The sequence below is a fragment of the Hyperoodon ampullatus genome (genome assembly GCF_949752795.1).
Source record: "Hyperoodon ampullatus genome assembly, chromosome: 1".
Lineage (NCBI taxonomy): Eukaryota > Metazoa > Chordata > Mammalia > Artiodactyla > Ziphiidae > Hyperoodon > Hyperoodon ampullatus.
In genome coordinates, this window is record NC_136914.1 from 27,285,817 (window position 1) to 27,429,995 (window position 144,179).

A 144,179-nucleotide genomic window follows, 5' to 3' on the forward strand; every position below is an offset into this window, starting at 1 on the left:
GTGTGTGTGCTGGGCAGTGGTAGCCGGAGCAAGTGGATGCTGACAAGAGAAGTCTGAGCGTGCAAAGACCCTGTGGCAGGAGGGACCGTAGACTGTTTGAGGAACAGAGAGAAGGCCAGATCCTCTGAGAGGAAGGGTCAGAGCAGTGGGAGACGTGAAGCCCTAAAAGTATTTGTCCTCTGCTTGATTCATGTTTAATGTTGAACTCTGGTTAGTTCCGATGGGCATGAACCGTATCTATCCCTAGCCTAGACTCACACAGTGGTAGGTTCACTTAGGCAGGATGACAGGCAGTTGCAGGTCAGAGCCCCAGAAAAGTCTGCATCTTTGAGTCTGAGTGTATCATATACACTGACAGGACTGGGACATTTTGATATCAAATGGTGACTCAGCAGAGAACTCAAAATAGAAAGCCATCTTTCTTAAATCTTCAGATGAATTTGACGCCAAGCTATAGAGCTCTCCCAAGAGACTCAGTCATACTTTAAAAGCCCTAAAGCGTCAGTGTTAACTCTGGATCAGGTAACAACATGTATACGTTAGCCAAAATATGACTAAGGTGTTTGCTGTCTGATAATGAAGCCTTTGGCCACCATGTAAAGTCAGGGTGAAGGAGAATGTTCTGTCTGAGTCTGATTATGAAGCAAAATGATAATAATCATTTTGTTTACTACATTTCCCTGAAGGGAAATTTTTCCATAGTTATCATAATTACTAAAAATAGTAGCCTACAGTCTTCCCTTGATATAAACAAACTCAACAAAAGATACCTGGCCTTATTTGGAAGTGTAGATGTACATACTCCAGGAAATAAGACGCCAGTCGTAAGAAGAAAAGTAAAGTAACAGGGAAAACAGTCAGGGCAAACCTCTTCTTTCTCTGCACATATGTATGCCATTCTCAGTTCTTTTGACCTTAGACAAGGTAAGAAAAACAGATCAAGTAGTCATTGTCTGCCTTGAAAACCAAAAATGCTGAAGGAAGTTTCCTTGGTCTCCAAGAGAAGGAGGAGGACGTATACGTTTGGCTGAGGCTGCCAACGAAGGAGCCAACCACCGGGGGTGGGAGAGCAAGGGGGAGGGGTTAGGGAAAATACTGGCTGCCTGAGGAGCTCCAGGCAACATGAGGGAGATTCAGTTAAAAAACTTGAAACGATAATTTCCAGAACTAAAATTTCCAAGGAGTCATTGACATAGTCAATACAAGAGATGGAAAAGAGTAGACTCCAAGCCTGTTCCTGCCTTTAAAAGTATGGATGGGGCTTCCCTGGTGGCGCAGTGGTTGAGAGTCCGCCTGCCGATGCAGGGGACACGGGTTCGTGCCCCGGTCCAGGAAGATCCCACATGCCGTGGAGCGGCTGGGCCCGTGAGCCATGGCCGCTGAGCCTGCGCGTCCAGAGCCTGTGCTCCGCAACGGGAGAGGCCACAACAGTGAGAGGCCCACGTACTGGAAAAAAAAAAAAAAGTATGGATGGCCACGTTTCCACTCTGGCTCAGTGGTCAGACAGCTTGTTAATGCTGAGGAGAAAAAGAAAGAGCAAGGAGATAAGAAGAGAAAAGAGATATAGCGAGACAAGGAGTGCCCAGTGGAGATAGATGGTTAGGTTAAGTAGATATACGTGGCAAGGCAACGAGCAGAACTTCAGAAATAAAATTTGCCATTTTAAATGTGAATTTAAATTAACGTTCTTTTTAAAAACTGTAACAACTGAAAAGAAATCAAATACAGACACCTACTCTGACATAATCTCATTCCAATTTAAACTTCTAGAAAATATCATGAAAACTGGAATGGAACCAATACAACTAAGGACTCAAAATGAACCACAGTACCCAAAATATATTCTGGTTGTTTGTGTAAGTTCATTCTTAAATCTAGATGGAGAATGATGTTTTAGAATGTTCCGAAGTTTAGGTGCCCTCCGCTTCTCTAGGAGATAGAAGTTTCAGGGCGCCAAGAGACAGAGAGACCAAGAGTCAGAGGGTTTCATTCGGAGGGATGTCCTATGTTTCCTACCAAATGCCAAGAAATCTTTAGCTATCACTTGCATTGCTTTCCACCCTCGACCTGAAGGACCACGCACTCAGCCTTGGAGGCCAGAGTTGACATTGTTCCATCAGAGGTCGGGGAAGGATGACACACCCATGGCCCATTCTGCCCGAGGCTTTCAGACCAACCTCTGCAGGCTTGGCTGGCTACCTTTCCAGCTAGAGGAAAGAATATTCAGGCCCTTTTCTCTGTTTTTTCCGGGGACAGAACTGGTAGACCTGCTGAGAAATCTAATTACAACCTCCTTTCATGGTGAAATCCAGTTACAGCCTCTCCCATGGGGAAAGCCAATCCTTTTGATACAAAAGGAAACTAAACAAAGGGGTTTCAGACACGGGGGATGTGTCTGTGTTCTGTCTTCTCTCTTAGGCAACTATGCAGAAAGGTTGCAGTGACCTTGACCGGCCTTACTTAGGAACCATGGTCATACTATTACTACCCCCATTCCCATAAGAAGGAAAAATATGTTCATATCTGATGCCAGGAGTTTCTGGAGATTTCCTCCAGGATCCATGAGCTGAGCAAAGCAAAATCCTCCACATACACATTTTTGATTCAGCAAGATGACTTCTCTTTTTGAATTTGGAATGTCATGTCAAACAAGAAAAAAAAGTAGTGAGTTATTTAAGCCAGTATCCTCCTATAATCTTTTTCTGACGTCTTTCACGCCCTGTGCCACCCATTCCCTTAAGGATAAGGAGAAACTGCAATGCTGCTTAAAGAAGGGTCACCTCAAATTCCTAAAACTTAATTGAGATAAATGGAGATAGTTCTCAAAGTAGTCATTTATGGAAATACATATTTTACAAATACCTGGCAAAACTCTATAATTGTTGAAACAATAAAACTACCAACCACATTCTAATCGAATCTCTATCACTACAACATAATCACTGTAGTCCACTGAATATGTATAAGACCTGGATTTGCAGCTTATCCCCCCAAATGAGCAAAATTTTTAGAAGGAGCATCCAATCAACTCATAAGTTTTTAACTGAATATGAATGGAATATGAACAGGTAAATGCTTTTGTTTTGTTTTAGTAGGATAAAGTTTACCATAGTTTCAATAATACTGATATGCCCATAGAGTTAATAAAAAGTAAATAAACAAGGATAAGAATCCACCATTCATAGTTACCCTCAAAGTGCACCAAAAGCAATGCATTTTTACCATACTTGATTCAACTTGAGTTACCTAATCATCTATATAATATGATAGAGACCCAGTGGGAAGGTGGCCTGAAATCTACAAAAGTCAGAAGAATTGATCTTGATTATGGGTCAAAGAAAACTTGTAGCTGGTTTCAAGACACCATGATTGGTCAGATCTTCATGCTGTCTTAGCACAATGGAATCATTTTTAACTCTCAAGCCATTTGTTCAGTGGATTTCTCAACCTTTTATTGGGGACCAAGCAACTCTGAGCTAACTCTAAATCTACACAGCATTCTGTTGGAATTCAGAAGAAACAAAATACAAATGCTGAACCCCAAGGGTCTTCCTTCCTTCTCCTTTTCTTCCCTGCTCCCCAATTCCAGCACACGTAACAGCTGGCTTTGAGGACCTCACACGGGGTATAGATGAAGCTCTTTCTAGGAAAACTTCTCAGTAATTTCCTAAAATATAGGTAGAGGAAACTACTGGAAGCTTTTGTTTTAAACTGGGAGCTTAAAGATTTTGGCATAGACCTTGGCATTCCCAGTGACCTTGCATTCAGTAGCTTCTTAGATAGGCAAGGGGGAGGGAGGGGTGGGAAGTACCAGCATCAGCTCACCGATAAAAACAACTGATTGATGTCTTCTGGCGATAGGAAAGCAATTTAAAGTGATTGATTTCAAAAGCAAATAAATGTTTTCTTATAATTTGAAAAATACTCCGGGTAGGAATGTTGGAGGTTACTATAGCCTGAGATCTGGATATGACTAACTTCTTTTCTTTTCCAAAAGATGGCACACAAAAATACAGCCCATGCTTACTCTACATTTGGTTCTTTGTTGTTTTATTTTTCTTAAATCCTGTGTTTAGATGGTGGCCACAGTAAGGTCTGAGGTTGTGGTCATGGCTGGAGGTGGCTGACTCACCTTATGCTTCCCAGCATCTTGTTAACAGGGTTAATATCTGTAGAGATCCATAGCCCAGCCAGTTACTGAATGTGCTATGTACATTTTAGTGCCATGAAACCCAAAATAGTCATTATCCAAAAAGAATTAACAATAGACTCCCTTGTGCAGCATTATTCATGCAAAATACAGTTTTGTTTTAATGTGGCTAATTAGACTACTCTCTCCCTCTCTCTCTCTCTCTCTTTTTTTTTGGGCTGCACCATGCAGCATGCGGGGATCTTAGCTCCCTGACCAGGGAAGGAACCTGTGCCCCTGGCAGTGGAAGCGTGGAGTCCTAACCACTGGACCGCCAGGGAAGTCCTAATTAGACTACCCTTGATTAGGCAAATTTCTACACATTCTGGGACTAACAAGCCAAAACCAGTATATTTAGGACAATGTTTAAAATGTTCAGTCAGACTAAGCTAATGAATTGGGTTTCCTTTGGTGTGGGAAAGGACTATAATGGAAGGGAAAAGAACAGAGAGACTGATTTACTTTCCAAGTCTCCAGAGTAATCCTGGTGTCATAACATTCGAGCAATTACATGAAAAGAGAAATAGGAGGGTAAAGTGAAAATGCCAAGTTCCAACACAAAGCACTCCCAGAGCTAGATGCCCATATTTCTTTTTTTTTTTTTAACATCTTTATTGGAGTATAATTGCTTTACAATGGTGTGTTAGTTTCTAAAACTCTTCGATTCTAGAACGCCTTCAAATCCTGGGTGAAATCAAGTTTATTGAGTGCGAATCACGTGTTAATACCTTGTAACTTTTGATTCTCTCCAAAGGTGAGGACTGCTATGCTCCATTTAAAAAGAAATATGTGCACCTGCTAAGGCAATGTAAGGGAGGAAAACCTTTTTCCTCTACCCTCTTATATTCAGTAACTGGGGCCTGCAAATTAAACTGACAAAATACAGATTAATAGGAGAAAAACGTTTATTTACGTGCATAGAGAGGCCAACAAAAGTAGCTGGCTCCTTAAACTGTTAAAGGCTTACTGACCTAATTTGGTAGGAGAAAGGGAAGGGAGAGAAACAGCTTCTGTGGCAAGAACAAAAAGATTTTTGAGGAAAGACAAATGGGTTTTTAGAACAAACTGGAGATACGAGAGTTTATGATATTTGTCATAAAGGTATAAGTGGTTTTTCTGTCTTTTTCAAGGTGATAAAACTGCCCTGGAGAGGAAATTATGGTAGATTTACCCTTGTTCTCTCTACTGGGAATAGAGCCACCCTGAAGAGGGAATTTATGGTAGTTCTCATTTCTCAGAAGTTTCTGCTTTTAGTCAGACAAGGGATGCTCTGAGAAGGCTTCGCTGTTGAATCTCAAACGTCTTCATCTTAAAATAATCTTTATACAAACCCATAGCAACTATAGAAAGACTTGAAACAGGACAGCACTGGGAAGCAGGACACAGCTTTGCTGGCAGGGGGTCTGAATTATATTCAAACCCATGAATCCTAAATTTGGATCAAGTGCTGTGGGTCAAGGTCTAGCAAGGAAATGACAGATCCGGGCAGGAAAACGGAATTTGGGGATTTGAGGAGAGTGGAATTAAGGGATGATTGACCAAAGAATGGGCAGGGCATAGAGAAGTCACAAGGTGTTGTAGGAATAGACTAGTAAAAGCTAAGCTTGTGCGAGCCAGGGAAAGGAGAACTTTCTGAGCCCAGACAGAAAATGCTGTGTGGACAGGGACACTGAGAGGGGCTGCGACCTTCCGGAGAGGGACACAGTCACAGAGAGGACGCTGAGAAAATACACACCCTGGTTTTACTCTCCTCCTTCCCTCAAATCTCTCCTGCCAGGGCACCCCATTGACTGAACCCAACAGAAACCATCGTGCAAGAGAACCTGATGCTACAGTTCACACAGGCCCTGCGACAGCTCAGGGCAGAGAAGGCAGGAGAGTGGGTGTGGAGTGGATTTGGGGGGGCAAGTGGAAGATATCTGGATATTCAGAGAAAAATAATCTCTTCCCAATGTGGGAAAGGCAGAATGCACAGCTGTAGACAAGCCGTGTCTTCTCCTTGCTTGAATAAATCTTCCAGGGCTTCCCCTCTGAGGGCATAAATAAGCCTAGGTTTTCACCCTATTTTCAAAGAACTCCTCAAACCTCAGCCACAAAATCCGCTGGGGTTTATTGTATCTGCTTCTTTCACAGAAGGCAGGTAATGAGTAACATTGTACCACTGGGCGAGCAGTCTTTCCCCTATTCAGTGTGTTGGCTCTCAATAAGGCACACGAGAAGCGTGATGAATCCTGAAGGCACTTCTGCTTGAAGTGAATGCTTTCATTAGCGGTTCGCACAAAAACTACTCATCAAAGCCCACCGCTGTTCCCCAGCGGGTCCCAACGCCATGAGAATGAGGCTACTTGGAACTGTTCTTAGGTATGATTTGCTGTTTTTCTTAATCCCGGAAGACAATTACCCCAGTAAGTAATTCTGGGTACTTTCACAGAGCTGAAACACTTGAAATTCTTCTCCCAACCAGCTGAAATTAATGACCGACTTACTATATTAACTAAAGAAGAGAGACAATTTCCATTGAATCCAAAGACGTTTTATATGCTGGTAGAGTTTAACTAATAAGGGAAATTCAAATAAGAGTAGTCAGAGGAGAAAGCTAAGAACGTGGCATTCAGAGAAAAGAAATTTTAAGAAGGTTGAGAATAAAATAACTTAGGGGGTAGAGAGAAGAGCTAAAGGCAGAAAAAGAATAGGACTCATGTAACTGATCATTTTAGGGGCTAGGGAGGTTTCAAAAGGTGAATTGTCATGCTATTAGCACTATGAAGCAAATCATTCAGATATTACTAAGTCCTGCAACATGACAAATGCCACAGGCATTCAGGTGAGCCATACTAAGGAGTAGATTCATCACTTGTGAAGTAGAGGTTTACACAATGTGTGGGAACTTCTTTTTCATTTTTATTTTTTAAATATTTATTGATTGCTTGATATTTCGGCTGCATCGGGTCTTAGTTGCGGCATGAGGGATCTTCGTTGCAGCATGTAGGATCTTTAGTTGCGGCATGCAGACTCCTAGTTGTGGCATGCATACGAAATCTAGTTCCCTGACCAGGGATCGAACCCAGGCCCCCTGTATTGGGAGTGTGGAGTCTTAGCCACTGAACCACCAGGGAAGTCCTGGGACTTCTTTTTTTTTTTTTTTTTAAATAAAAACATAAAAATAAAAGAAGAACCTCACTTTAAAACATGCATGCATGGGCTTCCCTGGTGGCACAGTGGTTAAGAATCCACCTGCTAATGCAGGGGACACGGGTTCAAGCCCTGGTCCGGGAGGATCCCACATGCTGCAGAGCAAATAAGCCCGTGTGCCACAACTACTGAGCCTGTGCTCAAGAGCCCATGAGCCACAGCTACTGAGCCCGTGAGCCACAACTACTGAAGCCCGTGTGCCTAGAGCCTGTGCTCCACAGCAAGAGAAGCCATCGCAATAAGAAGCCTGTGCACCACAATGAAGAGTAGCCCCCGCTCTCTGCAACTAGAGAAAGCCCGTGCACAGCAACGAAGACCCAACGCAGCCAAAAATAAATAAATAAATATTTTTAAAATGCGTGCATAATTACAATAACAGATTCCAATATAAATCTTTCAAAATCTGACAGATCTAGAAGATAAAAATTTAGCTGGGACATAGAGGATCTGAGTATTAAAATCAACCAGCTCAATTTAATAGAACTTTGAAACCTACAAATACAGAACATGCTTTTTTTTACCTTATGTCAATAAAACATTTGTGTATTTATATATATTTCAATATCATGTATATTTCTATATCATATATATATATATATATATATATATATATATATATATATAATGTACTTGGCCACAAATAAAACTTGACAAATTCAAAACAGTGAAAAAAATAAAATAAAAATATCAAAATGAGGTGTAGGGATTTGTAAGGAGCCTGTAAAAGAGAGGAGCCCTGAACCTTAAGCTTCTTAGCTTTGTGGCACATCCACCTCTGACCATACTCAAAAGTCTATACCCCAAAGAATATGCAAAAAAGCAGGGAGGATTAAATAGATGTAAATATGAGAAAGCCCCGCATTCACAGAGAAAGAGGAACTTAAAGGACAGATATCAGAGTATGATTTGAGCAAAGACAATTAAATTTGGCCAGAGTCATTCCTCCGCTACAGCCCAGGGCAGGGAGAGGTGGCGACTTTCTGAAGGACTGGCAAATGCCTCCGGAGAGGAACAGAATGCTGCCTCCAGGCGGCCATCCCGAATGAAGCTGTGAAATGAGACCCAGTGAGATTAGTGAGTGGTGGGTGACACAGCAAGATGAGGAACTCCGAAAAGGATGATGAAGAGGTGTGGGAACAAGGCTATCACACAGTCTTGCCTAAGATAAGCCTGTGGGGATCCTCTAAATATAGTTAAAGGAATCCCTCAATTACACATTATAGAATAGGCAGAATATACTAATTTCTCCTGAGCTAGAAAGAGAGAGATCTTTGAGAATGTCAAGGTCACCCCTTTGGAAATTCCTTTGGCTTCCATGCTTCTCACTCAAGACTGGGCACAGTGGCACAGGGGGATGTGCAGCAAGCTCTCATTGGATGGATGGATACTCTATGAAGTGGAGGTGAGGTGACAGGTGGGAATACATGGGTGATGCATGGGTGATGTACTTACCATAGTATCTGGCACATAGTAAAATCTCAAAAAATATAAGCCATTGCATTAGCTACTATATTAAACAGTCAATGATAAGAACCTACTTTTCAATAAAATAATACTTTGATGAACATAAGTTATTCTACTTCTAATATTTCACGCAAGATATTTAATGTTCAGTCCAATTCTTCATTGCTGCATACAAATTGTGACTTTAAACAACAATTATCACATAATTTCTCAAGATTTTGTGCGTTAGGAGTTTGGGCAGGTCACTCAGAGGTACTGAGCTGGCAGGTGAGCCACTCTGGAGGGTCCGAGGTGGCTCCACTCACATACACTGTGCCTTTGCAAGGACACGTGGATAGCTGAGATCAGCAGGGACCATGAACAGTGTCTTCTGTGGTGTGACAGTCTCTTACAAACTGGCTTGGAACTCCCAAAACAAGTATTCTGAGAGATTAAGGTCAAAAGTCCAAGGCCTCTTATGAGCTAACTTCCAAAGTCCCAGAACATCAATTCCCCCTCAATTGTTCGGTCAGGTAAGTCACTAAGCCCAGTCCGGATTCAAGGGGAGGAGAATTCAACTTCACCTCTCAATGGGAGGAACAGCAAAGAATTGATAGGCATCTTTACTTTACCATACTGTTGATACATATTAAATGAAAAATGTTAGAAACTGTGTCAAGGCAACTATTCGCATGAGTTAGAATAGAATTGACATTTGTGGGTGTTTAGTTCTTAATGGAAGACCTATTTCTGCCATGTCAAACGTTTCATCTGGATATTCGTTTTGATGGTATATGGGCCAGCCAGTAGAAGAACTGCAGGCATTTGAAATTCTAAATCCTGGGCTTCCCTAGAAAGGCCATACTTAAAAAATGGAGTCTAGCAGTCATCTTTTAAAAGATTATGCAAATTAAATATTAGAGCCCAGGAAGTCCCATTTCAGAGCCTATGTCTTTAATCACTGTGCAATATTGCCTCCCCAATGACTCAGGCAACTTCTCTGTTTTCCCCCATTTCAGTTATCTATTACTGCATAACAATCCAGCCCCAAATTAAATGGCTTAAAACCAGTCCCCCTATTTGCACATGATTCTGCAATCTGTACTGAGTTCAACTGGGTCATTCTTCTGCTGACTTTGTCTGGAGTCACTCATGAGGCTCCAACCAGCTGGGAGTTTAACTGGGGCTGAACCATCACTTGTGGTTTCTCATCCTCCAGGGTTCTCTTCCCATGGCTGCTTATCATTCAGTGGTCTGGACTAGCCTCTAGTCCAAGCATTTTTATAGCATGGCAGATGGCTTCCACAGGAGGACAAATCCCACTTTGCAAGGGCTTCCCAGGCCTCTGCTGGCATCCTACTTGCTAATGTCCCTTTGGCCAGAACTAGTCACAAGGTCAAGGGCAAAGTCACAGGGTATGAAACCCAGGAGGTGCAGTTCCCTGGAGGCCATCATGTTTACCACATCTCCTCTCTTCCTGTCTATCTTCTCATTCATTACTTATGTTTCCCCCTCAGCATAGAAAAGACTTAGACGACCACATCTGAATACAAGTAAAAGTTTCCTGTGACTGCATTTCCCCTTTAGCTACCATCTCCATCTTACTCTCTTTCCTTTCATGGCCAGCCATCTTAAGAGTGGTCTACACTCACTGTCTTCACTCCACTACTGTCTATCTACACCCCAGTCACTGGGGACTGGCCTCTACCAACATTGTTGCATGAAAACTACACTCCCTCAACTCTCTAGTAACCTCTGCATTTCCAAATGCAGTGGAGAATCCCAGACTTGTTTACTTTGACCTCTCTGTAACATTTAATGTTTTCTTTTCTTACGTGACTCTCCTTTCTCTCATCCTTTGTATGTTTAGTTCTTCCCATCCTCTAATGGCACCTAATGGTCTTCACTCACCAGGGTTCTGGCTCCTGCCCTCTGCTCTACTCACTGTATAGCTTTTCATGCAAAAAACACCCAAACTATACCTTTAGCCCCAAACTCTATGCTTACCTCCAGACCCATTCATTTAAGTATATCTCTACTCAAATACAACAAGTCCAAAATGAATCATCATCTTTCTTCTAAAACTCTTATAATCTCTTATATTTGTATTACCACCACCCTTTACCCAGTTGCCCAAATTAGAAATGTGATAGCCCAAGACTCTTCCTTCGCTTCTTCCCACAGTATACAATTTGACATTGAGTCTTATCTGTTCCGGCTTTAAATATTTCTCATAACTATCCAGTGGTATACTGGCAAATGTTTATCTACCAGCTTTTGCAGGGGATGGGGGAATTAGTAGCATTTGATGATTTCCATGGTGTAATCCTCCCATCATGGTGGATTTCCAGCTACTAATGTGACATCACTGAATAGAATTGGGAAGAGAAGTGCATTACCACACATTATATAGTATTTCCACCTACAGATACAACAGGCATAAATAACTTCAAGAGAGTAGTAGCACTAAAAGTAGTAAAATAAGTATAAAATGATGAGTTTTGAGTATTTATTTCTTTTGTTTTTAATATAACTAAATTTTAAGTGTATATACTTTAATTTTCAATGATGGCTTTGTTTTATAGCCAGCTCACAAAATTCCTGGAAATTTAACAACTGGCTCTCATGAACCAGTACAAGCTGGATCTATCCCTCTCTTTCCCATTCTCACGACCAGAGGCAAAATTTAAGGCTCTGACCACCTGTCATCTTGATATTGCAATTTCCTCCTAGTAAGTCTTTCTACTCATCTGTCCCCCACATCGCTGTCCCAAGGACCCTTTCTAACACTCAGATCTGATTATATCATTCCCCCACTTACAGTCATTGAAGCCCCATAGCTTTTCAACTGGAACTTAAAATTCCTAGTTTAATTCACAAAGACTTGCCTTGTTTTGAGCCTTATCTCCCTCTGCTTCACCCACTAACACCCTAGCAACTCAAACATATGCTGTCTTAGGACTCTGGACCTTCCCCCATGCTGCTTCTACGCTCTAGATTGCCCATCTTTCACACAGCTAACTAGTACTGAGTGGTTTTTCAAATCTCAGGTCAAGAACTCCCTCCTCTGGAAGTCTTTTCTATACAGTGGCAGTATAGAGTACTGGTTAAGAACATGGACATAAAACCAAACAGCTAGGTCTCTAATGTCCGTTCTGCCACTTAACTGAGTAACCTTGAACACGTTACTTAACCTTAGTTTCTTTACTAATAAAATGATGAAAATAAAGTGCTTACCTTGTAGAACTGTTGGGAAGATTCAAAGAGTTACTATGTGCAAAACCCTCAGAACAGTGCCTGTAACTTAAGCCCTTAGGACTCAGTAAATGTTAGCAATATTAACTACCTAACTGTAAATGCTTCTTATCTGTATTTCCACAGCATTATGTACACACTCATCACATGATACTAAATCACTGATTTACTTGACTTCCTCATTTGTAACTCTTCAGACAGGAAACATGTGGCCCTGTGCTTAGGCAGTGTCCAGTAAGTGCTCAATAAATGAATAAAAGAGTAGATGAGTGATGCAAGCTCTGGCCAACTGGGCACATGTTTCTTTTTGACTCCTTCAGCTGCATTAGATTTAAGAAAGTGAAGGGCATTTGTGAGATCCTATGATCAAATCAAAGGGAAATATTTTCTCAAGTTTAATTAGCTATACATGGTTCTATAAAAACTAAAATCTGAAGGAAATGAGTTTTAAAATCCGCAATGCTTTTGCTGATTTTTGCTTCCTCTTTATGTTGCTACCATTTATAAGAAATGTGGTAACGGTGCCTTAGCCTAATTCCATTGTTATTTTTGATGAATGTAGGAAAGACTCCTCGAGTTAAAGGGAGCTTTGGTAAATGTGTGGGCAAAAGAGACTCTAAATGTCCACTGGAAAATTATTCTGACCTCACAGCAAAAATTAAAGTCTATTATTTTCTGAGGCTTTAAGTTGTTTATCTAAGAATCGCAATTTGACTTTTATAGAAAATGAAAAAAGAAAGAAGAAAGATGTATTGAGCATCTCCTAGGTATCAGGCATTTTTACAAATACTATTTCTTCTAATCTTCACAAAACGGAATTAGATGTTGTATTAGGGTTCTCCAGGGTGGCAGGGAATAGATATGTGTTTATGTTTATGCTTATATATATAGAGAGATTGATTATAAGAAATTGGCTCATTCAACTATATACACTGATACAGTTCCATGATTTGGCTTCTGCAAGCTGGAGACCCAGTAAACATGGTGATCTCATGTAACTCTGCAGTTCTAGTCTGAAGGCCTGAGCACCAGGAACACTGATGGTATATGTTCCAGACCAAGGGCAGGAGAAGACCAATGTTCCTGCTCAAACAGTGAGGCTGGGAGAGCAAATTCTCCCTTATTCCAACTTTTTGTTGGCCCTCAACAGATCTGATGAAGCTCACCCACACTGGAAGGGCAATTAGCTTTATGCAGTCTACTGATTCAAATGCTAACCTCTTCTGGAAACACCTTCACAGACACATTTAGAAATAATGTTTAACCAGATACCTGGGCATCCCACAGGCCAGTCAAGTTGTCGCATAAAATTAACCATCACAGATGTTATCCCCATTTTCAGATGGGGAATCTGAGGTTCAGAGGGTTAAGTAATTTTCCAAAGTTTACATGGATGGCAAGTGTGGGTTCAAGTTCAAATACATGTGTTTCTAATCCCAAAGCACCATGTTCCTTCTACTAAGACAGTAATTCTAAATCAGGTGAATTTGCCCTCCAGGGTCACTTGGCAATGTCTAAAGACATTTTTGGTTGTCATAACTGGTGGGGATTGAGGGACTTGCTACTGACATACAATGGGTAGAAGTTAGGGATGCTGCTAAACATCCTACGATGCACAGGATGGCCCTCACAACTGAAAATTATGCAGCCCAAGATGTTAATAGTGCCAAGATAAAGAGACACTGCCTGCAACTATACTATTTTAACAGTTTTCCAAAACAGTAGACTAGTAATAATATGCTGATCTAAAATATAAATGACTAGAGTTCCATAAACCTAATAAATACTGGTGAAAAGAGTGAATGAATGTTACATTCTAGATTATAATTTATTTTAATAGCCTCACCTACCTTGGAAAATTTGGGAAGAATAAGTGATGGGTACATGGGAAAGTACTTTGAAAAGGGAGACAATTTCTAGGTCCAGACAAAAACAAAATATTGTTCAAGAAAAGAAATGTAAGTATTATTCAACACAAGAAACTGCTACTTGGCTCAGCTGTGAAGAATATTTACCTTGTCATAATGTTAAATAGTGATTTAAATAAGAATTGTGATACAATTATTTTAGGAAGAGGGGGAGGGGAAGGAGGAGAAGAAGAGTACTGCGTGCATGTGTGCCTGCATGTGTTGTGTGTGTGTGTGAAGTGATAGCTGTTACAGTATTAAATTAGTTGAATAATATTAAATATTAAGATATTTTTAAATACCCACTTAAACATTTATTTAAAAATATTGTATAACTAGCAGAAGAAATTCCTCACTTTCTTTATAAACATCAAAGTAATATTTAAAGCTCTATGGATGTATTTATATATAAAGCTATGACTCTAAAAAATTATTTAAAAAGTCATATTCTAGTTCTGGGAGATCCAGAGAATCTCTATTAAAAAATAAAAAGTGTACCCCTAATCCCAGTCAGAGTTCAGACTACCAGGCTTAGGGATACTCTGCAAGAAAATGTAGACAGCCCACTATTTTAAGAGTTCATGTGGAGGCCAATTGACTTAGCTTCTCTGAGCCTCACTTGTTTCATCTCTAAACTAAATAAGTTCATTTGGAGCTAATTAAACTCAAACGCGTGGCAAATAACAAAAATGAGACAGACCAGGTACAACTGCCAGCATCATTTATAGATGATAGTCTCAACTCAGATCCAGCCAGCGGTTGCCATAAAGACATATTGGTGCTAAGAGCCCCAATGGTTCAAGAGAAACTACAAATCTGAATTTTCACATGAAAGCTCCAGATTTTAGAATGCTAGTTTAAAACAGACAGTGCCTGCCAAACCCAACCCATCTGCCAGCCACCACCAGCTCACAGATTCCCAATGTGCGACCTCTAAATTAGTGAACGTGGATGGCCCCTGTAGGGCAGCGCAATGTCTCATTTCTAAAAATCTCTATTGAATGTATGAGTTTCTCCAACACCAAAGAAGCAGTTTGTTTAATCCAAACCTGACCCACTATATTACTTCACTCTGTGACTTTTGCATGCGCTGTGAACACTCACAAATCTTCAGAACCAAGATCTGCATAAAGCCTTTATCCAAGAAAGCACAGTCATCAACAAAGCTAGGTGGGCTTCCCTGATGGCGCAGTGGTTAAAAATCTGCCTGCCAACGCAGGGGACATGGGTTCGATCCCTGGTCCGGGAAGATCCCATGTGCCGCGGAGAAGCTAAGCCCATGTGCCACAACTACTGAGCCCACGTGCCACAACTACTGAGCCCGCGTGCCACAACTACTGAAGCCTGCGATCTAGAGCCCGTGCTCCAGAGCCCGTGCTCCGCAACAAGAGAAGCCACTGCAATGAGAAGCCCGTGCACCGCAACAAAGAGTAGCCCCCGCTTGCTGCATCTAGAGAAAGCTCACACACAGCAATGAAGACCCAACGCAGCCAAAAATAAAAGAAAATAAATAAATTAATCAAAACAAAACAAAACAAAACAAAGACAGGTTCTGCCAAACACAGCTGGGCCCAAAAATCAAGGAGTCATTCTCAGAGGGACATGATTGGGTAAAAACTGTCATCAATCGGTCTTTTCAGACATGTTAGTCCACAAGGACAGCAATTGCCTTTAAATTCAAAGGACAGTATCAAGCTCAATATTAGCTAAGCAGAGTATCTTTTAATCTTTTACAAGGAAACTTTTACCCACTACTGCTAATTATCTTCTTGGTTTACAGGTCTAGAAAAATGAAGTCTGTGATCTTTTTCCTATTCATTTTGGGAACTGCAGTTGCAATCCCGGTAAATATCCTTTCTTCTATTGTTACATCTCTCCTTCCTGACATTCAATTTAGAAATCCTCCATTTAAAAGAAAATGTTCTTCAGCTTGTGCTATTTACTTAGTAGCATGTTAGTCATATAACTTGTGAGGTGTTTTTGATTTTATATAGCCCTAAATTTTTAAGAAATAAACAAATCAGGGACCACCCTCCCTAAATTAATTAATTAATTAATTAATTAATTAATTAAATGTTCTTATAGAATGGTTTGAAGTTCTCTTTTTTAATTTTTTTATGTTTATTGGAGTATAGTTGACTTACAATGTTGTGCTAGTTTCAGGTGTACAGCAAAGTGAATCAGTTATACATATACACATGTCCACTCTTTTTTAGATTCTTTTCCCATATAGGCCATTACAGAGTACCGAGTAGAGTTCCCTGTGCTGTACAGTAGGTCCTTATTCGTTATCTATTTTATATATAGTAGTGTGTATATGTCAGTCCCAATCTCCCAATTTATCCCTTCCCCACCTTACCCCCCTGGTAACCATAAGTTTGTTTTCTACATCTGTAACTCTATTTCTGTTTTATAGATAAGTTCATTTTTATTTTAATCAAATTATTTTTTTTCCCAAGCAAGGAATGAATGACTAGTAAAAAGGAAATAAGGTACTTTAAAAAAATATATTTCTTGGGAATTCCCTGGTGGTCCAGTGGTTAGGAATCCATGCTTCCACCGCAAGGGGCCTGGGTTTGATTTCTGGTTGGGGAACTAAAATGCCGCAAGCCACGAGACACAACAAAAAAAAAGGTCGACAAAAAAAATATTTCTTTAAGAGCTAACAGCTTCTACAAGATACAAGTACGCAGCTGAAAGTGTTGACTAACAGTCTATTAGCCAGGGAATATGACCAAATACCAAAGAGAACAGGAAGAAATAACTTCTCCTATGGAAGTTCACCAGGCCAATATGAGAAATCTAAGAAATTAGTATGAGAAATCTTGGAGCAAATACCCACACTCACCAGCAGCATTTTCTTCAAGATCAATACATACTGGCTGAGAAATTCTGAGTCTATAATGAAAGCAGGACCCAATAGGTTAGGGACAGGAAATGATATGGTAACCATAAATCAGCTCCTAACTCACACTTGGGGGTACGTCCAAGCAAACATGCTGAAAGCAGACAGGACTAGAACTTTCTTTTCTTCACAGCCAGATATACTAGCCCCACCATTCACACTGCAATAAATCAGCCACGCACAAATCAGATCATCTGAGACCACGTCAGCAGCCTCAAAATACCTGAAAGTTGTCTTTGTTTATTTAATGGGACCGTAGCTTGGATGATCATTTGGATATCTCCCAAAGGATCCATATCATCCTTAATCAGACTAAAGGATTTGTGCCATTTTTTCCTTTTCACCAAATGGATGAATCAACCTCCTTGAAATAGACAAAGCAATTTATCTCTTGTCCCTTCTCTCCCTCCCTCTCTACTACATCTAAGATTCTGTCCTTGCTTTTGTTGTTGCTCTTGTTTAAAGATTTATTTATTATTTATTTATATATTTTAAAATTTTTGACTGCATCGGGTCTCAGCTGCAGCACGCGGGATCTTTCTTTGTGGTGCACAGGCTTCTCGCTAGTTGTGGCGTGCAGGTTTTCTCTTCTCTAGTTGTGGTGCGCAAGCTCCAGGACACGTGGGCTCTGTAGTTAGCGGCACATGGGCTCTAAGTGAGGCGTGCGAGACAAAATTGTTCATTGGTTAGTGAAAAGTTCTGCTTTTCCCCACTGGCATACTCCATTTTTTAAAAAAAGATTTATTTATTTATTTATTTATTTATTTTCTTTTTGGCTGCATCAGGTCTTAGTTGCGGCACGTGGGCTCTTCGTTGTGGTACACAGTCCTCTCTCTAGTTGTGGTGTGGGCTCTGCCGTTGTGGCATGCCGGTTCCAGAGCGCATGGGCTCTGTAGTTTGCGGCACACGGGTTCTAGTTGAGGCGTGTGAGCTCAGTAGTTGATACACGCGGGCTTAGTTGCCCCGCGGCATGTGGGATCTTAGTTCACTGAGCAGGGATCGAACACACGTCGTCTGCATTGTAAGGCAAATTCTTTACCACTGGACCACCAGGGAAGTCCCTGTCCTTGCTTTTTGGATAGCTTCTGGTTGACAGATGTGTCAGCAAGGATAGACACCATGCCACCCAGACCAAGTAGTTCTTAGAAAAAAGAATTTATGAGCACTGCTAAGAATCATGCTTAAGTAGTGAGGAGCTACTCCCGCTGTAATTATAAATTCTCCTCTGAAATTACAGAAGTGGAATACTTAGTATGTTCAGCACAGAGAGAAGTTCCCACAGAACCATTGTTTTCTCCTGAAAATGCGGTTTGCCCTTGCAGCTGTTGCCACTATGTAAACAAGCATCAAAAGGGTCTTTGAACTAAATGTTTGAATGACACGCCTGCATATAGACATGTTCCAGATGTTTCCCTCTTAGGAAGTTTTTTTTCATACAGACTCAGTCCCGTGTTAAAAAACTAAGTATCTTCTCAAAGGATGTACCTGTTAAAAATCTTGTATCATTTTCCCTGTCTGCCTGAATTCTCCAGAAATAAGTGGGTTCTGTATGGTTTGGAGAAACCACACAGATTTCCAGAGGGTATGTTGTTACAAACATACATGTGGAGAGAACGATGAAACAGAATTTCACTTTCTGAAAATTTCTGAAAGATAAGCTGCTGTGTTTCTGAAAGATAAGCTGTTGCATTTCTTCCAGCTTGCTGAAGGGGAGTGGAGGAGGAAGGGTGCAGAGATGGGGAGCAGTTCTCCATTAATAAGCCTAAAGTCTCCTCCACTATTGTCCTCCATCCAGTCCCTGCCGGCAACTTGCCAACCTGGCCACCGTTCTTTCTCCATGCTCCTCTTAAAAATGGCTTCTCTGGAAATTTTTTCAAATATGATTATTCCTTTTAGTTGAAAAGGTAATAAGAAGCAAGAGAAGAAACCACATCTAAAAAAAATCCTGGTTGTGGAGGGATGAATTGGGAGATTGGGACTGACATATATACACTACTATGTATTAAATAGGTAACTAATGAGAACCCACTGTATAGCACAGGGAACTCTACTCAGTGCTCTGTGATGACCTAAATGGGAAGGAAATCTTAAAAAGAGTGGATATATGTATACGTATAACTGATTCAATTTGCTGCACAGCAGAAACTAACACAACGTTGTAAAGCAACTATACTCCAATAAAAATTAATAAAACAATACAGGACTTCCCCAGCAGTCCAGTGGTTAAGACTCTGCCTTCCAATGCAGAAGGCGTGGGTTTGATCCCTGGTCAGGGAAATAAGATCCCACATGCTGTGGGGTGTGGCCAAAAACTAACTAAATAAATAATAGAATAGAATAGAATAAAATAGATAACCAACAAGGACCTACTGTATAGCACAGGAAACTGCTCAATATTATGTAGCAACCTAAATGGGAAAAGAATTTGAAAAAGAATAGATACATGTATATGTATAACTGAATCACTTTGCTGTACACCTGAAACTAACACAGCATTGTTAATCAACTATACTCCAATATGAAATAAAAACTTTAAAAAAGTAATTTATATTCCACTTTAAAATTAAATCAATCAATAAATCAATCAATAAAATCCTGTACTCCATGACTTTCTTTACATTATATAATCAGCACTACAGGACCTGGTAATGGAATAAAGACAAGTCAATTCAAATAAAATCTTAGTTTTATACTTATACCTGGACCTGACACGAGTGTTCACAGTATCTCTCTAATAAAGATCTGTGATGAATACCTGCCTAAGATATCAGACAGTTCATATTATTACCACTGTGTGATATTACTACTAGCTATAGTAATTTTTCACTTGGGTTACCCCTTAAAATTCACAAAATGTCTTGTATACGTAGACTTATCTTGATATTTCTGCTCACTTCACCTTGAGAGATGAGAGAGTACAGATGAACAATTTGTCAAACCACCACACATAGTAAATAGCAGAGTCAAGACTTGAAGAAAGGTCTCTTATCTCTACGTCCAGTTGTTCAACTTCTCCATCATGTATCACCACCCAGCTCTTCATCTATGCCTCCAGTCTTGCTAGAAATAAAGCTATTCTTATAAAGGAAATAATACTCCATAGCTGTTCAGCCCTACTAAACTTGGTGTCCTGTTTCATACAGTTTTTCAATTAGTTCAAGATTAAATTTTTTTTATTACATGATTTCCTGATGAATATGACTGATAGAGTTACAAAAGTACACAAATATTGAATAAAGGGTTTATAACTTTTTCTGCTAATTATCAGTGAGTACTTAAAAGTTAATTTAAGAAAATGCACAGTGCTATAGCTTATGGTTAATTTGATTTCAACTTTATGCTAAACAACATTTTTCAAAATTATAAAGTACAAATGCTTTGTAAAAGTTTGAAAAACACAGAAAATAATTCCAAAAATCAAAGGTTGCTATTATTGAAATCATTTTGGCCCTATCCTCCCCCATTCTCTGCATATATAACTTTTTCTTAATCATGATTGGGATTTTGTTTTCACTTAAGATTATATTCTAACTATTTGCTTGTATCTTTAAAAATTCTAGAGAATATCTTTTAACTGATGTTTTAAATGAAATATATTACTACTAACAATGATGTCAAGAAAAAAGTAGCTAGAAATTTTAAACATTAACATTTAGGCATGAATAACAAACCAGTTTTTAATTTTTTCAGACACAAGCAAGGTTCCTATCTGATCATTCCAACCCAACTGCTGATTCCTTGAGTTCCTTCCAACAGGCTGAAATATTGGTAACATCTGAGCACACTGCAATCCCCATTGTAAGGGCTGAAGATGCAGAAAATGAAAAGGAAACTGAAGTATCCATAGAAGACCATCCCACTCATAAGGTAAAAGTAACATGGTTATACTAGTACAGACTTTTGTCTCCCAAGGTCTCAATTCTAAAGCGTGGTCAAAGAGACTACCTTATTCACTCTAAGTTTAATTTTTTTAAGATGATGATCACATCAACTGCCTCCAATCTCTAACAGAATTGTGAGGATTCATGAGTTTTACTTCTTGGGCTGAAGTGCTACATAATTGTTTTATTTCACAAAATTCAAGTTCAGGTTAAACTTGTAGCTATCGAATGTGAAGAACATAAAAAATAAGTTTATAAGACATTATGTGAAGAAAAAGAATTAAGAAATATTCAATGTTGGCTTATGAATTGTAAATATGATGTAGATATGACATTATTATTTGTTTCAAGGATAAACTTTTTTCTTTTTAGCCTGAAAAATCTTCAGTACTAACATCAGAGGAGGAAAACCATGACCAGTCAGTAGATCAGGACCAGAGTTACAGCCCAAACCTGGGATTACAGGATCAAGAGAAAAGTGAAAGTGACTTAATTGAGAATTTGGAGTCTACACCAACTGAAGGTACATTGGACCTAAAAGAAGATATGAGTGAGCCTCCAAAGGAAAAACTCCCCGAGAGATTCCTTGGTCATGATGTTAGTTCCATTGTAGATTCGAATCAACAAGAAAGCATCACAGAGACAGAGGAAATCCAAGAACAACCTATAAATGACTCACATCCTCAGTTGAACAGCAGCAGCAAACATAGCCAAGACCTAGGTGTTCCAGGAAACCAAGAGCAGGATCCAAATATCCCAAATGGAGAAGAGGAAGGGGAGAAAGAGCCAGGTAAAATTGGTACCCACAGTGATAACCAAGAAGGGGAGAGAGAAGTTCCCGAGGAGCATTCTACCAGCAATCAGGAAGAAGACAGTACACAGTCCGATGATATTTTGGAAGAGTCCTATCAACCAACTCAAGTAAGCAAGATGCAGAAAGATGAATTGGAACAGGGTGGCCAAGAACAAGAAGAGGAAAACTCCAATGCAGAAATGGAAGAGAAAACTGCATCAAAAATCAGTAAGCCCAACCAAGATAAAGAATGGCAGAGCCAAGAAGGACAGCCTGGCCTTGAAGTTATCAGCAACCATGAGGAGATGGACAAAAAGACTCTTTCTGAGCCTTTGCTGGTGGAGCCTACGGATGACAGTAACATCATGCCCAGAAATCATGGGGCTGATGATGACGGTGATGATGGCCCCAGGCACAGTGCAAGTGAGGAGGACTTCAACCCAAGCGAGTCTTTCCTGAAAAATGAAAGAGCTCAGTCCAATTACCATCACATTAAATACGAGGAGCAAAGAGAAAAAGCACGTGAGAATGAGAATGTAGATACCAACGAACCTGTAGAAAACCGAGGGGTGAGATTATTTACAATGGTGCTTTTCCGATAAAGTGGTTAGCTTTTCCAAAAATGGGCATGACCTTTCTCTGTGCTCTTGCAATCCCTTGTGCGCATCTCTTAGTACATTACTAAAATATATTATAATTATTTATTTTTCTCTACATCTCCATCATTAGTCTGAAAATGCCTGTTTCATTTGGGTTCCCCTAGAAACATATCCTGGATGTTAGTGCAGTTTGTTTGAGAAGTTCAGGGAACAAAGGAAGCTAATCAACGGTACATAATTAAAGCCATGTAAAGCACATGCCTCTGAATTAGCCCCTTTGGAGAGTGAGGGAGCTATAGCTTTTATATAAGCTGAGGATTACTAGGAGAGGTGTGAATTCCCCAGCACTTCCAGTCTGTCCTTGAGCAGGCCATAGAGAGTGCCGTGGTTTTCCAGGCACAGAGAGGCAGATACTGGCAGTTGAACGTCCCTGGCATGGACTAGAGTGGTAAATTCTGATAGATAAGAGGGATGGGAGGTATGACAACTGCTGTTCTCATGCCCTGATAGCAGGTGCCAGGTCACAGTCAAGTTGATCACCAATGTCTAGCAAAATGCCTCTAATGTAATAACGTAAGAGATCCAGCTATGTTTATTGATTTAGCTATAAAGGCAAAGAACAAAGACTTCAGCTACAGCTTTATGAAGCAAACACACACCAAAATGATAATCAGGAAATGACAACAGGGTGAGGGAAGGGAAGAAACATCTTGTTCTTTGGTTGTTTAATCATTTGGAGCTTTCATGCCAAACTCTGGCAGCCACCCACCAGGAGCCCCTAGCACAGGTTTTGGGGGGCAAGGTGAGTACTAACTTCAATTCCTGAGAACTCTGCTGCCATTCTAAGGCAGGCGTTTTCTTACATTTTAGAAACCTGGTAAGAAACATTTCCCAATAGCGTCACAGAGATTCCTAATGTAATCATGTCTTAACTATAGAATCACATGGTAATACTGCATTTCTACTGTTTTCCCAAACCAAAGGGGAGGTTCCAACTTCGCTTCTGATGTTAGCTCCAATGTTTATTGGGTAATCCCCAGAGATATAGCACTGAACCCAGTTCATAAAGATAGAAACGGCTCCTGTTCTCAGAGGGTTACTGTCTATTTCCACGGTTGCGGCTGGTGTCTTCTCCTTCTGAGATCTGAAACGATTGGAGTGTGAAAAGATCTGTGAAGGTACACACAGTGGAAATATAAATTATGTAAACGCTTTCCCTAAAATAGACTTCAACTTCTGCTCTTGTTATTATAAAGGCCAAGAAAGCAGAAAGCTCACCGAATGAAGATGACAGTTCAACTGAAGGCAACACAAGGGTGCACAATGTCGGTGAGTACGGGCTAAGCAAGCGGTCTGTGACTATGTGAGGAGAGAGACAGAATGGGCTATGTTGGGCTATCCCCACGCCTTCATTTGTGACTACTGCACAGAATTTTTCCTCTCCCCACTCCTCCCCAAGGAAATGCTCCCATAAATTGTTGAATTCTCATGTGCACATTTGATCTATAACTATGGTAACTGTTTACAAACTGGAAATCCGGTTGCAATGTTACTGCAAAAGCTAGAATTCTTTTTCTCTAAGTCCTTTCGCTTCGAAGAAGAAAAATTGATTCTACCTTATTTACACTCAAATCCATACATTAGAATTGAGATCCCATATTTAGTAAAGACCTAATTCTTAATCACATACCCCAATCACAAAATTTTGAATTTCAACCATAAAATTCTCGTGGCTTATTTAACTTTTGACCAACTTGCACAGCACTGCTCTGTAGATGTCAGGCTATGACCATTGCCGGCAGGTCAAGAAAAGTTGTTTGTTCTTTTTAAATCCCCAATCCAAACTGCAAAGAAATCTAGACTATTATGTAAAATAGTCTGGAGACAGAGGGTCCCACCTGAGAATTAACACATCCATTAAAAAGGCTTCTAATGTTTTCCCAAATTTTCTCTTATTCATGCAAATGGAACTGTCTGGATGAATTTGAGTTTACGTACTCAGTTTAGCTTTGTCCATGTTTCCTGTCCAAACTTTTCTGTTAGATTCTTGCATGAGCTTCCAGTGTAAAAGAGGACACGTCTGCAAGGCTGATGAACAGGGAAAACCCCACTGTGTTTGCCAAGATCCAGTGACTTGTCCTCCTACAAAACTCCTTGACCAAGTAAGGATTCTACAAAATGGTCTTTAAGGGGCATCAAACAGTTAGTGATTTGAATGAAAGTAATTTGCAGTTGAAATCTTTTGTTAAAGAAAAAAGTAAATGCCCAGGTTATCATCTAATATTTAAACAACAGTCAATAGAAACAGCAGTTCATTAGACAGACTTTAAGGAACAGAGTGTTTTCCCAATGGACATTCCTAAGCTTGAGGTTTCTCTCATACTTGTCTTTCTTAGGCTTGTGGCACTGACAATCAGACCTATGCCAGCTCCTGCCATCTCTTTGCTACTAAGTGCAGATTGGAGGGGACCAAAAAGGGGCACCAACTACAGCTGGATTACTTTGGAGCCTGCAAATGTAAGAGTCTAACCACCACTGCTGAAAGTGTTTTGGGTGAATCTGAATTATATACATATATATATGTACTCATATATATGCAGATGACAACAACAAAAAGTTAATGTAGTTCTGAATCCAGGCTGCACATTAAAATAACTGGGAAGACTTTTTTAAAAATTAGAAGAATAATGTGTAGGCTTTAACCATAAGAGATTCTGATTTAATTGGACTGGCTTGGAACCTTGGCATTGTTTTTTCACTTGTTTTTAAAGTAACCGAGACAATTCTAATGTGCAGCCAGGGTTCAGAACCACTATGCTAATGTTATCCGCTTAATAACTGAGACGAATCATTGGAATTTTGTTAAATTAGTTGTCCTCTTCCAAAAGCTAAGCCTTTGTCAAGAAGTTTTAGTGACAGCATAGTCTTCCAGAATTTTTTGAAATTGTCTTCCTTCCCCAGGATACTCTCAATTGTGTTTGGACCTCCTGGTTGCTAAGTGATTCTCCACATTAGCAGTGCTTACTAACCTCTCCTGTCTTTCCAGACACAGGAGAGGATTCAGTTTCTCAGCCCCCTTGATGTTAGATGCAGCCATATGAGTTGCTTTGTCCAGTGAAAGTTGAGCAAAAATCATCCATGGGAGTTCTGGACAGAGCATTTAAGAGCTGGTGTATGGCTCTCCATACCCTCTTCACCTCGTGTTGAGATGATGCTGAATGGCGGTGTCTCCCCCATTCTGAGCCCCAGAGAGACAGACGAGCAGAGCTCTCCTTCCAACTTATAGGGGACATGTAGCAGGATGGAGAAATAAACGTTTGATGTGATGTACAACATAGTAGCTAACACTGCTGTATATGGTATATTTGAAAGTTGCTAAGAGAGTAGATCCTGAAAGTTCTCACCACAAGGAAATAAAAAACTCAAGTCACTATATGAGGTTATGAATGTTTAACTAAACTAATGATCACTGTGGTAATCATTACACAATATATGTATGTCAAGTCATTATGCAGCACACCTTAAACTTACGGTGTGGTATGTCAGTTATATTTCAATAAACCTGAAAAAAATATTTGTTCCCTTAAGCCACTGAGATATAACATTATTTCCACAGTATAAGCTAACTTCTGCCTTTTTCTCCTTTCTCCTAACAAAGAGCTCTTGTGACCTCCACTTCTGAATTCCAACTCTCTGATTCTAGAGTAGTGGTTCTCAGCCCTGGCTGCACATCACAATTACTTCTGGAGCTTTTAAAAACATCCTGATGCCCAGGCTCCTCCCCCAGATCAATTAAATCAGGATTTCTTTGAATGGAAGCTGGCATCTGGTATGTTTTTTAAACACTCCTGGCAATTCTGTTAGGGCGCCAGGGTTAAGGACCACCATTGTGATGGAGGGGCAGTGAGGATGCTGTCAGTCACCAGAAGTTGTCAAGCGTCCTGTATGAGGACTTTCCTTGGGACCGGAGTAAGACCCCAAAATTAAAATTAATTTACTTTCTGCCTGGAGCAGCTATTCCTGTTTGTACGGACTTTGAAGTGACCCAGTTCCCTCTAAGGATGAGAGACTGGCTCAAGAATATCCTCATGCAGCTTTATGAACCTAACCCTGAGCACACTGGATATCTAAATGAGAAGCAGAGAAATAAAGTAAGTTCTCCACGGCCAGCTACCTAAGTGTCTGTCTACAGGGGATGGGGTGGGGTGGGGGGGAGGGGATGGGGGAGGGGTATATCAGCCCTTCCTCTGCATATCAGCAACCACACCTGGTTAACACCCATGGATTAACAGAATAGTAGTGGTCATCCTTCACACCTCAAAGTTTGGGACACAGCCAAACCACCCGATTCCTGCTCGCAGGGCAGGGGCCTGAGCAAGAGCTTTTGAACACATCCCTAGAGCAAACTCTGTTGACCAAAGTGAACCTCAATTCAGCGTTTATATGTTCAGGCCCAGGCATATTACTTAAATCAAAACGTGTTTTTTGCCTTTATAGGCCAGACATAAATTTATGCTATAAGGGAAATCCATTATTAACAATGTCAGTAATATACTAAGATTAAAAAGTGCAGAATATTAATCCTAGAAGTTCCCAGGGAAAATTCATTCATCAGATAGTTATTGAGTGTATACCAGGTACCTGGAATTGATTTACATGCTGGAAATACAGCAAGGGACCAAAGAAAAATCTCTGCCTTCATGAGCCTACATTCTAGGCAAAGAGACGATATATACTTATATACACATGTATGCAAATATGAACATACAAGCAAATGTACAAATATATGCAGATAAACATTTATGCAAATATGTTATGTCAGGTGGGATGAAACATGCTATAAAGAGAAAAATAAAACATGTAGGAGGGTGTGCATTAACTGTGTCAAATGCTGTTTACAGGCTGTTAAGATGAGGACTGAGAGTTGGCCCCAGATTTGGCACATGACAGTCATAGTTGACCTTGACAGGAGCTGTTTTTGCAAGAGAAAAGCCTGAATGCATAGGGTTCAAAAGAGAATAGGAGGAATGATGTAAAAGCAGCAAGTATAGAAGACATTTTGCTGTAAAGGGGAAAAGTGAAATGGGTGACAGGTGGAGAGGAATGTGAGTTCAAGGGTCCTATCTACCAGCGGGAGGTGATAGAGGATGTTTGTATGCTCACCTCTGGAAATAATCCAGTAAAGAAGGAAGGGTGCCCAACTGCCACAGGGTATTCTTGAGTAGATGAGAAGGGGTGAGCTTCTGAGCACCAGTGAGCGGCTGGGCTTCGTAGATGAGGAACGAAGGAATTTCATGCATGGTGACAAGGAGGGAAATTGGTAGATGTGTTCATGAGAACAAGTAGAAGTTCTGATGGCTTCCAGTTACTCAGTGCACTAATAGGTAACGTCGCAAGCTGATAGTTTTATATGCATTGCCCCTAAATGATTTCTATCCTCTCTCTTTAACTACACATTGCCACAGACAGCCTTGAGATCATTAAATACAAAACAGGGAAATCTCAGTGGGGGTGCCAAGCAGCCTCACGCCAGGCCTAACCTGAGCCGCAGCAGGCACTGGATGGAAATACATAAAGGATTAAAAATGGAGTATGCCAGGACTTCCCCAGTGGTCCAGGGGTAAAGAATCCGTCTTCCAATGCAGGGGACGCAGGTTTGATCCCTGCTCAGGGAACTAAGATCCCACATGTCGCGGGGCAACTAAGCCCACGCGCCACAACTACTGAGCTCACACACCTCAGCTAGAGCCTGAGTGCCGCAAACTACAGAGCCCACGTGCCCTGGAACTGGCACGCCACAGCTGCAGAGCCCACGCCACAGCTAGAGAGAAGCCTGCGTACCACAACGAAGAGCCCACGTGCCTCAACTAAGACCCGATGCAGCCAAAAATAAGTTTAATTAATTAATTAATTAATAATAAATCTTAAAAAAAAAAAAAGAATGGAATATGCCAGTGGGGAAGAACAGAACTTTTCACCAACAAATGAACAATTTTGTCTAGGTCAGTTCAGCCCTTTTCATTAAAACCTTTTCATAGTTTTAAGAAATGTGAGGAACATCACTTGGTTAAAAGATCAAAAAAAGTCTTAAATTTCTTCTGAAAACCCCAGGTTTTTTTAAATGTTAGCTGCGGGGCTTCCCTGGTGGCGCAGTGGTTGAGAGTCCGCCTACCGATACAGGGGACACGGGTTCGTGCCCTGGTCTGGGAAGATCCCACATGTCGCGGAGCAGCTAGGCCCGTGAGCCATGGCAACTGAGCCTGCGCGTCTGGAGCCTGTGCTCCACAACGGGAGAGGCCACAACAGTGAGAGGCCTGCGTACCGCAAGGAAAAAAAAAAAAACTGGTAAAAATTAAATGTTAGCTGCTATTCTATGCAGAAAGCTGTAGTGTTGATTAGAAGGCATGTAATTTGTTCTCAAATAACATTCTGGATTTGTTTTCCTCCATCATGTTAGGAATACTCTTCAAGTAAAGTTTAGCAAGTGATAATTCCATCACACTTGTCTGATTCTCTAATGATCATCTCCCTTCCTAATCTCAGGTCAAGAAAATTTACCTGGATGAAAAGAGACTCCTGGCTGGGGACCACTCAATTGACCTTCTCTTAAGAGACTTTAAGAAAAACTACCACATGTATGTGTATCCTGTACACTGGCAGTTTAGTGAACTGGATCAACATCCTAGGGACAGGTAAAATCTTTCCACCTTCCCATTAACTAGGTCATCTCCCTGATATAACGTCTAGTTATCTATACCCAAGAATTCTAAACAGATTTAGGAAACTTCCCAGTTCCATTTTAGAACACAGAAATGTCAAGCAAATACGGTTATGAGTCTAAACACAAAGCTGCTTTGAGGGACTTCCCTGGCTGTCCAGTGGTTAAGATTTCGCCTTCCAATGCAGGGGGTGTGGGTTTGATCCCTGGTCAGGGAGCTAAGATCCCACATGCCTCGCGGCCAAAAAACCAAAACATACAACAGAAGCAATATTGTAACAAATTCAATAAAGACTTTAAAAATGATCCACATCCAAAAAAATTTAAGAAAAAAAGAAAAGTGCTGCTTTGAACATAACAGAATATGGCCACAATTCCACAAGCTCCCACGTTTACATGTTAGGGTCCAGCCTCCCGAGAGGCTCTACCCACCCTTTCTCATTCGTGATCCTAAATTCTGAAGCTAATCTGATTGGCCCGAGTTGGATTAAGCACCTACGTCTGGAATGATCCGGTACGGCCGGTGGTAAGAGCCAGGTTGTATAAACATGATTGTTGGGATGCAGCCCTATAAATTTAGGGTGGAGGGAGGAGAGTTCCCAGGGAAGAAGGAAACCTTATGAATTGACATCCCCAAAGCTGTCTGTCTTACCCACAAATCGTTTATTTCGTTTGTAGTTCTTCATGAACGCACTACTTAGTTGCCGTCCTCAGCAGCCTTGGGGAAGAAAAATGCCCTTGGTGATCATAAGAGTTAGCTCTTCAGACACAAGTTAGTAACCCAGTTAACTGGCTGCCATTTATCTCATTGCAGAGTCTTGACCCACTCTGAGCTCGCTCCTCTGCGGGCATCTCTGGTGCCCTTGGAACACTGCATAACGCGCTTCTTTGAAGAGTGTGACCCCAACAAGGATAAACACATCACCCTGGAGGAGTGGGGTCACTGCTTCGAAATTAAAGAAGGTAAATTCATCATCAGCCCAGGGAGAGGGGTGTCCTCTTCTCCAGATAAGCCCTAAGCCCTGCAGCCCTCATAGACAGGTCCTGCCGTGTGTTCAAATTGAAACCTAGAGACCACAAGGTGGCAGACTGCAAGGTTATTTCTTACTCCCTTTATGATCTCTGTTTCAAAGTGTAGCAAGGGCGAATATTTAAGGGGTAACTGCACTGAGGTCTCAGAAATTGGCTAAGTCTAAGAAAGTGATGTGAGTCCAGAGAGCTGAGCCTAATCTCCGAAGGCTACCTTTCTACAGAAGGAAGGAAGGACTTTACTTCCTTCCTTAACCTGAGTATTGGGCCAAACTTTAAAAAAACATATGTGAAGAGTAAAACAGCAAGCTTGATTCTGAAAATGGGAGATGCCAGAAGAATCTTAGAATTTACTACCAACACACTAAAGATTTCCACCAGTTGTGCCCAGGTGTTATTCCTTTAATCCAAAAGGAATTCCCCCTGCAGCGGAGGAATTTAAATTTAGACATTATTTGTTTTGCTAGGTTATGTCTTAATGTACTTCCTTTTCTTTTCCTAAGTTACAGTTGATTTTTATGAGCAAGCCTGTTTTTAATAATCAAGATATGACAGGTGTTCAAAAAATGAGCAATCAAAACTGCTCACAGAATGTAAATCAACAATGAACATCAAATCTCTAAAGCAGAGGTTTTACCCATGTGTTCACGACATACGTATATGTAGGATGACTATGCAGCCAATAAATAAAGAAAAGTAAGTTCATCAAAGGTCAGAGTTTCCCCAAAAGAGGTAACTTGTGTGAACTTCACTCTAAAAATATTCTTTATGTATATGTATGATGGCTTGAAATTGGAAAGAAAGAGTTGGAATATGAGGATTTAGTTATTTATTGATAAACTGATAAGCAGAAAAGGTCCTTTTCCTCTACAATGTTATTCTGTGAAATAAGTACAACTGCAATGAGCAAAGAATGAATATTTTTGTAAGCCCCTAGTTCTGTGTATTAGTTGCCTATTTCTGCACAACAAATTACCCTAAAGATTAGAAGCTTAAAATCTCTCTCACAGTTTCTGAGGATCAGGAATCCGGGAGGACCTTACCTGTATGGATCTGCTTTAGGATCTGCTCTAGGCTCACTTACATGGCTATTGGTAGGAGGCTTCAGTTCCTCACCATGTGGTCCTTTGCACAGTGCTGCTCATAACATGGTATCTGGTTTCCTCCAGAGCAAGTGATCAGAGACAGAGATAGAGAGAGAGAGAGAGAGTCCAAGACAGAAGCCGCAGTTCCCTGTAGGACTAATCTCAGAAGTGACATATTTCTGCCATATTTTGTTTGTCACACAGTCTAACCCTGCTACAATGTGGGGGGAGACCACAGGAGATGGGGATCATTGGGGGCCAGAGTGGAGACTGTGGACCACATACTGTTTATACCCTATTAACATCAATAGGAAATTAACAGGCAATTAAGACCCAGTCTCATGCAAATAATGCCAATTTCCTTTCTAACACCTATTCTATAAGCACAGTACTTACAAATTCATATACATCCCTAATAATGGCTAACAATGTTTTTTCCAATTCCCATGTTGAAAAAATAAAATGTACCCAAGGACAGCTGCCCCAACCCCTCCCCTCCACCATTATCAAGAAAAAACTTAGCTGGGACAGGACATATTTATGTATACCCTTTTATATGGCACGTGATTTTAAAGGAGTGATCCAAAGGCAAATTTAAAGAGAGACCATTTAAGGAAACCAGTTGCACTTCACTCTTCCTTTGAAATTTCTGGCAGCTCTTCAGCATATGGGCCTACTCAGGCCCTGTGCTGGGTGGTTGTCTGGGAGAATCAGGAAGGGCTTAAAGTTCTGTGACTCGCAAAGCTCCTAATGTTCTTGTTTGTTCACTGTGGTTTGGCCATGATTACATTTTGAAGAAGGGAAAGAATTATCACACAATAAGCCAATAAAGCAGATATTAAATATTCAGTCAGGACATGTAAACAAGTTGCTGCTTTGAGATTCAGCTAGGCAAAGAAAAAAAATGTCTATTTATAAGCATACAAATGTATTCCCGCAGGACGGAGAAATCCACAGGACAAGATAAATTGTAGCCAGTGCTGTCCTGAATTTTAACCTCCTTTGCTCTGAACTAGATGTGCTCAAATATTCCAGCTCTGTTATTAACTAGCTATGCGAATTAGGGCATGCCACTTATCCTCAGCAAGTCTCATTTTCCTTGTGTGTAAAAATGGGATTCAATTACGAGGTGAAGGAGTCTTATTTATTTAATGCCTATGACATACTGTGGATTAACATATATCCACATTAATCTTTAGGAAAACCTTCCAAGCTAGATGAACAGGGGAAACGAGTCACATCATGCAGGTCCTACTAAGCCAGTTAAAGACATTATCCTCACAGTACTGGAGGATCCCCAAAGGGTTTTTAACAAGGGAGTGATTTCACTGGATTTGTACTTAAGAAAGATTCTTCTGGTTATATTGTGGATACGCCAGAGAACTATTGTGGTGAATCCAGGCAAAAGTTGTTGAGAACCTGAATTAGGGCAGTTATAGTAGGGAAAAAGGAAAGTAAACATATTCAAATATATTTTAAAATATCAACATATTCAAGATATAGTTGAGAATATAAACATATTCAAGACATACAACATGCAGAAATAATAAGACAGTGTTTCATAGGAAACACGTGGAGGCAGGAAGCAGGCAGTTAGGTTGAGAGGAAGACAAGTACAATGCCTAGGTTCCTGGCACACGCCAGGCAGGGTAAGGAGAGGTACCTTCCACTGAGACAGAAAACACAAGAACAGAAGCAGAATAAATGTATCATTTATTCATACATTCTTTCCTTCAACAAGTCTTTACTGGTGGTCTACATAGTACCAGGTACTGTTCTCAAGGCTGGATATGCAGCATATTTAAACATTAATGGGAAGGGCCCAGTAAAAAAAAAAAAAAAAGAAAGATTGAGGATATAAGAAAAAAAGAGGAAAATAGGGGAGAATTCTGAGATCAGAAGAGATCCTGAGCACAGGCAGAGGATTAGCCTCCAAGTCAATAGGAGGGACATCTCTCATCTGAACAGAAAGAAGACAGCAAGATGGCAGAGTAGAAGGATATGCACTCTCTCCCTCATGCAAGAGCACTGGAATCACAACTAACTGCTGAACAATCATCAACAGGAAGGCACTGGAACTCACCAAAAAAGATACCCTACATCCATAGACAAAGGAGAAGCTGCAATGAGACAGTAGCAGGGGCACAATCATGATAAAATCAAATCCCATAACTGCTAGGTGGGTGACTCAAACTGGAGAACAATTATACCACAGAAGTCCACCCACTTGAGTGAAGGTGCTGAGCCTCACGTCAGGCTTCCCAACCTGGGGGTCCAGCAACAGGAGGAGGAATTCCCAGAGAATCAGACTTTGAAGGCTAGTGGGATTTGATTGCAGGACTTTGACAGGTGTGGGGGAAACAGAGACTCCACTCTTGGAGGGCACGCACAAAGTAGTGTGCGTATCAGGACCCAGGGGAAGGAGCAGTGACCCCATAGGAGACTGAACCAGACCTACTTGCTAGTGTTGGATGGTCTTCTGCAGAGGTGGGGGTGGTGGTGGCTCACCACAGGGACGAGGACACTGGCAGCAGAAGTTCTTGGAAGTACTCCTTGGCATGAGCCCTCCCAGAGTCTGCTATTAGCCCCACCAAATGGCCTGTAGCCTCCAGTGCAGGGTCACCTCAGGACAAACAACCAACAGGGAGGGAACTCAGCCCCACCCATCAGCGGACAATCGGATTAAAGTTTTTCTGAGCTCTGCCTACCAGAGCAACACCCAGCTCTACCTACCACCAGTCCCTCCCATTAGGAAGCTTGCACAAGCCTCTTAGGTAGCCTCATCAACCAGAGGGCAGACAGTAGAAGCAAGAAGAACTACAATCCTGCAGCCTGTGGAATGAATACCACATTCACAGAAAGATAGACAAAATGAAAAGTCAGAGGACTATGTACCAGATGAATAAACAAGATAAAACCCCCAAAAAACAACTAAATGAAGTGGAGATAGGCAACCTTCCAGAAAAAGAATTCAGAATAATGATAGTAAAGATGATCCAGGACCTCGGAAAAAGAATGGAGGCAAAGATCGAGAAGATGAAAGAAATGTTTAACAAAGACCTAGAAGAATTAAAGAACAAACACCTAGAAAAGTTAAAGAACAAACAAACGGAGATGAACAATAAAATAACAGAAATGAAAAATACACTAGAAGGAACCAATAGCAGAATAACTGAGGCAGAAGTGACCTGGAAGACCGAATGGTGGAATTCAGAATGGTGGAATGCCATGGAACAGAATAAAGAAAAAAGAACAGAAAGAAATGAAGACAGCCTAAGAGACCTCTGGGACAACATTAAACACACCAACATTTGCATTATAGGGGTCTCAGAAGGAGACAAGAGAGAGAGAGAGGACCCAAGAAAGTATTTGAAGAGATTATAGTTGAAAACTTCCCTAACATGGGGAAGGAAATAGCCACCCAAGTCCAGGAAGTACAGAGAGTCCCAGGCAGGATAAATCCAAGGAGAAACATGCCAAGACACATAGCAATCGAACTGACAAAAATTAAAGACAAAGAAAAATTATTAAAAGCAACAAGGGAAAAATGACAAATAAGATACAAGAGAATGCACATAAGGTTAATAACTGATTTCTCAGCAGAAACTCTATAAGCCAGAAGGGAGTGGCACGATATATTTAAAGTGATGAAAGGGAAAAACCTACAATCAAGATTACTCTAGCCGGCAAGGATCTCATTCAGATTCGATGGAGAAATCAAAACTTTACAGACAAGCAAAAGCTAAGAGAATTCAGCACCACCAGAGCAGCTCTACAACAAATGCTAAAGGAACTTCTCTAGGCAGGAAACACAAGAGAAGGAAAAGACCTACAATAACAAAGCCAAAACAATTAAGAAAATGGTAATAGGAACATACATATTGATAATTAGCTTAAACATAAATGGATTAAATGCTCCAAACAAAAGACATAGACTGGCTGATGGATACAAAAGCAAGACCCATATATATGCTGTCTACAAGAGACCCACTTCATACATAGGGACATGTACAGATGGAAAGTGAGGGGATGGAAAAAGATATTCCATGCAAATGGAAATCAAAAGAAAGCTGGAGTAGCAATTCTCATATCAGAAAAATTAAACTTTAAAATAAAGACTATTACAAGAGACAAAGAAGGACACTACATAATGATCAAGGGGTCAATCCAAGAAGAAGATAAAACAATTGTAAATATTTATGCACGCAAGATAGGAGCACCTCAATACATAAGGCAAATGCTAACAGCCATAAAAGGGGAAATCAACAGTAACAAAATAGCAGTAGGGGACTTTAACACCCCATGTTCACCAATGGACAGATCATCCAAAACGAAAATAAATAAGGAAACAGAAGCTTAAAATGACACAATAGACGAGATAGATTTAATTGATATTTATAGGAGATTCCACCCAAAAACAACAGATTACATTTTCTTCTCAAGTGCACGTGGAACGTTCTCCAGGATAAGTCACATCTTGGGTTACAAATCAAGCCTCAGTAAATTTAAGAAAATTGAAATCATATCAAGCATCTTTTCTGATGACAACACTATGAGATTAGAAATCAATTACAGGGAAAAAAACATAACAAACCCAAACACATGGAGGTTAAACAATACATTACTAAATAACCAAGAGATAACTGAAGAAATCAAAGAGGAAGTCAAAAAATACCTAGAGACAAATGACAACAAAAACACAATAATCCAAAACTTTTGGGATGCAGCAAAAGCAGTTCTAAGAGGGAAGTTTATAGCAATACAAACCTACCTCAGGAAACAAGAAAAATCTCAAATAAACAATCTAACCTTACACCTAAAGCAATTAGAGAAAGAAGAACAAACAAAACCCAAAGTTAGTAGAAGGAAAGAAATCATAAGGATTAGAGCAGAAATAAATGAAATAGAAACAAAGAAAACAATAGCAAAGATCAATAAAACTAAAAGCTGATTCTTTGAGAAGATAAACAAAATTGATAAACCTTTCGCCAGACTTATCAAGAAAAGGAGGGAGAGGACTCAAATCAATGAAATTAGAAATGAAAAAGGAGGAGTTACAACGGACACTGCAGAAATACAAAGCATCATAACAGACTACTACAGGCAACTCTATGCTAATAAAATGGATAATCTGGAAGAGATGGACAAATTCTTAGAAAGGTATAACCTTCCAATACTGAACCAGGAAGAAATAGAACACATGAACAGACCAATCACAAGTAATGAAGTTGAAACTGTGATTAAAAATCTTCCAACAAACAAAAGTCCAAGACCAGATGACTTCACAGGTGAATTCTATCAAACATTTAGAGAAGAGCTAACACCCATCCTTCTCAAACTGTTCCAAACAATTGCAGAGGAAGGAACTCTCCCAAACTCATTCTACAAGGCCACCATCACCCTGATATTAAAACCAGATAAAGATACTATAAAAAAAGAAAATTACAGACCAATATCACTGATGAATATAGATGCAAAAATCCTCAACAAAATACTAGCAAACGGAATCCAACAGCACATTAAAAGATTCATACACCATGATCAAGGAGGTTTTATCCCAGGGATGCAAATCAATATGCAAATCAATCAATGTGATAAACCATATTAACCAATTGAAGAATAAAAACCATATGATCATCTCAATAGATGCAGAAAAAACTGCTGACAAAGTTCAACACCCATTTATGATAAGAACTCTCCAGAAAGTGGGCACAGAGGGAACCTACCTCAACATAATAAAGGCCATATTTGACAAACCCACAGCAAACATCATTCTCAATGGTGAAAAACCGAAAACATTTCCTCTAAGATCAGGAACAAGACAAGGATGTTCACTCTCGCCACTGTTATTCAACATAGTTTTGGATGTCCTAGCCATGGCAATCAGAGAAGAAAAAGAAATAAAAGGAATCCAAATTGGAAAAGAAGATGTAAAACTGTCACTGTTTGCAGATGACATGATACTATACATAGAAAATCCTAAAGATGCCACCAGAAAACTACTAGAGCTGATTGATGAATTTGGTAAGGTTCTTCATTGCATTCCTATACACTACCAACAAAAGATCAGAAAGAGAAACTAAGGAAACAATCCCAGTTACCATTGCAAAAAAAGAACAAAATACCTAGGCATAAACCTACCTAAGGAGGTAAAATACCTGTACTCCGAAAACTATAAGACACTGATGAAAGAAGTCAAAGATGACACAAACAGATAGAGAGATATAGCATGTTCTTGGACTGGAAGAAGAATCAGTATTGTGAAAATGACTATTCTACCCAAAGCATTCTACAGATTCAATACAATCCCTATCAAATTACCAACGGCATTTTTTACAGAACTAGAGCAAAAAAATTTGTATGGAGACACAAAAGCAATCTTGAGGGGAAAAAAACGGAGCTGGAGGAATCAGACTCGCTGACTTCAGGCTATACTACAAAGCTACAGTAATCAAGACAATATGTTACTGGCCCAAAAACAGAGATATAGATCAATGGAACAGGATAGAAAGCCCAGAGATAAACCCATGCACCTATGGTCAACTAATCTATGACAAAGGAGGCAAGGATATACAATGGAGAAAAGACAGTCTCTTCAATAAGTGGTGCTGGGAAAACTGGACAGCCACATGTAAAAGAATGAAAGTAGAATACTCCCTAACACCATACACAAAAATAAACTGAAAATTGATTAAAGACCTAAATATAAGACTGGACACTATGAAACTCTTAGAGGAAAACACAGGAAGAACACTCTATGACATGTATCACAGCAAGATCTTCTTTGACCCACCTCGTAGAGTAATAGAAAGAAGTGGATATTGAGCTCATGCAGCTCAATATCAAAAAAACAAACAACCCAATCAAAAAATAGGCAGAATAAAGCAGAAACTAATAAAAAAAAAGTTAAAAAAAAATTGGGCAGACGACCTAAATAGACATTTCTCCAAAGAAGACATACAGATGGCCAAGAGGCACATGAAAAGCTGCTTAACATCACTAATTATTAGAGAAATGCAAATCAAAACTACAATGAGGTATCACCTCACACTGGTTAGCATGGGCGTCATCAGAAAATCTACAAACAACAAATGCTGGAGAGGTTGTGGAGAAAAGGGAATCCTCTTGCACTGTTGGTGGGAACGTAAATTGATACAGCCACTATGGAGAACAGTATGGAGTTCCCTTAAAAAACTAAAAATAGAATTACCATGTGACCCAGCAATCCCACTACTGGGCATATACCCAGAGAAAACCATAATTCAAAAAGACACATGCACCCCAATGTTCATTGCAGCACTATTTACAATAGCCAGGACATGGAAGCAACCTGAATACCCATCGACAGATGAATGGATAAAGATGTGGTACATGTATACAATGGAATATTACCATAATTATTAGCCATAAAAAGGAATGAAATTGGGTCATTTGTAGAGATGTGGATGGACCCAGAGACTGTCATACAGAGTGAAGTAAGTCAGAAAGAGAAACACAAATATCGTATATTAACGCATATATGTGGAATCTAGAAAAATGGTACAGATGAACTGGTTTGCAGGGCAGAAATAGAGACACAGATGTAGAGAAGAAATGTATGGACACCAAGGGGGGAAAGCGGTGGCGGGGCTGGGGGGAGGAGGAGGTGGTGGTGGTGGGATGAATTGGGAGATTGGGATTGACAAATATACACTAATATGTATAAAGTAGATTAACTAATAAGAACCTGCCATATAAAAATAAATTAATTAAATTAAATTTTAAAAAAAGAAGACAAAACGTATGAGTGCAAATATGAGTAAATTTATAAGTAAGAAGACTATTATCCCTACCTTACAAGTGAAGCCAGTGCTCACAAGAAATACAGCAAAAGTCTGTAATCTTTCCCTCTCTTGGGGCAAGAGGAAAACTTACATTGGGAAGGAAAACTACTTGGTGTCCCAGACAGGGTAGTATGCTTCAGATTAATCTGCTTTAGGTATCTGTTCAAGAATTATTGAGTAAGGGTGGGCCACAACGCTAAGGAGTGGTCTTATATCCCCCAGAGGGTGCTGTCTTCTTCCATTAGTGTGGCCACAAGTTCTTTTACAATTACTTGATTGGAAATTTGATATAACTGGCACTATACTTCTATTTATTTTGGTTATATTTTAGCAACCCTTACAGATTAGTATACTTGGCACTTCTTGCCTGGTTTCCCCTCAACCTCCTCTATCAGTGGTTCTCAACCCTATATCAGAACAACCTGCAGAGCTTTCTAAATGTATACATGCCATTGGCCCACCCATGGGGATGCTGATTCGGGGGGGCAGGAGTGAGACCCAAGGATATATAGTTCTTAAAGCTTCACAGGTGATGTTGACGCCCTACCTGCATTGAGAACCACCATCGTACCACCTTATTGATGGGTTCTCTGATCCCCTAGTTCTAACATTGTTTATATTACTGCTCTGGCTACTTTCTAAAAGTATGTTTTGTTTTTGTTTTTTACAGAAGACATAGATGAAAATCTCCTGTTTTGAATTAAGATTTGAAAGAACTCAAACTACCCAGCCTCCTCCTTTGTTTTGACCACTTCTGAAGTATATGCAGTGTGATACTTGTAGATTTATATTTAGCAAAATGCTTGCATGTCTGAGACGACAATGAGAGTAACTGCTTGATAACAGTATATGCACCAGGCATTTAACATTAACTTTGGAAATAAAACTTTAAAATTAAGTAAAGTCAATATACGCAAAATATTGTATACTGTTTGTGAACAGGAGTTTAACTCATCACTCTCTGCATCCATTTATGAGACACTTAAAGATTATAAAACTCGAAAAAATAATGCATTCATTTTGTCCATAATACCATGTGCACTTCAAAAAAGTGAAATAAGGCTCTTTGTTGTTGATGTGTGTTATTTTCAGTATCTTAATATCCTAATAAAAATCCAAATGTTTACTCAAGTTTATTTCCAGTCATTTACTTGAACAATTATATGTGAAAGACCAACCCAGGGCTCATACTTCATATCAAACTATAATCATGCTTTCTAGACCCTACTGCTTAAAAAAAAAAAGTATGAGTGTTTGGGGAGCTCTTTCTTATGGGAAACAAATATCCAGTTGTTAAATGGTAGTTGCTCATGAATGTTTTTTTTCATAATTTAAGTTTAAACAGAAAAAAAAAAGAATTCAAGTGCTCTTCACCAAATTCAATTTAAAACATGGGTGATTGTGCACTGCTTGATGTAACTAATTTTAGCTTTTGTGCAGACGTGCATGTGTGTCTGGGGAAAGGGAGGCCCAGTAAAATCTCTACACATTTCGTGCCCTCAAAATAAAGGGAATGTAAACATAACAGACAGTGGAGAGCCCTGAAGTGTCTTGATGTCCAAGGTAGTCAGAGGTGAATAGTACTAGAATAACTTGATAGCAAGACAATGTGTCATAAGAGAAAATTTGTGTCTTTCTTTGGTCACTTTTATTTTTTTGGCCACACCACCACAATGCATGTGGGAAATTAGTTCCCCAACCAGGGATCGAACCCTTGCCCCCTGCAGCAGAAGTGCAGAGTCCTAAACCATTTGACTGCCAGGGAAGTCCCCACATATTTTCCTATCTGAAATGGAATATATCAGTGCAATTGTCTTTCTTTCAACTAATTAAAAATTTGTTGTTCCTGAGAGGCTTATCTGTGATAGTCACTTAAAGAATATGCCTCTAGGAATTTTATCTGAAGGACACTTATGGAAGAGTTTGTTTTTTTTGTTTTTTTTGTTTTTTTTATAATTTATTTAATTGATCCCCTTTTATAAATTTATTTATTTATTTTTGGCTGTGTTGGGTCTTCATTTCTGTGCGAGGGCTTTCTCTAGTTGTGGCGAGTGGGGGCCACTCTTCATCACGGTACGCGGGCCTCTCACTGTTGCAGCCTCTCTTGTTGTGGAGTGCAGGCTCCAGATGCGCACGCTCAGTAGCTGTGGCTCACGGGCCCAGTTGCTCCACAGCATGTGGGATCTTCCCAGACCAGGGCTCGAACCTGTGTCCCCTGCATTGGCAGGCAGATTCTCAACCACTGCGCCACCAGGGAAGCCCAAGAGTTTGTTTTTTATCAGAATAATCTCTGATTAATTTCAAAATTATATTTTATCTTTCATACTGTATTGTCTTTTCTTAGCTCAGTGAGTCAATTGTTCTTTTTTTTTTTTTTTTTTTTTGCGGTACGCGGGCCTCTCACTGTTGTGGCCTCTCCCCTTGCGGAGCACAGGCTCCGGACGCTCAGGCTCAGTGGCCATGGCTCACGGGCCCAGCCACTCCGCGGCATGTGGGATCTTCCCAGACCGGGGCAAGAACCCGCGTCCCCTGCATCGGCAGGCGGACTCTCAACCACTGCGCCACAAGGAAGCCCAAGTCACTTGTTCTTAACCAGACCACATCACACCAGATCATGTCTAAATAATTAAAAGTTCAATTTGATTATTTAAAATCTAATTAAGCATTATTTATAATTTCTTACAACTACAGAAATAATTTTAGGAATTATTCCAAAATTCAGAATGTTTTTACGTGTACCTGCAAAGAAATGTCATGGGAGGTCCTAACTAATTCGAAACCACGTTTCTAATTGCACATTTGTTCAGAATAGTGAAATTAAATTTGGAGGCATTAATTAAACCTAAATTACTATGTTTAATGTTTTAAATACTTTAAGTGTTTTGGAATAGTGAAAAGTGATTTTAATGCTGAGGACACTACCTATTCACTAAAAATGTTTTATTTGAAAATAAATTTCATTTTGAAATAAAAATATTATTTAATAATAGAAAGTTTTAGAACCTTAAATTTTTCTATTAGTTAAGGCTTCCACATGTATAGCTGTGCTGGATGATATATTGTAAAAGCACTTTAATATTCTTAGTGGTCATAACTTTTAATTGTGAGTTGTTTGCGGTAAAGACATTACTCTAATCCCAACCAAGGAGATGAAGTTATTTCTCAGTAATCGGTCTTTAAGCCTATCTCTGTGTAACTGAAATACTTTAGAAGTTGGTGTTCCTAGTCTAAAACCAATTATTCAATTTTGCTTCAAATTCTGTGACTCATATTACCCATGAGGACAAAGGCATTAGTAATATCGCTTAAATACGAGATGGGCATAGAGATTCTAGATCACATTGCTCTTTGTTTGAATTTGTTGCCCAAGGACCATTTGAAGCAAAGGTAATTGAAAAGACAGTATAATTTGGGCTGATTCTATCGCACTAGGTAAAAATATTGTTTTGGATAATTTAATGAATAGGTCCACTTATCAAAGGAAGAAATAAAGAAAAGGGTTTGAATCCAGAAGGAAGAAAAATACAAATAAGAAACATGAAAAAGGGAAAGGGAGATAAGCTGCCTAATTTCAGGCAAAATGAAATAGCATGAAGATAAATCAGAGTTGAATTTCAAATACAGATGTATAAAATAGTTGAAGAGTGACATAAAGGGATATGACTTTCTTCAGATGATGGAGACAAGTCTTAATAGGAATATGATGAAATTGATTTTTCTCCCAATATTCAATTCCAGAGTGCAGTGATTTAGTTTGAAACTCCTAAGGTAAGTTAATTTGAATTAAATGTAATTTAAGGCCATATAAAGCTTTGCTTTCAGAATCAGCTGGCCAGTAAAGATCACATTGATTTGCTTCATTGAATTTATTCATATTGTGTTTATTCTCTACCATTTTTATGTCTTTCAAGATTTTTCCTATATCATTTCCTTCTTGAGAAATTGCAATTGTCAGTAACAGCATCCAGACCATGCGAAGACCTGGTAGATCTCATGGGGGGTAGAAGCTCAAGGTGGATTTATTTGTCTATTACATAAGAAATCTCACTTGAGCCAGTGGTGTTATATCTCCGATCCTAAGTATGATACGACATTGGTGTTTGAAGATTTGTGGGTAGAGATCACAAGTTCAAATAACTTCAGGGACCAAACAGTACAAGTTGAACCGTGAGATTACAAGGAAGAGTAGTAAGTATATGCAATGTTATGAGTCACAGAATGCATGTCTTGTCTAAAGACAGGTGGTTTTTTAAAAAAATATTTATTTATTTATTCATTTTTTAATTTATTTGGCTGCACTGGGTCTTAGTCGTGGCACACGAGATCTTCGTTGCTGCATGCGGGATCTTCACGGCGGCATGTGGGATCTTTTTTATTTTTCTGTAGTTGTGGCACATGGGATCTTCGTTGCAGCATGCAGGATCTTTAGTTGCAGCATGGGAACTCTTAGTTGCGGCATGCATGTGGGATCTAGTTCCCTGACCAGGGATCAAACCCCGGGCCCCATGCATTGGGAGCGCAGAGTCTTAATTACTGGACCACCAGGGAAGTCCCTAAACACTGTTTTTAAAGCACTGATGTAGGTTTACAAAACCTGGATCTAGAGACAGAATTTAGTCTGACCACTATTCAACACCTCTAACTAAACAGTCTATTAATAGTGGGAATAAGACTTAGAAAAAACTAAAAATGATCTCCTAACCCTTCAATTCCAGACTCTTCCTTCAGAATGAAATTTCTTATCCTTGCTGGCCTTTTGATAACTGCCACTGCTCTGCCCATCGCTGTGAGTACTGTTCCTCAGTTTTCCACTCCATTTCCATTCTAGAGACATCGTATTTCTGGGGTAGAAAGCATTACCTTTATCTTTTCATTTCACAGAAGAGGAAAGTGGACTCCAGGAAAGATGTAGAACCAGCAATTTACCACTCTTCTTCAGCCCAAGGGTCTGGCCTTTATTAAAAAGATATTATAAGAATTCAGATATTAGGAGAGACTGGAGAGGGTACGAGAAGAGCAAAATAATTATATTGTTTGACCTGTGGAAAAAAGCTGGAGAGCTGGGGAAAAAACATTAGAGAAAAGAAAACAGCAAGGCTATTTACAAAAAGGAAAAGAACAGGTAATATAGAAAAAGGTTAGCATTCCCTTCATGAAGAGTAACTAAGCTCATCATGGCCTTTACAAATCCCAGCTCTACATGCTCTTAGCACAAATTCCAGCTCTACATGCTCTTTGCAAGCTGCATGACCTTCAGTGAGGAACTAACCCATGGCTTCCCAGACTGTAAAATGAGTTGTAAGAACTACCTCAGAATTGTGCAAGGATGATAAAAATGCATCTAACTCACTTAAGAGTCCTAACTGGAAGGTAGGAAGCTCTCAAATAAACTTAGCAATATAGAGCAACTATTCCACAGTGACCTAAGTCTTAATTCAGCAGTTTGAATTGAGTTTCGTTTACAATACCCTTACCCCAAACCATCTCATCTTGATTATAGACATGCGTCCCCATCTGTACGAATGAGATCTATGAGTTTAAGCTCTGCTTACTATAGTCTGACTAGGTAGGGTACCTAGTAGGCAGGAACACCTGTCCCCTAAACATTTTGTAACAAAGGAGCCTTCAAAGAAGTGAGGGAGCTTTCAAAATCTGTATTTGGGGATACAAACTTTAAATTTACACTTCCATACTCTCTCCACTTTGAACTGATAAATGCTGAGAATTAAACTGAGAACACTGTTGATTTGAAGATGAAGAGACATGCAATATGTAATTAATCTTACAAAATGTAAAAAAAAAAGAGAAAACATTCTTTGGAAATAAGTTTAAAGGTAAGAAGTACAAGTTCTAAATCACTGGACAAAATTGATTCAACTTTTCCCTTTTAGACTCAACTGCTTTTTATTCCAGAAGGACAGCTACATCACTGAGGAGTATAAAGCTCAGTAGTGGCTTGTTACCTATTCTCATTTGGAATAAAATCTCTTTGTAATGAATAACGTATTGCCATATGTTGCTTTACCTTGTTGCTGTTATTGTTTTACAAGCTTGAACAGTCTGGAGGAAGTTCCAGTGGTCAGGTCAACTTCCGGTTGTATTTTCAAATGACATGTTCATCATTTTAAAAGTTTTCAAATGTTTGGAATGACTGACATCATGTTTCTTATTATAGAGATTTAACTTTTACCCTCCACAAGGGTACCCACCATTTTTTCCTCAGATCCCATTTCTCCCACCTCCACAATTGCCCCTGGTAAGCATGGGTTTGGGGAATCTCAAATTGCAAAAAGTATTTATTAGTTGGATGATGGTTGTAACATTTTCCAAATTTTGACACAGAAATACAAGAGGCCACCAGGCATCAGCTATTCACACTACCCTCCCTGCATAGCTTGTGGTGAAGTGCGACAAAGGAGTGTAGCAAATTTCCCTCTAAAACTTCAGTGACTTCTTCCAATGTCTCTCTACACTTGCTATCAAAAAGATGTTTACACTGAATTACCCCGACCATGATGAGCTTAGTTACTCTTCACGAAGGGAATGCTAACCTTTTTCTATATTACCTGTTCTTTTCCTTTTTGTAAATAGCCATGCTGTTTTCTTTTCTCTAATGTTTTTTCCCCAGCTCTCCAGCTTTTTTCCACAGGTCAAACAATATAATTATTTTGCTCTTCTCGTACCCTCTCCAGTCTCTCCTAATATCTGAATTCATATAATATCTTTTAAATAAAGGCCAGAACAATGCTAAATACATAATAGAGTTACCTTTTTGGTACAGACAGCATTCATTTGGTTAATATTTACTGAGCGTCTACCAAATAACGGGGTATACAGTGAGTGCTGGAAAAACAAGAAGTATAAGTAAGTTCACAATCTGATGAGGAAGAGAGATTTAGAAATGAAAAAACCATGTAATTTGGTAAGTGCTTCTAGATGCAAATACAAAACCAGCTGACTTAGGCTATGTGTCAAAGAGTTCATAACAGAGGAGGGGTAGTCGAGCCAGGTCATGAGAAGTGGGAGGGGCATTCCAGGCAGAGGGAACAGCAAGTGCTGAGAAGGACATGGCAACTTGGGGAAAGAATGACCAGGGCAATGAGGCTGCCACACAGGTTGGGACATGTGAAATAAACAGTATTTAGGCAATGATGTTTTGAAAAGTTCATACACATTTTAAAAGAGCATCTTGTTTAACTTCTTGTCTATCATCTAAAAGTTTTAAAATATGAACACAATTTTGCATAGTTTTTGTTTTTATCTCTAAATGTAACAGAACACCTTCCCTTTGCTTAGATTTAATTTCTAACTGTTTACTTCTCAACTTTAAGTAGTCTGTTAGAAATTGTCACTAAAGTTACAGTCCTCAATGGAACATTCTTTCCCTTTAATGTTTTCACATGGCCTAACTGACTGTTAGACACTACATTTCTAAGTTCTTGCATTGATAATTAATGGCTAATTATTTTGGTTCTAGTCAGGGTTAGGTGCGTTGGTTCTTTTCTTTCTCTGAAATCATAAGATTAGGATTTTGCATTAATTTGTAAATTAACGCAAAATTCTGGAGTCTTGGTTTATAATTAGAATTTAGGGATTGCTACTAACGTCTTGTGCTTAAAATTATGTAAATTTTTGTGGCAATAAAAAGAATCACTAGTATATGAAACAGAAGCTCTTCCTTCCACCAGATGGCAGAATAGTATTAAAAATCAGGCAAAGATGGCTTACTGTAGAAAAACTGAAGGATTTGCAAGAACTATCAACACATAAGACAGATTCCTAGGCTTTAGGTTTGACTAATTAAGCAAAATAAACATACTTCGTGAAAGAAAAACATGATTTGAAATTCACTAGAATCTAATCTCCAACAACTAGAAGGTGAACTCCCTGAGAGCACGTAATTGCTCAATAAATACTGATGGATGGAGGGATGGATGGATGGAGGGATGGATAAATGAATATACGAGAAAGCTAAAACAAAATGTACCACCTTATTTTATTCACAATTCACTTTTTTCCTCCTTTTTGTAGATTCCAATTCCTTTTCCATTTCCTAATAATCCAAATCAGGTAATTATACTTAAAGTTTCCCTTAAGAAAGTATTTAAATGAATACAAAACAAACACTTGAAAATTCTTTAGATTTATTTGGAAAGGAAGTTGATACCAAAAATAATGGTTATTATTCTCCTTTGGGGACAATTAGTGATTGATATTTTGTCTGATTTGAGTCATTTAATGTAAAAATCTCATATATCCTTAAAACCTGAGACCTGAAACTTTCCTTGATCATGTGGAGGGAACCCAGGAGACCAGTAGAAAAGCATTTGAAGTCAAATAATCTGGGGATGCAAACTCTGTCATTTAATACTTTGGAGTAATCTTAAACTCCTTTGTGTCTTACTTTCCTTTAGAATATAAAATAGTGAAAATGAATGATTTATGAAGTCCATTTCACCTCTAAAATTTTGTACTTATATTTGCTATTAATGGGGGGAAAATTCATTCTTACTGAAATGGAATCTGTCCTAGAAGTCTTTGAACTAGATTTAAGGTTATGATCAAGGTATAAAAGGATTATTTGAATTTTACTTTTGACAGGATTTTAGTAAATGAGGGGAAATTACATAGAACAAGACTGACTCAGTCACAAGCAAAAAAATAAATTGTGTGTAACATAGCATATTAATTCTAAATTTTTAAATGATACTTCGGTTACAATCATAGGAGATGATATTATTAAAGTTTTTTTTCATAAAGAAGTGATCCCTGGGAATTCCCTGGCGGTCCAGTGGCTTTCACTGCCGGGCCCGGGTTTGATCCTTGGTCAGGGAACTAAGATCCCGCAAGCCATGTGGTGCAGCCAGAAAAAAAAAGGGGGGGGGGATTCCCAGGTACAGTCTTTTTTTCCAACCTCGTAAGCATAAGTTTAATTATCTTTCCAAGAAGTCCCTGCTACGTTTGGAGTCCACACACACACACACACACACAGAAATGTGGACTCGTGTTTCCTGAGATAGTAGGTTTGAAGGGGGTGGGTGGGTACTAAAGGGTGGAGGGGTACTTAAAATATTAGCGAATGTGAATCTTACTGATGTAATGTTATAAATGCTAAGAATTCTAAAAAGCATGTTTTCATTAATCAAGCTAACAGAAAATATATAACATAGAAAAGATAGATAAAATACTGCGTTACAACTCCTTGATTATTTGATTGTCTTTCCTTTTTTCTAGGTCCTGACACTTAATGATCTTAAAGAGGTAAATACTGCTCTGTTGATCTATAAAGTTTATAAAAATATTACATTCGATACTCCATTTAAGATGAGCCAGTTCATCAGAAAAATTACTGTATTTATTAGTGCAATTCATTTGGAAACAAAATTAAGAATAGCTGTTAAATTCAAAGCCAAAAAAACTAACTCGATACATGCAAACAGTTCTACATTCATTTATTCAACTCATCCAAACTATAAATTGACAAAACAACATCTTCTATCATTGATAAGGATGAAGGTGAAGAGTCTTAAAAGACTTAAGAGTTACAGAATAAATTACTTTAGCAGAGATGAAATAGACTAGTTTATTTCTTCACTAATGAAGCACTAGCAAAAATGCATAAACCATTAAAGATTATCAAATCTAAATCCCAACAGATAATTTTTTTTACTGAACTGCACAAATCCAACTATTTAACAAGGCCCTTTATTGATATATGTTATTCAGAATATTAGTTTATAAAAACACAGGAGGAATACTTGAAGGGAGTTACAAAAGAGAACACTAAAAATTTCATTTCCCATATACTTTTCACACTTAAACATTTTCTGAAATCAAGATACATCTCACAACAGGTGCATTTAACCTAGAATCTCCTTTTTCTTTAAGATTCATCATTAACTAAATGGTACACTTTACAGTTGATGGTATCTCAGAGACCTGCAGTATTCGTAAAAATGTCAAAAAGTTAGGCCTAAACCATTGCGTGACTGAGGTAAAAATTTTCAGGATTCTTCACTACAGATTATTTAAAGTCAATCACCTTGAAGAATATTTAAGTGTGCCAGAAACTTTAAGGTCAAACTAAATAAGAACCAGAGTCAAAAAAAAAAAACCTAAGTCAAGTTCAAATAGCTAGTGTTCTTCCCACAATCCACTGTTTAAGAGATTCTATAGTCCATTTCCAAATGACAAATTGTAAAAATTCTAGCATCTTTTAATTAGAATGTATTATATATATGAATATGAATATATATTCTAAAAATGTTTTAGGAAATTCCCATCAATAATTAATTATTGATGATTACAAAATTAGCAAATTCATCTTTACATCAAAACAGGGCTAAAAGAGCCCTGGCCTGTGGTGGGAAAGCCTAAATTGTAAGCTCACCTTTAAAATTAAATTAGCTCTGTGACCTTGGGTATATGTATTAATTTACCTCCAAAGTCTCTTCCAGTGAAAATATTGACTCCTCAGACATATGACTCATTCAAATTACCAAATCTGAATACTTAATACCTATTTATACTTTATTTTTCTGAACTTTATTGAAAGTGCTATTGGCCACAAGCCATCCAGAAAGGATCCTGACAGAATAACCTATAGAACTGCCATATCTTCATAGTGATAAGAATTTTTTTCTCCCAGTGATTGTGGTTAAACCAAGAAGCAGGAAAACACACCCTAAGGGAACAAATGCTACCTCCGGGCAATTGTTCTTGCCTAAGAACAAGCAGGACAGTGTTTAGCTTACATATTCTTGCATACACGCTGGGATGGACAGCTCTACAAAGAGAGGGATTCACCTTTTTGACATAGTGGTCAATTCCTTGAGCAAGCCGCCAGTTTCTTAAAACAGGACCACATGAAAGCTATAATACAATACTTAACCAGTGAAATTGCTTGTGTAAGCAAACCCTCGAAGCAAAGTCATAGCTGTCCTAAAATTTTGGTTCAAGTATCATTCACAGAGGGAATTCACATAATTTAAGAAAGATAGCACTTGTATGGAAGTGTTTACAGTGAGTTTCTCAACCATTCACATCAATTTTCTATATTTCAGATATAGTGAATACCGTTACAAGGCAGTTACAAGAAAATATTTCTGTGAATTAAGGTAATTTAAATCTAAATATTGCATATTCATTTAAAAATCTTACCTCATGTAAATAAAACACAAAGCAGTAAAAATGAAATTAATTTTTCAATAAAAACAAAGGGGGCTTCCCTGGTGGCACAGTGGTTGAGAATCTGCCTGCCAATAAAGGGGACACGGGTTCGAGCCTTGGTCTGGGAAGATCCCACATGCCACAGAGCAACTGGACCCATGAGCCACAACCACTGAGCCTGTGTGTCTGGAGCCTGTGCTCCGCAACGAGAGGCCGCAACAGTGAGAGGCCCGCGTACCGCGATGAAGAGTGGACCCCACTCGCCGCAACTAGAGAAAGCCCTCGCACAGAAACGAAGACCCAACACAGCCAAAGATAATAAATAAATAAATAAATAAAATGTGACACCTTTATTAAAAAAAAAACAAGACAAAAAAAAGATTTTCATATAGAAAGTATTTTAGCTTATGTATGTACTAAGGTAAAAATAAGCTAAAGGTAAACCCATTAATACCACTGATCCTTGGTTTTTCTTCTTTCACAGTTAATCATTTCTGTTTTGAACCAACTTGGGGTAAGTCCACAATTTTTAAGCTATTATAAACTACAAATCTACCTAATGGACTGAAGATAGCATCTTATTAATTTTTTTTAATATTTAGGGCTTCTTTGGGGTAAAACTTTTTTGCTATGGTTATATTGATAAAAGCAAGTGATATTTAATCTCAGAAAAGGTAAGAATAATTCTTCTGAACCATAAAACCATATGGCAGAATGGAACCTAAGTGATTTACCCAAATTAAAGCTCATGAGTTATAAATTCGATTTCCTCCAAGATCTTTTTTTTTTCTGGCTGCACCATGCAGCATGTGGGATCTTAGTTCCCTGACCAGGGATCAAACCTGCGCCCCCTGCATTAGAAGCGTGGTCTTAACCACTGGACCACCAGGGAAGTCCCTCCTCCAAAATCTTTAGATCAGAATTTCTGCAGGTCTAAAAATGTATTCTTTTCATAATGCCCATAGCATTTGACAAAATTTCAGTTTACAGAAATTAGGTTAAGAAATTTCAAACAGTAAATTTTACCTCAAGCTTATTTTTGTCTTACGGACAATTCATAGCAAACAGTGAGAAAAGCCTGCTGTGAAACTACCAAATCTAGAAATGCTCTAATCTCAAGGCAAGGCAACAAGTCTCCTTAACACAAAAGCATCAGCTCTCTTGATGGAAAGGCTACAAACCTTGAGACTTCTGCTTTGATTCTCACCCAAGTTTGCTTTCATCTAAAATATATACAGATAGATCAATGGAACAGGATAGAAAGCCCAGAGATAAACCCACGCACATATGGTCAACTTATCTTTGATAAAGGAGGCAGGAATGTACAGTGGAGAAAGGACAGCCTCTTCAATAAGTGGTGCTGGGAAAACTGGACAGGGACATGTAAAAGTATGAGATTAGATCATTCCCTAACACCATACACAAAAATAAGCTCAAAATGGATTAAAGACCTAAATGGAAGGCCAGAAACTATCAAACTCTTAGAGGAAAACATAGGCAGAACACTCTATGACATAAATCACAGCAAGATCCTTTTGGACCCACCTCCTAGAGAAATGGAAATAAAAACAAAGATAAACAAATGGGGCCTAATGAAACTTCAAAGCTTTTGCACAGCAAAGGAAACCATAAACAAGACCAAAAGACAACCCTCAGAATGGGAGAAAATATTTGCAAATGAAGCAACTGACAAAGGATTAATCTCCAAAATTTATAAACAGCTCATGCAGCTCAATAGCAAAATAACAAACAACCCAATCCAAAAATGGGCAGAAGACTTAAACAGGCATTTCTCCAAAGAAGATATACAGACTGCCAACAAACACATGAAAGAATGCTCAACATCATTAATCATTAGAGAAATGCAAATCAAAACTACAATGAGATATCATCTCACACCAGTCAGAATGGCCATCATCAAGAAATCTAGAAACAATAAATGCTGGAGAGGGTGTGGAGAAAAGGGAACACTCTTGCACTGCTGGTGGGAATGTGAATTGGTACAGCCACTATGGAGAACACTATGGAGGTTCCTTAAAAAACTAAAAATAGAACTACCATATGATCCAGCAATCCCACTACTAGGCATATACCCTGAGAAAACCATAATTCAAAAAGAGACATGTACCAAAATGTTCATTGCAGCTCTATTCACAATAGCCCGGAGATAGAAACAACCTAAGTGTCCATCATCGGATGAATGGATAAAGATGTGGCACATATATACAATGGAATATTACTCAGCCATAAAAAGAAACGAAACTGAGCTATTTGTAATGAGGTGGATAGACCTAGAGTCTGTCATACAGAGTGAAGTAAGTCAGAAAGAGAAAGACAAATACCGTATGCTAACACATATATATGGAATTAAAAAAAAAATGTCATGAAGAACCTAGGGGTAAAACAGGCATAAAGACACAGACCTACTTGAGAATGGACTTGAGGATATGGGGAGGGGGAAGGGTAAGCTGTGACAAAGCGAAAGAGAGGCATGGACATATATACACTACCAAACGTAAGGTAGATAGATAGTGGGAAGCAGCCGCATAGCACAGGGAGATCAGCTCGGTGCTTTGTGACCGCCTGGAGGGGTGGGATGGGGAGGGTGGGAGGGAGGGAGATGCATGAGGGAAGGGATGTGGGAACAGATGTATATGTATGACTGATTCACTTTGTTATAAAGCAGAAACTAATTTTAAAAAATTTTTTTAAAAATTAATAAATAAAATAAAATAAAATATATACAAAAGAGAGAGACCAAAAAGGTATATCCCTTTAAAAAATATCTGAATTAATGTCAATTAAAATTATATACAGTATGTATGTATGTATGTATGTATATTTGTTATGTATTTATTTATTTTTGCTGTACACGGGCCTCTCACTGTTGTGGCCTCTCCCGTTGCGGAGCACAGGCTCCGGACGTGCAGGCTCAGCGGTCATGGCTAACGGGCCCAGCCGCTCCGCGGCACGTGGGATCTTCCCAGACCAGGGCACGAATCCGCGTCCCCTGCATCGGCAGGCGGACTCTCAACCACTGCGCCACCAGGGAAGCCCAGCAGATCATTCTCGTCAAGTACAAGTCCCTTGTTATGTACCCAAGGACCAGGATTTTATGGATTTTAGAAAATTAATACTGCACATAAACCTTGTAACTCTTCCAGAGAGGTTTGAGGCATTATCCTGTAGTCAAACATTCGAATGTTTCTCAGCAACACATTCTAATGTTTCTCAGCAAAACTTATAGTCACACTAAGGGGAAAAAAGCCTCCTGTCAGTTCAGTTCAAATTTACCCCAAAGGAGTTTTGACACTAACTCAAGGTTGGTGGGAGAGAAAACAAAAAACAAACAACACCTTTTCGATGGATTTACCTTTAGCCCTAGTTCTCTCCTCTAGCTACAGAGTAAGCCTAATACTCTTTGCAAATATCTGAAGGAAACAACCATGTCTCTATCCCCTAACCCTCCTTGTCTTCAGGTGCCCCACCTGTAGCCCAACTGGAATGAAGATGGAATTATGACAGTCCCTGCCTCAGGCGGACAGGAATTAGTATCATGAGACTTTCCCCATGGGTATCTTGGCCAGAATGTGACACACATGCGACAAGGCAGTGTTATTTTCTTTCCTCTTCCCTGCTTCCAAGAACACGTGGAACACCAACTCCTTCCTTTCCTCTGGGAATTACAATGTTAATAGTGAGTCTCTCAAAACCCTATGTCAGTCTTTAACAATCTCTTCCTAACAAAAAACACCAAAACTCCCAAAGACCTCCTCTGTCGCTGATTTCAGTTCCTTTCTGAACATCTATTTTTAATTCATTTATGGCACATACAGTTACAGTAGAGTGAAATGCATATAGCAATTTAAATTACTAATTTCCTGCACACATTTTTTTAATTCAGAATTCTTGGAAATGAGAACATGAGCTCTTGTTCGCTGATCTTGACCTTTCCCAACTAAGAGTGACTGAAATTTCCTTATAAAACTTACAACTCTAAAGGCAGGAATACATTAGGCTTCCACTTTTGAAAGCAGCTTCAACAAGATCATGTGAAGCAAAATGCAAAGCAAATAATTTAAAGATAAATCAGATTAAACAATGGTGATTGGTGCTATTCTGAAAGAAGCTTGATGTGACAGGAACATCCTTCAGACCTCAGAAGATCAATGGGATAAAAAAAATGACAAACAAGAACTACATGGAAAGCAGAAGTTATGGCTGAACAGAAATTTACCTTTATTTAGATTCTGATTCTTCAAAGAGCATCAGTTGTTAAATTTGGTTTAAGCCATGCTTAAATAAAATGCATACAAAATATGATTATTTATACCTCTTTTGACTGGAAAGCAGAAAATTCTGTGTTGTTTCACCATATTTGCTAATTTTATTCTGATGCAAAACCTTCTAAATGCAAATCATTTTGAAAGTGAATAAAATAATTTCCAAGTGATTTACCCTGCCCTTTTTATATATGAGTTCTGTGATGCTGCCTTCTTTTCAGTACATGTTCCTTTGTTGCCATTTGGTTTACATGGAGATTGTGAGCTATAACCCATGGCAGTCAGTTTCAGAGTCCTCACTCCAGTGGGCATCTCGTTTCTCTGCCACAAGTTTGATGAATTGAGAGTGACTAGCATAAAGCTTGAGTTTATCACTGATGTCCACCCATTTCACTTTTCCAGCATCATCTCCAGCTTCTAAGGTAAGGTTATCCATTATCTCACCTGGTTACCAAAGAAAAACATCATCAAGAAAAAGTAATTTATTCATTTCTTTTTCAGCATAATTCTGTATCTTTAAGTATTGTTACTATAATAATCTTAAATCATCATTATATTAAGTGGCCAAGTGAATTAAAAACTAGAATATTCCAAATTTCCCAAATGCCCAAATTTTAACTAAGTTCCTAAATTTTAAGTGACGGTACCAGTAAGAAAGCTTTTCTCTTTAAAAAGTAAAAATATTACCCTTAAAAAAAGAAAAAGAGAGTTCACATTAAATAAACATGAAAACTCACATCAAAATTCCAGGATTACAGATTTAAATGTTAAAAAAAATGAAAGAAAACAATTATTGATGACTCACTTTAGAGTCTTAAGGTAAGTGGACTTTTCCAAGCATGACACCAAACCAGAAACCATAAAATAAAATATTTAGTGAGGGGATGAGGTGGTGGTGGGATGAACTGGGAAATTGGGATTGACATATATACACTAATATGTGTAAAATAGAGAACTAATAAGAACCTGCTGTATAAAAAATAAATAAAATAAAATTCAAAAAATATTTAGAGTTATATTTATAAATACATATAAATATATTTATTAAAATATTTATAATTATCAAAAATTAAAAATAAATGCTTTCGATCACTGTTGACAATCTAAATGGCATATTTCTGTAGGACAATTCGGCAATGTTTATCAAGAGCTTTTAAAAAGCAAACGCTCTTTGATGAGCATTCATTCAAAAAATATCAGAGTGCCTCTTATGCACCAGACTCTGTACTAGGCACTGGGGATACAATAAACAACCCAGCAGTTCCGCTTCAAAGGACTTATCCTAAGGAAATAAAAAGACAAGGCTACTGAAGTATTCAAGGCAACATTATTTATAACCAAAAAGAGAAAAAGGGACATAACCGAACTTTCCATCTAGAGGGCACAGATTATTAAATAAATGATAAGACAGCTACACAATGCACTCCCATTAAAAGTGAAGCCATTCTATAAATATTGATATGGAAATATGTCCATAATATATTTTTAAGTGAAAATTCAAGTAACAAAACAGAATGTACAGTGTGAGCCCATTTTTATTTTAAAAACAGCTATATAAAATCTGGAAAAAGATAAATCAAAATGCTAACAGTGGTATCTTTGGGAAATGGAATAACTGGTGCTTTAAAATTTTTTCCGCTGTATGTCACCTATTTTCTAAATAACTCATTATAAACACTATATCCTTTATCTTTACAATGATTACCTTTAAAATAATAAAATAATAAAGCTGCTTCTTAAAAGAAAAGAATCAATTGAATATTCCAGTATAACAGGTTTCTAAATCCCAGTGCTAAAATGACAGCTCTTGGGGCTTCCCTGGTGGCGCAGTGGATGAGAATCTGCCTGCCGATGCAGGGGACATGGGTTCAAGCCCTGGTCTGGGAGGATCCCATATGCCACGGAGCAACTAGGCCCGTGAGCCACAACTACTGAGCCTGTGCGTCTGGAGCCTGTGCTCCGCAACAAGAGAGGCCGCGATAGTGAGAGGCCCGCGCACCGTGATGATGAGTGGTCCCCGCTTGCCACAACTAGAGAAAAGCCCTCGCACAGAAATGAAGACCCAACACAGCAAAAATAAGTAAATAAATTAATAAACTCCTACCCCCAACATCTAAAAAAAACCCCCAAAAAACCGTATTTATTTCTAAAAAAAAAAAAATGACAGCACTTTGTGTATCTCACAGCAACTACAACATCCAATTTTCAAGGAAGAACCAGAATTAAGAAGTAAACCTGAATCTAATAGTTAAATTAAAATATCTGATTATCTAAATAACAGTGTCCTCTAACATGCTCTTTATCAGATCTAATAATGTCTGAAAAGCATCCTCCCCTTCTGGTCACCTAATAAATTACACAAAACAGAATTCTAAAGAGTTTAAAGTTTATAGTCTGACATGTGAAGAGCTTGGAAGTCATCACTCCTATCTTCACACACACAAAAAATCTGAGCAAACTGAAAATCAACAACTCTTTTTGGATCCATCAGAGAGCTGAGGTCACAGGGCACAATGCCACCCTGAAAACTGGAGAGACAGGCAAATACAGAGAATCACAACTTACCAGGAACAGAATCCCACCTCTGGAGCTAGCAAGTGGTAGAAACATTTAAAAGGTAACTGACTAATTTTTGGAAACTGATCTGTGAACTAGCTTGAGAGAGAAAATCTCTTGGAGGCACAGTCTTGGGGTGGGAGAGTCACATTTTCAGGAGTTTTACCTCCAGGAATGCCACCAGGTTCTCAGGGTAAAGACAAGAGAAGTCCCCACTTGCTTGCAGCAGGGAGAGGGGAAAAGTAACCATTCTGAAATAAGACAGAGCATTCTGCCCTTAAGAAAAACTATTTCACCAGTCCTAACCAACCTGGGGGAAGGGAAATACCCAACTCTAGCCTTCCTATCTCGCCTAAGGAGTGTGAAGGTGGAAGGAAGAAGCTGAGAGCTGCAGTGAAGGTCACAGCCCAGGGGCCCAGGCTCACTGAAAAACTAAGACCTAATCATTGGGTTCTCCTATGATTCTCCTCCAAAACCCCACAAACCCCCTCCAAATCCCACAGCAATAGGGATTCCATAAAATAACGGGGAGTGTAACTGAAAGAATTGCGTGGCTCAGACCTTATTTAAGTAGTAGTCTCTAGAGAAACCCAAAGACAACAGAAGAGACAAAAACAAAAACACCCGAGGAAATTTTAGCCTCTGACACCTACAATTACAGCAAATAATAAGTACAGCTTAACTCCTAGTCAACTAAACGTAAGACCTCACACTAAAGATCTATTGACCTCAGTCTCTTTTACTGGATACATCATGTTCACCTTTCAAAAAAACTAGAAGGCAGGCTACAAGGCAAAAAGCACAGTTTGAAGAGACAAAACATCAGAATCAGACTCAGATATAGCAGAGATTTGGAATTATCAGACCACAAAAATTTTTTTAAGTTCAGAGAGAAAATAAAACAGTGAAAACAGTGATTTGAACAACTCAAACACTATAAAATCAACCTCTAGAGGATCAGTCATTGTTTTTTAACTCCAAAAATAAATAGCTAACAAATTTATCGGTACTTAAGTTGTACAGACCTGCTTGTAAATTATATTTGCATACTTCTCCTTCTGAAATATTTCTTTTAAGTTCTCAATACAAGGATGAATTATCCTAATACTTTGTTTTGGTTAGAGTTGTTTGGAAGTAATGAAATTGGTGCTGGGAGTTTTCCGAAGTTCAACAAGAATGTAAAAGTGACAGATCTCCTAGTTCCAGCCCACTTTGTAAGGAAAAAACTGAGTCCAAGAGAACATGTGATTTGCACAAGGTTATACTGAGACAGGAAGGGGACAGGGCAAAACCTTTAAAAGAATGACAAAACCATTGCAGACAGTACATAAACTGGTTAGAACCAACTAGGTCCAAGATGGAGGATGATTCCACTTCCACTAGATCTGGAGCCTCAGTATACGCTCATTGTAATACATCAGCATGCTAAATGACACACCCACAGGTGCCATAACAGTTCTGAGGCCGACCATAAAAGGAAAAAAGTGGGTGGTGACCCAATTCCTGGAAATCCCCACCCTTTCCCCAAAATAGCTGGAATAATCCCCCCACTCATTAGCCTATGAAATTACCCAGACCATAAAAACTAAATGTCCCATATTTTGAGGCCTCTTGCCTTCTGAGATGGCCCACACTCTGTCTATGGAGTGTGTATCTCCCTGAATAAATCTGCTTTCACTCGTCTTGCTCTTGTATTCCTTCTCGCATGAAGCCAAGGACCTTCACTTAGCAGCCCGTCCCAGGGACTCGCCTGAGACCTGGGATATGACCATCCACTCGGGCCCTATTTTTCCTGCAAGAATACAACTTAGAAAGGAGCCATGAATGGAACATTCAGTTCTCTGACATGGTACCCTCATTTCATTTGCTACAGATGAAAACAAAATATTTAAAATGTCATCCAATTCAGCAATAAAATGTTTCAAAAGAAGCCAGCCATTCAATGTATGTTAAAATCATAATTAATTTTTAAGATAGCGGATTCCCACCCACCCTCTAAAATTTTTAAATCCATTGACCAGAAAAAAAACATTCATTTAAAATTTTTTCAGTACTTGGAATTTTTTTGGCATTGTTTTGTATTTTAATAATGCATGCTCTTATAAAATTATTTCAAACACTAAGACACATATAAATCCCATTTCCTTTACCACAGCCATACTTCCTACCCAAATCTCCAGTTGCTTTTGTTTTTATTTTACACAAATGGAGTCATACAAACAACTGTACAACATTAAGGCACATAATTTTAGTCTATAAATTTAACCTTAATTTTATATGCTACCAATGGATTAAAGGATATTAGTTACTGGTAACACTTTTAAAGCTTTCTTCTACATATTCTTTTAATATAAACAACCTGCTTTCATACAAATATTATCCTATAACCAGTAGTTGATTGAGTTAGAATGCTAAAATAGTCCAGATTTAATTGTGCCCCAGTAGTCTCCTTCACTTAAATTGGATCCTCCAATTCAGTTAGCTTAATAAACATAAGTAAAATTACCTGTTTCATCATGGTAATTCACAGCTTCTGTCTCCATCCATGCATTATCAGTGTTTCGAGGATCATCAACATAACCTTTATATATCTATTTTTAAAAGGAGATAGACCGAAAAAAAAGTGTAGGGTGAACAGCAATGGGTAGAGAAGAGCATGCTACCTTCATTAGAATCAGAAATATCCTGTTGCAAACAATGCACATTTAATTAACATTAGTGAACTGTACACTTAAAAATGGTTAAGATGGCAAATTATACGTTATGTGCTTTTTATCACAAAAAAAAAAAGAAATGTAAATATTACAGGACCTTTAATGTAGCATTCCATATGCTTGTTTTACATTTCCCAGGGAGGGAATTCCCTGATGGTCCAGTAGTTAGGACTCAGTGCTTTCACTGCCAGAACTCAGGTTCAATCCCTGGTCGGGGAACTAAGATCCCACAAGCCATGCAGCTCGGCCAAAAAAAAGTAGACGTGAAAATGAAATTAAGAAAACAGGGACTTCCCTGGTGGCGCAGTGGTTAAGACCACGCTTCCAATGCAGGGGGCCCAAGGTTCAATCCCTGGTCAGGGAACGAGATCCCACATGCATGCTGCAACTAAGAGTTCACATGCCACAACTAAGGAACCCGTGAGCCACAACTAAGACCCAGCACAACCAAATAAATAAATTAAATATTTAAAAAAAAACAGAAATTAAGAAAACAATTCCATTTACAATAGAATCAAAAGAATAAAATATTTTTTTAAATAAATAAATAAATTTCCCAGGGAACAGTATTCTCAAGAACATTTTGAGGCAGCTTTAAAATTCATAAAACCCTCAACACCTCAGACTCTAATTTCAGAATTTGAGAATAGTCATATTTGGGCCATACGATTTTTTTTAAGAGTCTATAAGTATTTTTCTGTTTTAGTAACTTCTGTGATTATAGTTTTAGACATACAAAGATACATTCTTCTAATTAGAAATCTATAAATAAGGTTAGTAAAGACTAATATTTAAGCTATTAATACATGAAAAGATTTGGATCTAGCCATCTAACACAAATGTGACCTGAAACCCAGACAGCATATTGATAGATAAATAATTAAGAAATCCTAATTCTAGGGGCTTCCCTGGGGGCGCGGTGGTTGAGAGTCCGCCTGCTGGTGCAGAGGACATGGGTTCGTGCCCCGTCCGGGAGGGTCCCGCATGCCGCGGGGCGGCTGGGCCCGTGGGCCGTGGCTGCTGAGCCTGCGCGTCTGGAGCCTGTGCGCCGCGGCGGGAGAGGCCACAACGGTGAGAGGCCTGCGTACCGAAAAAAAAAAAAAAAAAAAAAAGAAATCCTAATTCTAGAAAGAAAACAAAGCAATTCAAAGAAAAGCCAATAGAAAAGAAAATCTACCCTTTTCTTTATTATTAGTGCACATATACCTTATAAAGTGATTTTTTTTAATCACAAAGGGTATGTAAACAAAACAGTCATGAGACTTAAATGGTTATGAACAAGAAAAACACTGAATAACATAATTTAAAATGTAAATGTCCTTTCAAAAAAGCTGAATTCATGCAAACTTTTTAAAAAAGAAAAGATTTTCCGTTAGATGGGTGAACTCAGTGTCACATTAGCTCACACCTAAAGAAAAATTAAGAGGAAAAAATGTATTATAGTAAATGATGTAACTGGCCTAAAGTTGGACTATAAAAATTTAAGTAGAAATCTATTTACAGTGAAGAGCTACAATTTAATTTGTTTTTATGAATGTGTATTTCAAATATACAAGTATTTCACTTTATTCAGAAAATGATCTACCAGATTTCCAGGTGAACTTTAAGTAATTTTCACTAATCCCCAGGACTAAGTCCTTCCTGGAAATCTTCATTTCTTACCACTAGATGTTCCTGGCTGAAGAGCTTGTGCAACTTTTCCTCTAATTCTCTCTTTTCAGCACCAGATTTCTGTAAGGAGTTGAGAGCTTCCTCACCAAATTCTCTTTTCAGTGTGGCGCTAATCTTCTCTCCTGGATCCACCATCCCCTAAGAGTCACATTTTTGTTTAAAAAAATTAATAAGCTTTAATTCAATCAATAGATATTTACTGAGTGATGCAGTGGACATATATTGCTCTATCTACCCATAATCTTCTGTGATATGCTCTTCTCTAAATCATTTGTTTCTAGTAGAAGCAGCTTGGCAGCATATCCCATATACTCAACCATAGTAATTAGTCCAAAGTTAGCCTACGGTCAACTGAGCCAGTCAGACTCCTTTCCTGGTATCTTCCAAAGTCAAGCTATGGAAGGAAGGGATGGAGGCAAGAAAGAATACAGCAAATTGATACTTTCCCCATTGGTCATTCCATTCCAGCCAAATTGACCTCTTCAATGTTCCTAGGATGTGCCAGACATATCCCAACCTTAAGGCCTTTGTACCTGCTATGACTTCTGCCCAAGATGCTTTCCCCAGATATCCACATGGTTCACTCGTTCACCTCCTTTAGATCTTTACTCAAATGTCACCTTCTCAGGAGACCTTCTCTAACCACCCTATCGAAAATTGCAAACTCTCAAACACTTCCTAATCCCCTTCCTTGTTTTAGTTTTTTTCTTAATATTGATATTTATCACCTTCTAACATTACAGTAACTTGTTTATGTTATATTATCTGTCTCCCTCAGTGGAGTGTGAGCACCAAGAAGACAAGGATGTTTGTTTATGTTGCTCTGCTGTATCCTCAGTGTCTAAAATATTAGCTGACAAAAGGCAGATGCTCAAAATATACTGAGCAGATCAACGACTCTCAAAATTATATTAATGACAACAGTTCCCTGGCTGATCAGAATTTCAAATGACAATAAAAATATAAGATCCTGTGATGATATCATTGTATTTTGCATTCAGCACTGACTGAAGTTTGACTATTTGGCTCTTATAATTAGCCTAAGCTTTTGTCACAGTCAGCTACAACCTTCATTTTCATTCCATTTTACCCTACAAAGAAAAAAAGCCATTCCTGCAGATAGGAGAATGTGTATATAAAGAGCCATCCTCTCATCAAACTATCTCCATTTCACAATATGGCATAAAATATAAAACCCACTACTGAACACATACACATTTTTAAAAGCCCCTTGAAATATACTACTGACATGAACCCAATAGAAGTATACTCCTCCCGATGATATTATGAAAACTCAAAAAACTACAAGGAACAGTAATAGTGTTATCTTTTTAAAAATACTAAAAATCTTACCTTGGGCTTGGAGTAGGTGTTGAGTTCTGAGATGAAACCCAACATTAGTGAGTATCTATTATACCAGGTGCTTTATATGCTATCTCTAATAATCCTGTGAAATATATATGATTATTTTTAAAACAAAGGTCTGAACTCCAGATCACTAGCTCAAAGTGGAAAAAAGGTCAAAACACAAGCCCAGGTCTAACTCCAAAGTCCATGTTCTTTCCCAAGGGTTTTAGAATTAGACTCAGATTTTAACAGCTTTGTTGTATTATCCTACATTTGTCATTGACAATGATACTTCATTGCAAAAGAATTACTGGGGAGGAATGGAGAATAAATGAAGTAGAAAAGATCCATACACAATAACCTTGTAGTAAATAAAGCAACTAAAAAGAACTTACAACACTGATTTGACTTAATTTTAATGCTTACCCCTGGGATTGCCCATTCTCCACAGTCTTTCCTTTTTATTGCAACAAACTGTAAGATGTTTTTCCCAGAAATGGGATGGGTAATTTTATTTCCACTTCTGTCCCTTTTCCACCTATAACAGTAATGTAAGGTCATAACTGATTTAGAACAAAGACCAAGGTTCTGTTTCAAACTTAAGACAAAGCTATAAAGATATATTTTTCTTTATAACAGAGTATATACAAATTTACCTCAAATCAGCTAGTTTTGTAAAGAAATATTGTTTTGTATTAAAAATATTCTTTATTTAGCACTGTTACAAACGAAGACAAATGTCTACTTTCCATAAAGGATATTATAGTCTCCATAATAAAAATTCAAGATATAAACAGTTTTTACTACTTAAAGTAAAAGTTATCAAAAAAAATTAAAAGCAGAACAGAATTTAAAAGAAGGGTCATAAAAGTTTTTTTTTTTTAATCCAAGGATGCTTTTTAAGAATTTTAAGTAGTGAAAAAGATCTGTAATATTTGCTTTTAACAGTTCGCCCTACTTTTTCAGAAAAGCAGATTATATGATACAGGTTCAGTTGGTCTCAAGAAAAGTGCTTCTCAATCTTTATTCCCGCTTTTGATAAAAGAAGTCTCACACTATCCTTTAATTTAATTTTATATTTCAAATTGAATTGCATTTTTTTAAAGCATCGAGGCAACGTTAATTTCAGAATGTGCTTTTTCTAACCACAGCCTCCTTCACAAAGATGTTGATAAATCTCCCCTTCTCCTTCCCTACACCCACCACATCTACTTCCTCCTGCCGAATTTTAATAATAGTTTTAATAGTCCCTTAGGCAAAGATAAAGATTTTGAACTTCCAGTACAAAACCAAAAAAGAAAGCTTATGATCTAATCATCACTCCGCATGAGACTCAATAAAATATACTAGCTTAGAAGACCTAAATAGACATTTCTCCAGAGAAGATATACAGATTGCCAACAAACACATGAAAGGATGCTCAACATCACTAATCATTAGAGAAATGCAAATCAAAACTACAATGAGGTATCATCTCACACCAGTCAGAATGGCCATCTACAAAAAGTCTACAAACAATAAATGCTGGAGAGGGTGTGGAGAAAAGGGAACACTCTTGCACTCTTGGTGGGAATGTAAATTGATACAGCCACTATGGAGAACAATATGGAGGTTCCTTAAAAAACTAAGAACAGAATTACCATATGACCCAGCAGTCCCACTACTGGGCATATACCCTGAGAAAATCATAATTCAAAAAGAGTTATGTACCACAATGTTCATTGCAGCTCTATTTACAATAGCCAGGACATGGAAGCAACATAAGTGTGCATCGACAGATGAATGGATAAAGAAGATGTGGCACACATATACAATGGAATATTACTCAGCCATAAAAAGAAACAAAATTGAGTTATTTGTAGTGAGGTAGATGGACCTAGAGTCTGTCATACAGAGTGAAGTAAGTCAGAAAGAGAAAAACAAATACCGTATGCTCACACATATATATGGAATCTAAAAAAAAAAAAAAATGGTTCTGACGAACCTAGGGGCAGGACAGATATAAAGACACAGACATAGAGAATGGACTTGAGGACACAGGGAGGGGGAAGGGTAAGCTGGCACAAAGTGAGAGTGGCATGGACATATATACACTACCAAATGTAAAACAGATAGCTAGTGGGAAGCAGCCGCATAGCACAGGGAGGTCAGCTCAGTGCTTTGTGACCACCTGGGGAGGGGAGAGGGAGGGTGGGAGAGAGATGCAAGAGGCAGGGGATATGGGGATATATGTATATGTATAGCTGATTCACTTTGTTATACAGCAGAAACTAACAGAACACTGTAAAGCAATTATACTCCAATAAAGATGTTAAAAAAATTTTTTTGAATATAGTAGTTTAGATATGAGTGCCCAAATTTCTTTATATTGTGGCTGAATACCATATCTAACCCATAATTCCCCCCCAGAAGAGTTCATAGTCTAGCAGTGGAGCTAGACATGTATGTGAATAAACTACAAGAGTGACAGCTTGATGAGTACAGTAAATAGAAATGAAAGAATAATTGGTATAAGACAACATCTGTTTTTAAGGATGCCAGAGAGAGGAAACAAAGTTATAAAATAAAATAATGTATTCAAGAAACTGAAAGTATATGTGGCAACATAAGCATCAGTGAGGGAAAGATAGATGGTGAGGCTGGAGAAGTATGCAAAGAATTCATCAAATTCATCTGCTTAGAGAGCCAGAGAATATTTTTTAAGCGGGGAAAAAGCCATTAGCAATTTGTATTTTAGAAAGCTCACTCACTTTGACAAAAGTGTGGAAGTTGGTTTGGAGGGAAGCAAGACTGGAGGCAAGAAAACCAGCTAGAAGACTGTTACCATGGTCCAGGTACAAGACGATGAGGACAGGACTGAAGGCAGAGACAGCGAAAATGGAGAAAAGACAGATTTTACCTTCACTTTTTTCTTTTTTAGCCTTTACTTTTTAAAAGTCATTTATATAGCACTTATTATGGACCTGATCCTGTTGTGCTTTAATGTATGTATCCACTTAAGCCTCAAAGCCAGCCTATAAAGTAGCTGTATTGGTGTTTTTATTTTACAGATGTGGAAAATGAGGCGCAGAGAAGGAGATCACCTGCCTGAGGTTGCAGAGGAAAAAAGTTGTGCAAACCGAGATCTGAACCCAGGCAATCTGGTTCCAGAATCTGCACTTTTAATCACTATACTATTTTACTTCGATTAAACAAACAGGATTTACACTAATTAGGTAAGAGGAGGGATAAGGGGGCAAATGATGGTTCTGTCCACTCACAAACGTTTACCAGCACCCACTACACCTCACGTGCAAGGAGCTGGGAAAACGAAGACGAACACAGAGCCTCTGCTGCTCAGCCAGCCAGCCGGCCGGCCAGTCATGGCTAGAGCCCTGGGAAGAGAAGCTGAATACAGAGAGATGCTGCTGGGCAAAAAGGCAGGACCACACAGATGATGAAAAGCTTGCATATCACATTTACATTCTCAGATTTATCCTCAGTGGACTCATTTAAGGATTTTAAACAGAGTCATTTCTTGTTATGTTTTTGTTAGTACCAAATACATGGTCACTAAATTTAAAACAAAATTTCTTGATACAACAGAAATAATATATCATTTTAACTAGTGAACCTCATTAACATTTATTAGATGCTCATGATTTTCCTATGTACGACTGATATTGCCTCCCTACTTCTGATGGTCCACACCTTCCCATTTCTAACCAAATAGGAAAGAAAATCATACCGCCATTAACTTTTTTTTTTTTCTTTTTTTGCGGTACGCGGGCCTCTCACTGTTGTGGCCTCTCCCGTTGCGGAGCACAGGCTCCGGACGCGCAGGCTCAGCGGCCATGGCTCACGGGCCCAGCCGCTCCGTGGCATGTGGGATCTTCCTGGACCGGGGCCTGAACCCGTGTCCCCTGCATCGGCAGGCGGACTCTCAACCACTGCGCCACCAGGGAAGCCCCGCCATTAACTTTTGACCGGAGTTTATTCACAATAATATATTAACACTTCCCTTCTCATTTCGACTTTAAAAGATATACAGGAACTTCTGATAACTTCCCATTATACGTGGGAAATCTCTAGGAGAGCTATCTGGGAATCTAAAAATTTAACACTTTCCCTGGGGATTCTGAACAAGAAAGTTTGTGAAATTCTGCACGATTCAATGCTATTTTGCATCATGAAGTACTTGGAAGAAAAGGGGATAGAATCTTTGCTTTAAAAGTGCCTGTGTGATTCTTATGATTACTCATTACTGAAATACTGGTGTAAAAGAGAAAGCACAATATTTGGAGCCAAATACCCGTTTCAAATTTCAGATCTACAAGATTTAGGCAAGTCACTTAACCTCAGTAAGTCTCCACTTTCAGAACTATAAAATAGATATGTTAATACCTACCTTGAGGAGTTCCTGTGAGAAACAAATGTAAAAACTAATAATTGCACCTAGCAGAGTGCCTGGAGTAAAGCAATATTTTTAACAGTTCATTTAATCTTGTCGATTCTTTCTTCAACACCCTTCCTTCTTCTCTTCCTTCCATTTCTACTGCCACCCATCTATTTGAAGGGACTCCTCAGTTAATAATATATGTATTACTGAGATAGCAAAGAAATCAACTTAAGATTACTGTTGAAAGCTAGTTTCTGCCACTTGTGGGCTCTTTTATAGCCTTGGACCATCTCTAAGCCTTCAGTTTTCTCATCTGTATAAGAATAAAGTTCAGAAAGTCTACCACTTCAAAACGACTTGACACACAGTCACCGTGTTTACTCTCAGTTGCTATTTGGCTCACCACAGATAAAGATAAGCTAATTAGGACTAACTTAACTTTCAAGACTCTGGCTTCCCTTTTCTGCTTCTTGTCCCTTTGCTAGCATTCCTGCTTCAAATATTTCACACCCTCCTGTCTTTAGACAGCCTCACCGAAATCAAAAGAAACGGATACTACCATTAATACTTACTTATATTATTTTAACTACATTCATTAATAAGACTATATTAACTCTTCTCATCTCACTTAAACCATAAAGTTTCTGAAGGAATTCTAGATGGACAGAAGTAGGTCAGTACGTAGGGAGACAGGCAGGCAGGTAGGTGGGTGGATGGATGAATGAAGAGATGGAAGATAAAACTGCGGTTGGGTGTGGGGTAAAGATACCTTTTGTCAGAGGAAATTGGATGGGCAAATACGAGAATAAGATGGGGAGAGAACTGGTGCCTCCCCCAGAAACTTGAAAATAAGCTTCCTTAGAGTTAAACTATGAAATCATTATCATATCCAGATCAGAGAGAACAAAGTCTCCTGTAAGAAAGGAAAGCCCTCAAAATATCAAAACTAAAAAAGCAAGAATATTGAGGGTATCTGCATTATTTAAAGAAGGAAAATGACAATCACATGTGAGGAGAGAGGCTATCAGTGAAGAAATCCTACAAATAAAAAATAAATAAAAGAAGGACAGAGATGATGGAATATGCCACATGTGTTGGGAAGACGACTCCAGCGGAGATGGCACAATCCATCTAAACACGACATTCCCCTACCTCATTTACTGTGATTCATGCTGACCGAGAAACCCTCTGACTATGATTTGGCTTACCAGATAGATCTGCCTCAGGAAGAGAATGCCTTCCCCCCGTCCTGGAACCTTCAATGGCTCCATTTCATACTCCTTAACTTTGGCATTTTATATTCTCCACAATAGAATGACGTAAAAATTAATTTTAAGTCTAATTTATCATCCGCTATTCTCTTACAAGGATCTTCTGTTTCAACCAAACTGGTCTCTTCACTGTCCCTCAATAACGCAAATAGATATTACTACAAGGCTTGTTCCTAGGCGTCCTCCCGTCCCCCTATCTAAGCTTCTAGTTCAGCTCCAGTCTACCTCTTCATAATACCTTTCTTGGGTGCTCTGGTTTACCATCATTATGTCCCACACATCTGATTCTCTACTTTTCTGAAGCATCCTGTGTCATCCATATTACTTTGACATGTTTCTTTATTTAATATTTTCTATCTTGCAAATGAGAACATAGCTCCTCAATGACAGGAAGCAGAAACTTAGGACTGTTATACTCTTTCATATGCACCAAGGCACTTACTCAATTCTGAGAACAAATAAATGCTCAATAAATGTGTGGTGAACTAACTTTGTTGAAATGAGGCCTAACCTATTCACACAACATAAAACTACAGCTTTACACTTAAATCACATCACTATAATTTTACATAATGTCCCTTTAAAATATAGATTTCATGTGTGTGCATATGAATGTATATATACGTGTCTGTGTGCACACACACATATATATACACGTATATGCAGTCGGCTCTCTGTATCCATAGATGTGGAACCCATGGATAAGAAGGGCTGACTGTACTACCCCATTTTATGTAAGGGACTTAAGCATCCACAGATTTTGGTATCTGCTTGAGGCACAGGGGGTGGTCCTGGAACCAATCCCCCAGTATACCAAGGGATGACTCTATATAAAAACACATACAGGTGCTTCCCTGGTGGCGCAGTGGTTGAGAGTCTGCCTGCCGATGCAGGGGACACAGGTTCGTGCCCCGGTCCGGGAAGATCCCACATGCCGCGGAGCGGCTGGGCCCGTGAGCCATGGCCACTGAGCCTGCGCGTCTGGAGCCTGTGCTCCACAACAGGAGAGGCCACGGCAGTGAGAGGCCCGCGTACCGCAAAAAAATAATTAATAATAATAAATAAATAAAAACACATACATATACATATATACATCTGTGTGTGTGCATGTGTGTGTGTGTATAATGGATATGTAAAAACATGGTACAGTCTGTATTTATCCAATTACTTAGCTCTTTGCTACTGAAATGTGTTTTTAGTTCTTACCTGGTTATGATGGGATCTGCAGCATGATTGGGGCCCCATCGCCCCAAAAGCCCCCGGCCAACCAGTCCTGTCCGTCCTGCAGGATTTCTGGAAAAAAAAAAAAACCCATAAAATCAATTGAATGTGCTCATCTTTTTTAACACAACTTGATATGGCCCAAAACAAGGTAGTAAGAGCAATAAGAAGGAAATAATATCTCTACACAAATCCAGTAGCACTATTACATATTTGACACTCAAAGTACACATTTCCTTAGAGTGTTATTTAACTTTTCTTTTGTGCTTGTCTTAAGCTTTGGGCTTGATCCAGGAGGAGGATCTCATTTCCATAGTTGTTCTACAATATAAGAATTTGTTTCAGTTTTCACCTATACTTCAAAATTCAAACTAGAACCTTACTGGACTCAAATCTGGAAGAATGAAATGCCCCGCGCCTAATCATCGTCTACCTCTGCGACAGCAATGCTTTATCACTGAGGACACCCACGCTTCATTTTCTCAACATCCTCTTTTCCTACTCCACTCTCCTACAACCTGTCTCACTCAAATAGTTTGTTACATTTTAAAGTCCATTTTTTCACAGTGGGTTCTAGATTTTTATTAACAGTAATAGATATTTTGTAGCACATAATGAGGTAGAAGTATTTAATATTTCAAGATTTCAAATATACCAAATTCCATTTTTTAAAACAATTTTATAAAAATGCCAACTACTATTTAACCTAATGCCACACCCAATGTTAAAAAATCTGTCAGGTAAACATAGCAACATTCATGCCTGAGTGATTTTCTTCCAGTTTCTTCCAATATTCCTTAAATGTTCAACTTTTATTATGTAAAATGAAATGCCCTAATCTGCAATCTTACCTATTTAATGTTATATCTTTGATTCTCCCAGTATGTGAAAGTAAATAAACAACCTGTCAAATTTTCCTTTTCAGCCATCTCTTTTTACTCTGGGCTTCCCTGTGACTTTTATTAAAGTTGAGTGAATCTTTATATTGTTTTATACTAGACTCAGAAATATTTCAGCAAGACTTGCAAATAAAAACAGAAAGACAAGACACCTGGCCAGGTGACGATAATTCTACTTTTCAAATTCAGGAGGGGCAGAGTGGTCAGCAGCTATGTTCTATTCCATGTAACCATACACCCCTGAATACAAATGATCAAAGCCAGTATTAAGAGAGATAATGTTAATTTTTATAGATGACCAAGCCTGTTACTAATAAACTAGAAGCTGTAAAAAAGACACATAGATTATCTTATAGCCTGAGCAGCAGGGAAACTTGTTTGCAGAAAAAGAAAACCAAAGGCAACATATAAAGGAAAGCAGACATAAAGCAGAGAGACAGTTCTAATGGATTTCCAACTCCACCTGTTCCTAAAGTTAGCTGCACTTCTACTCTGGGCTTGAGATGATCCTATAGCCCTGTGGTAAAGTTCACTTTTTCACTCAAGCAAGCTAGAGTTGGTTTCCATTAGTCAGAGAGTCTTGACTAAAACAACAGGCTATCTTGCCTTTGCTGACTATCCTTTTATATATGTACATGTCTTTCAATATATTTTACCCAGAAAAGAATCTGAGGAATAAGTCAAATGCACGGACACTTTGACTTGAAAAGGTTCAATAACATAGAAAGGCAAGTAAGTAATGAACAAAGAAAGAATTTAGCAAAACTGAAAGACCAGGCTGGGGTGAGAGGAGCTCTACTATCTCCAAGTCTTAGAAGGACTAAAAATATTTTAGTTTTTGCAACATTTTTACGAGGTAATAAGCATGATTACCAAATCTGTGATCCTTTTTTTGTTTTATTTGAGGCACGCTAATTTTTACATTTCTTCCTAACTTGTATAATGCCTTCTTAAGGAAAATGGAAAATTTTGGAGTTGTGTAGAAAAATCATTTTTAGAAGTATACAAAGAGGGACTTCCCTGGCGGTCCAGTGGTTAAGAGTCTGTGCTTTCACTGCAGGGGGCACAGGTTCGATCCCTGGTCGGGGAACTAACATCCCACATCCCACTCACATGCTGTGCAGCACGCTAAAAGAAAATTAAAAATAAAAAAAGTACAAAAAGATACTTGATGTTAAATTGTTGGGTTATTTTTATTTTTACTCTTATATATTTGGACAAATTCTTACTTTAAGGTATGATCTCATTTTATAAATAACTACTGAAATACAGTTTTTAATCCTTTCCTTCTCTGTTAATTTATTCAATTACAATTGACCCTTGATCAATACTCCCATATAAACTTATAGTCAGCCCTCTGTATACACGGTTCCCCTGTATCTGTGGTTCCACATCCAGGGATTCAACCAAACTCAGATGGTGTAATTCTGTAATATTTACTATTGAAAAAAAATCCATGTATAAGTGGGTCTGTGTAGTTCAACCCCTGTTTTGTTCAAGAGTCAACTGTAATTATTTCTACTTCAAGGTAAGGTTACAAGAAGATGCATTCAAACCCTGTCTCTACCACTTATTCACTGTGTGCAAACAACTTACATTCTCTCTCCTTATCTGTAAATGGAACTAAAAATATCCACCCACAGGGTTATTGTGGTGATTTAATTAGATCCCATACATAAATTCTTTCATACAATGTCTGGCATATACAAGCACTCAATAAACATTAATTATATTGATAAAATAAAATGTATATTTTAAGGCAGGACAAGAAAATTTAAACATAAAATTTTCTATGTCCGTCTGGGCCTCCACCCTCCTTCCTTAATGTGCAGTGTGCATCTGCACTGCACATTAACCAGACCTCCTCAAAGATGGGAGTGCCTGCTTGACCATAAAAAATCCACTTTTTTCTCCTTTATTCTGACACTAGCCATGTAACTTCTTAAAAGAATGGCACTCTTTCCCATCGCTGAAAGATGTCATGGTGACTTGCTGCTTGCTTTGTATGTGCTCACCTGGACTGTATATCTTAGGTGAACTTTATGTAAAATATCGGTATGTCATTTTAATGTACAGTCCTTCATCTCGAAAATGTATATGACTGTATCTTCGAACAGGTGAAACAGTTCTCAGAGCTTTCTGAGAGTCTGTCCTCCGGGTTATAATCCTTAGTCGGTTTGAATAAAATTCCCTTTATTCTTCTTACCTTGATTGTTAATTGAATTTTCGTTGACAGTATTTTCTACCTTTTAGAGACCCATTATTGTAAGATGTCCCATCCCCGGTACCTACCTAGGTCTTCCATTTTCAATTTCATACAGGCCATTCTGGCTCTTTCTCTCAACATGGCCATCCTTTTCATTAAACTTTGGTGAAAAGCTGCTTTCACTGTAACGAGAATACCAATGCAAAATCAGAAATAATGACCCAATATTACCAACAGCTTAATAATGCCAGTCAGTTATTTATAAAAGCAGTATCCTTGAGACTAAATTTTTAGTTACAACTTTAGTTAGTTTTCATTTACAGATTCATCAACTCCTTCAAAACAGTTTCTGGAAAAAGAAAATTTGTTTAACCAAAACACCTTGTAAGACAAGGGTATGTGTGGTAACCCCTCTGGGAAGGACCAATGGCAGACAAACTGGAGCTCCTCCCACACACTACAAGAAGGTCTATGTTACTATTAGCAAAGTGGAAGTGTGCGTGGGCACAATATGGCAATTAATGGTTCCTATAGTTCTAAAAATAAGATTCCTTTGTCATTTCTACTATTTCAAAGTAATTTTAATTTCTTCAAATGTACACTGATTAATACTTTTATCAAAGTAAACCCGCAAAACATGAATTCACCCACAAACTTCATAATAACCATGATGTAGATTAAAAGAGATATAATATGCTGGAAATGTTCCAGATTTGATCTGGATATAGCTCTGGATTACAGAGTTATATAAATATAAAATCTTACTGAGCTACACCTGCATACTTAAGAAATGTATACTTTACTGCCTGTAGGTCATACTCAAAAAAATTTTTTTAAGCTATAAATAAACTACTTTCCTCTCCATTATGAAATCGCTGACATAATTGCACTGGCAGTGAATATTTATATAGCACTGGACAGTTCATGGGCAGTTCTGACATAAGTTTCACTTTTTTTCTTGCTTTAATTCCAATAAGCAAGAGAATAGATATATTTGTGCTCTGTTTTGGAAATAATTTCCAACTTGAACGATCCAGACATTTTCTCAAGACTTCTAACCATTCTTCCATTGAACACACATGTAAAAATAATTAAATGGTAAAAATCATGAAATTATAAAACCCGAGTTACAATGTTCTTGGGACTCTAGAAATTCACCATTATATGTGGAATCTAAAAAAATGGTACAAATGAACTTATTTACAAAACAGAAATAGAGTCACAGATGTAGAAAACAAACTTACGGTTACCAGGGGGGAAAGGAGGCAGGGGGATAAACTGGGAGATGGGGATTGACATATACACACCACTATATATAAAATAGGTAACTAATAAGGACCTACTGTATAACACAGGGAACTCTACTCAATACTCTGTAATGACCTATATGGGAAAAGAATCTAAAAAAGAGTGGATATATGTATAACTGATTCACTTTCCTGTACACCTGAAATTAACACAACATTGTAAATAACTATACTTCAATAAAAAATTTAAAAATAAAAGAAAGGAAACTAAATAAATAATGAATACTAGTTAATGAAATACTTGTTGAAGTATATAGGGGGAGATGTACTGATACATCAAGAAAACAAAATGGAAGGAGGAGGGATAGACAGATACATACGTGATAAAATAAGTATAATAAAATGTTGATAAAAGAATCAAAGTGGTGGATTTATGAGTGTTCCCCATAAAGTTCTTTCAAATTTTCTGTATGTTAGAAATGTTTCATAATAAAATTTTAGATAAATAAAGGGAGCCATCTTCTGGGGGAAAAAAAAAGCATGACTCTAGTTATAACTGAAGCATTAACGTTAGTAATAAAGCTTGATTTAGATAGTGATACAAATTTAACTTTTAAAACACAAATTGAATGAAAAATAAGAAGATGTATTGTCTTCCTCTGTTTACACTGTATAGCACCCCTGGCAACATCATTAATTTTAATTGTACATAATGTGTATGTATAATATATGTGTAAACATGTATATCCTCTAAAATGAGGGAAATGGAACTCATTTACAGCTAATAATTTCTCCACACGTTAGCTTCATGATTAATTAATAATCCAAGTACTATCACAAACACACCTTTGGATTAAATAAGGAAACTGTGGGTAGAAATCAAGTCACAGCAATAAGTGACCTGGTAAAGTTTAACAACCTAATGAACTAATACTGGATCAATCCAACTAGCAAAAATTCTTATTTAACTGACTAAATAAGGCCTTGAGAGGACTATCATTTATAATAAATTTACCCATTAAATCAAACTTATAAAATGTTCCAAAACTAGGGCAGCAGTTTAGCAGAGTAGTTAAGGGCATGAAATCTGAAGTCAGACTGAGTTCAAGTCCAAGCTATACCATCTACTAGCTACATGACCGACCATATGCAAAGGACAAACTTTCTGTGCTTCCAGTTTTTGTGTGTGTTTATTTTTCTATAAAGTAGAAATAACAACCCTGTCTGCCTTCCAGAATAGTTATAAGAATAAAATAAAATAATGGTTATAAAATATTTAGTACAGTGCCTAGCTCATAGTTAGCACATTTTACAATTCTATCATTATATTTATCAAAAGAAACATACATATAAAATGTGAATCAACACAGCACTTCTCTGAATTTAGTCAAAACATTTTTGCTTGACTTTATTTTTTTTCCTCTTTCTCTCTCCTTTTTCTATCTTCTCACACTGGTCTAATTTTATCATCATCCTGTTCTTAGTAATCTGGAAAAAGTTTCTGAAAAATATTTTCACTATTCAAATACAAGTCTAGCTATGTTGGAAAATAACCACAAAATGTGTTATTGATAACCCAAACAAAAGAAATGAAAACAGAGACCACCACTTGTCATTTCATAAAATAAAAAACTCCACAACAAAATAGATTTACCCATTTGGAAAGATCATCATAAAACCCCCAAAAGAATAAACAAAAATGAACTCAATAGCTTTGGCAAGAATTCAAGCAAATGTGAGGGACTTCCCTGGTGGTCCAGTGGGTAAGACTCCGTGCTCCCAATGCAGGGGGCCTGGGTTCAAGCCCTGGTCGGGGAACTAGATCATACATGCATGCCGCAACTAAGAAGCCCGCCTGCCACAACTAAGAGCCCATACGCCGCAACTAAGAGCCCATGTGCCGCAACTAAGACCTGGCACAGCCAAAATAAATAAATAAATATTTTTAAAAAAAAGAATTCAAGCAAATGTGGAAACTGAGTTATAATAAAGTCAAGCACTGGATAAAAACTATTTTTCAACTGTAAAATGATAATTTACAAATACAACCATTACCTTCTCCAAAAGTCTTACACCCGGCTAACACCAACTAATTTACTCACCTGATCTGAGGATCTGCCCACCGAGGTCCAGCCAAGACAGAGACTGCAGTGTATTCCACAGGATTATAGTCTTGCCACTCAACAAGCCAGCCTACCTTTTCATTAGGAACCTGGCTGCGTTGAACTTTTGAACCTGGGTAAGGAGATGTCCGAGCCTTGTTGTGGGAATTCTCTTTGGTACCATTAGAACCAGACATCATGTTGGAGTTAAGATGAAATCCACAGGATGAAAATGAGTTACTGGGAGGAAAAAGAAAAATGTTTTATATAAGTACAAAATTAATTAATTAAAGAACCTAATTCACAGACCCCAAAATAGAACTTTTCAAAGACTCAAAAATCAGAAAATTCTAATTTGATGCATATTCGTGTAAAGATCCAACATCTGTGAGAGATTATTTTCAAATATAAAAATATTGCTAGGGACTTCCCTGGTGGTCCAGTGGCCAAGACACTGTACTCTCAATGCACTGGGCACGGGTTCAATCCCTGGTTGGGGAACTAGATCCCACATGCATGCTGCAGCTAAGAAGCCTGCATGCTGCAACTAAGAAGCCTGCGTGCCTCAACTAAAGATCTTGCATGCCACAACTAAGATCCCACACACGGCAACGAAGATCCCAAGTGCCGCAACTGAGTCCCGGTACAGCCTAAATAAATAAATAAATATTTTTTAAAAATATTGCTAAATCTTATTAATTGAAACCTACTCACTGAATTTATTTTCGTTGAGAAAAAGGGAGAGAAGTTTACTTTTGTTAGCACAAATGTTGGGGAAGAGAAGTTTGTTATAAAAATTCAACCACAAAAACAAATGTAAAGGAAGACTCTTAGGTCTACATGAAGGAATCAATTTTAAAAAATAGTTTATGGTCTAACATACATGTGTAAAAAATGTATGGCAAAAATAGCATAAAAGAATAACAGGAAATGGAAATATATTGTTGTAGGATTCTTACATTATACACAAAGTAATGTAATATTACTTGAAGTCAGACTGTGATAAATGTACAAATTATAAACTTTAGAGTAAAATAAGAGGTGTAGAGCTGAAATAACTAGATAGCATATACAAAAAAAGGGAAAACAAAAAACTGAATCTTAACCTTTACCTCACAGCCTACACAAAAATTTTTCATTTCTCTTCCTGACTCTTCTCTGTACCGAGAGGATGAGCCCCCAGAATGTCTGGCTGTAAAGGCCAGCGGGGCTTACTTTCTGGAGAGCTAGAGAGTGGAAACAGACTGCGCTCTCTCACGCTCTGGGACCCAGGGCAGAAGCAGTAATCTGAAAGGAGCCTGGGTCAGACCCACTTGCTCATCTTGGAGAGCTGCCCAGAGACGCAGAAGCAACTGGGACTCACCCTGCGAGCACGAACACTGGTGGCAGTCATCTTGGGGAGCTCATTCTACCACAGGGACTCTGGTGCTGGGAAGCACCACTTTGGAATCCTCCCCCCAGCTTATTAGACCCTGGACCTGGACCTACCCACAAGCCTGTCAGCAACAGTACTGGAACATCACAGACCAAGCAGCTAGCTAGGTGGGGACACGCAGCTCCATCCACTAGCAGGTCAGCAGCCTTAAGTTGCCCTGAGCACACAGCCACCTGGGGGACGGACACTGTCCACCAGAGGGCCCAAGACCCGGCCCACACACCAGTGGGTGGGCACCAGCCCTGGGATCCCCTGGGTCCCAGCCTCGTCCACCAGGAGGCCAACAATAGATCCGGGACCCCAGCCCCACTACCACCCAACCCAGAACCTGGCTCTGCCCACAGGTGAGCCAACAGCAGAGTCCTCCAGGGCTCTGCAGCCAGCTGCCTCCTGATGCAGCCCTGCCCACCACTGGCAGGCAGCTTCTGCAGGAGGCAGAGCCTGGCAACTGATGGATGTGGGCCAGCCACGTGTACCAGAGTGCCCACAGTAGTCAGCCTGCCATACAAGAAGGACCCACACAGCCCACATGTGGGGCACCCTTAGAGCTCTAGTGACCAGAGAGTAGTGCACTATTGGGGCTCATAGGATGTCGCCTATAAAAGGCCACTTCTCCAAAGTCAGGAAATGTAACCAACCTACCAAATACATAAAAATAAAAACAGCAAATTAGGCAAAATGAGGTGACAGAGGATATGTTCCAAATGAAAGAACAAGATAAAACCCCAGAAGAAGAACAAAGTGAAGTGGAGATAGGCAATATCTAATAAAGAGTTCAAGGTAATGATCATAAAGATGATCGAAGAACTTGTTAGAAAACTGGATGAACAGAGTGAGAAGTTAGAAGTTTTTAACAAAGAGTTAGGGACTTCCCTGGTGGCACAGTAGTTATGAATTCACTTGCCAGTGCAGGAGACATGGGTTTGATCCCTGGTCTGGGAAGATTCCACATGCCACAGAGCAACTAGGCCCATGCACTCTACTACTGAGCCTGCGCTCTAGAGCCCATGTGCCGCGACTACTGAAGCCCATGCGCCCTAGGGCCCATGTGCCACAACTACTGAGCCCACGTGCTGCAACTACCTAGAGCACCTAGAGCCCGTGCTCCACAAGAGAAGCTACCGCAATAAGAAGTGTGCGCACCACAATGAAGAGTAGCCCCCGCTTGCCGCAACTAGAGAAGCCCGTGCGCAGCAACGAAGACCCAATGATGCCAAAAAAATAATTTAAAAAAAGAGTTAGAAAATATAAAGAAGAACTAACCAGAGACAAAGAATACAATAACTGAAATGAAAAAATACACTAGAAGGAATCAACAGTAGACCAGATGATACAGAGGAATGGATCATCAAGCTAGAAGACAGAGTAGTGGAAGTCACTGGAGCAGAACAGAAAAAAAGGAAAAAGAATAAAAAGAAATGAGAACAGTTTAAGAGACATCAAGTGCACTAATATTTGCATTACAGGAGTCCTAGAAGGTGAAGACAGAGAAAGTGGCAGAGAACATATTTGAAGACATAACAGCTGAAAACTTCCCTGACCTGGGAAAGGAAACACACAACCAGGTCAGGAAGCACAGAGAGTCCCAAACAGGATCAACCCAAAGAGGACCACACTGAGGACCAAATCAACATCATAATTAAAGTGGCAAAAATTTTAAAAAGAATATTAAAAGCAGCAAGGGAAAAGCAACAAGTTACATACAAAGGGACTCTCGTAAGGCTATCTGCTCATTTTTCAGCAGAAACTCTGCAGGCCAAAAGGGAGTGGCATGATATTTTTTAAATGATGAAAGGGAAAAACCTACAACCAAGAATACTGTACCCAGAGACTTCCTGGTGGTCCAGTGGTTAAGACTCCGCACTTCCTCTGCAGGGGGCACAGGTTCAATCCCTGGTCAGGGAACTAAGATCCCACATGCCACACAGTATGGCGAAAAAAATAAAAAATAAAGCTGGTGTAAATATGGGAAAATGTAAACTCATATACACTATTAGTGTGCAAATAGATACAATTTAAAAAAAAGAATACTGACAAGGCTTTCATCCAGATTTGATGGAGAGATCAGAAGTTTTACAAACAAGCAAAAGCCAAAAGAGTTCAGCACCACCAATCCTGGTGTAAATTTACTTTTCACTTCTGTTTCATTATTTCCTAATACAGCTCATTTTCTAAACAATTTTATTTTCAATCAAATTCAGAAAAATGAAGGGACCTGCAGTTCTAAGAGGGAAGTTCATAGTGATACAAGCCTACCTCGGGAAACAAGAAAAATCTCAAATAAATAACCTAACCTTACACCTAAAGGAACTAGAAAATTAAGGACGAACAAAACCTAAAGCTAGTAGGAAGAAAGAAATCATAAAGACCACAACAGAAATAAATAAAATAGAGACTAAAAAAACAACAGATAAATGGAACAGAAAAAAAGCCCAGAAACGACCCCACACTTATATGGGCAATTAATCTACAACAGCAGAGGCAACAATATACAATGGAGAATGGCAGCCTCTTCAATAAATGTGAAAGAAACAAACTTGACTACTTTCTCACACCATGCACAAAAATAATTTCCAAATGAGTTAAAGACTTAAATGTAAGACCTGAAACCATAAAACTTCTAGAAGAAAACATAATCAGTACACTCTTTGACACTGGTCTTAGCAAGATTTTTTGGATGTGTCTCCTCTGGCAAGGGAAACAAAAGCAAAAATAAACAAATGGGACTACATCAAACTAAAAAGCTTTTGCAAAGGAAACTATCAGCAAAACAAAAAGGCTGCTGACTGAACAGGAGAAGATATTTGCAAACAATATATCTGATAGGTTGTTAATATCCAAAATATACAAAAAACCCATAAAACACAACGTTAAAAACAAACAACCCAATTAAAAAAAATGGGTGGAGGATCTGAATAGATATTTTTCCAAAGAAGACACAGAAATGGCCAACAGAACATGAAAATATGCTCAACATTGCTAATCATCATGGAAATGCAAATCAAAACCACAATGAGGTATCACCTTATACCTGTCAGAATGGCTATTATCAAAAAGACAACAAATAACAAGTGTTGGTGAGGATGCGGAGAAAAGGGAACGCTTGTGCGCTGCTAATGGGAATGTAAATTGGTGTAGCCACTACGGAAAACAATATGGAGATTCCTCCAAAAAATTAAAAATAGAACTACCATATGATCCAGCAATTCCACTGCTGGGTATTTATGTGAAGAAACCAAAATCACTAATTAGAAAAAATACACGCACCTCCACGTTCACAGCAGCATTATTTATAATAGCCAAGATATGGAAGCAGCCTAAGTGCCCATCAAAAGATGAATGGATAAAGGTGTCTCTCTCTCTCTCTCTCTCTCTCTCTCTCTCTCTCTCTCTCACACACACACACACACACACACACACACACAGTGGAATATTACTCAGCTATAAAAAAGGAATGAAATCTTTCCATTTGTGACAACACGCTTGGACTCAGAGAGTATTATGCTAAGTGAAGTGTCACACAGAGAAAAGAGAAAGACAAATACTGTCTTTCCACTTATATGTGGAATCTAAAACACAAAACAAATAAACAAACATAACAAGACAGAGTCATAGATACATAGAACAAACAGGTGGTTGCCAGATGAGAGGGTGGTAGGGGGAGGAAAGAAGTAGAAAAGGGAGAAGATTAATTGAGGTACAAACTTCCAGGTACAAAATAAATGAGTCACGAATATGAAATGTAAGATGTGGGGAATAACTATGTTATCTTTGTATGGTGACATAAGGTAACTAGACTTACCCTGGTTATCAAGTTAAAATGTATGGAAATACCAAATCACTATGTTGTGTAACAGGAACTAACATAGTGTGGTAGGTCAATTATACTTCAAAAACAAACTCATAGAAAAAGCGATCAGATTTGTGGTCACAAGGCGGGGGGGCGGGGCTAGAGGGGAAACTGGATGAAGGTGGTCAAAAGGTACACACAAACTTCCAGTCACAAGACAAAAACGTACTAGGGATATAATGTACAACATGATAAATATAATTAACACTGCTGTATGTTATATAAATATATAAGAGTGGTTAAGAGAGTAAATCCTAAAGTTCTCATCACAAGGAAAAACATTTTTTTCTATTTAATTTTGTATTTATCTGGGATGACGGATGTTCACTAAACATGTTGTGACCGTCATTTCATGATGTATTTCAAATATTTATGCTGTACACATTAATCTTATACAGTGTTGTATATCCATTTTATCTCAATAAAACTGAAGGGAAGAATTATGAAAATAAATTTTATATTATAGGTATATACGTATTTAGATTTGTTTATAACCTAAGTCTTCAAACAAGGAATTAATCAAATTTGTTTTTATATTTCTATTACATTTTATTTATAACCACATTATTCAGCAAACTTCACTTTTATACCTTCACAGTCAAATCAGAGGGGATAATCTTAGCAAAAGTATTAGAAGCCTTCATCAAAATTTCCCCAAGACCTCCCTTACTCCTTTGATATTCAGACCATTCTTGCCTGAAACACTATCTTTTCATTGGTTTTGTCAACTTTTTTTTTTTAACAAGAGCATTATGTCTTTTATTTTCCATGTACCTGTCCCTGTGTGAATCGAGGAAAGGATACTACCTTTTTTTTTTTTTAATAGACTTAATTTTTTAAAGCAGTTTCAGGTTCACAGCAAAACTGTGCAGAAAACACAGAGCTCCCATGTACCCCCAGTCTCCCCGCCATACACACACAAAGCGCCCCCCATACCAACATGCCCCACCAGAGAGTTACATTGGAAATAAGTGGGCCCAAATGTCCTAAGTGAGCAGTTGGACGGTAACCATGAAATCAGCCCTCCTCCCTCCCTACCCTACAAACAAAAAGTCAGTATTAGTTGTTTGTACCCAGGATAAAACCAAAATTTAAAGAAAATGAAGGACTAGAATCTCTATTGTGAATTAGGTATTAGAGAACACAGCAGAAATTTAGGCTTAATATCTCCGTAATTCACACTGAGGAAATAAAGTTAGAGCAGCTATGTTCAGCGGGGAAGCTGCTACACAAGTGTAAAGTGTGGAACGGGAAGGGGGAGGTTTCCAGCCTGTCCACCTGCTGCCACCTGCTCACACACCCTCAGCCGAAACCATCAGGTCGAGGTGCACTGGTACCTGGGGGCAATTCAATCAGTGCTCCTGTTTAGAGAAAACAATGCCTATTATCTACATTAATCAAAATATAAATAACTAGCATCCGCCAGATGCTTGAGAAAAAAACATAAGGAAAAGGGACCAAAAAGGAAAAGAACCACTGACCCAGAAGGGTCAGACAATTCAGGAAACACAAGATAATTTTTATTCTAATTATCATTTTTACAGATTCAAAGGACTTTTAGAGCCATAAAATAAGAAAAGGCCATTAAAGAGAGCAATTAGGGGGGAAAAGTTCTTGTCAAAATTTACAATTCAGTAGAAGAGATGACAGAATGCACAGGACAGCAGTCTGAACTAGTAATCTAGAAGATAAATTTGAGGAAAATCTCTGAGAACTTCATACAAAAAGACAAACCAATCGAAAATTAAAGAAAAAGAGAAATAGAGGCACTACCCAGAAAGTCCAGAAGCTATCACTGGAGTTCCGGGGGTGGGGAAAAAGGACAGGACAGAAGAAAAAATGGGGGAAAAAACAAATAGAAGAAAATTTCCTCGTGCCGAAAGTAAACATGACATGACAAGCAAAAAAATAAATAAACAAAAAACAAACCAAAAAAACTAGAGGCAGCCTCATAAAACTTGTTTATTACTCCGTGCCTAGCATGGGCATGGTACCTAGGACATCGTGTTTAGAAACCAGAAGGAGAGAGGAATAAAAGGAGGAGGCAGTGTGAGCTACCATAAATGCCTGAATTTATCCAAGGCAAATTTTTTTAAAAAGGTAACTAATAAATATATTATCTACACTGAAATGGAGAAGTGGAGGAGAGCAATGACGACTTATATTTTTCCTTTTACAGCATTTATACTGTTCGCATCTTTAAACTACGTGCATGTGCTAATTTTAACAATCATGTTTTAAGTATTAACCAAAAAAAAAAAAAAAAAAAAAACACCCAAAAAACAAAAAAATGGCACGGAACACCACCACACCCAAACATGTGCTATTTAAACTCTCTGGGGACAAGAATGTTAGTGACTCATGGAGGATGGCAAAGTTCGAGTATCATAAGAAAGGTCACTACCACTTGTTTTTCTCAAAAGGCAGGTAAAACATTTTAGAGCCTTTTAAAAAACGTGTATATGGCCGTAAAGAGCTGGGACCCAAGCAAAGCCTACTGAAGCCGCCCGACCAGAAGCTGCTTCCCCCTCGCAAAGCAAGGACTCAGGACAAGGAGCCAGCACTAGAAGAGGGAATACCTGCACGCCGCGATGCTGCAACGGCCCAAGGACTTGAGAGTCACAGAGGCCAAGGCCACAGAGAGAGATACGGTGGCTAAAGTCTTCCCCAGGAAGCGTCCGGCCATCAGCGGTCCGCGGGGAGATGTGCGGAGCGTGGTCGCTGTTAGCTTGGGCCTCAGCCTCCGGCCTCCCCACACCCCTGGGCCCCGGGTATCCAGCAGGCACTAGGACCGGGCGGCCCTCGGGTTCCGGAGCTGGAGCAGCCAGTTTTATCTCATCAACACACAGGGCACCAAATGCCCTCCCCAAACAACAGCCCAGCTCAACACGCCCCCCAGGGAACGCCCAAGCGGCCAGCGCCAGCAGTCGGGAAAAGAGCCAACCGGTCCGTGACGTCCCCGGTGCGCGACGGCACTTTACGGCAGCGCCGCAAAGCGAAGACGGCGCAGGCTTCGTAGCGCCAGCCTCGTTCAGGTTCTCGTGCTTGCTGAGCTTGAGCTGTGTTTGGGACCCGGTTAGAGAGGCGGCTGGGGAAGCGCCGAGAAAGCGGAAGAGAAAGGCGGAAAGTGAAAGGAGCCGAAGAATTGGAAAGGGAAAGAAAGAAAGGGGGTTGAGAGAAGTGTGTCGTCCTGACTGTTCCGGCAGGAATTGGTTACAGGCGGCTGATGTAGTGAGCCACGCGTGTCCCAGCCACATCTGAGTTATGAGTGGTTGCAGGGCAAGGAGGGAGGTGAGAGACTTGCAATCCCCGCATCCGAGGCTTTTCTCTTTCTTTTCTACCAGGTTGTTCACTGCAATGGGTGAAAGTCCCAACCCGCGGAGGAGTAAACCAGTTGTGAGATAGACACAGAGCCTGGAAGAGAAACCCAGGGTTAAGACGCGAGATACCTGCAGAGGCAAAAGTTGGCCACACGGGAAATTGGAAATCAAGATTGTTCAGAAGTTTGTAATGTGGTTTTCATGTTTGATATTCGTTGTCTTATTAATATGTGGAAATATTTAACTTGCAAGTGCATAATCCACTGGTTCTGTGGTGTGGTGTGGACACAGACCGTATAAAACTTTTGACCATCTCAAAAACCAGATTTATCAAACCTTAACACTGTTCTGAAGGCTGTAGAGCTCTCGGCATATGAAGACTCCCTCAGAACCTCTGCACTGAGACTTGTACAAACTCTCGCTGACGAAAATTCAATTAACTGTCAAGAAGAAAAAAGGGAATTTTATTTGAGCCAAACTGATGGTGATAACACAGGAAGCAGTCTCAGAAAGCTCGGAGGACCATTCTGCCTGTTAGAAGTCGAAGGCACAATCATATACATTTTTGAAACAAAGGATCATACATCAAAATGACCGACTAATATTTTACATAAACTTCACCAAAGATACATAGTCCAGGTAAGCACATGCCAAGCAAGCATCTAATCCCTATCCACCCCACGCCCCCTCACCTAAAGAGCTGGGAAAGAACACTGTTCTTTTAAGAAGTTACATTGCTAGGGTCAGAATAAAGGGGAAAAAAAAATGATCTTTATGGTTGAGCGGGCACTCCCATCTTTGAGAAGTTCTGGTTAACTGTAATAAAGATGCACACTGCACATTAGGGAGGGAGGAGGCCCAGACAAACAGAGAATTTTATGTGTAATTTTTTCTTGTCCTGCCTTAAAATATAAATTTTACTTCATCACTCTATTATGGCTTCTAGGGTGATCCTAGCGCCCCACCCCTTTAAAATACCTGCCTAGAAAAGCTCAACACTGCCCGAAGAATTTGTGATTTGTTCCAGGCAAAACCTGGATAGGCAGACAGACCCCAGAGCCCTCTCTTGGAGCAGCTACTTTAGAAAGCTTGCAATTTAAATTCTTTTCTCTGACCTTTGTGATATAAATCTACCACCCAGAACTGTTTCCTTAAGGACTTGTGAGCCCCTCTCCTTAAGATGCAGATATTCAGGGAGATAACTCTGTGCTAGCTCCCAGTCCTTGTGGGAGGATAAGGACCTACCTTTCTTCAACTTGCACTGCTGCTTCCTCTCATAAAGATAGAAGTTTCTTTCTCCCCTGACAAATGCCAATTAACAAACCCAGATGGCCTAGTCACATGGATCACCCACCCACCCCTTTACTACCCCTTAGTGACTTTCTCTTAGCACGCTCCAGCCTTTGAAAAGTCTTCAGCCTTCTGATTCAGGGAAGTGGAGTTCAGTTCATACTGTAGTATTACTGAACAAAATATGCCCTTACCACTTTCGTGTCCAGCTTTGTTTACGTCTAACAATCCATCCAGGTAGTAAAGTTCTATTATTAAAATATGCTTGCCTTTTAAAAAATAAATATTTGGACTTGGCTTCCTGTAGTCAGATAAACTTTGCTGTCAGTGTTGTTGACCGCCATTAACCTCTGCTTAAGCTGGTATTAAAAAACAAAATTCAACTGAGTGAATTTGAAGACCTAACTGGCTTTATTAAATGATTCGTGAATCAGGCATCATCCCATCTAACAAATAGAAAGGAGCTCCAAGGAGCTGTACAATGGAAGGTTTTTTAAAAGCTGGAAGGAGGGGACAAGGAAGTCAAAAAGAAAAGAAAGGATTATTTCAGGCTAGGTCACCTTCTTTGGGGAGAAGGGTAGGGGTTTATCATGCAGATCACCTCACTAGTGTTGATCAGGAAATTCCAAACTGATTGGTTTAAAATTACATTTCTCTGGGTATATACCCAGTACACATATATACAATGGAATATTACTCAACCATAAAAAGGAACGAAATTGGGTCATTTGTGGAGATGTGGATGGACCTAGAGAGTGTCATATGGAGTGAAGTAAGTCAGAAAGAAAAACAAATATTGTATATTAATGCATATATGTGGAACCTAGAAAGATGGTATAGATGATCTTATCTGCAAAGCAGAAATAGAGACAGAGGTAGAGAACAAATGTATGGATACCAAGAGGGAAATGAGGGGGTGGGAGGAATTGGGATATTGGGATTGACACATATACATATTGATACTATGTATAAAATAGATAGCAAATAATATACTGTATAGCACACGGAACTCTACTTAATGTACTGTGGTGACCTAAGTGGGAAGGAAATCCAAAAAAGAGGGAATAGATGTATATGTATAGCTGATTCATTTTGCTGTACAGTAGAAACTAACACAACATTGTAAAGCAACTATACTCCAATAAAAATTAATTTAAAAAAATAAAAAATATAATTACGTTTCTCAGGGACTTCCCTGGTGGCCCAGTGGTTAAGACTCTGTGCTCCCAATGCAGAGGGCACAGGTTCAATCCCTGCTCAGGGAACTAAGATCCCACATAGTGTACAATGCAGCCAAAAAAAAAAAAAAAAAAAAAACCCCAAATTACATTTCTGAGTGAGGCTGACACTGCAGTTAAGTGTTAAGTTTTAGTTTGCTTCTCCAGGGCTTAGCATAGGTGACTCCACTTTGGACCTACTGTTCCTTTTTGAACACTGGAAGTGTATTAGGCAGGCTCTTAAAAAGGCTCAGCTCATCCAAATTAATTCAGCTGACGAATTACTCATTAGGGAGGAGGAGCAAGGCAGTGTGATTCACAAAACCTCTGATCAAAGAACGGGAGAAACAGGAGTTCTCATAGGAAGTTCCTCAAGCCCTAGTCTTCTAACGCTGCATTCCTTAAGGGGAGGTTGGAGTGGACTTAGTTTAAAGAGCGACACAACAATGCAAACAAAATCACACAACAATGCAAACTAAACCACCCCCTGACACTGGGCCTGCGCCACAATTGGCTCAGACAGCCAGGTCTCCTAGGTTCCTCCCTTCAGGAACATGTACTCCCAGGTCTGCAAGAGCATAGTGTGTGTGCTGCAACCCACTCTTGGGCAGAACAGAAATGCCATCTTGAATATTTACTGTTTTATATTACTCTTTACCCACATCCCAAATTAAATGGGTGTCATCAGAACTTAAGAAAGTGAAGGCTTTTGGTTTTTATTTATTTATTTTTATTTAGAAACCATATACCAACATTTAAGGGCATCTTATAATAGTTGGTGAAACAGACAAAAGATGCTGAGAAATAAATACTTTTTTTTTTTTTTTTTTTTTTTTGTGGTACGCGGGCCTCTCACTGTTGTGGCCTCTCCCGTTGCGGAGCACAGACTCCTGACGTGCAGGCCCAGCGGCCATGGCTCACGGGCCCAGCCACTCCGTGGCATGTGGGATCTTCCCGGACCGGGGCACGAACCCGTGTCCTCTGCATCGGCAGGCAGACTCTCAACCACTGCGCCACCAGGGAAGCCCAGAAATAAATACTTTTAACTAGAAAAGCGTTGTATGTGATTACTGGAATTGATACGTATGCTAAAAATAAGAATTCCAATTGTTTCCCCCCTTTTCCATTTATTTTGTATACAACAAATATTAACTGATTACTTACTATTTACCAAGCACTGCCCTAGGTGCCAGGAATACAACTGTGAATGTAAGGGAGGAAAAACTTTTTCTCTACCCTTCTTAATTTTGGGGGGGCTTATTTATTAATTAAGACAGATTAACAGGGGACTTCCCTGGTGGTGCAGTGGTTAAGAATCTGCCTGCCAATGCAGAGGACACAGGTTTGATCCCTGGTCCGGGAAGATCCCACATGCTGCGGAGCACCTAAGCCCGTGCGCCACAACTACTAAGCCTGTGCTCTAGAGCCCGCAAGCCACAACTGCTGAGCCCGCATGCCACAACTACTGAAGCCTATGCATCTAGAGCCCGTGCTCTGCAACAAGAGAAGCCACTGCAATGAGAAGGCCGCGCACTGCGATGAAGAGTAGCCCCCGCTCGCCGCAACTAGAGAAAGCCGCGCGCAGCAATGAAGACCCAACGCAGCCAAAAATAAATAAATACATTTATTTAAAAAAAAAAAAGACAGCAAACTACATTTGCATCCCTTAACTAGGGAAGGGCAACCATCCAGTTTCAAGGAAGCATCTGGACTGCGGACGCTGTCCATTAGCCTTGTAACTTTAAAAGGAATTTATCAAATTTAGCAAAAGAAGTGACAACTAACCCTGCAAGATCGGCTCAGGAGATCAGGAGAAAGGGAGTAAAAGATGGCTCTGGCTGCACACCTAGTCGGGGCTGCGGCACCCAGAACTAGGAAGCTTCGCTCTCCTCTGGGTTTTGTCCCTCCCAGATTTCTGAGCTCAGGAGCAGTCGCTCCGCACTGCAGCTTGAGCCAGTTGCGGAAGACCTAACCAAGCCCAGCTCAGCAGAAGGAACGGCTTCGGGGCTGTTTGTTTCTCTTTGACAAACGAGCCCTTCCTTGTTCTCGCTTTTACTCTCTCTGGTATTTGATGCAACAACCCCCCAGAAGCAATTCAGAGTGACTGGTAAAACAAAGTATACCAAAACCTCGCAGCAACCAAAAGGATGAAGTTCCTTCTGGACTGCCTCCAGCTTCTGCCCTCCCTGCTCATGTGCACCTTAAGAGTCTCTCCTGATGCTTTTCATTCCAGAAAAGAGAAAAGCAGTCACCGGAGAAATCGTCCTGATTACTGGAGCTGGACATGGAATCGGGAGACTGACTGCCTATGAATTTGCCAAACTTAAATGCAAACTGGTCCTGTGGGATATAAATAAGGTAACGGTGCTTGCTGAGTTTTACTTTCTGGTACCTTTAATCTGTGTTGCATTTTGCTGGCAACAGCCCCCTACAGCATCTCTGTTAAGCATGTAGAAAAAAATGACTAGTTTTGCCATTTTATAGATGGGGGAAAAACATGGATTAATTAATGTGTTGATGATCACATGATCAACGAACCTAGAGGATACGATTCCCAGTTACTGCCCATCACCAATTTGACATTGTAAATTTATCTTCACTTTTGCCCTGAAAATAATTTGTAATCTCCTCCTGAACCTGATTTCACTGATCCTGCTGTCTTTTTTTCTTTCTTTCTTACTTTTCTTTTTTTTTTGGCCACCCTGTACAGGCATGTGGGATCTTAATTCCCCAACCAGGGATCAAACCCGTGCCCCCTGAATTTGGAATGTGGAGTCTTAACCACTGGACCGCCAGGGAAGTCCCTGATCTCTATCTTAATCATATGGAAAAAGTCATAGTTTTAGCTAGTATATTAAAAGAGTAAGAGGTTTGCACCTATTAAGAGAAAAATCTTACAGTTACTGAGGTAAGTGTGGTTAAAAGATACCCAACAGAAAGCAGCATTACTATGCCATAGTAATTGCCAAAAGGAATTTTTAAAATCATCTTTTAGTTAAAAACAATGAAAAAACCTTCAATGTAATTCCCAGAATAGGTGTACCTTAAGGAAGGGAGGAGGACTTAGACTCTTACCTTTTATTATTCGGCCAGTGTTAGATGGACAAAGGGGTTTCTGGGAGGCACTTGATGGCATAAAACAGCATCCCATACACATTAGTCAATATCCAATGCTGTAAACAAGAATTCAGGGGATCAAGGCTGGCAGAGAGCTAAGCAGTGAGAGGTGATTGAGATGGCATCAAGTACCCACTGACCGACTGTTACCTAGATATTAACACAGTGGCAAACAGGAGATAGGGTCCCCTGCTCTCAATCTAGCAGGGAAAATAAACATTAAATAATTACACGTGCAATGAAGGGTAGAAACTAGGCCCAGTCTCGTTTGACGTGGTCACAGCAGTGAGTGGCTTGCAGGTGGTGTGTCATACTCAGATGAGCTCTGCACTTCATGGCTAACCTACTCAGCGTCATGGGTAGCTTCCTAGGTTCCTTCTCCCAAAAACATACAAAATAACAGTACTTTCCTTGGAGGGCTGGGAGGATGACACCAAATAATGCACGCAAAGCATGTAGTGCAGTGTCTGGCACATGGTAAACACACTAAGATGTTAGTTATAATTATTCCTTCACAAAGGGAAGTTTAATCTAAAATTCAAAGATGTATAAGAGTTCGGTTACGCATCTAGGGTTGAGACTCCCAGTGTCCAGTGCTGATCTGTACAAACGTCTTTCCGATCTGGAGTTAAGTGCATTTACCCAATAAATATTTATCAAGCACTTACTATCTGCCAGGCACTGTTCTAATGCAGAACTGAGGATACGGCAGTGAGGAAAGCCTTACGAGCTAGAGACAATAAACAAGACATGCTGTATAATAAAATGTGTAATTGCCGGATGGTGATAAGTATAAGGAGATGTTGTCGGATTGAAGATACACCAGCGAAATATAGGGAAAAAATAGTAAGGTCAACTGAAGTTCCTGCATGTGCTAAGTTTCCAGCCAAGGGTGGTTCAACCTGTACCTGCCCTGGCTTCAACTATTGATGATGCCAGTAACAATAAGAAAGAAGGAGGGAGTAGTCAAAAAACTCATGTTGTTCATACCGGGGAAAGCCATATCAGGTGCTCTGATCATTAGAGGCACCAGCCAGTTTCCAAAGCCACCAATAGTGATGGGCGTGACCATAAAGAAAATTATTACAAACACATGGGCTGTTACTACCACATTATAAATTTGGTCATCTCCGAGCAGTGTTCCAGGTCGACCTAATTCAGCAAAAATTAATAGGCTCAGGCCAGTGCCCACTATTCCAGCTCAAGCACCAAATAGCAAATATAAAGTACCAATGTCTTTGTGGTTGGTTGAGAATAATCAGTGGTTTATGAACATAGGTAAAATGGCCTAGTAGGCATTAGACTATAAATCTAAAGCCAGGGGTTAAGTCCTCTTTTTGCCAAGCCCTGTGGTGAATTGTTCATATATATATACTTTTTTACATCTTTATTGGAGTATAATTGCTTTACAATGGTGTGTTAGTTTCTGCTTTATAACAAAGTGAAACAGTTATACATATACATATGTTCCCATATCCCCTCCCTTTTGCGTCTCCTTCCCTTCCACCCTCCCTATCCCACCCCTCTAGGTGGTCACAAAGCACCGAGCTGACCTCCCTGTGCTATGCGGCTGCTTCCCACTAGCTATCTACCTTACGTTTGGTAGTGTATATATGTCCATGCCACTCTCTCACTTTGTCCCAGCTTACCCTTCCCCCTCCCCATATCGTCAAGTCCATTCTCTAGTAGGTCTGTGTCTTTATTCCTGTCTTACCCCTAGGTTCTTCATGACATTTTTTCCCTTACATTCCATATATTTGTGTTAGCATGCGATATTTGTCTTTCTCTTTCTGACTTACTTCACTCTGTATGACAGACTCTAGGTCCATCCACCTCACCACAAATAGCTCTATTTCGTTTCTCTTTATGGCTGAGTAATATTCCATATATATGTATATGTATATATGTGCCACATCTTCTTCTTCTTCTTTTTTTTTTTTTTTGTGGTACGCAGGCCTCTCACTGCTGTGGCCTCTCCTGTTGCAGAGCACAGGCTCCGGATGCGCAGGCTCAGAGGCCATGGCTCACGGGCCCAGCTGCTCTGCAGCATGTGGGATCTTCCCGGACCGGGGCACGTACCTGCGTCCCCTGCATCGGCAGGCGGACTCTCAACCACTGCGCCACCAGGGAAGCCCGCCACATCTTCTTTATCCATTCATCCGATGATGGACACTTAGGTTGTTTCCATCTCCGGGCTATTGTAAATAGAGCTTCAATGAACATTGTTCATATTGAATTGCAAATTCAAAGAAGCAGCTTCAACTCTGCTGGGGCTTCTCCCACATTTTTTTTTTTCCTGCGGCGGGAGAAGTAGATTGAAGCCAGTTGACTGGGGTATTTAGCTGTTAACTAAAAATTCGTGGGAGATGTATCCCTCCAATCTAGTGAGGATTTAGCTGAATTAAGGTGTTTGATTTGCATTCAACTGATGTAGGATATAGTCTTGCAGTCCTTATTAGGCCGGAATTAAGTAAATTATACTTGCTTAGGGCTTTGAAGGCTCTTGGTCTGATTTAACCTAAATTCCTACTCCAACACCGATAGTATTGGTGTGAGGGGTAGAAGGATTGTGGATATTCGATTATGGTTGGTAGGAGGGTTATTTGTTTTGTAGAGTCAAACTGCCATTTTATTTTCATGTTGTTTGTGGAGGGGAATATGGTCAGTGCTGTGGAGTATGTGAGTCGTATGTAGAAGTACAGGTTAAGTAGTGCTGTGATGGCTACAAGTGTGGGTAGGATGATATTATTGTTTCTTGCTATTTCTTGAATAATCATTCATTTAAGCATGAAGCCTGACTGGTAGGAGTCCCCTATTGATAGTAGAGTGGTGATGGTAAGGGTTGTGATTACAGGTGCTTTGTTTCATGTGTGTGATCGTGATAGTGTAGGAGTGGCCGAGCTGTGAATAAATAGCATGAATATAGTGAGGGTTATTATGAAGTAGCTTGCTATGTTTAGAGTTGTTCCAGGTGGGTTTAATGGTAAGACGGCTGTTATTCATCCTATGTGGGCGATTGATGAGTAAGCCATGATTTTTCGGAGTTGGGTTTGATATAATCCTCCTCACCCTCTGATTAGAATGGAGAGTATGGACAGGGATAGTATTAGATTTAGGTTGATTGATGGTGAGATTTGATAAAGGATTGATAGAGGTGCAAGTCTTTGTCATGTCAATAGGATTAGGCCTGCCGTTAATGGGATGCCTTGTGTTACTTCGGGCACTCAAAAGTAAAAAGGGGGTGCGTGAGGCGAGCGGAGCCGGAGATGAGACCAGAGGCCGAACTCGGGATCTGACAAGATGGCCGGGCTGCCCCGCAGGATTATCAAGGAAACCCAGCTTTTGCTGGCAGAGCCAGTTCCCGGCATTAAAGCAGAACCAGATGAGAGCAACGCCCGTTATTTTCATGTGGTCATTGCTGGCCCTCAGGATTCCCCCTTTGAGGGAGGGACTTTTAAACTTGAACTATTCCTTCCAGAAGAATACCCAATGGCAGCCCCTAAAGTACGTTTCATGACCAAAATTTATCATCCTAATGTAGACAAGTTGGGAAGAATATGTTTAGATATTTTGAAAGATAAGTGGTCCCCAGCACTGCAGATCCGCACAGTTCTGCTATCGATCCAGGCTTTGTTAAGTGCTCCCAATCCAGATGATCCATTAGCAAATGATGTAGTGGAGCAGTGGAAGACCAACGAAGCCCAAGCCATAGAAACAGCTAGAGCATGGACTAGGCTATATGCCATGAATAATATTTAAATCGATCCGATCATCAAGTGTGCATCACTTCTCCTGTTCTGCCAAGACTTCTTCCTTTTTTGTTTGCATTTAATGGACACAGTATTAGAAACATTACAGAATAAAAGCCCAGACATCTTCAGTCCTTTGGTGATTAAATGCACATTAGCAAATCTATGTCTTGTCCTGATTCACTGTTGTAAAGCATGAGCAGAGGCTAGAAGTGTCGTCTGGATTGTTGTGAAATGTTTAAAAGCAGTGGCCCTTCTCTGCTTTTATTCATTTCCCCATCATGGTTTGAGTGTAAAGCACTGTGAATGAAGTTAGTTGTCAGGGTTAGCTGCAGGGGTGTGGGTGTTTTTCTTTGTTATTATTATTTTTTTTGGTGGGGGGGGGAAGGTAGTTTTATTTTAATTTTATGGGCTCCTTCCCCCTTTTTATGGTGATCTAATTGCATTGGTTAAAAGCAGCTAACCAGTTCTTTAGAATATGCTCTCTAGCCAAGTCTAACTTTATTTAGACACTGTAGATGGACAAGCTTGATTGTTTGGACCAAAATGGGAACATTAAACAAACATCACAGCCCTCACTAATAACATTGTGACTTTGCTGTCAAGTGTAGAATCCTCCCTTCAAGAAAAAGCTTGTGACCATTTTGTATGGCTTGTCTGGAAACTTCTGTAAATCTTATGTTTTAGTAAAATATTTTTTGTTATTCTAAAAAAAAAAAAAAAAAAAAAAAGTAAAAAGGGGACAGTCCTAGTTCTATGGCTAGGGCTGTTGTTATTACTATTGATGCTGTTGGAGTATTTTTGTAATGGTTCACTGGCCGGAGTACAATAGGTTAATGGTGACTGCTATTATAAGTAGTATGGATGCGGTGGCTTGTGTTAGGATGTACTTAGTAGAGGCTTCTATGGCTCGTGGGTTAAAGTTTTTTATGGTAACGAGGATAATGGCTTGTATATTCATCTCAAATCCAATTCAGGGTAGCAACCAGTGGGAGCTGGTTATTACAATTATAGTCCCTAAAACGACGGTTGTTAAATTGCAACGCTTCTTCTTGGTCTGTCCAATATTAGGAGAGTTTTCTCTATCAGTCTCTTGAGTGTTTGAACATCCTGTGAGCAGAGGCACTGACTGCCTTTTAGTTCTGGACTATCTTTTCAAGGATGTTTGCGTGAGGAACTGCTTAGGAAAATCTATATACAATCACCCTCCAGAGCAGTGGGAGGAGAGATTGCTGTACAACATAATAAAGATGATGCTTCCCTTTGAGGCAGAGATTGGGCAGGTTTGCCTGCAGCCCAGTAGAGAAGCTTGGAATATCCTGGCCTGGAGGTTCCTCGGCTGTGCTGTAAATTTGCTGCATGCACAGCATCCATCTAGGCCCATCCATGATGAAAGGACAGGGGGAACTGACGCTAGCATGGAGCTCATGCTGCCCGCTGTGCCACAGGTGAGAACATGCTTTGCGTCTGATCCAAGATGACACTGTTCCGCCAGCATCCAGGACACAGGGGCAGGCTAACTTGTTAGCTCAGAACTAAGGCAAATCTCAGATCCTTCATAGTTCTTAACATGTACATTCTCAAATGTTTTACACCAAACATTGTAAAGGCTTTACTCCCCAGATCTTGATTTTTCAATGTCCTTCACCAATAAAGGCAGGTAGGGTGTCATGGAGAAATGGTTGGGAAGAACGAGACTGAAAGCTCACGTCTGACAGCAGGGATGTGTTGGAGACTAGTGGAGACCCGCCAGAAGGATGCAGAGGCAGGGCAAAGGCCTCGACAGGCCCAATACAGAACACTCTGGACCGCAGCAAAGAAGATAAGGGGTTATACACATCGGAGAAAAAAGAATCCATGAGCCCAAGAGGTACCTTTAAAAAGGCCAGAGTGGGAGTCAGGGAGGGAACGGTCTTCTTTAGAGAGGATGCCAGCAATGAAGTGTAGGCATGCAGAATTAAAGGACCACCATCTGCTACCCACAATGCCACCACTGAGCCAGAAAGAATCCTCACTGGTGGTCAAAGTCTTTGTTAGGGAGCTGGGTATCAGAGACAGACCACTTGGCCTGTGATGATGAAGGAGAAAGGGACCTTTCTCACGGAGACATGCCCAGACACCACTTGAACCAAGTGCCCAAACTGACATTGTGCGTCCCCTAATGGGATGCAGTGGGAGGAACTCTACATCGCCCCGGTGATGTCCTGGACAAAAATGTTCAATCAGAATTGAATCACGAGGAAACAATGAGGCAAATCTAGAATGGGGAACACTGCAGGAGACACCTGGCCTGAAGTTTTCCTAAAAGTCAGTGTGTTGAAAGACAAAGAGGGAGGGGACAGGAGCAGTGTTCTAGACTGAAGATAATATGGGGGGTGAGGAGTGTTTTCATTGCCTTGATGATGCTGGTGCTTTCATGCATTATACTCATGTCAGCCCCCATGAAACTGTGCACCTTAGTTTGTACTTTATTGCTTGTCAATCATACCTTGATAAATGTATGTTTTAAAAGAGGGAAACTTTTCTAGATTAAAATAGCTGTAACAAAATGACAATGTACGAACATTAATTGAGATCTGAATTTTGAAAATAAATGTAAAAGTGGCTTTGCAACGACTGGAGAAATGAATGTTACATATTAATTAAAAACATATTCCTTCATTACAGTAATGATATTGTGTAGGAGACATTCTCATTTTTAGGATGTTAAACTTGAATATTTAGCAGGTGTCTGAAACTCCCAAATGCTTTAGCAAAACAATTTAAGAGATAAACAAAATGGATATATGGAGAGAAATAATACATTGTGGCCAACATGTCCATTTGACAGCTGGAGGGATAGGTATATAGGTGTCAATTTTACCATTCGTTTCATTTTTCTGTAGGTTTGTAATTATTTTTAAAAAGAGTGTGGAAAAATAGGAGTGTTTGCTTCTTGAGAGATCGATTCCTGGAATTAAGTGAATTGGTGAGTTGGAACAGACTCAGATACAGTCACTTTTTAAAAATATTATACCCTACCATATTGTATGAGTTACTTCATACAGTAAACTAATGAGGATATATTATTAAATTATGCGGAACAATCTCCTTCCCATCTTTGCACCCACTCTCACTCCTCAAAATCAGAATGTTAGAAATGATTTTAACACCGTATGATGTGTACAGATCAAGCAAAAATATACCTAAGTTCTAGGCACTTCTATAGTTGTATAGTTGATAACATACCTAAAAAAAAAAATGAAAACGAAAGCTAGAAGTAAGGTTTTGGGGTCAATACTTGCTAAGGTTTCCTTGTCCTTTGAGTTTTTTATAATCTACTAATTCCCTAACATTTCCCTTTTTTGGGAGGCAGATCTCACGCTAATATAACTTAGAGTGACTGATTTGTGCCCGTTAACGTGGAGAATATACATCTACACTTACTATTAACAACATCACTGTGACTTTTGACTTATATTTATTTGGCAGATAACTGAGATCACCCCAAAGCTCAAGCTCATTCTGCTTCCCCCACACATGGCTTGTCTCTCATCCTTCCATAAATCCTCCTTGTATGGAAGTCTTACGAATCATGCTTTACCTCTTTTGGGACTTTTTTTGGGAGAATATTCTCAAATCAGGAATTAGCACGTCAAGGAGGAGTAAAGGTACAGATCTAAGTATTTTGAAAGAGACAGGCTGTTGTCACAGCCCAGAGAAGTGACATTCCCTCCGGGTGGCCCCGAGTAAATCACCACTCTAAGCCTCCCTTTCTACTTTTTTCTATGGGAGACAATTCTTCCTACAACAGAGAATTCTCATGAAGTTTTCATGGGAAGTTTGACTAAAGCATAGAGCAGAAGGTCTAAACTATAGTAAAGTACTCAATAAAGGATAGCTTTTATTTTAAAATGAGAGAGTAAAGAATACTGGAGGAAAGGCTGATCTAGCGAAAGGATATCCTTCCTCCAAAACTTTCTTTTCCCATCATGAATACAACACTTTCCATTTAAGCTTTTTTGCTCACAGTTGACCCCCCCAAATTGAAATATTTGTGTGGATATGGGATAATTTCTAAGACCCAAAGTTAAGTGAAAAAAGGGGCAGGGATGTGGTTAGAAAACACTTCTCCTCTCAGTTGTGGTTTAAAAGGCATAATGGACATTCGCCTATATGTGCAGAGACCACTCCCAGTATAGACCTAGAGCTGGAAACATTCAGCTCTGACACGTGCTGCAGTGACCAGTAGAGGACTGAACACCCTGCATTATTTTTCATCTATTCATATCAGTTTGGTTGTTCAAAAGCTTTCCAGCAGATGGTGCTAGACACTATTCAGTGCACAAGTCCTTAGGACAGGAATTTGTGTCCACAATGAAAATAAAAGCCGTACCCCGTCTCCTGAATGGAAGGTCATCCACACTGAAACAGGGCAATAACTGCATTGCTTTAAAATATATATATATATTGAAGTATAGTTGATTTAGAATGTTTTGATAGTTTCTGGTGTACCGCAAAGTGATTCAGTCATATTTATTTATTATTTTTCATATGTATATATATACATATGAAATACATATATTTATTTTTCATATTGATTTCCATAATTGTTTATTCCAGAATATTGAATATAGTTCCCTGTGCTATACTGTATGTCCTTGTTGCTTCTCTATTTTATATACACTAGTTTGTATATGCTAATACCAAACTCCTAATTTATTCCTCTCCCACGCAGTTTAACGTTTGGTAAACATAAGTATGTTTTCTATGTCAGTGAGTTTATTTCTGTTTTGGAAATAAGTTCATTTGTATCATACTTTAGATTCCACATATGAGTGATATCATGTGATATAAGTCTTTCTCTGCCTGACTCACCTCACTTAGTATTATAATCTCTAGGTCCATCCAAGTTGTTGAAAATGGCATATTTTCATTCTTTTTTATGGCAGGGTAGTATTCCACTGTATATATGTACCATATCTTCTTTATCCATTCATCTATCAAGGGACATTTAGGTTTCTTCCATGTTCTGGCTCTTGTGAATAGTGCTAGTATGAACAGAAGGGTGCATGTATCCTTCAGAACTATAGATTCGTCCAGATATATGCCCAGGAGTGAGATTCCTGGATCATATTTTTAGTTTTTTAAGGAATCTCCATTGTGTTCTTCATAGTGGCTGTAACAATTTACATTCCCACCAACAGTATAGGAGGCTTCCCTTTTCTCCATACTCTCTCCAGCATTTATTATTTGTAGATTTTTTGATGATGGCCATTCTGACTGGTGTGAGGTGATACCCCATTGTAGTTTTGATTTGCATTTCTCTAATAATTAGTAACGTTGAACAACTTTTCATGTGCCTATTAGCCATCTGTATGTCTTCTTCATAGAAATGTCTAATTAGGTCTTCTCATATTTTCTTTTTTTTTTTTATCATTGAGCTTTATGTTGTGGAAATTAAGCCCTTATTGGTCACATCATTTGCAAATACTTTCTCTGAGTCCATATGTTTTCTTTTTGTTTGTTTATGGTTTCCTTCACTGTGCAAAAGCTTATAAGTTTGATCCGGTCCCATTTGTTTATTTTTGCTTTTATTTCTATTGCCTTTGGAGACTGACCTAAGAATACATTGCTACAATATATATCAGAGAATATCTTGCCTATGTTCTCTTCTGGAAGTTTTATGGTATCCTGTCTTATATTTAAGTCTTTAAGCCACTTTGAGCTTATTTTTGTGTATGGTGTGAGGGAGTGTTCTAACCATTAATTTACATGCGACTCTCCAGTTTTCTCAACACTGCTTGCTGAAGAGACTGACTTTTCTCCATTGTATATTCTTGCCTTTTTTGTCAAAGATTAATTGACTGCAGGTGTGTGGGTTTATTTCTGGGCATTGTGTTCTGTTCCATTGATCTGTTTTTGTTCCAGTACTACACTGTTTTGATTACTGTAGCTTGGTGGTATTCCTCTGGAGTCTGGTAGGGTTATGCCTCCAAGTTTGTTCTTTTTCTTCAGGATTGCTTTGGCAATTCTGTGTCTTTTGTGGTTCCATATAAATTTTAGGATTATTTGTTCTACTTCTGTGAAAAATATCATGGGTCATTTGATAGCAATTGCATTAAATCTGTAGATTGCTTTGGGTAGTATGGCCATTTTAACAATGTTTATTCTTCCAATCCAAGAGCATGGGACATCTTTCCATTTCCTTGAATCTTCATTTTTCTTTATCACTGTTTTATAGTTCTCAGCATATAAGTCTTCCACCTCCTTGGTCAGTTTTATTCCTATGTTTTCTATTCTCTTTGATGTGATTTCAAATGGGATTTTTTTTTTTACTTTCCATTTCTGGTATTTCTTTGTTAGTGTAAAAAAAAATGCAGTTTCTGCATGTTAATCTTGTGCCCTGCTACTTTGCTGAATTTGTTTACCAGTTCTAATAGTTTTTGTATGGAGTCTTTATGGTTTTCTATATAGAATATCATGGCATCTGCATATCATGACAACATTACCTCTTCCCCTCCAATTTGGATACATTTTCTTTCTTTTTCTTCTCTAATTGCTGTGGCTAGGACTTCCAATACTATGTTGAATAGAAGTGGTGAGAGTGGGCATCCTTGTCTTGTTCCACATTTTAGCAGGAAAGCTTTCAGCCTTTCATCCTTAAGTATAACATTGGCTGTGGGTTTGTCATAAATGGCTTTAAATATGTTGCTTCTATACCCACTTTGGTAAGAGTTTTTATCATGAATGGATATTGAATTTTGTCAAATGGAATTTGTGCATCTATTGAGATGATCCTGTGGTTTTAATCTTTTATTTTGTTGTTATGTATCACACTGATTGATTTGCATATGTTAAACTATCCTTGAGACCCTGGTGTATGATCTTTTTTATGTGTTGTTGGATTTGGTTTGCTGATACTTTGTTGAGTTTTTTTTTTTTTTTTTTTTTTTTTGCGGTACGCGGGCCTCTCACTGTTGTGGCCTCTCCTGTTGCGGAGCACAGGCTCCGGACGCGCAGGCTCAGCGGCCATGGCTCACGGGCCCAGCTGCTCTGCGGCATGTGGGATCTTCCCGGACCGGGGCACGAACCCATGTCCCCTGCATTGGCAGGGGGACTCTCAACCACTGCGCCACCAGGGAAGCCCTGTTGAGAATTTTTGAATCTATACTCATCAGAGATACTGGCCTGTAATATTATTTTTTGGTAGTGTCTTTGTCTGGTTTAGTATCAGGGTGATGATGGCTACATAGAATGACTTTGGGAGTGTTCCCTCTTTGTAAATCTTTTAGAAAAGTTTGAGAAGGATCAGTATAAGGTCTTCTTTGTATGTTTGGTACAATTCCACAATGAAGCCATCTGGTCCTGGACTTTTGTTTGCAGGGAGTTTTGTCTATCACAGACTCTATTTTTTTTTTTTTTTTTTTTTTTTTTTTTGCGGTACACGGGCCTCTCACTGTTGTGGCCTCTCCCATTGTGGAGCATGGGCTCCGGACGCACCAGCTCAGCTGTCATGGCTCACGGGCCCAGTCGCTCCGCGGCATGTGGGATCTTCCTGGACCGGGGCACGAACCCGTGTCCCCTGCATCGGCAGGCGGACTCTTAACCACTGCACCACCAGGGAAGCCCCACAGACTCTATTTAATTTCTAGTGATGGGTCTGTTCAAATGAGCCATTTCTTCTTGATTCAGTTTTGGTGGGCTATATGTGTTTCTAGAAACTTGTCCATTTCTTCTAGATTGTCCAACTTGTTGACATATAACTGTTCATAATATTTGCTTGTGGTTTTTTTATTTCTGCAGTATCAGTTGTTATCTTTTGTCTTTCATTACTTATTTTCTTTATGTGGGTCCTCTCTCTTTTCTTCTTGGCGAGCCTGGCCAGAGGTTTGTTGATTTTGTTTACCCTTTCAAAGAACCAATTCTTGATTTTATTGATTTTTTCTATTGTTTTTATTTAATCTTTATTTTATTTACTTCCTCTCTGATCTTTATTATTGTCTTCCTTCTGCTGACTTTAGCTTTTCTTTGTTCTTCTTTTTCTAATTCTTTTAGTCAGTAGGTTAGGTTGTTCACTTGAAATTTTTCTTGTTTTTTGAGGAAGGCTGGTATTGCTATGAACTTCCCTAAGGACTGCTTTTGCTGCATCACATAGATTTTGTGTGGTTCTGTTTTCATTGTCATTTGTCTCAAGATACTTTTTTTTTTTTTTTTTTTGTGGTAGGTACGGGCCTCTCACTGTTGTGGCCTCTCCCGTTGCGGGGCACAGGCTCCGGACGCGCAGGCCCAGCGGCCATGGCTCACGGGCCCAGCCGCTCCGTGGCACGTGGGATCCTCCCGGACCGGGGCACGAACCCCCGTCCCCTGCATCGGCAGGCGGACTCCCAACCACTGCGCCACCAGGGAAGCCCTCAAGATACTTTTTTATTTCCTCTTTGATGTCATCATTGATCCATTGGCTTTTTTTAAATTAATTAATTTATTTATTTTTGGTTGCATTGGATCTTCATTGCTGCATGCAGGCTTTCTCTAGTTGCAGCAAGCAGGCTTCTCATTGTGGTGGCTTGTTACGGAACACGGGCTCTAGGCGCATGGGCTTCAGTAGTTGTGGCACACAAGCTCAGTAGTTGTGGCTCACCATCTCTAGAGCACAGGCTCAGTAGTTGTGGCACACAGGCTTAGTTGCTCTGCAGCATGTGGGATCTTCCCAGCCCAGGGCTCAAACCCATGACTTTTGCACTGGCAGGCAGTCTGGCTGCACTGGCTGGGGTCAAGACGATTACACAGTTGGGGGGTGGCTGTGATAGTGAAACCGCAAAGTTGCCACTAGAGCTGTTAGCAGACACTTGAAAACGGCTGGTTGTGTCCTTGAGTTTGAACCATTTCAGAAAACTCAAGTTCTCAGTGATGAGGGGAGGTATTTGAAACCACAACGACAATGGCCACCTGGGTCCACTTTGATTTTTAAATGACTTTAAATCCATCATCAGTGTGTAGGTGGGGAGGAGAGGGATTAGAGCTATGGAGCCCAGTATGAACTTGGCCTTCCTCAACTTCACCACTGCCTGCTTGCAGACACAGAGAGTATAAGTAAGTTGCCCAGAGTCACTCAGTTCTTAAGGGAGACCAGAAACCTGGCCAGGGTTTTAGTCATTCGACAGCTTAGCCGGGGACTGAGGTGATATTTGGAGATGCCATCATGGCGGGTTCACATGGAGTTGACAGTCACGTGTGGGAGGCAGATTTCCAAAACATGTGTAAATTTACAACAGCCAGAGTGGAAAGAGTTCCTGATCCTGTCCTTACAGCTCTGGCACATTTTGTTGGGGGAGGTGACTCCTCATGGAGTCGGGAAGCTGGATTCTGGAGGAAGGGACAAGTGAGCTCTGAGCTGGGCAGCACAGGAGACAAGTGAGGGCTCTGCTTGTACAAAGGTGCTGGGGCCAGAGGGGGCTGAACCTACAGGAAGAGGGCAGGAGGTTGAGCGCTGCAGAGGGCTTGGTGCTGGGAGAAGCTGGGGCTGAGGGCAGGACACAGTTCCTGTGCGGGGAACAGCAGTCCTGCAGGAGAGGGTGTGATTAGATCCTGGCGTGGGTGGGAGGAGACTGGAGGGGCCCAGCGGGTGGTGGTGGGCTGGGTGGTCAGAGGCTGGTGCAGGCACCCAGGGGAACATGTAGGGGCTTGGGCCAGGTTGTCAGTGGGGACAACAGAAGGTGTGTTCTTTGACCACAGCATCCTGAGCATGGCAGTTCTGGGGTTTTGTTAGTTGAGTACCATGAGCACCTCCATGTGCCAGGCCTGCTGCTAGGCACGTTTTCCCCTCCTCTGTAAATCCTTTCTGAGCTGTCAGAGGTCACAGGGCCATAGATGGAAGAGCCAGGATTGCAGCCCAGGCAGCCTGGCTCAGAGTCTCTGCTCGCTCACCCCACCAGGCTTCCTCTCCTTCTGGCTCCACTACCCTGTCTGTGGTCTTCTACAAATCTCTGCCAATCAGACAAGGCACAGAGAACAATCTCTCTTGTTTTTCACACTGATGTCTCTGAATTATTAAAAATGATCTGCTTTGACTTCATAATTGGCCATCTGTTAATCTTCTTTACCCATTTTTGTATCCTGATTGTTCATTATGTTTGCTTGAACTGTTGATATAAACTAATTAAATGCTTGAAGCAATCACGTAGTTTTCTGATTTTCAAAACTGCCTCCTCGGCCAAACAGATTGAACATATTTCTCTATAATTTATTTCTATAGTCTGTGGTTTTATGGTCACTTTGGCTTTTATTAGACATGCACATAGAAAACTGTTTACGCCTGTAACCCTACACCACCACCCAGACGAAGAAACAGATTGTTACCAGCACCGCTAGAGCCTTCTCACCTTCCTCCCAATCACTAGCCCATCCCTCCTCCCCCAGTATGAGCACTAATGCTGAGGTCTAGCACCATGAAGTCATTTTTCCCGCACACACGGTGTGTATTCTTTTGTGCCTGGCTTTTTGTCACACCACGTTACATCTTTGAGATTCATTTCAGGTTTGGGGTGAAGAGTACTTAGTGCCCACCCACTGCTGATTAATGTCCCACTGTATGAAGAGATGGGAATTCATTTACGCATTCTAGTGTTGTGGAACTTTGGGGTTATTTCCAGTTTGGACTTGTGGAAAGTGTTGTATCGATCCTTCGTAAATGTAGTTTTGTGTAGTTTGTAGCCCTTCTAGTTTATACTCTGGATGGTTACACAGCGTGAGTGACATAACTGAGTGTATGTTCTAAGATAGTTAATAATGCAAAATAGTTTTCAAAAGTGGTTATGCCCGGGGCTTCCCTGGTGGCGCAGTGGTTGGGGGTCCGCCTGCTGATGCAGGGGACACGGGTTTGTGCCCCGGTCCGGGAGGATCCCGCGTGCCACAGAGCGGCTGGGCCCGTGAGCCATGGCCGCTGAGCCTGCACGTCCGGAGCCTGTGCTCCGCAACGGGAGAGGCCACAGCAGTGAGAGGCCCGCGTACCACACACACACACAAAAAAAGTGATTATGCCCACTTATCTCTCACCAGCTGTGTATGAATGATCCAGTGACACCACATATCTCCAAGATGCTGTATCTTAACACTTTGAAATTCATTCTGGGGTCTCTGGACTCAGAGATTGTCTGAAACCTATCAGTGCTGGAGACGATCAACTCAATAGACACCCCTCCCCCCTCCGCCCATGGATGCTCACTTCCAGCTTTGGGATCACTTCGCTGATCCCAGTGGAAAGTCCGGAGTGTCTACCAAGACACATCCTCTGTGGGTGCCCTGAACTCCCAAGTTCTCATCCCTGAGAGTCAGCCTCTCAGCCTCCTTGAGAATCAGCAGCTGCGCTCCTAAGGGGAAGCACCACACCTTCTGCTCAGGATCTTGACCTCACAAATCCTCACTAGTTGGTAGCTCACCACTGTGGTCAGGGAGTACGTTTGTATGTGCATGTGTTTCTCCGCTTCAACTCAAATTGAAATACTGATCTCAATCTCATTCTGTGCTTGATGTGAAAAGTCAGTTTTGGGAAGGGGCCCAGAGCAAACTTCATCTAGCCCAAATCCCATCCACTTACGCACACAATTTGATACATCCTGTAGTTGAGAAGCTTAAGTGAAAAGTAAATTTTGATGTATTATGAGTTCAGTGCTGTCACAAATATCTGTGGTTTAAGCCAAGAAATACCATTCTTTTATTAGATTTTTGAGAAGATTGAAGTGATTGAAGCTGGAATTTTTATCCTTTAACCAGATTCTCTTAGAACTGGGATGTTATGCAACTCTCCCCAGGTCCCCAGATAGCAGGTGACTGAGTGGGGACTCTCACCCAGGGCCTGGCTCTTGTCCTCAAGCCCACACACTTTCCACAGTCCCAGGACCTGGTCCCATCAACCTGTGGTCCATGCGGGTGTAGGTGGGTCGTGGTGGAGGGGAGGATCAGAGGATGCCTCACGGTGGCAGTGAGAGTCCCTCAAGACACAGGGCACTTCCTTTTCACAGGAAGGATTATTTTTTTAGCCCCAGGAAGGAAAAGGAACTTTGGAGTTGTGTCTGCTCTCTGACCCAGAGAGTTGCTGAGCTTGGCTTCACAACCTCCAGCTGCTGAGGGCAGCAAGTCGCCCAGATGCTCTGTGATCGGCCACAGGAGTGAAGGAAGCCCCTCTGGGCACCTGGCTGCACACCAAGCCCTGCAGGGCCTGTAAAATTTCAGCGTCAAGGACGGCAAGTAGGGAAACCCGAGGGTGCGCCTGCGGCTCAGCACAGAGACCCTGCAGCCAGGCCTCCTAAGAAACCCACCTCAGTGCTGCCCCGATGGCGCTGGCCACGGCCCTGGATGGAGTCCAGGCGGAAGCCAGATGCCCGGTCTGTCTGGAGGGCCTGAGAGACCCCGGCACCACTGAGTGTGGCCACAACTCCGGCCGCTCCTGCATCCAGCGGTCCTGGGCTCACCTGGAGGACAGGTTCCCCTGCCCCGCGTGCCGCCACCCGTGCCAGGAGCGGCAGGTAAGGAGCAACGCCCAGCTGGCCAGGATGATCCAGGTGGCCAGGCTGCTCCAGAGCAGCCGGAGCAACAGGAGGAGGTGCGAGGAGCCGCGCCTATGCAAGCTTCACCGCCAGGTCCTGAGCCTCTTCTGCGAGGAACACCTGGAGGTGCTGTGTCTGTCCCCTGTGTGCCCGGACCCCTGGGCACCAGGGCCACTTGGTGAGACCGCTGGGCGAGGCCGCGGCTGAGCCCGGCAGAGGCTCGGCGCTCACGTGGAGCCTTTGGAGGGGGGGCGGGGTGCAGATATCCACAGCCTGGTGGCCGCGCAGGACAGAAAGCTGCTGGAGCTGCGGGAGCTGGCCTCGGAGTTCGGGCAGTGGACGGCGAGCAGGAGGCCGTCCTGGCGAGGCTGCTCCAGGAGGAGCAGCACATCCGGAAGCAGCTGGGCGCCAACATCACCGCCTTCTCAGACCACGCCTGCGAGCTGCGGGGCCTCCTGCACGAGGTGACGGAGCGAAGCGTGCTGCCCGGAGCCAGGCTGCTGAGCGGCATCGGGGGCATCCTGGGCAGAGGCGAGCGTCTGAGGTGCCCCGACGTCTGCCCCTTGCAGCTGAGGCGGGAAGGCTGCAGCCTCGCCCCGCCGCACTCGGCTCTGCAGAAAATCATTCAGACGTTCCGGGAGGACGTGACACCCTGGACCCCGAGACGGCGCGTCCCAACCTGCTCGTGTCCGAGGACAGAAAGTCGGTGACGTTTGCGAGGAGCATGCAGCTCTTCCCCTCAAGCGCGCAGAGATTCTGCCCCAAGCCTGCCGCGCAGGTCTCGCGGGGTCTTCGCCAGCGGCCGGCGGTACTGGGAGGGGCGGGTGGGCGGGGCTGCGTGGGCCGTGGGCGCCTGCGCAGACTCCGCCCCGGAGGGACAGAGCCGCCTCCGGACTGCGGGACTGTGCCGAGGGGATTACGAGGCCCGCGGGCCGGGGGGCGCCGTCCCGCTGGAGCTGAAGGAGGAGGCTGGCGGGATCGGTGTGTATCTGGACTGTGAGTTGGGCGCGATTTCCTTCTGCAGTTGGAAGGACGGGTCCCGCACATCCACTCTTTCACCGATAAATTTTCTGAGGTCCTAAAGCCCTCTTTCTGTATCGGATGCAAAGGATGATCAGTGATTTTGCTTCCTTTTCTTCCTGAAATGTATGGACACTAGGTAAAATATTTACACCTGTCCGTACATCTAGCTCCGAGACATTATTTTTTAATGCTTATTTTACTTAAAGCCATGAAGAAACTTTCTCATTTTATTTTCTATTTTGGTGGTGGTGGTGTCGTTTCCATAGCAGTAGAGATGTTGTCGGAACTAACAGGGACGCGGAGATTAACTGTAAAGTGTTTCTGGAATTCTAACGTTGGAGCCTGTAAAACTATAATTTCACAGCTTCAATAAATGTGTGAACATTTGCATATTTCCTATAACCACACACTTACCTGTTCATAAACACATTACAAGTTCCAGGTTGGGAGAGAAGACACAGCTGTGCGGAGACAGTTCTGAGAGGGTCTCTTGCTTTTCTGCCTGTGCTGGGATCGAAAAACTGCCTGACCCAGACTGTTTCCCAGGATGTTTTTATTATGGGAAACAGCCTTGAAAGATAGAGGTGGTGTCTCCATCCAGACTTTAGGACTCCCCTTTCTCTCTTCCTTTTCCACACACCTGGGAAAGATGCTGGGAAAGCCTGAGAGCGCCTCCTTTGGTGCAGGCGGCAATGTCAAAACAAGCGAGACCCCAGTAGTGCCAGGATCCTGACACCAGCCCCACACAGTAACCACCAAAACAAACAAACAAAAATCCAAGCTAGTCTCCTTTCTCTCTCAAGTTACCTTGGATCTACTCGGGTAACCACCGTTCTCTCCCCATAAATCTTATTATACGAGTAGTAAAGATTTTCATATTCCTCTGCTATGTGTGGCATCATTGGATGCCTGACACTAAACCAAATTTTGAGTGGGGATCCGCCGTGGCAATGCAACCTAGTCCTAACATTTGGCATTCTGAGCAGGCTTTTGGTGATATTCACCATCATCCATTTTCAGGGTGCTTCTCCTCTGTTTTTTTGTTTGTTTGTTTTTGGCTTCTAACTGGCTGTGATGCCCCAAGCAAGCATGCACTTTGAGCATTTATACTTTTACTTGCGAATCAGCGCACCCTTAAGGGGGTCCTTAAAAAAAAAGGGAGACAGAGAGAGAAAGAAAAGAAAGGAACCTGGGGAGATTACAAAACTAGAACAGAGATCCACAATTTGACCTAATTGGAAATCCACAATTTACTAAAAGAATCGATAGAACAAAAAAGGTAAAAGGCGGAGATTCTCTTTTATGCCTCCCTAAGCTAGTTGTTGATTTGGTAGGATCCCACTAAATTTAAACATAGTACCTCCGATAATGTTAGTCTGTTACTGAAGATAAAATGGACATGAAAGAGGTATGTCTCATCTTAACCATTGGAACAGTGGTTTTGCCTAAATTCCCCATGGTCATAGCACATGTTGTCATAAATGTCCAAGAGAAGGCATAGATAATCTGACCCACTGAGAAATAAATTGAAATCAAATCAAGCCATTGGCACTTACACATTGGGTTCACGACATAGGACGTTATAGGTGTCCCCACCTCCAATTACAATAGATAATAAGACTAAATGTTAATTAAAACAAGACATTCAAGATTTGAAATCCATTACGCATGATCTATTTAGTGGAAAGATTAATTATTCCCACTGCTTCTCTGTTTTACTTAAATTTCACCTCTTCTTTAACTTGAATGGATTGCATCTCACAGTGAGTTACTACAACCTAAATGCAGTGTTCCCATCCAATGTTGTCTAATTACTGATCTATCCAAGCAGCGACTGGTAAATATGTGGCCATTACAGATTTGGCCAGTATGTTCTGTTCAGGGCTTATTTCAACAGCTTCCCAGCTATAATTTTCCTTCACCTCCAAAGGGAAACCAGGCAATCCCAGGTACATCAACAGCCTTGCCCTGGCAGGCAGTGTGTGAGGGCAAGATTTTTACTTCATCCAACTTACTCTAGGAGAACTATTATGATTTACATTGAGGACATCCTTCTTCGGAGATTCATTTGAACACTCAACCTTGGTTGATTTCCTGAAAGCTACTTGGTTAACTGAGAGCATCTCTATCCCTAACACTGTCAAGAAATAGCTATTGACCCTTTCAAAACCCACAACATGAAAACAAACCCAACATCTTCTAGGCCTTTTGGGATTCTGGAAGCAACATATTCCTTAAATTTCACTTAAGGCCATTTTTTTCTGTTACTTGCAAATCAGCCCACCTTTAATGAAGCCCCTTCCACCGAAGCTGATTAGAAACTAAGTTGGAATTCTTTGGGTACTCCTATTAGTGCCCCCAGAAATATCTTCACTTTAGCAATTTCCTCCTGCTTCCTGGAGACTCTGGACCACCATGACCACCATAGGTTTCCCCTGGGCTCCTGTGCTGACCTGCTTAGATTTGTGTCATTGCCATTGCCAGTCACATGCTGGAATTTATTGGACATAGACGCTCTCACAGTGGCAGAGACTGTAACCCTCCCTACCCGGCTCCCCACAATGCCTTGAATTAAGGGCCGAGAACCCCACCAGGTCACCACAGCTACCTAGACCTCCTTACTACCAGATGGAGCCAAACTCGAGCCCTCTGGCATATTGCCCCTGGGGGAGGGTTGGTCTTCACTGTTCTCGGTCTCTTGCCAGATGCCATGGTGCAAAAGAGGTACATATAAGTGCATCATGTATTTGTTTATGCTTTTCAACTATCACAAGATAGTTTTTGTCCCTCTTTTTATATAATCACCTATGTATTAGTCTGCTTGGGCTGCCATAACAGAATATCATAAACTGGGGGGCTGAAACAATAAAACTTTATTTTATCATAGTTCTGGAAGCTAAAAGATCCCAGATCGAGGTCCAACAGTGTCAGTTTTTGGAGACAGCTCTCTTCCTGGCTTGTAGGCGGCTGCCTGTCTTCTCACTGTGTCCTCACATGCTAGAGAGGAAGAGAGAGCTACCTTGTGTCTCTTCTATGGACACTAATCCTATCAGTTTAGGGCACATTTTTAATATTACGTTTAACCTTAGTTACCTCCTAAAAGCTCTATCTCCAAATACAATAATACTGTATTACTGTATTATTCATATAATACAGAAGACTGTGGTCTTCTTCTCAAAATTCATAGCCCTAATCTTACCATAAGAACATAGAACAAACTGAAATTGAGGGACATTCTACAAAAACCTGACCAGTATTCCTCTAAACTGTCAGGGGACATCTGAGGACCCGTCACAGACCAGAGGAGCCCGAGGTTATATGACGTCCAAATGAAATGTGATATCATAGATGGGATCCTGGAACAGAAAAAAGAGGACATTAAGGAAAAACATGAAATCTGAATGAAATACGGAGTTCAGTTACTAATGTATCAATGGTTGTGAAAAATGTACTACAGTAATGTAGGGAAACTGGGTATGGAGGACTCAGCCCTTTGTATCTATGGGATTTGCATCCACAGATTCAACCAACTGTGGATCAAAAATATTTTTTAAAAATCCCAGATAGTTCCAAAAAGCAAAGCTTGAACTTGCCATACCCAGTAACGATTTTCATAGCATTTACACTGTATGAAGTATTGTAAGTAATCTAGGGGTGATTTAAAGTATACAGGAGGATGTGCATAGGTTATAGTATGCCATTTTATACAAAGGACTTGAGATCTGTGGATTTTTGTATCCTCGAGGGTGCTGGAACCAGTCTCCCTGCAGACGCCAAGGAACGTCTGTATATATGAGAGCTCTCTCTAGTATGCATGCAACTTTGCTGTGAATCTAAAACTATGGTAAAACAACAAAGTTATTTAAATACTATATGAAAGAGCGATGCCGTGATGGTCTGCGGCGCTTACGTGCCAGGCAGGAAACAACACACATTATGTCTACACTCATTTTATTGGCTAGTTCTAGTGATACGACACCACTTGTTTGCAATGTGGCTGGGATCCTTGGGAGCCACCTTGCAGGCAGGCCACTATATCCTTGAAAGAAAAGGAGAAAGAAAGAAGAAAAGACGGAAGAAGGCAGCCTGTGGGAGGGTCCCAGGTGTGGAGGACCTGAGGCCTCTTGGCCCTAAGTGGCGTCAACTTGCCATGCATGTGAGTGAACCCCGCTGGAAGTGAATCCTTCAGTCCCAGGCAGCCTTCAGGGGACGGCAGCCCCAGCCAACATCTGCACTGAAACCTCAGGAGAGACCCAGAGCCAGAAACAGCTAGCCAAGCCACTCCCAACTTCCTGACTCCTAACATGGTGACTGGCTTCCCCCCAGAGAGACTAGTCAACAGAAAGCAAGAGGGAAGCTGAAGACCTGTTCTGCCAGTTGTTCCCAGAGCACAGAGGGCCTCGTTTCTGCTTTGCGCCCTGAACTCCTTTCAGGGAGTGTTGAAAGTCAGCAGCTGCAGCAGCGCAGGATTTAATCCTTGTAGAGGTAGTTGGCAAGTGCCAATGGAAAATGCCAATTTGTAGTTGACAGCTGGCCCCTGGGGGCAGCACGAAGGTGCAGGAAGTAGACAAGGTGAAAAACGGCCTTCGTCCGGCTCAGGTCGGGGGGCAAGAAACGCTGCTGTAACACCTTTCAGTCAAAAAATGAGGATCTGGGTCTTTATCAAGTGCAAAGGAAATCCTGTGAAGCATTATAACATGATATAATAATATTTGAATTTTGAAAGGCTGACAATTCAGGAAACAGGTCTTTTGATGTCTTTAAGAGATCCAAGAAGCCGTGCATGGTGAGCAGTTAAATACAGGTGCGAGTTAGGGAATCCTCAACAGATTTTGTTAAAGTTGTGGTTTCTAAACCTTTTTTTTTTTTTGGTTTTTTAACATCTTTATTGGAGTATGATTGCTTTACAGTGGTGTGTTAGTTTCTGCTGTATAACAAAGTGAATCAGCTATACATATACATATATCCCCATATCTCCACCCTCTTGCGTCTCCCTCCCTCCCACCCTCCGTCCGTATCCCACCCTCCGTCCGTATCCCACCCCTCTAGGTGGTCATAATGCACCAAGCTGATCTCCCTGTGCTATGTGGCTGCTTCCCACTAGCTATCTATTTTATGTTTGGTAGTGTATATATGTCCATGCCACTCTCTCACTTTGTCACAGCTTTGAGTCCCCTCTCCTCGTGCACCCTGAAATAATGGTCTCTTTCCTCTTTGGCAGCTCCAGACTTTTTCCCGGGCTCCCTCCCCGCAACCTGTGGCGCACTAACCCCTTCAGGCTGTGTACACGCCGCGAACCCCAGTCCTCTCCCTGCGCTTTGACCGAAGCCCGAGCCTCAACTCCCAGCCCCGCCCGCCCCGGCGGGCGAGCAGACAAGCCTCTCGGGCTGGTGAGTGCAGGTCGGCACCGATCCTCTGTGCGGGAATCCCTCCGCTTTGCCCTCCGCACCCCTGTGGCTGCGCTTTCCCCCTCCGCCACCCGCAGTCTCCGCCCGCGAAGGGGCTCCTAGTGTGTGGAAACCTTTCCTCCTTCACGGCTCCCTCCCACTGGTGCAGGTCCCGTCCCTATCCTTTTGTCTCTGTTCTTTTTTCTTTTGCCCTACCCAGGTACGTGGGGAGTTTCTTGCCTTTTGGGAAGTCTGAGGTCTTCTTCCAGCGCTCAGTAGGTGTTCTGTAGGAGTTGTTCCACATGTACATGTATTTCTGATGTATTTGTGGGGAGGAAGGTGATCTCCGCGTCGTACTCCTCCACAATCTTGAAGGTCTTCCCTAAACCTTTTGAATTGCTGGTGGCATCAGCTTCCCCTTTTTGTTTGCTCTTTTACTATGGGATGAGTATTTGGCTTTAATTTAAATACTCTAAGATACAAAATATGACTCATTCCCTGTCACAGTTCATGTCACACAAGATTCCTTAAGACAGAAACCCCGTCAGTATGCTACTGAATCCTGAAAGGCTGGCCCTGCTTTGTAAGGTACAGTGTAATTCAACAGGATGGGGCCAGCCTACCTGCTAGGTTCTAATTAACCTAGAGTTCATTGTTATGCATTGAATCTCCTTTGGACCCATTGCTTTTAAGAATTACCATCGTCCTCCCTACAAGACTACTTCAGAAGTTGTCTGGCTTTTACACTTACACCTCCTGTGTAAAAACTGAAACTGTTCTAAATTTATCAGTGATCTAGTTTCTCAGCCAAGGAATATTTTTTATGTATGTTGCTCTCTGAGGCACTTTACAGTCTTGAGCTCTGGTTGCTCCAACTTGTTTTAGCAAGTTGCTCTTCCTCTCCTTCCCCTTCCTGCATATGCCTGCAAAGGCACGCAACAAACTTTTAATATGTAGTGTGAGACGTATATATGTATGTGTGTATGTATGGGCACACACAGGCATCTCTATGTGCGTTTATACATATGCACACGTACATTATCTATAAATTCATCTAAAAATGCCTATATCTGTTTCCTGCAGAAGTGAGATTTAGATGGAGCAGGTCTGTGTGTGCTATTTTGTTTTGTACACCCTTTTTTTTTTTGCGGTACGCGGGCCTCTCACTGGGGCATGGCTCACGGGCCCAGCCGCTCCGCGGCATGTGGGATCTTCCCGGACTGGGGCACAAACCCGTGTCCCCTGCGTTGGCAGGCGGAATCTCAACCACTGCGCCACCAGGGAAGTCCCACTGTAAACCCTTTTTTAAAATAAAAAACAATACTAAAGTGTGTTTACTTTCTTTGCCATTTGAAAACAACTTTTTAAAGAGAAAAAGCCAAGTTATTTTTGTTGCAGGAGAATGGGGTGAGAGAGGATGGTCATGTCCCAGATTGCAAGTTTAGAACTTTTTTTCATTTTTCAAAGCTAATATTATTAAAAGATTTTTCCAAATGCTGAAAAATTAGAAATATTTTTGTTTTGGTTTACTTATAGTATTTGAACTTTTCATGACACTTGTGGCTCAGTTTATACAAGTCATATTTAGTTAAGCATAACTATTTCAATTATGAAATACAAAAGCTTCCTTCCTTTGGAAGGAAGAAAATAGTGTGCAAACTGACCTACTAACACATCATCACAGGAAACATTACATTAAAAATAGGAAAACAGAAATGGTTATATATCAAAGTATTCTTTGCTCTTAACACCAAGTTAAAGACTTTGAAGAATATTATATGGCCACTTCCATAGCAACTGCCACAAAACAGTTGATATAAGGTATTAAGAGAACTTGCAGAAATAGAGTAATGTGATAATCCTGAAAGTGTACAGTCAGGAGATGGTGTAGGTAGTTCTTGTGGATTCTTAGTGTACAATCAGATGACAAATTTCCAGAGGAGGTTGATAGGACTTTTCTGCAGAGCAGCTGACAGTGGCCAGAGCCTCAAATTATCAACCACACTGTCTCTTACCAAGACTCATTGGAATCCAATTATATGATTTTATAGTAGGATGAGAGCTTAGATATAAAATGAAGCTGGGGCTAGAATCCGCTGTTTTTTCCTTGATCACTCTGGCCAGGTGGAAGCCAAGAATGGAAGAGGAAATATAGATCTGGAGTTTAGGGAGTGAAGTCATTTGTTGAAGTGAGAACAAAGGGAAGAAACAGAGGGTTGGAATTCAGGCTCGAATGTGTTAAAACAAGGCTATAGTTACTGATAGGACTAGAATGACCAATTTTTATCTTTTTCCTTAGGCTCTGACATGGCTCAGCTCATCCTGTACTTATCTAAAAGCTTGATATTTTGTTCATTGTCCTCTTTTTTTCAAAAATGATGTTAAAAATGGTGTTACTTGACTACTGAGGTTTTGGGCACACCCTTAAATTTTGTGCCCATTTATTCTAGTACTGGCACCAGGAGAGTGAAAATGATGAAGGGACCAAAGCCCTCACTGATTTCACGGAGTTTGGAAGTGACTGAGCCAAGAAAGAAGGGATCAACATTTACATCTCTTCTTTGGTCCACTACTCTGTATCTGCTCACTTCACTGACTCACCCATGACTCCAAATTGAGGTGGCACCATTACTTCTGATACCCTTAGCTATCTTGATTAAACTATATAAAATTTCTTTTCCTTTGTGTTCTGAAAATGTTAGAAATTGCAAAGAACTTTTAATAGAAAAATAATAAAACAAACACCAAATCACAGAGAAGGTAAAGTTTAAAGTACACATATTTGACACTCCTCTGGTCTCACCCTTCACCTTGCCAGTGAATAAAATATGGCTCCACTGCCATGGACTTATGCTGGTATGCCACTTTCAACATACATGCCACTGGTTATTGAGTTTTTTAATAAATTTTGAGAGAATCTTTGCCTTTCCTCTGATAACCTTGAATTAGGTAAAAGATCTGCATTGGCAGGGTATGATCAGTCTTAAATGCCCCATTGAAAAGGAACAATGGAAAAAGAGACAAGTACAGGAACAGTTCTACCATGCTGTGCTCAATACTCTGAACTTACATGAGTAAGGACAACTAGACACTCAAATCACTGAGTGTTTTATTGAACAGTTACTGCAGTTGTATGGCAGAAATCTATAGCCATTTAATTATGGCTGGTTTTTAACTTTTTCTGTGAATGTGAGAGTCTGATCTTGCAAAAGTGTAGGACTGTATTCCATGAGATGTATCTGAGCTGTATGAATCTTCTTTTTTTGTACAAATTATATAAACAAGTACATATATGTTTTCAACAGATATAATTGTTAATAGCTTTGTTTCTACTTAAATGCACTTGTGCAAAGGAATTATAATTCATCTAGAAAACCATTTAGAGTTCCCCCAAAATATCCAATTTAAATAACGAAATAACACATTTCATAAAACATCTTTTGTTTGTGTGTAAATTTAATTACAGTATTTTATAAGCACCTTCCATCCCCCCAAAACACTGTTAACAAGCTATGAAAGGGAGACAAACTTTCATGTATCAGAATTTATATTTCAAATTCTTTATATATAAATCTCAATTTTTTATTTTGACAAAATAGGGATTAAAGGTTTATGGCTTCTCCCACTCTAGAATGTTTACAAAGTAAAATTTCTAGTCAAGATATGAATATGTAAATTTCATATCTAGCATTAACTTACAGTAAAAGAATTAAAACTTTATGGCAGTGAGCTAACAGTCTTTGAATAAATACAAATTAGGAGCATATTTAACAACTTGAGAACAACTAGTTATCAATACAATTCAGACTTAGGATAGTGTCCTTCTTTGGTAATCATATCCTTAAATTCCCTCTGAGTTTTTATTTACATGTCTCACCACCACACCAAAATAAAGCCTAGCAGAATGATGAGCACTCATATATTGGAGACATCACTCTGCTTGAGAGTTTATTGGCATAAGCGTATTTTAAATTTCAATTTTAAGTTGGCCTTTGTAAGAAGCTGCCTATACAGATGAATAAAGGGCATAAAACAGAACTTCAAAAGAAATCAGACATTGGCTTCTTATGACGACATGTTGAAAAATAGGTTCAGAAGTAAACATTTCAGCTGTAATATAAACTGAACTACAATTAGTATTTCAGACTTTATTTTACAACTATAAATGGATATTATTCAAAGTAAAAAATACGTTCATAAACATTAAAGCCTATTATATAACATTGGTAGCAGTTAGAAGTTTCTTTCTTAGTCTCTCTATATAAATAATCAATGAACCAATAATTTTCTCCCTATTCTGCAAAGCCAAATAGCCAATGCAACTAATTTCAGGTTTAGGATTCTTTTTTTACAATCACTCAAACATATAAAAAGTAATTTTAATACCTTTGGAAAATTATAAGAATATGAAAGGACAATTTTAAACTCCTACACTTTTTACTGTTAGAGAGTTCTAAGACATTAAAGAGTTTTTCTTCTTAAACCAGGTAAGAATAATAATGTGCAGAAAAAGATAAGAGAATTTTGTTAAGCAAGTAAATAATTATACTTCAGACTGGAATTGCTTTTGAATTTATTTTCTCTCTAAAGAGAAACCAGAAAGAAGAGAATCGTGTGAAACTAATAAACCATCCCATTGCTTTCAAACAATTTCTTTTCATACAGAAATTTCTAAGCAATCACACTATTACGTGGGTGGGTATCTTTTCCTTCACTCCTCTTCTGGTAGACCTGGAGAAGTTAGATAGAGAAGATCTAGATTTGGAAGCAAAGGAGAAAGAAACACATAATAAGAAATGCTATCCAGCAGACCAATATACTCATGCTCTTCTGGATTTTTATCTTGTTCCTTTGTTTGGAACAGATTCCTCTGTTGCCTCATTTTGCCGAATTCTCTGTATTTATTTCTAGGTCTTATGTAGGTCAGTTAATTTCCCAATCTTGGGATAAGTGGCCTTATGTAGAAGACATCCTATGGGGCCAGCAGCACACTCCTCTCTGGTCATCAGTTATACACTCTAGGGGTGTCCCCTATATTGGTTGTGTGAGTCCTTCAGTTGTGGTAGGACTGAGTCCTTTGGGCATGTTGGTAGGTGGGGCTGACCCCCTGCTCAGTTGGCTGTGAGGCTCTGCTTCATGTGGTGGCTGCCAGTCCACTGCTGGACAGGGCCAGGTCATGGTGATGCTGGCTGTGTGACCCATGCATCCCAGGGCTTGTACTAGCCAGTTGGTTTGTAGGACTGGATACCAGCATGGCTGGCTGTGCATCGAGGGGATTCCTGGGGCTTGTCCTAGGCAGTTTGTTTTGACCACTTCCCAAAGACATGAAAACAGTCTCTTGCTTCATTTCTAGAAGCTTCTTTCTCCTTCACTTTTCTGATAGTCATGTTGGAGTGTCAGCTATAATTTAGCAGTAAGAATATGCAGGTATGCCTCTTCTAGGAATCATCTCTCAACTCAGACTGTCTAAATTTTGAACATAAAAAAGAGATGAGTTTTTTTGCTTATGAGCTAGGCAAAAACTAAAAGTATTCAGTGTTGGCAAGAGTATGGGGAATACACATTCTCATGACTTGTTATTGGAAATGCAAAGTGGTGAAACTTTTCTAGAGAGCAATTTGCCACTAAGTACCCATGTTTAAAATATGCATAATTTGTAGAGTACTTAAAGTGGTAGTATAAGGAACTTTGTGGTCCTTCTTCCCTGTGAATCAACTATAGCTGGTGAAATTTTTTTTTCCAAAGTATTTAAAGTTTATAAAAATTGTCTTAAGGGAGTATAGCAAACAGAGAAACATTTATTCAGGTGCTATAGGATGAATGTTTGCTTTCCCCCAAAACTCATATGTTGGAGCCTAACCCCAGTGGCTGGTATTTGGAGGTGTGGCTTTTGGGAGGTGTTTAGGTCATGAGGATGGAGCCCTCATGATTGGGATTAGTGCCCTTATAATGTAGAAACCAGAGAGCTCCCTACCACCGTGTGAAGACACAGTAAGAAGATGACCATCTATGAACCAAGAATAGGCTCACACTAGACACTGAGTCTGCTGGTGCCTTGTTCTTGGACTTCCCAGCCTCAAGAACTGTGAGAAATAAATCTCTGTTGTTTATAAACCACCCAGTCTATGGTACTTTGTTAAAACAGCTTGACAGACTAACATATCAGAAAAATCTACTAATGATAAGAACCAGAAATGATAAATAAGAAGGCTGATATAAAAACTCTATAAATATATACTTCCTTTCCTTTCTTCCCTCAGCTTTAAAGGACCTAAAATTGTATAAAGCGAAAATTACAGCAAAGTTGGATGTGTTATATATATGTGTGTGTGTGTGTGTGTGTATGCAATATGTATAACTATAATAGAATTAAAAGGGAAGAGACAATAGCACTACATATGTATTTCTATATCTTACTGGACTTAAAATAGTGTAACCTGAATTAGATTCAGATAAGTTTAGATATGTATTGTTTAAGTCCTAGAGCAGCCACTAAGAAAATAACATAGTGAAAAAAAGTTAAAAGAATTAAAATATTACACTAGAAAATATTCACTTAATGCAAAAAAAAAAAAAAAGTAAAGGAGGAATGGAGGAACAGAGGGAAAAAAATACGTGAGACATAGAAAACAGAAAGTAAAATATCAGGTATATGCCCAACCATATCAATAATTACACTAAATGTGAATCTACTAAACAAACCATTCAAAAGGTAGATATTATCAGACAGTAAAAGAAAAATGATCCAACTATATGGTCTACAAGAGACACACTTTTTATTCAATGTCACAAAACAGATTAAAAGTAAAAGGATAGAAAAAGATAATATGCAGACAGCAACCATAAGAGAGCTGAAGTGGATATACTACTGTCAGATAAAATAAACTCTAAGACAACAATTATTATTAGAGACAAAGACATTTTACAGTGATAAAAGGGTCAATTGAGAAAGATAAAATAACTATGAAGATATATACACCTAAAAACAGAGTCCCAAAGTACATGAAGCAAAAACTGACACAATTGAAATGAGAAATAGATGATTTAACATCAGGATGAAATTAGGAATCAATAGCAAATAAATCTGGGAAATTCACAAATAATTGGAAATTAACAACACACTTCTAAACAACCATTACATCAAAGAAGAAATCACAAGGGAAATAAGAAAATACTTTGAGATGAATATGAAAATGTATGGGATGCAGCTAAAGTTGTGCTTAGCTGAAAATTTATAACTCTAAACATCCATATTAAAAAAGAAGATCAACAAAAATAAATAAATAAAAGAGAAGAAATATGTCAATCAATAGGCTAACATTCCACCCTAAAACACTAGGAAAAAAAGAGCAAATGAAACCTAAAGCAAACAGAAGGAAGAAAATAGTAAGGAGTAGAACAGAAATGAATGAAATAGAGAATGGGGAAAGTATAGAGAAAATGAACAAAACCAAAATTTGGTCCTATGAAAAGGTCAACAACATTGACTAACCTTATCTAGACTGACCAAGAATAAAAAGGAAAAGACTCAAATTGCTAAACTTAGGAATGAAAGAGAAAACATCACCACAGACCTTATAGAAATAAAGAACAAATTATAAATATTCTGTATTGTATGCCAGAAAGTTAGATAACTTAGATGAAATGAATGAATTCCTGGAACGACCCAAACTACCAAAAGTGACTCAAGAAGAAATAGTGAAATCTGAATATACCTTTAACAAATAAAAACATTGAATTAGCAATTTAAAATCTTTGACAAAGAAAAGCCCTAGGCAAATGGCTTTACTGGTGAATTCTACCAAACATCTAAATAATTAGTATTAATCCTTCACAAACACTTCCAAAATATAGAAGAGGTAGAAACACTTCCCAACTCATTCTGTGAGATCAATGTTACCCTGATACCAAAACCAGAAAAGGATATCACAAGAAAAGAAAACTACTACAGACCAATGTGAATGTATTGATACAAAAATACATTGAAATACTAGCACACTGAATCCAGCAATATATAAAAATCATACCTAGTGGGATTTAACCCAGGAATGCAAGATTGGTTTAACATCCAAAAATCATTTACTGTAATGCATGATTTCAATAGAATAAAGGATGAAAATGCACAATAGTAATAGATAAAGACAAAACAGTTGACACAACTCAACACTCTTGTTTCATGATAAAAATATTCGACAAACTAGGAACAGAAGGGATCTTCTTCAACCTGATAAAGGACATCTACAGAGTTCCACAGCTAACATCATACTTAATGGTGAAAGACTGAATGCTTTCCATCTAAGATCAGGAATAAGACAAGGATGTCTGTTCTCACCACTTCTATTCAACATTGCACCAGACTAGTTAGGGCAATTAGACAAGGAAAAGAAAAGGCATCCAGATTAGAAATGAAGAAGTAAAACTACATCTATTTGCAGATGACATGAGCTCATACGTAGCAAATCCTAAGGAACCTACTAAAATCTATGAGAATTAATAATTTCATTAAGGTTATAGGATATAAGGTCAATAAGCAAAAATCAATTACAGTTCTATATATTAGCAATGAATAATTCAAAAATATAAATTAAGAAAATTCTATTTACAATAGCACCAAGAGAATAAAATATCAGGAGTAAGCTAAACAAAAGAGGTATAAAAATTGTATTCTAAAAAATTATAAAATGTTGCGATAAACTAAGTTAGATCTGATTACACTTGACCCTTGAACAACGTGGCGATTAGGGGCACTGACCCTTCACACAGTTGAAAATCTGCGTATAACCTTACAGTTGGCCCTCTGTATCTGTGGTTCTACATCCACAGATTCAATCAACCATGGATTGTATAGGACTGTGGCACTTACTTAGTGAAAAAAATCCACATAAGTGGACCTACACAGTGCAAACCCATGTTGCTCAAGGGTCCATGTTCATGTATTGAAAAACATAATTGTGAAGATAGCAATACTTCCCACATTGATCTACAGATTAAAGATAATGCTATCCAAATCACAGCTGGCTCTTTGCAGAAACTGACAAGCTGATATTAAAATTCATATGGAAATTCAAGGAACCAGAATAACCAAAACAATCTTGAACTATAAAATTGGAGAACTCACACATCCTGATTTAAAAACTTGCTAAAATAATGCAATAATCAATAGAACTATTATAGGATTAGTTCAAGGATTGATATTACATCAATGAAATAGAACTGAGAGTCCAGAAGTAAACCCTTACATTAGTGGTCAATAGATTTTTCACAGTAGTGCCAAGGTAATTCAATGGGGGAAAGAATAGTAATTTCAACAAATTGTGCTAGAACAATTGGATATCCATATGCAAAAGAAGTTGGACTCCTTCCTCACACCATACGCAAAATTTAACTCAAAATGGATCATAGACATAAATGTAAGATACAAAACTATAAAACTTTTAGAAGAAAATATAAATGTAAATATATGTGACCTTGGATTAGTCAATGCTGTTTTAACATATAAAGCACAAGCAACCAAAGAAAAAATAGACAAACTGGACTTTAACAAAACTAAAAACTTTTGTTCTCAAAGGACAACACTACGAAAGTGAAAGGACAATCCATAGAATGGAAGAAACTAATTTGCAAATCATATATCTGATGAGGGCCATGTATTCAAAATATATAAAGATTTTTACAACTTGACAATAAAAAGACAAGTAAGTCAATTGAAAAACATGGGCAAAGGATTTGGATAGCTGTTTCTCCATAGAAGATAGACAAATGGCCAGTGGATACATGAAAAGATGCTCTACATTGTTAGTCATTAGGGAAATGTACATCAAAATCACGAGATACCACTTCATATGCACTAGCATGGCTATAACAGGTACTGGTGAGAATGTAGAGAAATTGGAACACATATATTGTTGTTAGGAATGTAAATTGCTGTAACCACTGTAGAAAATAGTTTGGCAGTTCCTCAATAAGTTAAACACAGAGTAACCATATAATGCAGCAATTTCACTCTTGGGTATACACCCAAGAGAACAGAAAACATATGTTCAAACAAAAACTTGTACACGAACGTTCAGAACAGAATTATTCTTAATAGCCAAATAGTCATGGTGGCTTACTCCCTTGCCATAGCAAGCTCTGAATAAATAGGCGTTGCTTGTTCTCATTGAGATGATCTTCCTTTTTTCCTGCAGAGTATTACCACTCCACGTGAAGAGGTAATTGAGGCCAAAGGAATGGCTGAAACAGAGCAGGAGAGAGTAGAGAAACTCCGCCATGCAAGTCTTTCCAGGTAAGATAACACCTGCCTAGGAGCCAGAGAGTCAGCTGAGAATTTAGCAGAAAAGTATAAGTATGGTATCCTGGAATTTAAGGGAAGGGATTTTTGCAGAATTGATAAATTCTGCTGAGAAATCAGAGGGAAAACTAAGCAAATGAAGATGATTGACGTTATTTTAGAGAAGGTGTAAGATTAGAGTAGGTTAAAATGTGAATGGAAAATAATGAATTGGAGATGAAGAGTACAGAAGACTCATTTGAGAGCCTTGACTAAGGAGTGTGTGCGTGTGTTGTTTTACTATGTAGTCTTACCAGCGTTTAAACCTCAGTGCTGACCTGACGATCCAGAGGGCAAAGAGAATGAAGACAGTGTGCAAATGGCAGTTTGAGATTCCTGAGAAAGTGGGAAGGGAAGGGATCCACACACAAATGGAGCAACGGTCATACCTTCCATGAAACCCAGAGGAAGAGGAGGGTCAGGTTGGGCAGAGTAGGAGGTGGATTAGATGGGCGTCTTGTTTTATACTTGGAGGCTGAGGGATATACCATATGATGACTTCTCTTTTCTCTGTGATATGAGGCAAGGCCACCTGCCTTAAGATTAGGGCCTAAAATTTGAGGTGAATAGAAAAAGTTAGAAACAGTTATTGTGGAGCGCAAGGCAGCAAGCTGACCACAGAAATGCAGGTTTGCTGTACAGTTTGAGGTTCGATGAAGAATTTGAAGCATTTCCATTTGTATTTCTTATGTATTCTCCAGCAGCAATAACATGCCTGTTTGAAGACTTCAGGATTCTTCCAGAACAATGAGATGAAGACAGAGCAGCAGGAAAACGTGTAATACTGGCAGCAATTATGGAACTAATGAATTATACAATCTTAGCAGGAGAAAGGGACCAGTCAAGGGTCAATGCTCTGGAAGGCCTGATGGGGTTAGAATAGTGGCAGTGGCTGACCCAAGCTCTAGGCATGACCCCAGGTGTGCAGGAGGCCTTGGGAAAGCCTGTCTATTCTGCCTATTTTTCTTCTCTAATAGAATTTTAACAAAGCAAAGCAGAAGACATGTGGTTTGCATTGTTATTTTATTTATAAATATTCTGAGTGGTAACAGGTAAACTATCAAGGGTTTTAATTATAAATTAGCAATATTCTGAGGAATTTTAGATACACTGACAAGATTTTGAATGTTTCTGGTGAAAATTGCTGATAATTTTGTTAAGATCAGGAAAGTTTAAAATTCATCTAACATTTTGATATTATTGGTAGTGTGGAGAGAATTGTGGCATTCAATATCACACATCACTATTAAAAAAAAAAATACATCCAAAAGTGGAATGTATTGAAGAAGTCAATGATAAGTGATTTTGTTTTTCTCAAGTCACTTAAAAAATATTCTCTTGTTATTGTCTAAGATTAATATATTTTTCAAATACATTACTGCTATGCAATAATAAAGTTTACCTGATATCACTAGGTCACTAATTGAATACATAATTGAGAACAAACAAAAAATTTATGCTACAAAGAAATTTTAGATTCCTAAACATGTTAGACAACAGCTACCTTAACTAAATATCTGCAGAAAGAATTATTACACACTTTGTAATGAGAAATCAGTTTCCAAAGTGAAGAATACTCTGAAATTTGGCTTTAGTCCATCATATACATATTTTGTGTAGGGGAATGTACATGTATTATAATAATATATATGTAAAACATAGCTGTATATTTAAATATTCAGTATGTTATATTGTATATATTATCATAAAGGCATCAGGGTCTTTATTAAAAAAGTTTTATTTCGGGCTTCCCTGGTGGTGCAGTGGTTGAGAGTCCGCCTGCTGATGCAGGGGACACAGGTTCATGCCCCGGTCCGGGAAGATCCCACATGCCGCAGAGCAGCTGGGCCCGTGAGCCATGGCCGCTGAGCCTGCGCATCCGGAGCCTGTGCTCTGCAGCGGGAGAGGCCACAACCGTGAGAGGCCCGCGTATCACAAAAAAAATAAAAATAAAAAAATAAAAAAGCTTTATTCCATTGGTAAATTAGCAACATTAGGGATTTTCTCCGACATGGTCTTCGGACACTAGACTATGATTAATTGAGAAAAGAGTAATTTTCTATATTTTATTTAGTCTTGAGCAAGACGTCCTACAGATACTATAGTCCATGCAAGAATCCCCTACACTTAAAGCTGCTCTGCGCTATTCACACACTATAAAGGTTTATAGTCTAAACTTTAGGGGCCAAGTCTTATCTTCAAGGAGCTCACATCCAGTACTGGTAAAATTTGATGAAATAAAGTAGAATATGATAAATGACTTTAAAAACGTACTGATAAAAATGCAGTGATTGTTGGGAGTGGAAAATTATTTTAAGCTATTTGGACAAGGGTGGGCCTCGTATAGGAAATGAAGTTGGAAGAGAACCCTGGGGGAGAGGCAGGGTTTGAACTTGGTGAGATGAGCCAGCAAGAGTTCCGTCTGGCAGTTAATATCAGGAAATAAAGCTGAAAATGCGTGTTGGGGCCTGATGGTAGTACCTCTTAAATGCTAAGACAATAAATATTGATAAAAGTTTCATTTCATTTCTTTGAGCAAAATTTGTGGAGTGTCTGCTGTATTCCAGGCACTTTTTTCAGCTGAAGATAGGAAGAAAAAGAAATGCAACCCAATGATGAGAGTCTAGCTAAGCTACCCCATGGTGTTGCTGCCAGGCATGCATTTTGTGGGGGGCTTTAAACTGACACCAGCGCCTCCCACAAACGAAGCACATGCCCTGGAGAGCAGTGCAAGGTCACAAGCAAATGGAAGTTCCTGATGTGGCTCCCCAGCAGCCTTTGTGGTCAACAGTCTCCCTGTCTCCCAGGGCCTGGTTACCTTATGTGCCCCTTAGATAAGACCCCCTGGGGCTTACCAAAACCATGCTCTTTTGGTCTGAATTGACTTATCAGGCCCTTGCCCAGGAATCCAGAGGACTCCACCACAGACCCTACTAAAGGCACGTGTGTCCCCCAGGTCCCCTCTCTCTGTCTGCACTCTGCCTTCACCTCCCCATGTGGCCCCTTGAGGCATGCCAGGCGCTTCCTCCAGGACTGTAATAAACTCCTCTATTTCAGCATATCTGTGGTCAGCTGTTGCAATAAGGCTCACTATTCTGTACTCTGTGCACCACTTAACAAATGTTAATTTAACAAAGTCAGAACACCCACACTGTGCCTTCAGAGAATTTCTAGCATGTGGAGGGAGGTAGGGAGGAGACCAGTCAGTTAACACATTATTACAGGGCAGTGAGTCGGGTATTTTGACCGAAGTATATGCAAACGGGGCTGAAAGCAAAAAGTGGGCATCTAATAAAATCTGTAGGGGTATCAAAACCAGGGAAGGTGTCTTGAAGGACGCCTTGATAGTGAGGAAAAGAGTAAGTAGGCAGAAGTGTAGCTTGAGGAAGGGCAAGAGGTGAAGAATGGACTGACTTTAAAGCCATGTTAATAATTCTAGCTACTATGTGTTTAGCACTTACTATGTGCTAGGTACAGTTACGATAAGGTACATACCATTACCAGCTCCATTGTACAAGTCTGGAAGTGAAAGGAGGCTTAGAAGAGATAAGTGACTTACCAGAGATCACCAGTGGGTGAGCTGTGTGGCCAGAGCTAGAACCTAGGCAGTCGTGTCTTAACTCTTACCCACTCTGAGAAAGGGCATGGGAGAAGGGTGATGCCGCAGAGGTACCCTTTGTAATGTGTTGTTTGTTAAATTGTGGGAGTTCTCACTGTCCTGAGGGCTACAGAGACAGTTAAGGATTTTAATCAAGGTGTGACACGATTGCATTTACAGTTTAAAAAGATCAGATGATAAAACAAAAGATGGATTTTCCAGAAGAGACCTGGAGGCTGGAGTGATCAGTTAAGGTGTGGCAGTCATGTTGGAGAGATGTAACAGGCACTGAAATAGTAGTAAAGAGATGAAAAGGAGGAAGCAGGTTGTCAGGTAGAAATGACAGGCTGAGGAACCAAACAGAACTGGACACTAGGGCACTCTGCTCAGAAGTTTAGGTTGGGACAGTACCACGTTACGTTTCACAGCACAATGCCTAAAACACAGTAGCTTTGAGAACACAGGGGAAATATTTGAGTGGAAGGAATTAAAGAATTTACTTTTAGCTATTCATTCAGTCGCTCATCAAATATTTCTGAAGAGCTGATGACCAAAGCAAAGTTCCTGTTCTCATGAAACTTACATTCTAATGAAGAGAGGAAGATGCTAAACAAACAACAGAGTAAATATATGTTATGTCACATGGCATTAAGTATTATGGAGAAAAACAATCCAGGAAAAGGAAAACTGGAAATATCTTGGGCAGGTTGAAGAATTGTCTTAAGACTTTATTTTGGTACTGCTTTTTTACATAAAGGATCATCAGGGAAGTCCTTCCTGATCACATGCATGGTATTGGAACAGAGAGCTGAGTTACAGGAATAGCTGTGCAGAAGCCATGGTGGAGATCTGCATGTGCACTGTGGCCATGGGCTTCGAGTATCTGCAGGGCAGCTGAGGTGATTCCAGGTAGGCAGTTGGACACCCTGTACAGGTCCTGAAAGGAATAGTGATTTATTCCAGAGATGGTCAGAAGGGAGCAGCGTATCTTTGAAACCAAGGAAAATTCATTCTACAACTTGACCCACGGAGACAGCTGATGTGTTCACTGAATTTGAGAAGAGGGAAGTCACTAGGGACCTTTCCCAGAATGCAGTGGGAACTGTGCATTGAAAATACATGGGAGGAGGGCTTCCCTGGTGGCGCAGTGGTTCAGAGTCCGCCTGCCAATGCAGGGGACACGGGTTTGTGCCCCGGTCCGGGAAGATCCCACATGCCGCGGAGCGGCTGGGCCCGTGAGCCATGGCTGCTGAGCCTGCGCGTCCGGAGCCTGTGCTCCGCAACGGGAGAGGCCACAACAGTGAGAGGCCCGCGTACCGCAAAAAAAAAAAAAAAAAAAGAAGAAGAAGAAGAAGGCGAAAATACATGGGAGGAAAGGAAGTAGCCACTTTTCAAGAAATTTGGCTGTGCAGAGAAGAACCTGAGCTGGTCACTAGAGAGCACTATGGGGCCAAGGGTGCACTTTCTTTCTTTTTCTTTTTTTAAAGATGAAATAGATCGGTTTTGACATATTGAACATGCTAGGGAAGAAAGGCAGTAATTGTTGGATCAAGGTTCCTGAGGTGTGGAGAGATGAACCATAACCAAGAAAGGAATCTCCTAATGAAAGACTAGGAGGGGAAAACAGAAGACACTGCAGATGTAGATGTTTGTAGTTTGAGGGCAGGGTCTGGTTTTGAAGCTTGATTACCTCCATTTTCGGTGGGAAGAGGAATCATCTCTTGCTGTGAGTTGGATAAGGAGGTTAAAAAGTTTAAGGAAACTGGAGGTCGTTAAAGGCTTGAAATATAACTGAATGGGAATCAGAGGTGCTTCAAAGTAAGAAGAGTTATTTGCAGAGAGTGCCACTAAAGTTGGAGGTGAAGTGCTCCACTAAAGTGGAGATTCTGTGCTGAAGGCAGAGTTGGCTTTCAGATAAGACAAAGAGGCAGAATAGAGTGAGAAGGGCCAGGACAATAGGACAGTTGCATAGAGTTTGGAGGCAGAGCAGAGATTTGGTCATGGCTGGGGGGGGATCATGACTTTAAGGGCGTAGGAATAAGGCAGACAGTATGGAGGCTGGTTGTCTGGGTGTGGAGAAAGCACACAAAGACCCAACGCAGGAGTGGAATGAAATAATACAACTGAATCTATACACAAAACAGACTCACAGGCATAGAAGACAAACTTATGGTTACCAAAGGGACAAGTGAGGAATATGGGGATTAACAGATACAACTACGATATACATAACATAGATAAGCAACAAGGACCTACTGTATAGCACAAGGAGCTACATTCAATAGCTTGTAATAACCTACAGTGGAAAAAAATCTGAAAAAATATATAACTGAATCACTTGGCTATACACCTAAAACTAACACAATATTGTAAATCAACTATACTTCTACAAAACAATTTTTTTAAAAAAGGCAGAAAATAGAAAACTAAAAGCATTTACATTTGAATGGTAATCAAGGGTCTCAATTTTAAAAGGTAACTTTACCAAAAATATTTTCATAGCCATTACCTCTGGGAAAGGAAAATGGGCAACAGAGGAAGGTGGAAGACTTTTACTTCTGACTTTACATTCTTCCAGACTGTTAGAAAAAAATGTTATACCATGAACATGTATTATAACTATTATTAAAAAGCTAGAAAGAGTATGTGTTAACAGAGTGTGTCGTTACCTAGAGCACATATTTATCGATACAATCAGGGCTGTAGTGAGATGATACTGTTGGAAGGGGACATCATTACAGTCCCTACCTCAAAGCCCCTACCTCATTTCCACATCAACTTATAAGCTCAGATTTCCTGACACCCTTCTTTTGCTTTCCTTCACTCTAATTCACTTAGGGCTGAAGGTAATGACAAAATATTTGTGGGAAAAAATTATCAGAAAATAAATTTTATATGGCAAGATTTTCTATTTAATTACCTCAACAGTTAGGAAATCTCACTGAGGATCTTTAGGGAGGACTCTGTGAGAAGGAAATATTGACGGAGTAAATGTAATCGGGCTTTTCCATCAAGTGAGCTGAAAGTCTAAACCACTCTAAAAGGTTAATCTGTAAAACTTCTAAGTCAAATGTTTACCTTACCTATCCCTTTACAGTCTTCCTTGACCCTAACTGAATGAAGTCAAGACATGTGATTTTATCTAAAGCATGTAGAAAACAGAGGGGGACAAATGAACAGAGATTCAGCCTCAGAGTTCCACTACTTGTGTCTATAGTGCCTTTATCTAGTAGTCAAAGTATCTTTGTTGCAAGACATATAAAAAAGATGCAAGTATTTAGGGCAGTGAGAATCATGCTATCAAACTTGAAGATAGCACTTAGAGCACTGGTTGAGCAAGATCTTGGGAAATTATCTTTTTTTTAATTTTTAAGAAAATTTTATTGAAGTATAGTTGATTTATAATGTTTTAATTTCTGCTGTACAACAAAGTGATTCAGTTATACATATATATATATATTTTTCATGTTCTTTTCTATATGGTTTATCACTGGATATTAAATATAGTTCCCTGTGGGGAAATTAACATTTTTCTTTCAATGGCTCTTATACTAATGCTGGATTCCAAAATGTGACTTTTACACATTCTTCAAAGAACTGTAGCTGGAACGTAGGACTAGTCTAAACACTGAGAAAATGGATGCTGTAACCTGAGCAGTTCTTTAAAAGGATTACCCAACTTTTGTAAAGGATTGCTATTATTAAATAGTTTATATGCTTCGACTTACGTTTCCCTTTGGTTTACAAATTTGGTTTATAGGTCAAAATTTTCCTTAGCTTTGACAATTCAAATTTCACTACTCTATCTTGTTTACTTACAGCCCTAGTTTTTATGGCAGGTGTTTTGTGGAGAAAGCCAATATAACCTGTGGCTGACTAAGGGCTTTTGTTTGCATTTGTGAGGCATCCTTTCCTGCATATGCAGGAATTCCCTTGCTACTGTGAAATGCCTCTTTGTTATCTGTGGAGGAGTGCTGGAAAAATCTTGAACTTCTCCACTCCTCCTAAGCACAGATTTTACCGTTATTTATATGAGACTGAAATTCATTACCGACATACACCAAAGGATTTTTTAACATATAAAACACTTTTAAAGCATGTTTTAGTCCCTATTAATTGGCTTCTCAAGAACTTCCTCTTGTATCTTTCTGGATTTCTCCACCAAATTTCTTTTTTATTTTGATAGCAAAGAGTAATTTGTTACAGATGCAGGCGTAGAGAACTTGGGTTTTTGTCTCAGTCCTCTTGGTAAATGCTTATTACTGAACTGCTTTTCCTTTCTTTAATATCCTACTGCAGGGTCTTCACTGGTTTGAAAAGTGTGTATTAAACACCAGGCACAGCAATCATTCTTTTCCCTGAATGCATAGTGCCATAAATGCTCCAGTCCACAGGCTAAATGAATAGGCTAATTTAGCAACTGCCTGTGTTATGTTAACCAGCTGAGGGATATTTCTATGACTTTTTTTTTTAAAGGAAGCTATATTTCATGTGAATTAAAGAGCTTAAAATAATTACAATGGAACGTCAAGTTTCTTATTTTTTAGTGTGAAGTAACAAACTTGGGCGGTGTTTGATGTTAAATGATTCAAGCAGTATTACTGGTGATGGTGGTAGTGTAAAATCAGGAACAAAATTCTATTCAGAATTTATCCTTAAAGATGCAACCATCATGACCAATTCTATTAGTGAAGCTGGAAAGCTGCCATGTCATTAATATTAAGTTGATTTTATATATGAAAAGAAATATTTTCAGGAAACATAAATTACTAAGTATTGAGGCTAATACATCATCCATTTGGTGGTGTTGGGCAAACGTGTGCAAATGCTTTCAAGCATAGAGTGGTGTGAATGGGAAACGTGCTTGTTCTGGACAGCATAGGGAGCTAGTCAGAGATTTTCAAAACACGTGTTTAAAGATACCTTTATAATTAATTACATCCTCCTCGTGCCTGATTTTTTTAATTATGAAAATTTTCAAACACACACAATGGTATGAATCCCCATATAACTATCACTCAGGTTCAACAATTATCAAGATTTTCCTACATTTTCCTCCTCCATCCCATTAAATGATTAAAGCCATTCCCAAACATCATTTCATTTCACTGTTAGTTATGCAGACCATTAGTATGCATTCCTTAAACTGACATCACTCTAAAGCCATTTAAGCATTCTCAGGTATATCTAATCTGGAACATTGCCTAAATGTAATAAAACCCTTTCCATCAGAAATACCTCAGGGGAAGGGCACTCGTGAATGGAGAGGCATACATCTCCTCTGAAGGCAGTTGTACCTGTGCAACTTTCTTCTCATTGCCAAATTAGCTGGAAAAAAAAAAAAGAGGAAAATATCAGGGGCATTTACAGAAAATTAGTTGTTATTTAATCTGAAGACTGTGAGGGAATACTTTCGAATCAAATTATACTGTGATTATTTCCTATCTGTTCAGATGTGATTGTGATATAAAAAATTAATGGGATGCAAATTCAGGACGGGTATTCCTAAGAGTTCATTGTTGATGGTGGGATTTAATAGTAAAATTCTTCTCCTGCATGACTTCTTTCTAAACGTTTCTAGACTTCTTCGTTTACATAGTGAATTAATCACAAATATTTTACAAGACTATTGTCCAAGTTGCTCTGTATTTTGAGAGGAGAAACAATTTGAATAGCAATTGCTGTAAACAGTAAGAAGGGATCAGCTGCTTTCTGAATTGCTAATTTGAAACTTTTTTCTTATTTATGTAAAGAGGGCAGGCCAGGAAACGTCATTTGAAATAGTCTCAGTGATCAAACTTCTAACTAAAAGGCAGAGACTGAATGTTTAACCAGTTATGCACCATTTTCTGTTGTAAATGGAGAAGTATATTATCAAGTGAATAATCTAACATATTTAGATATAAATGGTGTCACCTTTCTATTTAAATTTGGGTTGGCTTTTTCTTTAGAAAACTTTCTAATTTTTTTTTTCTTTTTTACTTGGCAGCGCTTTGAAATCTTAGATATTTGGTTCTGAAGTAAAAGCACTTTAAAATAACTTTGCTTACTAAATCCCTGTTAGTTAAGAACAACATGACTGATATAATCCTTGAAAAATGTGTCAAGTAAATTAATATTATCTTGACCATACATATTTTTGACTTTTTTTGCCCCTGTAAGCACAATAATACTAAAACGGCACTTTTTAAAAGTGACACATCTAACTATATATCTAGAAATAACAGCTCTCTTTTTACTTATAAGGACACCATATCTATGATAGCTTTGGGATCAATTTTCTTCGAATTTAGAAAAATCGTGGTCAAATAATTATCATCATTCTAAAATCCAGCTATTTTTTAAATATCCAAATAACAGACCTAACGGGATAGACAACACACTTCTGAAATCCTACACACTCACCCCCAAGCACACCTACGCGGATTTTCGACAGAGACCCAGTCATGCTCAGAGGCCCATTCACACAAACAGGCACGAAAACAAGTCACTCGGTACAAATCCATCCAAGTCCTACCTGGTCTCTGTCCGGGGATAAGTAGAAGACTCATCATAAAAACAAGAAACAGAACAAAGAATTGTTGCAATCTCATTTTTTCTGCCACACTACGGTGGAGCAAAAGCTCGCAAGGTAAACCCAGCAGCCTTTGAACAGTCTCTGCGGTATCTGTGTGGCGCTCCTCACATTCTGAGGACAAACCTCAGAGCACAGCCAGCTGCGTTTTCCAGAAAGGTTAATGATCCCTGCAGATAAGGTTACTGGTGCTGTTTTGCGGTCGGAGCCCCTCGGCCCCAGACCCCTCCTCCCGCCCCGGCCACGCCCCCTTTATTTCCATAAGTAAATATTGGTGAAATAAACCAGTCAAGCGTCCTGTGACTTGGGTGGAAATGTCCGCCGCCGACTCCTAGGAGAGGCGGACTGCGCCCGAGCAGGGTGTGGAGAGTGTGTAGAACCACACACTGGCCTGGCTCCCTCCCTCACCATTTACATCTGTTTACACTTTGCATTGTGCACATCGGTGTCACATGCAGAAACCCAGAGGAATGACAGGAAGTCTCTTGTCCCTTTCAGAAGGAAATCTGAAGCTCTAACTTAGACTGCCAAAGGCTTTGTGGCAGAACATGTGCTGAAATGCTTTCTGTTTTCCAAACCTACTGCAAAGTGGTGCCTGGTTGCCCCAAATCTCTAAATTGCGTAACCTATGTGGGTTTCCATCAATAAACATTCCTGGGATTTAGAATGTTCTGAAATAAATCTGAAAAATGTTCATCTTTTTTATTTTGTAAAGTGCAATTTCTAAAGTAATAGAGATCATTTTCATCTGCAGTACATCCAGGATTTTTTAAAAGTAAGTTCAGGGCTTCCCTGGTGGCGCAGTGGTTGAGAGTCCGCCTGCCGATGCATGGGACACGGGTTCGTGCCCCGGTCCGGGAAGATCCCACATGCCGCGGACCGGCTAGGCCCATGAGCCATGGCCGCTGAGCCTGTGCGTCCGGAGCCTGTGCTCCGCAACGGGAGAGGCCACAACAGTGAGAGGCCCGCGAACCCCCCGCACCAAAAAAAAAGTAAGTTCAGGCAAGCCACAGATTCATGAAATCTGGGTTCTGTTAAAAGATTTATATATGGTGGCTGATGTATTTCGGACACAGAAATTAGGAATGAGCTCAGAAGACAAAAGCAGTCTCGTGTCATCTTTTACACACATGCTCCAAGATCGCTTGTGGTTTTAAGTGTTTCCTTGCATGTCATATGTAGCTGTTACAAATGAAAATGACTGTACTTAACTATAAAGTAAATGGAAATGATAGTGTAGACACACTATCAGGTAGAACCCAAATACCAAATCTAAAGCATCTGCAACTTGTGAATTGCCAGGAATTTTGTTGCATTTCACTTTTCTAGATTCAGGTAGTTGGTACACAACCTTGGGCTTCCTAAGGTTTGAAATTAATGCATAATTTGCTTCTCTTAGACATCAGTCAGTAAGGATCCCTGCCTGCCTGCTTATCCATGAACTTTATAACAGGCAAGAGCATACAGCAATTCTTAAAATCATTTTCTTAAAATCCTGAAAAAAAAAAAGAAAAAAAAATCCTGAGAATATTTGCCCATCTGGGGGTTAAAGGGCACTATGCAGCCCTGCTGCATTTATACATCATTCCATAACATCAGTTGAATACAAGAGTATGGACTCGTGATATAAAAATGCCTCACAAATAGCAAAGGTAATGTTCAGATTTTACTCCCCCTGTAAGCTTCTCAGTACAGCACCCTGGAAAACCAACCACAAGCTGACAAAACTGAGTGTTAAATCGAGCAAACCAACAGGAGACCAATACAGATTTTGACAATATAACTTCAGTCCAAGTCTTAAGTCTATTCAAAGGTATTACTATGGTCAGCCTTCTTTCTGGATAAGATAGTGACTACCACAAACTGCGTAACTGATTCAAATTTGTGTATTTCATGACCAGCTGACCAACGAGGAACTCCTAGAATACGGCTAATATAAGCAAGTACTGTGGAAGGTGTTCCCACCAGTCAGGATACAGTGAAGTGTTGTATTTAAGTCATGTAAATAAACTACCTGGTTTTCCACCTGAAAGAGTTAGAAAGCAAGATAATGTATTATCATTGTACATTACCTTTTAGCAAGATAATGTATTACAAATACATTACATAAATGTATTACAAATGTATGAAAGTTAAGGCATTATTTATTTACATATATTTTTAATTGTTCTTTCCAAAAATAACTTAAGAAGAAGTTGACGATGATGATTAAGCAGTTGGTTTTCGGAGTCCAATAATATAGTGTATCAAGCTGATGGGCACACTGAAACGCTAGACGTTGGACAGTGACCAGTGACCTGGCATTTCTTTGGGATTTGGATCAAGAGCAGTGGTAAATCACTTGAGTTAGCACTGAACAAGCTGGCCTGGGGAAATCTTAGTGGCAGAGTGCTAGACTGTAAAGCTGAGAGTGGCTCTCCACGCAGTGCTTTCAGCCTGCATCTGGATGAATGGTGAGTCATGTGCACGTGAGCGGAAGCCTTGCCCTCCCCCATCCCCCCACCCCCTGCCATCTGCAGCACAGGTTGGTCTCCTTGGAGTGAGCTGAGCACCATCCCTCTGGGCCAGTACCATGCTAAGTGCATCACACGCATTACTTCCCTTAGGCCTCCCCAAACACTCTGAAGTTCTGCCCCCTTTTATCAGATGAGGAGACTAACCACTAAAGAGGGTGTAGCCTCCAAGGCTGCACACGTGGGAAGAGGAATAGATGGAATTCAGATTTCCTGACCTGGGATCTCAACCATTTTGTTCCCCTCCCCTCTAAGCCTCAAGTCCTAGTTCTTATAATAATAGCCTGTCGAAGCTATTATAAAAATAAGAATAAGTTAGGAATATACTTCTTATGCTGGGTTGAAATTCACGCCAACCTGGAACCTCAGAATGCGACCTTATTTGGAAATGGGGTCTTTGCAGATGTAATTAGTTAAGATGAGGTCATAGCGGGGTAGACTGGATCCTAAATCCAATATGACTGTCATCCTCGTGAGAAAAGGAGACACACAGAGACACACGAGGAGGACGCCACGTGACAACAGAGGCAGATATTGGGGTTAGGCGACTACAAGCATGGGAACACCAAGGATTGCCAGCAACCACCAGAAGTTAAGAGAGGCAAGATTCTCCCTCTGAGCCTCCAAGAAAAAATCAACTCTGCCAACACCTTGTTTTTGTACTTCTGGCGCCTGGAATGATGAGAGAACACATTTCTGTTGTTTTACTTCAGCAGTTTGTGGTACTTTGTTACAGCAGCCCTAGAAAATCAGTGTATTGGGTTGGCCAGAAAGTTAGTTTGGGTTTTTCCATATGATGTTCTGTACTTTTTGGCCAAGCCAATACTGCTATATCTTCTATAAGTAAACATATTCTCTATATAATTCTATGAAAACATACTTATTTTTATGGTGGTATACTGTATATGTCAGGTATTTAACAAAAGTTGTCTTATTTAGACATGATAGTATGATGTAAGTGTCATCTCCATTTTACAGACGAGAGAACACACTCAGAAGTAAGTGACTCGCCCCCAAAGTAAATAGTTAATGGCAAAGCCAAGATGAGGCCTGTGTCCAGCCAGCCCAGTGTTTCTTACTCCTGTGATTTTGGTCCTGCGGTCCTACCCCGCCTGTCCTGTCTTCCTCCCCACGGGGGTCTCCCTCTCTCTTCCTCTAGCTCCCTCCCTACAATAGTGCTCTCTCCAACCTGAAACTTCTCTCGTGGGCCCCTTCTTATTAGCCTCATTCAGCCAGACATCTGAATTGAGTCTGCCTGGATGTCTTACTCCTTCCCCCATTCTCCTTGATATGGGGCACACGCTTTCACCACGATGCTGAACCCAGCGTGTCTCATATAAAATCATTAAACTTTCAAATAGGCCTTTTCTGTCAACACTTCAAACCATCCAACTTAGGCTACCCTCTGCTCACATTGTTCTCTTTTCTTATTTTTGCTCATGTCATGTCTTTCTTTTCTTTGAAAAGACCTGCTCTGTTTGCCCCACTTTTACTTAATTGAAGTCCTACTAGTTGTCCAGGATTTAATCCAATCATTCAAGATCAGTTCAACAAATATTTGTTGTGTACTTAAATTATTACCACATTCCAGGCTCTGGTTCTAGGTACTAGGGATAAAATGAGGAATCAGACACAGTCCCTACTCTTGAATTTAATGTTTACTCATTAAAGTTTATCTAATTTAATTTAATTTTCTTATAAATTCATTAGATTTCCTCTATAAGCATTTCCTGATGCCTGCCAACTGAAAGCAATTTCAGTTCTGTTCTGGGAATCTGGAAACTGTCCTCTGTTATCATAGCCTTTTTACCACCGCAGTACATAATGCCTCCCGTGTGGGCCATCATACATTCATCCTGGTCTGACAGCTTCTTGAGGACATATGGACTCCTGCAGAAATAAAATCTCCTTGAGTGGAGAGACTTGCCCTTTCTCCTTTTGATGTCTTCTCTGGAGCCTAGAAATATTGAATTCATATTGACTTGAATTGGATATGGGAATCATGAGATATTAAAAAAATGAATGAGAACTTAAAACCAGAATGGCTCCAGAAGTGAATATAGGAACAAAGAAAAGGAATATGTGAAAAAAAAATTTCCTAGAAAAAGTGAATAAGAAAAAAAAAGAGACAAGTTCAGGAATTAATTAGAGCAAATGCTAGGATAGCTGTTTATGGAAGTGGACCTAGATAAGGATAGAAATTAGGTTACCTTTCAAGTCTGAAAAGTTGTGTTCTGTAACTATGCTCCATAACCTGTATTTACCTACCTCTATAAAATGTAAACTTCATGAGGGTAGGAAATGTTATCTGTTTTCTTCATTATTATATCTTTGTTATCTAACTTATTGTTGAATAAAATTCCACTCTAAGTATCCTAGTAAAGTAGATCTTAATGTTGTCAGGATCTGCTTGTGATTCCTGGTTAACCACCTGTCTCTGTAGTGGGCTTAGCTCCTGCCCATAGATGGAAACATTTAAAACTAATCCTGAGGGCTTCCCTGGTGGCACAGTGGTTGAGAGTCTGCCTGCCAATGCAGGGGACACGGGTTCGTGCCCCAGTCTGGGAAGATCCCACATGCCATGGAGCGGCTGGGCCCGTGAGCCATGGCCGCTGAGCCTGTGCGTCTGGAGCCTGCGCTCCGCAACGGGAGAGGCCACAGCAGTGACAGGCCTGCGTACCGCAAAAAAAAAAAAAAAAAAAAAAAAAAAAAACTAATCCTGGTGGAGACAGACTTTGGGTTTAGAGTCTCCCTTCCCAAGAATGTTTCCTCTTTGATTCTTGATTGCTAGGATGGGTGGTGTGTTAACTTCCCCTTCCCAATCTTGCTCTGACTTCAGTTTTCTGCCTGAGACCTCATTTCCTCCTGGCTTCCCAGTTCTTCCCTTTCTCTGCTTTCCAACTCTCTGGACTTCACACCAGGACATTGACTGACCTCTGGCTTGGTATGCATCTTTCCTTTGATCCTTGGTTCCATTGTGACCACTTCTGGGTCTAGACCAATCCCATGCTTTTCAGTTTTCATTCCCTACATTAGTTCTCCTAGGCCTCCGTTATTTATCTACTGCTATTCTTGGGTCCCAAATTAACACTGAAGAAGAAACTAACAACAGAAGTTATAGAAAAGAGAATCTTAGCAAATAAAAAAAACTATTGGTTTTGAAAACAGATGTGACCAAAATTGGCATTCTCCCTGCTTAGAGGAAATGGTGAATTAGACATGTTAGAGATATCAATTGTATACAATTAGAACACTGAGTATACTAAAGCATTTATTCAGTACGATGCTCACTCAAAAATTTTTCCCAGGATCTTCTCGGGCACATGTGCTAGTTGAAAAAACATTACTGATCATAAATGCTGCATCAAGCTAATATCTGAGCCAAAACATATATTTTCACAAGAAACCATAACTCCAAAAAAGGAACACACTATTGAGAGTATGGATAGTTTTCTAGCCCTCATATGCCTGGCAAACCTGAAAAAAAAAAATTAACACAGTCATGGGTTTACTAGACTCTCAATTATATCAAGTACAAAAATAATAGAAGTCGCAACATGTGTGGAACATTCAGACACCCCCTACATTGTGGTGATTCTTACCCAGGCTACTGGGTTAAAGTGATTGACCAAATGACATCAAGAAAACTTTTGTCATTGCGGTAGGTTAAAAAGGGATATTTGTAATCTTTACATATTTTTGTAATGAAGAGTGAATTAGGTAAAAATCATTCAACTGACATAGGAGAAATCCCAAATAGTAATATTTCTCTCTTTAAAAAAAAAAGGAAAAGAAAGAAAGAAGTGAGATATTTTGGATTTATCTTCGCTACCCTATTTTTAACCTTGTTTATATGCTTATTTTTATCAAAAACAGTCTCAAGAATTTTCATAATAAATCTAAATGATTCCAAGACAACAATTATTGTTTATTGGATGAATTACTGGGTTGGCCAAAAAGTTTGTTTGGGTTTTTCCATAATGGGAAAACCCAAACAAACTTTTTGGCCAACCCAAGATATATATGCTATAAAGCTGCTAGTAAACCTTGTATTGGAATTCTTTGAGGGTCTATTTAAGACTTTGAGAGTCATGGAATTTTGAATCTCTTTTGAACCACAGAGCTTGAATGGTCTAGAGTTTAACTGATAGAACAGAAACTTGATATTTGAATCTTGGCTTGTGAAGATTTTGTTCATCTCCAAAAGTGAAGGCAGTTTGGTGTAATGGGACTAGCATGGCCTTAGAGTCAGGCAACTTGAATTTTTAGTCCTGGCTTCTGTCACTAAGTCATATGGCTTTGGTCAAGTTGTTTTATCATATCCTTCATTTAAAATGTGAGGTATTTAGTCTTTAAATTTACACATTCTTAAGTTCTCTGAAACCCTGTTTGTCTCTGCTCCAGTTTCCTCTGGCTGAAAATGTAAGAGGGATCACTAATTGATTTAATAAAGATGAAGTGAACAGTTGGTATATGCAGGGATTTTGTTGCATTTTATAAGAAAGAAAAATATAAACCCAAAGCATCCATGTCTTAAAGTCACAACCTCTGGGTGGTAACATGCTAACTGATGTGTGGTTGACAAAGTACAGAAAACTTTGTTGATCAACTTCTAAGCACTTCATCCTTTCAATCTTGACCTTTATTTCACCCCCTAGTAACATCCTGCAAAATGTCATTTCTCTTTCCCAGAGAATCCCGTCCAATTAATGTTATCCCTGGGTGCTCCGGTGAGTTGTCTAGCGTTGCTGCACTTTGCCTGACTTTCTTCCCAATAATCAGTCAAGAAAAATTTTCAACTCTCTCTTTTGTACAGTGAGTGCCCTCATGAGCTATTTGACAAGGATGTTGGGTACAGTTCTCTGTCATGTCTCTTGACCTGGCTGGAAGGAGAATTTTATTATTATTTATTATCATGGTGCTACCTCTGCCTTCCCCAAACTTGGCACCTGAACTAGAAATGTTTGTGATCAATTTACTCAATTACTGTGACTGTTTTAGATTTGTTGAGCCGATATCACACACAACAATATTTAAGCTAGTTTATGTGCTATTGAAGTCCAATAAATGTCCTAGAAATGTAAATATTCTATGTGTATTATATATAGAGAGAATGTTAGAAGTGAAGTCCTATCTCTTCCTTCATACAAACAAGAAAATTAGCATTAACTGGCTTGCAGAGGCCAAGGCAAGTTAGTGATAGAATAAGCATGCACCATAATAGTTCTTGTTAGAGACAAGTTCAGTGTGAAAGATCTTCTGTTTGTCACCTCCTATATACCAAGCATTATTGTAAGAACTTTACTTGAATTAACTAGTTTAATTAACAACCCTCTTATGTCTGTTTTACAAATTAGGCAACTTAGGTGTAGAGAAACAGCGAGTTTTCCAAGGTTACGTAGCTAGAATCCAGACTGGATTCTCTGGGAAAGAGAAATGATATTTTGCAGGATGCTACCAGGGAGTGAGATAAAGTTCAGGATTGAAAGGATGAAATATTTGAACCCAGACAGTGAGACCCTGGAGTTCCTCTTCTGAGTTGCTAGCTACCTCTCCACAGCTGCAGAAATAAAACAATCTTTTTTTTTTTGTGGTACGCGGACCTCTCACTGTTGTGGCCTCTCCCGTTGCGGAGCACAGGCTCCGGACACGCAGGCTCAGCGCCCATGGCTCACGGGCCCAGCCGCTCCGCAGCATGTGGGATCTTCCCGGACCGGGGCACGAACCCGTGTCCCCTGCATCGGCAGGCGGACTCTCAACCACTGCGCCACCAGGGAAGCCCAAAACAATCCTTTTTAAGTGTTAAACTTAAAAGTTTAACACATAAAGTTTTATGTGGAGCCTTCCTTAATATTTATAGTGAAAGTGACTTGCATTTTTAATAAAGCTTTATTTGAGTTTAAGTTTTATTCATGCTCTTGTCTTCAAATGAACGAATCATATTAGATCTCTGACTGACAAACTCCCAGTCAAGTGTTATTTTTCAGAAATCTAATGGTTATGGAGTTATAGAGTATGTATGCATGCATTATGTGCTTAGAGACATTTAATAATTTAGGTTAGGCTACTGCTTTCTTGCGGACAGCTTTAAGACACCCACTTCCCCTGTAACACAAGCCCAAGTCTCTGTAGAAGATGTGATACTCACTTGCCAAGAAACAAACCAGGTGGATCATTGTAGGTGTGTCTTTTTACTTCTGCTCCTTTTCTTACTGAAATCAGAGCCCCACGCTGAAGTTAACATCATTGAAATATTCTTTAAGCCAGCAGACATGGATCCAATTACTTAATTGTCTGCAGAGTTGTAAGGGCAGTTACTTCTGCCAATTTCAGCAATTCTGCCAGATTTCCACTGCAAACTGAAGGATGGCTCCTCTAACTGACCTTTGTCCTTTTTGGAGGAAGCCAATCAGTAGCAGACACTGTTGGGTGAGTGGTGCCAGGTGTACCTATGTGTGTGTGTGTGTGTGTGTGTCTGTGTATGTGTGTGTGTGGAAAGGAAAAATGTTTATGGTAAGCTAGTCATTTGAAAGGGAAAGGAATAAAGTGCCAAGCAAAAGGGAAAAATGGGAGAGAAAGAGAGACAGAAGGGGATGGAGGGAGACAAAGGGAGAGAGCTTGCATGTTAAGGAATTTCAATGGAGTCTTTCTTTGTTTACTTTTAGGAAAAGCTGTTTCACAAATATAATCACCACACAGCAGGAGTGCTCCTAGTAAAATGTAACACTAAGGCCATACCATGTTAAATGAACTTAAGGAAGTTGGAGAGCTGGAATTACAATCTTATGGAAACAACTTTAAATTTTGAAAATACTTTGCTAGGCATCTAATCACACCTCAGCATGAGAGGTAAAGAGGCTGGTCTCCTCCTGAGTATAGCACAGGGACAATACAATGTCATTTTCCATAAAATCTCGTCTTAAAACTAAAATTGACAAAGGTGATCAACCTCTTCACTTTAAGTTTTCTGCTGAATCTCTGCTCTGTTTCTCCGATTCCTTTTTAGTCTCATTCTTTTTAAAAATCGAATGCAGGAAGATTGATGTCAACAAAATAGGGTGGAAGGAAAATTGCAAGGCAGAATTACTAAGGAGATGGCTTTCTCCTTCACCCTTTTGGAGAACATATTCCTTTACTTTTTAATGATTTTTCAGTGCTACCTACAGGTGAGGAATGAAGCACACACAGATAATTGCAAGCTGGAGCCCACATAAACTATCCCTCAAATGGGCATGGGGGTCTGTGGTAGCAAGATTCCTCCTGCCCTCATAGCCTCACTATTGTTTATTAATGACAGGTAATATGTTTTTTATTCCCACACTACTGGCTTTTCCTTCCCTTACCTGGGAGAGCTGATCATATACTAGCCAGCCCCTCTTGAACACAGACCAAGACCAAATATTTTCAGCATAAATACAGTATGACCAAGTGGTGCTATTCTATATACTAAGTAGCATATTACATAGGATACACTGATTAATAAATAAGATGTCATTGTGGCACGTTGAAACTGAGTCCCCCTAAAACCAAGTTCCCTTACGAAGTTTATGATTAATCTCTCTATCCAAAATGTCATCCCTTTCTTGTCCCCTCTGACCTCAGTCCTTTACTAACTGAACTCTCATCAACCAGAATCAGATGACTTAAATGGCTGCTGTCAATAACATAGTTAATGTACTAAAACTGCTATTATGGATATCATCATTAACATATAAACTCAGGCTGTTTCTCCAGGGCAAGATGAGCTCACAGACCCTGAGCCGTGGACCACTTGGCCAGAGAATCTAAACCAGAGACATTCTGACTCCTGAACTAGATTAAGAAATGTCACAAGATGATGATTAATCCAGTCTCTTTGTTTTAAAACACCCCCAACCCAAAGACCAAGTGGGAGTGGATATGAGGCTTGTCTCCCTCTCCCTTGCTTGGTGTCCTGCAGGAGACCCTTACCTTGGGGCGAACTCCCCCTGCCAGAGTTTGGCTTTCTGCACTGCGGGCACATGAGCTCTTTGCTTGGATATATCTAGTCTAACTTCAACTAAGGACCTAAAAAGCAAGAGTGCTTTCTGTTATATTATTATAAGACAGTGACTTGCCACAGGTGCTGTGTACAGCTTTGGGGGAAGTTAAATCACTATCCTTGATATATTATCATTTGGCATAAAAGTTCGGTTCACCAATAACCAGTGTTTTAATAATAAATATAGCAACCATTTACTGAGCTCATGATATATGGCAAGGGCCCTGAGTACATACATTATTCTACATTATCCATAGCAACACCAGGAGGCAGAAACGATTGTTTCTCCATTTTATGAGCAGTGAAATTGAGCCACAGAGAGGCTAATGACTTACCTGTCTTCAGAGGG

The 144,179-nt window shown here is 39.8% G+C and overlaps 5 protein-coding genes and 1 pseudogene across 7 annotated transcripts; 4 read left to right on the forward strand and 2 right to left on the reverse strand.

Annotated features, from left to right (window-relative positions):
- Positions 1 to 15,766: 15,766 nt before the first annotated feature.
- SPARCL1 (SPARC like 1) lies at positions 15,767 to 39,876 on the forward strand. Its single transcript, XM_079700132.1, has 10 exons — positions 15,767 to 15,830; positions 20,582 to 20,758; positions 21,145 to 22,134; positions 23,421 to 23,493; positions 24,208 to 24,326; positions 24,561 to 24,681; positions 26,179 to 26,315; positions 28,708 to 28,856; positions 29,697 to 29,845; positions 39,490 to 39,876. The coding sequence occupies exons 1-10, from the start codon at positions 15,777 to 15,779 to the stop codon at positions 39,516 to 39,518; spliced, it is 1,998 nt and encodes a 665-aa protein (XP_079556258.1). The 5' UTR covers positions 15,767 to 15,776; the 3' UTR covers positions 39,519 to 39,876.
- A 3,672-nt stretch (positions 39,877 to 43,548) lies between these two features.
- Positions 43,549 to 47,245, forward strand: SCPPPQ1 (secretory calcium-binding phosphoprotein proline-glutamine rich 1; the record flags this gene model as incomplete). The annotated part of the gene is made up of 5 exons (XM_079710262.1): positions 43,549 to 43,605; positions 44,870 to 44,902; positions 44,995 to 45,075; positions 46,851 to 46,889; positions 47,234 to 47,245. 5 exons carry the CDS (start codon positions 43,549 to 43,551, stop codon positions 47,243 to 47,245), a joined length of 222 nt encoding a protein of 73 aa, XP_079566388.1.
- A 6,991-nt stretch (positions 47,246 to 54,236) lies between these two features.
- On the reverse strand, positions 54,237 to 83,854 carry NUDT9 (nudix hydrolase 9; the record flags this gene model as incomplete). 2 transcript variants are annotated; one of them, XM_079700144.1, is made up of 8 exons in its annotated part: positions 54,237 to 54,715; positions 59,334 to 59,418; positions 61,204 to 61,350; positions 62,986 to 63,097; positions 69,415 to 69,501; positions 72,621 to 72,716; positions 75,884 to 76,123; positions 83,748 to 83,854. In XM_079700144.1, the coding sequence occupies 8 exons, from the start codon at positions 83,852 to 83,854 to the stop codon at positions 54,537 to 54,539; spliced, it is 1,053 nt and encodes a 350-aa protein (XP_079556270.1). In that variant the 3' UTR covers positions 54,237 to 54,536. The 2 variants fall into 2 exon arrangements, with proteins under 2 accessions (XP_079556270.1, XP_079556271.1); XM_079700145.1 differs by lacking the exon at positions 72,621 to 72,716.
- A 9,558-nt stretch (positions 83,855 to 93,412) lies between these two features.
- On the forward strand, positions 93,413 to 93,871 carry LOC307050623 (ubiquitin-conjugating enzyme E2 N-like; the record flags this gene model as incomplete). Its single annotated transcript, XM_079700751.1, has 1 exon — positions 93,413 to 93,871. One exon carries the CDS (start codon positions 93,413 to 93,415, stop codon positions 93,869 to 93,871), a length of 459 nt encoding a protein of 152 aa, XP_079556877.1.
- Positions 93,872 to 106,172: 12,301 nt separating this feature from the next.
- Positions 106,173 to 107,802, forward strand: LOC307057189 (tripartite motif-containing protein 75-like; annotated as a pseudogene). The gene is made up of 2 exons: positions 106,173 to 107,289; positions 107,410 to 107,802. The product of its transcript is annotated as a tripartite motif-containing protein 75-like (transcript).
- A 24,160-nt stretch (positions 107,803 to 131,962) lies between these two features.
- On the reverse strand, positions 131,963 to 133,316 carry APELA (apelin receptor early endogenous ligand; the record flags this gene model as incomplete). The annotated part of the gene is made up of 2 exons (XM_079707233.1): positions 131,963 to 132,051; positions 133,241 to 133,316. The coding sequence occupies 2 exons, from the start codon at positions 133,314 to 133,316 to the stop codon at positions 131,963 to 131,965; spliced, it is 165 nt and encodes a 54-aa protein (XP_079563359.1).
- Between the last annotated feature and the right edge of the window lie 10,863 nt (positions 133,317 to 144,179).

Excerpts from the sequence above, each read along its gene's own strand:
- SPARCL1 (XM_079700132.1), top strand. The coding sequence starts at position 15,777 with ATGAAGTCTGTGATCTTTTTCCTATTCATTTTGGGAACTGCAGTTGCA. Across the intron at positions 24,327-24,560 it reads CTACAAAACTCCTTGACCAA|GCTTGTGGCACTGACAATCA; the intron begins GTAAGGATTCTA and ends TGTCTTTCTTAG. Across the intron at positions 24,682-26,178 it reads TTACTTTGGAGCCTGCAAAT|CTATTCCTGTTTGTACGGAC; the intron begins GTAAGAGTCTAA and ends TGCCTGGAGCAG.